Source organism: Lucilia cuprina, chromosome 4 (genome assembly GCF_022045245.1).
Source record: "Lucilia cuprina isolate Lc7/37 chromosome 4, ASM2204524v1, whole genome shotgun sequence".
NCBI classification, from domain to species: domain Eukaryota; kingdom Metazoa; phylum Arthropoda; class Insecta; order Diptera; family Calliphoridae; genus Lucilia; species Lucilia cuprina.
Genome location: NC_060952.1, coordinates 71907771 through 72051949, shown reverse-complemented (window position 1 = coordinate 72051949; position 144179 = coordinate 71907771). Strand labels below are relative to the sequence as shown.

The window sequence follows — 144179 nt, the reverse complement described above, 5'->3', positions numbered from 1 at the left end:
CCTCTCATCTACATTTTGTACTTTAGGCCAATATCTTGGTGAAGGATTAGGGATTAAATTAAAATTAATCCTCGAAAGTTGTGTTTGAGTACTCAATAAGTTGATTTAGTTTGCTAAATTAAGCGATCAATCGAGTTGGTTTAAACTTAAGCAAGAAATGCAAAAAATTAATAAAAAAAATTTGGTTTTAAATTAAAGCTTTTATTAATTTTCATATTACATTTACACATGTCTTCTTTTTTAATAAAACTAGGTAAGAACCTATAAAAAGGGACTTTTTGGTACTTTTTCGTTTTACAAAAGGTACTTTTTTGAATTTTCTATAATATTGAACCTAGAAACATAAAATTTAGAATGTAGGACCTTGACTAGATAAGAACCTATAAAAAGGGACTTTTTGGTTCTACAAAAGGTACTTTTTGAATTTTCTATAATATTGAACCTACAAAGATGAAATTTAAAATGCAGTACCTTGACTAGGTAAGAACCTATAAAAAGGGACTTTTTGGTACTTTTCTGTTCTACAAAATGTACTTTTTGAATTTTCTATAATATTGAACCTAGAAACATGAAATTTAGAATGTAGGACCTTAACTAGGTAAGAACCTATAAAAGGGACTTTTAGTACTTTTTCGTTCTACAAAAGGTACTTTTTGAATTTTCTGCAATACTGAACCTAGAAACATGATATTAAGTATGTAGAGCCCGGATTAGTCCAGAATACATAAAAGGGGACTTTTATTTTTGAATTTTCTATAATATTGAACCTAGAAACATTATGTAGAGTCTGGATTAAGTGGGAACCCATAAAAGGGAAGTTTTTGGTACTTTTTCGTTCTTCAAAATGCACTTTTTAAAATTACTATAATATTGAACTTAGAAATATGAAGTTAAGCATGTAGAGCCCGGATTAATTTAGATCGTATAAAATGGGCTACAATTGGTATTTTTTTGATTTTTTGTAATAAAATTCGTTATGACTGTTTTTTAACACATCATGGTGAAGGGTATATAAGATTCGGTACGGCCGAATATAGAACTCTTACTTGTTTTTAGATTAAATAATCTGATTATTAATTGGTATTTGATTGAAAACTCAAAAACCCGCTCTAATTGTTTAAATATTAATATTAAACAATACAAAAAATGTTAGGTTTTGTGTATTTTATTACTTCGTTTACGAAATTTTATCCAGTGCCTTTTATGACTCTCACATCTTAAGGCTCAAAAGTATGTTTTTTCGTCACAAATGTATGCAATTTCGTTATCGGTGGCAATTACGGTGTATGCAGAAACCTTCCTTATCAGTTCAGACTCATTTTTTTGTCATTTGTGAGCCGAAATCCTGGACGTTTAAGTGTAATTATACCCACCATCAAAAGAGATGGGGGTATATGGATTTTGTCATTCCGTTTGTAACATATCGAAATATTAGTCATAGACCCACTAAAGTATATATATTCTGGGTCCTCATTAAATTCTAAGACGATCTAGCCATGTCTGTCTGTCCGTCCGTCTGTCTGTTGAAAGCACGATAAAGTCCGAATGGAAAGAGCTAGAGGGTTGAAAATTCACTTAAATATTTCTTATGGCAAGGTTTGTTTGATATTGAAAATGGGCAAAATCGGTCCTCGTTTTCGGATAGCCCCCATACAAGTGCCCCTCGAAAAGAAGCCTTAATAGTCTTGTTTAAAAATATGAATATAGCGATGAAATTCGACATAAGTAAGATTCTTTTGATACAAAACTACTACTTATGCTAAATTTTATGGAAATCGGTCCATAATTAACCCTGCCCCCCATATAAGGTCCCCTTCACAAAAGGACTTTCACGCTCATTAATTGCTTAAAAACACTAGTATATAGATGAAATGTATCTAAAAAAATTTATGAGGATCGTTCAATAATTGACCCTACTCTCCATACTAGGTGCCCTTCCGAAAATGACTGCAACACTCATTATGGCTTGAAAATACGAGTGTGGCAATGAAATTCGACACAAATAAATTTAATACGAACCAAATTCCGTCTATCAAATTTTCTGAGGATCGGCCCATAATTGACCTTACCCCCCTAAATAAGGTCTTCTTCAGAAAATTACTTTAACGCTTATAACTGGCCTAAAAATACGAGTATATATATGGAATTCGACATAAGTAAGTTTCATTCGAATTAAACGAGCTTTGATGGTGGGTATATAAGATTCGGTATAGCCGAATATTACACTCTTACTTGTTTTCTAATAATAATTTAGACATTTTAGCCATTTCTATGTAATTTTTAGGATTAAAGAAAGTATTTAATTTTATATAATTTTTTAATGAGTTTGGGTCAAAAGGTGCTGTTCCTCAATATATTTGGAGAAATGATTTAACTTTACATATATAACGAAAAACACGTTTGGTTTAAATTGTATCAAAATATCTTGCAAATTGCAGGCTATACCTTGCGCACAAGGTTTACATAGACATACGGACATTTCTTAGTCGACTGAGAAAGTGATTCTGAGTAGACCAGTATACTTTAAGGTGTGTGTTGCAAACATAAGCAGAAACGTATAATACCCTTCCCATAATAGTGGCGTAGAGTATACAAATTATAAAAGCAACAATTTCAAACTCTTATTCCAAATGATTTAAATATTTAATTAATTTTTATCCAATAACCCCAAATGTTTTTAAAAGGACGAATTTTATTTTTGTATAGTTATAGAATCGATTATTCCTCTGCAATATACTTTTCAATACAATGAGTTATATGCCCGTAAAACTTCAAAATATGACAAATGTTTTTAAATTTTCATAAATTTGTTTAGCAACCATTAACAACTAAAGTTAATTAAAATTGTTACAAACAATTTCCAATAGGTGACTAGAATTCCCAACAACAACTTTTAAAATTACTCAACAACAGCATGTTATTTTTTTTTCTTATTTTGGTAACAGTCTCAATTGGAAAAATTAAAATGAATTATGAATATTTTTATTGAAAAAATTAATATTTACAAAATAAATGAAACGATCTTTAATTAGTGCCTCCAAACATTTCAAATGTACAGCTCTAACTTGCAGCCAAAACTAATAGATAGACTGACTGGCTGGCTGGCTAGCTTGTTGGCGGTTAGGCAAACGAGCGGATGGATGCTTAAATGGATATTCATAGATTCAGATAGATACATAAACGTATAGTTTAGCTACTCTTTTTCTTATTTGGTCTAAATGATTAGAAGTCTCAACACAACAACACAGGCAACCATTTGTGGCGCCAAGATGCATAAAACAAAATAAAAACGGACCAGCTCTGCAGGTGGTTTTCATATTTTTCAGATTGTTTTTTTAAATTTTATTTTTAATAAAATTATGATTATTTAAATTTACACTTGATGTACAAGAAGACATAGTGAATGCAGTCTATCTATTTATGTATGTATGTGAAAACGAAACAAATATTTGCCGATAGCTAGAGAATCAAATGAAGAATTTATTTTGATTCCAATCTGGCCAATACAAATCAGTTAAAGAGATCATCTCATACCGATATAAACGGTGACAATTTCTATTTCTAATGATAATCACCAAAAACACAATTGGGGATGGCCACCAACTGTGTTTGTTGGTTTTGCTGTGTTAATACAACATGTATGCTTACAAGCAGCATTGGTTGGTATTGGCAATTTAAGAAACTGGAATACATAAATGATTTCCTTACACCCTATAGTGGACTACTTAATTACACTGAACACGTTTTAACCTAGAAACGAAAGTATACTCTTTTAAAGGATTGAGCTGCTGTGAATTATAATCTGACTATTGAATGCTCCATCCCGTCAAGTTTTCGGGATATTGTGTTCTTAAAATCATAAAAAACCCAGTGGTCATGGGTTCGATTTCCACCTGAGGCAGGGGTAGCACAATATTCTTTATAGAGACCTAACTTCAAAAACAAATGGTTAATTTTGCCTGTCTTCAGAACTATCCAAAGTCAATGCAAATTGCACAATTAGTATTTGGTTCAGGAATAATATGATTAAAGATGGTTCACCAAAAAAGCCAAAAGACACTTAGCACTTTGTAACATCAAGTCTATGAACATTTATTTTATTAATTTAGGGTGCCTTAGTGCCGATCACTTCCATTTATTTCCTTTTATATTACTCATTACAAAAACCTACTACTGTTTTTCCTTCATATTCATAAATGCTTTAAAAAGTTATTGATAGTTCATTGTAGGAATTTTGTATGGAAAATGTGCGTAATAAACCTAAAATAAACGGTTAATATCTTTATGGATACGGGGGTTTGTCTTTATGAATAATATTGGACCCATTCATAATTAATTTTCAAGTTTTATGCTAAATATTTATTATGATTTCATATCTTAGATGAAAGACCGACAATGTTTAAAATTATCTAAAGATGCTTGCATCTTGTCGCAGTCAGCATTTTTATCTGATTTGAAAAAATGTTTGTTGCGACTTTAAAAGGCGCAATTAATGAAAATCTCACCAAAGTAAATGTCATGATTTTATCGAAATACAATTAATGAAATTGTTTTCTAATTTCTTTAATAACAAAATTATGTAAAATGTCAAAATTATATATAAAAACTAAACAATTTTTGTTATTTAGAAATTTAGTTTTACCTATAGTGAATGCACGACTCGCGGATGTTATCGATTTTTCTTTATCCACAACAAGTTTCTCATTTGATTCAACTGATTTGAATATTAAATATTTAAAAACTATTTATCTATTAAAATGATCTGATTTAAATTTATATTTTACAAGTGTTCACACAATATTTAGAGATTTTTTCGAAGATTTTGTTACGCTCCCTCTTATACGCCATCGCCAGACAATAATAATAATAATCTGTCAACTTGACTACTGTCTTTTTAAATGGCAGATTATTGGTTGGAGTGTCTGCCTGTGTGTGTCTGTCTCTCCGTCCGTCTCTTTCAATGTGGGGTTAATCGACAGTTTAAATGCTCGTTTGAATGTAGATTTTGAAATGTTTTGATAGTGGTTTATCTATCTGTACATTCTTTTGATTTCATTAAATGTTTTAATCTTTTTGTGGTCATCGATTTCGAATGTTTTCATTTTTCTTCATCTGATAAGGAGCAATTTATTTTACATACTTAATTGTTGACAATACAAGAGGGTGCATCTTATCTTATCGCATAAGTACTCAGCATTCCGAAATCGAATTAAGAAAGTTTGACAATTGCCACCTTGCTTGGATAAAACGGTCATTTGAAAAATGAAACTTGTTAAATGCACAATTTTAAATATTTATCTTTCAAGCGTTAATAATTGATATTTTTGATAAAAAATAATACATATTGTTGAGATTAAAAGTTAATATTGTTCGTTAGTACGAAGAATTTTTTTTAAATGTTTAGTCAAAAATCTATAAATACTTAAATTTTTTATTTCCCTATTAAACGTGGGAAATTTTTTAAATTTAGTTGATAATTAACTGTGTAAACAATTAATTGATTTGGAATATTAAAAAATAATTTAAGCAATTATTATCTATCTGTATAAAGAATAGGTCATTTTAAATAATTCTTATGATTTTAAAACGAATATCTTTGAATTAATATTAGTTGATAATAAAATTAGCTACTGTTACAATACACTGACATTTGGATTTTATGATGTAGTAGCAAGGACAAAAGTACACATACCATGTAAAATACATCAACCAAGGCTCAGGAGACGTTGCTAGATATTTAACCCATTCAAACGTATTCATGATATGAGGGTACCAGTAGTAGTTGGCAATGAAATAACGAATACCTTTAATGAGAAGGGAGCTCGATGAATTTAACCTAATATACCCAAAACCATTTGACGAGAACAAAACGAGAACGGGGTATTTAGAATACCGACTAATTAAAACTTTTTTGATAAATGGACTCTTTTAAATCAATGACTTTTTGTCATTTTGCTCATAGACATTGTGACAATGACTCAACTAAATATGTCATAACGACCATGGACATAATGTCACTGAATATTTAGAATAGCAAGTCTAGGGTTAGAACGATGGTATGTTTTCTGAGTAAACACACATAAGCAGTTTTGCTGATTCAGATGAATGTAGAGAGGACAGTAAAACTGTGAAACCCCTTATTTGTCAATGCCAGGCTTTCGGCGAAATTAGATACGAATATCTTTGGAGTTATATTACTCAGTATATAACATCCCTCACCAACACTGATTGGAAAATTATAAGGAACACAGAAGGACCAATAGTGGCCAAGGTATATTTCTTTGAATTTGTGTGGAAACATCCTCTTATCAACCTAACCTATTTAGTCAGTTACAGACTAAGACTTCGCGAAACTCAATGTGGCATGTTAACATACAAACCCTTGACAGAGTTTATTACTGCATATAACATATCTATAGGAGTTGTACATTTTATGAAAACCAACATCTCCTGAACTTCTAAGCATGGATGTCCGCTACACTGAAAAAAATCCATGCCTAATATATACGAAAAATGTCATACATTGTACGAATCGTTCGTTGTTTCGCACCACGAAATTCTTTCGTAATATATACGAAATTGTACGAAATATTTTAATATAATGCAAAATATTCTTGAAAAAATTAATTTACACAAATTGAAAAAAGTGAATTTTGAATAAATATGGTAAAATTTACGATATATTAATTTATTCAAACATTTTTGTTCATTTTAAAATAAATTTTCTAATTTTAGTCCAAAATTATTCTCCACACGAATTTTCAATTTTTTTATGAAAATAATTCGTGAATAATATTATACTTTTTCTTAAATTTTATAAAAATGTTGTAGTTTTATTTAATCATAATATAATTAATATCATTATGTTTAATTTCGCTAAAATTAAAAAAAAATATTACGAGGTTTTCGTACTTTCGTAAAAATAGAAAAGGGTTTTATTAAATAATATTTCGTATTATACACGAAATTTTTGTAAATATTACGAAAATAGAAGTTACTAAATTTTTTTCGTAAAGTTGAGCATGGATTATTTTCAGTGTAGTTTATACATATTTTTCAAGCATTCAAGTTTAAAAGTCTATATTGGAAGAAGTCAAGGTGATTTTATGGTATTCAACTCTATTGATTCACTGGATCTTAGTCGTGACGTGAAATGTATTTTAGTTTTCTGCTTATTCAAATGCCCACAAACACTACTTCCGCAATCCTTCTTCAAAGAACATATTTGTCTGCCCCTCAGAGCTGATCTAAGATAAAGATAAATATCTTAAGCTAGGAGATTGCTTTTCCCATTTTAAAACTTCTATAGATGTTTCAAAACGAGAGTACTAGATTTGTTCTATGTATTTTAGGTAAATTGAAGGATAACTCTCAAATAGATTGTTTACTTCAGACATTATATTCTGTTAACACTGTGAGAGCTGCCTTATGTAAACAACTTTTCTTTCCAAGCTAACAATCTCTATAACCTAACTTTATGACACACCCTCCAGTATATTTATCTAGGATAGATTACATATGATACTGTCTATAACCTGGACGATAATTAAATGATTTTTTAATGATTTTAAGTGAATCGCCATCTTTCACTCGGAGTACCAACCTTGTATAACTCATACATATTTACATATGTTCTGTATTTAGAAGTGAAATGTTTAATTTTAATAATGTTTTACAAAAATTAGTTTAAACTTTGCTCCCTTTTAACGGTTTATTTTTAATTTTTATTGCCAAAAACTGTATTATTTTTAATGGAAACTCTGCTATATGTTCAAATGTGGCCAACAAAACGTCTGCGTATTCTAAATAATGAAGAAGAAGAACGGAAAGAACAACCTAAAGAAGACAAACATAAAAAACAAAACAACCAGAAGAATTGTTGTTGTCGTTGTTACTTTTTTCGTAAATTTACAATTTTAACGCACAAAAGAAAAAGATTTTGTGGTTTTTTAGAACAAAAAAATAAAAATAATGAATAAATAAAATAAAATCTACAAAAACAGCAAAACATTTTGTTGTTGTAGTTTGTAACAGTTTTGTTTAGTTTGTTTGTTTGTTGTTGTCGTATTTTTGAGGAAGAGTAAAGGAAATCGGAAAGACAGACATCTAGTCATTTTGTATGTCAGGTTGCAAGAAGTGAGTTTATATGTTGTTGTTGTTAGCCCGAGTTAGGCTTTAAGATGTGAATAATGATGTTGTGAGAAGGAGGAATAGGAGATGGTTAAATGAAATGCACTTTAGGATACACCTTAGTTTTGTTGCTATTGTTGTTGTGCATGTATTTTTGATTATGGCTATTGTTGTTGTTGTTTGTTAATGTTTGTTGTTTAGTGTTTTGTTGTAGTTTATGAATCAGCCAAAGATATGAACATACAAAAAGTCATGTAATGTTATTTTTTTCTTGTTGTTTTTATTTTTGTTACTCTTCCACTTTGTATGATGATTATGAAGTTGATGATTCTTGATGTTTTCCTATTATTGCTAAAGTTTTACGGTTTACTAAAAAGGTTATGCCTCCATGTAACATAGTCATCTGCAAAGAGACAAAAATGAGACAGATACGTAAACAAACAAGTAGACGAATGTTCAGGCCAGGGTTGGTAAAATTGGTAGAATTGTACTATTTCGGTTGGTACAATTCGATCCCTGGTAAAGACTGTTATCAGAGGAAAAACATACATATACAGTTAAGTGTGGATTTTCAAATGGAGGGGTATTTGAGTATTATAAGATAGACTGAGAGTGAATCTTCAATAATATTTACTCAATCGTCGAAATATTACATATTTTTCTTTACAACAAGATAGTATGACTTTCGTAGCAATCGTTGTTGAAATAAAAAATTTACTTTTTGATTTTTTGCAATTTATGATATGCCGATGTAGGGTATACAAATGTTTATGTGTGAGAGTGTTTCTATATCATTTACTTTTGTACCGAATTGATAACGTTTATAAGTTTTAAATAGCTTCCATTGTCAAACTATGTATTGATAGTTGTCAAATCAACAGCAAACATTTAAAAAATACGCGATCTTTCTTAAATCACTAAAAGTGATTTAAGAGACAGTACTTGTTATTATTTTTATTTAAAAAAAATTAAATTACAAATTTTATTTGGTTTGTATTTCATTTCTCGGAAAATACAAATTGCTTTTGATTTGCATTTTTTATATTTTTCGTAAAAATTACGAAGAATTTATTCAAACAAAAATCAATAATAAAAAACACAAATAATTTTTAAACCATAGAATATTACCCTAGAAGGCCAAATAGGTCGAAATAATATTACAATGTTTTTATTGCATTAATTTTCTTAAATTAATAGATTTTAAATTGTAGATTGTATTTATTAAAGCATGATAATATTTTTCATGCATTCTATACTTGTTAAAATATATAAAGCTTTAATTTCTTGGATTATCATAAATTTGTTTGCTACTAAGAAATGCTACTCTGCACCTTCAATTTGAAATTAGAAAAACAAAAAATTAAATGTCAAACAATTGAAAAAATAATTTTTTGGTTTGTGAAAATTAAAAAGATTTCGATAAAGAAAATATATTAAAACAATTGTAAAAAAATAAATAATATGTGTTTGTGTTATAAAAATTGTGTCCGAATCGTTTTTTTGTGCGAATTTTAGACCTGAAATATTGTATATTTGTTGTTGTAGCTTTGTGTTGAATTCACACAGCACATATATGTGTGATTTTCGTTGTTGTTTTTTATGAAAAGAAATTTGAGTTGACATTCTAGTCTTTTTCCATGTTTTAAACCATAAGGCACAAATAAAAATCAGACAATGATTTTTATTTTTTGAGATTTATTATAAAACTCATTATGCGATATTGACCTTTAAAAGACAGTAAAAATTATCGGGTTTCAACAGAGATTAATAGAAAATTGGTTAAATTTCTTTACCACTAATATAATCGTACAAATTTGCAGAAATTCGATTAGAAAATTGGAAAATTAAAATTCTTTAGGTGATTTTTATTTTTTGTTTAGAAAAATAAAAATCATTGATTGATTTCTATTTTTTGTTTGAATAAATAAAAATTACTAAGTGAGTATTATTAAAAAAATCATAAATAATTTTTTTTTTTTTTTTTTTTTTTGAAATACATAAATAGAATAAAAATCAAAAATAATTTTTATTTTAAATTGTTATTATAAAAATCAAGAAAAAAAGTTTATTGAAGAAATCTATTAAAAAAGGCTCGGGAAATATTTTGGTACATTCAAAACATTTCTATGACGATTCATTTAAGCTAAAATTTCATAGATAATAATTATTTTCTGTCTCTGCTAAAAATTAATAAATAATCGGACATTTACATATTTATTTATATACATATGTACATATATATTTCTCTTTTCATACAGATCAGTATGGCGACCATAATCACTACGATTATTTGCTGAAATGACAAAAATTATAATCGAAATAATAGCAATGAGTTGTTGCAATGACAATTATGCGTTGTCAAAATTCTTTACAAGATTTCTATTGCAACATTAATAAACACAGTTGAATATGACTCTACCGTCAGACATTGTCCATTATGTTGCTTTTTAAGACATTCTGACTTGTGGAAATGACTAATTTGTTGTCGGATTTTTGACAATAAAGTTCTAAAAATTTGCGACAACATGTATTTTAGTAGGAGTAGTTTCAACACAAAGGTCGATTTTTTGGTTGCTACGCCTTATTGCAGGTGACGATATGTAGAAATAATTCTGTAAATTTTTTTCCGAATCGATCCATTATGGACTTAGCTTCCATACAAATAATTTGTACATATGAAAATTATTCAGCAATATTTTCTTTAAATTAATATGAGAAACACAATAATCTGGACTAATTAAATTGGGGTTTTCATTTCGAAAACAAATGATTTCTTCGAAAGTAAGTTTAGAAATAAAAAAGATGTCATACAATTATATATCAACAAACGATTTTTTTTGAATTATGCCAATCTTTTATTAAATTCATTGAATGAGATCACAAGCGATCATAACTAAATAGACTCCTTATGTGTTTTTCTGATTTATGTACTAATGGGATACATATTATTATCAATAACAAAAAACTCACTGACTTCATGCTAGATTGTTATAAAGATACAATTAACGATTACTCCATTCAATCATACATCAAAAAATATTCAATTGTCTCTTGTAAATCACAATGTATATCCAAACTGTAGAGTACAAAATTTAAACCAACCAAACATCTTTATATTGTTGCTATCAAATTATTTTCATACAATAGTATGCGTCTCATTACATGGACCAAACCTTATTCTATTTCCGGTCGTTTATTATAAGACAAACCTGAAAAAAATTGTTTATCGCTGCATTGTCAATGTTGTGACTTTAGTTTAAGCTCCATTACAGTTAAAGTTGGTGGTTGGTGTCTTCTTAAATTGAACACATGAGGCTTCTTCAGTTAAAAATACAGCAGACCAAAATTTTCAACAACTGATAGAAAATTCATGAAATATGATGAACGTACGAATCCTTTTAACTACTTTCGACTAAAATTTCCTTGAAAAGGTGCAGTAAGATAAAAATTTAAATATTTTATTTACAATTTTTGTATATCTGTCCAGTATGCTTTTTGTTTTGTCATTAAGTTGGGGTATCTTAAAATTGAAATCGGTGATCGGTGTAAGAGAGAGAGAGAGAGGGAGACTACATGTATGTAAGTATGTTTGCTTATTAACAATAGTACTGAAAAAAAAGCCAACATAAAAACTTCAAACCACAAGATATTTAACTATAATATCAAAAAAGATGAAAAAAAGAACTCAACTCTATCTAAAGAAATAAGAAAAAAAAAACTGACATAGTCATCTCAGCTGGTGGCTAAAAAAGGCGCGTGCTATGTCAATATACAATTGTTGTTGTTGTTGCTGTTGTTACAAAACATTAAGCAAAAAGGCAAAGAAAATTAAAAGTACCACAAAAGAGTCATTTTAGAGATACAAGTATAAAATCATAAAAAAACTCTATTCTATAGGTACGCGTTAATATTCGTACAAGTTCATTCAGTCTTATAGATAGAAACTCAATTCATGGTAAAATTTTAATAAACAGTCCCGTAAAATATTTAATTCATGTGATATTTAATTATTAAATACATTCAAAATTAGCGTATTTTTCCATTTATAGTTTTGGACATGAAAATAACATTATCTTTTATTTACGTTAATAAATTAATGATTAAATTTGTTTTAAATTCCATTTTAAACATTTATTACTCTCATATTTTAATCAAATTTCGATTAACAGTTTTAGAACTGGAATGTGAAATCATAGAAATTTAGAGATTTGCCTAAGTTAGGTGTTTATAATCGAAGAGTTCTCTTCATTTTGGGTATACGGACAATAATGAACAACCCAGCAAAAATAAAACGAAGTACTTCCAAAATATTAACATTTATCACAACTTCAAAAGTACTAAATGAATTTTTTTACCTTCTGTGGAAGTAATGTTTATTGACTTCCCAAAAAGCAAAAAAACATCCAATTTTGTTTAAAATGGCAGGCATATTTTTCTGTACAGCAATTCTTTGAATTAAATCAATTTTATTTAGGAGTTGATTGATAAATGCGTGTAATTTATTTATTTTTGTTAATATTATTTAAGTCAAATTAGTAGTATTCTATAATACTACAATTTCACTTCCTAATAACATGAAAAAGAGTATAAAAATACTTTTTGAGAATGACTTCAGATGTAGTGAATTTGGAATCAAATAAAAAGAACATTCTTCCTATGGCAAGCCTGTGTTAAAATTATCAGTTCTTCAGGTCTTTTTCAGTACTTCCAAGGAGTAAGTTCTACTTCTTGTTCTCCTCTTTGGAAGTTAATTTTTGCTGGGAATAAGTAGAGTACACGCAGAGAAAAAATATAGTTGTGGTAATCATAATCTAAAAGCAACATAATAATGTGATGTTGAAGTATCAAATTGTAGTTTCAAGCAACCACATTATGGTTTCATGTAATCATATAATGGCTTCAAGTAATCATATTATTGTTTCAAGTAACCATATTATTTTTACAAGTAGTCATATGTCTTCATGTAACTATATTAATGTTACATGTTAAACATAATATGGTTAATCTTATGTGCTCGGCGTAAATGTAATTATTTGTTAATTTTCTTTTAAACAAACACAAAACATCCAAGCACTGATATTCCCATAAAAAATATATATCCACACTTTCAAGCCAATATAAACACAATATAATTTTGTTTAATTATTAATTTTTTATGTACCCTTTTATATTTTTAGATAGTATTTATTTTTCACAATTATTTTAACACTGCATTTGATTAACAATTTATTTAATGCGATCTAGTACGGATAAATCGTACAACTGATATAAAAATATCGATACTAAAATATTTTTAATAGTAAACGTATTTTACTTATATCTTAAACATTATATGCATAAGCGTGTAAAATCCTACCATTCAATGATTATTTGAAAGTTTAAATGATTCTAAAGAATATAATATATTTACATAATTATCATTATTTATTGTAAAAATAATTATTTTTCAGAGAATCATTCTCAAATTTATAATTGTCATAAACATATAAATGTTTTCAGTAACTAAAATATTGATGAAGTTCAATAAAAATAACAATTGTTTGGTTATGACAACAAATTATTGTTACAAAAAACATAGAATAGTTTTCCTAACCATGCCGAACCATGTTTTTTTTCTGCGTGTAGAGTTAACAAACTCCCTGGGAATTTATTATTCACCATAGGCCTATCGATGAAAGCTCTGTAGAGAAGTGGGGAGTTAAAGGTCTAATTATTAAATAATTTAATAAGTAAATTCACCCATGATTCCATGCCAATATTAAGAAGTATATATGATTCTTATAAAATTACAATATCTAGGAAAGTCTGTCCTATTAAAACACGATCGAGTTTTAATAGTAGAAGTTAGAAACTAAAGAATTGTCATCCTATAAACATCTGAATGATCTTACGTATGCGAACGACATTGTATTGACTAACAATTGAACAACATAGGTATGTATGTACAAAATTTTTTGATAAATACCAATTTAAAAGGATATTGCCTGCAGGAAATAGGTTCGACACTCGTTACTGAAACCCGCAAATAAAGTTTCAAAATAAATTTAAGAAATTTTGTGAGGGGCTACAGCAAAATAAGAAAATATAAAAAGTCTAATCTTATATACAGTAGTTTTTTTGGGGGCCTCTTGTATGGGGGCTATGTGAAAACGACAGACAGGCGAACAGAAATGGCTAGATCGCTTTAGAATTTAATAAGTTTCCAGACAATACATACTTTTGTGGGTCTATGAACAATATTTCCTTCGTTTTGGATAGTAGGTATAATAATATCAATTCCTCTAATAAATCAGGAATTAATGAATATTATTTATCGTAAGTTTTACCTAGTTAAAGTACTAGATTATTAGTTAAAGTACTAGTTTAATTAGTTTAGCACTAATAAAACGATTACAGCAAATTCTTTCAAAAGTCTGTTACTCCAAAAATTGTTAACTATATTTAACCCAAAATTGGGACACTAACTTAGGAAAGATTATGGTAGTACGGTACATACAACTGTAGTTAATTATACATACAAATGTACTTCAGTAAACATATTTCATAAAAAATTTTTCATTTTATCAACGGAAGTTTAATTTTTTTATTTAAAAGAAATTTTATTTTCTAATTCAAAAAATCATTCGTGACTGTACAAGTGTCACTTCAAATACAATTGAAAGAAATCGAATAGAAATAGGTACTTATCAGACCTTTAAAAGACAAACGAAAAAATACATAATCTTATTTTATTGTAAATCAGTTAATTTTAAAAAGATTTAGGGTTTTTAATCTCCATAAACCATCGGCTTTTTACACCTTCCCATTGTGTACAATATAGCTAGCTGTCTTTTTCTCTTTATGTAGCGATTTAAAAGAGTTTATAGAAATATCTATTAAAACTACAATAGCACTCTGTATCTAAAAGAAATTAAAATAAAGAACAATATTTGTAGTCAAAGAAGTAGTTAAAGAGGTTTTTTAAACATTGATACGATTATTATCGATTTAAGGATGGGCTTTCATACATATGTATGTGTGTATTACGTTTTATAATTCAAAATTGGTTTTTTATTTATAACCGAAGAATAAGGATGCTATAAAAAGAACTTTGATTTAAAATTCAAAATAAAAGTAGTAAATTTTATAAATACTGGCTTGTTAAATCTATTATTGATGGATGTTATGAATTGGTTACAAGTGTTGCCAGATTTTTTGCAGACAAGTACAAATAAAAAAACGTTTATACGCATATATTCCATACAAAATTTTTACAATAAAACATCTATAACTTTATAATATAATATGGGTGTTAAGCTATATTTTTACAATACTTATTCAAAAAAAGAAAGAAAAATGTTAATTTTTTAATAACAAGTACTTATTTTTATACATTACTTCAAATCAATTAAGCTGTTAAATACTTACTTACAAGTAAGGAGCCAAATAGTTTAGAATTGTTTATGGCCAAACTCTAGGGAGTTGTCTAACAAACAACAAGTTTGAGCCGATGTTACCAATCCGTTTTTAACGGTACTTTTGCATAGTCATAGTCATTTTATTCAACTTGTCGTCATAGTCATTTTATTCAACTTGTTAAAGGGCACTTCACACGATTACACTTTACGTACGTAAAGTCTAATGAAAAAGGAACATGAAATTCCATACGTATAACAAAAAAAGAGAATAAAATTGATATGATTTATATATGTTGTGTTTACACGATTGGTATAAAACAATAACAAAGTAAGATGGAAACAGCTGTTTTTTTGTATGTGTTTACATAAAAATACATCCTGATCTAATGCAACCTTCTTGTTTTTTAAATCATTTCAAAAAATTAACAGAGCCATAGAACTGTCAAATTCTTCTTCCGTATTCTCTCTCCATGTATGATGGTTTCATTACATATTGCGTTTAGGCAATCCGTACTCTTCTATACAAAATTTTGACAGATCATTATACTTGTGTAATCGTATAAAGCAGGCTAGATCTCTTAAATCGTATTAAGTTTTTTCTTAAGACTCATTCACTTATTCTGGAGATTAAGGTAATAAGATAAAATATGAATGACTAACCAAAGCAAGACTAAATAACAATGTCTGAAAAAGAACGTTTGTACTGAGTTGACTAAAAATTCCGCAGGATTTAACTTAACACACAACGGTCGTGGTTGTTATAAATAATATGGAATCATAAGCTCTAGATCTTTCGGATAGAAGAGTACAGTGTGATATCCGCTGTACTCAATACATTTTTCATTTATACTACATACATCACTTATGTATATCCGACCAAAAAAAAATAATAATACAAATCTTAGATCTTCAGAGTATATTTTTGTGCTATTTAACTCTGTTGAGTGGAGTATTTTTCACTGTTATATCGATATAATAATGAAATGTGTTCCTCTGAAATTAAGGATTAAGGATATAAGCAATCCGAACACTTTCCTCCCTCCTATAACCTACTTTCCTAGTTCCAATCAATTTAACTATATAATGTTATAGTGCAGCGGTCCAGAGTCACTGGTGAGAATCAAACCCATCTAGCCTGCCGATCATCCTACGATGTTTATATTAATAAACAAAACCGGCCCTATATATAAAGGGTCGGCTTTGGAACCATTAGAAACATGACGAAGAAGACATTTCAGACATGTCGGTCTTAAATGTTCCCTAAATACTTTTTAGTGTGTATAACTCACATACATAGTATACCACTACCATATGAGTCTAGTTATGAATGAAAAAGATTTTAGATTTTTTTGTTACTGTTGCTTTTTTGATTCATTGTTCGATTTGATTGATTGGATTTAGGTATTTATGTTATTAATTTCTTCTTGTTTGTTTTTAATCATGTATGAACGATTGTGTCAGTATGTTTTTTTTTAGATGAATTTAAAATTTTTTTTGAAACAAATAATAACATACACACACAATTAAACATGTGTTGTTACCATTTAAGCCATGTTTTGGTTAGAGAGTTTTTTTGTGTTTAAGTTCATTGAGTTTTGCTACAATCATTTCCATTCTAAAATTGATAATTCATAAAGATTTCGGAGTATCTTTTACCCTACACAAGCATTATAAGACATGATATAAATTGGTTCATTTGGGAACCGTTATATAATATATAATCAATGTGCTTCAAGTGATTTTAAACAAGCAATTATTCTTTCTATATTAATGTAGCATATTTCATAATCGTATTTGCCCAACCCAATATATATTTTAATTACAATTTTCATTCGTATTCATCAAAGAGGATTGTCTTTACAGACTCAATGTTGTTTTTATTGTTGAATTATGATGTGCTCTTAGCTTGAGCCTATTTCTTTCTTTCATTCATTGACAAATTTCGTATGATTTTTAAGTCTAGTTCGTTGGGATCTTGTCAATTTCAATCAAGTTCTATTGTCATTGTTATAGCTTTTGTGACTTCTTTCGTGCCTTTTTTAAGACAGTTGTTGTTTCAAATTGGCTTAGATGTTTAAACAACAACAACAACGACAATTACTATCCCGAAAGAAGACATATAAATATTTTGTTAAAAGTAGAAAGAAAGAAGAAAAAAAAAAGATTAATGGCACACTTCCGTTTTAAATGTAGCAACAGCAACAACAAAACAACAGGAACACAAAATAGAGTGTTTCTTATTAATGAATGAATTTAAATAAAATATTTTACAATTTTCATAGTGTTTATTCTTTCAATCTTAGATGGCTGACTGTCTGATCTTTGCACTTTTCTTTAAGTGTTTTTGTCATTTTTACATGATTTGTATTTTATTTTATTTAGTTTTTAGTTGAATTTCTTTTTTGTTTTTAACCAATTGCCAGTGGGCTGTATTGTTAAAATTTAAATAAATTTCTATGTTTTATGTGGCATTTTGAACTTTTAGTTTAGTTTTGTAAAAATATAGTTTTAGTTTGACAAATATTGCCAATTTGTAATAACAACAAAACTCTATTCTATAGACAATGCTACATAAATAAATAGACATGTCATAGAAGTGCGTTATGCAGAAACACGTGTAATTTTGACTGAAAATTTTTGTATATAAACCATTGGAATAAGCTTTTATCTAATGTAAATATTATGTTAAATGAACTCACCTATGTCCTTTAAACTTATAAAAATATATTTTTAGTATATATATTTTTATTTTACAACTTATGTGTATGTATTTGCCAAAAAAAAAAGACCGCTGAAGCGTTCTGGCCATTATCCGCCAACATAGTTTCATCAGCATTTTAGCAGAGAATTCATGAAAATAGTAGAAACATTCATAGGACTATAAATTTATATGCGACGATCATCCTTTATATTATTCCAAACATTTAGTCTGAAATAATCGCAAACTATAGATTTCACTAATTCAACAGAGCTAAAACTTAATCAGGTCGCGTTTAAAAATAGAATCCTGAAAAAATTGAAAAGCATATGAACATAATTGTAAAATGATCGATATCTAATCATTTAATGTAAAAGCAAAATTCAGGTTGTTATGTATAACTAAAACGCAAGTGCCTGCGTAGATGAATTATAACCGGTCCGTGTTGTGGAGTTAGATACTAATTTTCACTTGGTTAGATTTCATACAATTTGTAGTCACAATCGTGGTCACATTTGTGGCCATAACAACCACAACCAACGCTAATGCGTCTAAGCTTATTATAAAATATTCCAATTAAACAAATGATACCCTTTTACCTGTTTAATTTTTAAATAAGCTTCTGAAATAATTAAAAACTTTCAAAAGCTATCAAATAAAATTGTATTTAACAGTAATAAAAAATCAATTTTAAAAATTTGTTTACCAAAATACATATAACTACATACTTAGCATGCGTTCGATATTTACCGGGCATAATCTGATATACACACTCTATAAATTGCATTTTTTGACCATTACGATTAAACCTTTAACATGTAATAATAGTTTATTTGTGTCATTGACATGACAGCAACATAACAATCGAGATTGTTTCGATTTTATTTTTCTTCTCTGGCCTCACGTAACTAAAAGTATCCTCTCAAATATTTTTTGCTACACTGAAGAACATATGGTCATCAAGAGTTAATACAGAAAAAACCAAAACCATTGTCTAACTTGCTAATTCTAAAAAAAACACACACACACTAAAATAAAAACCGAATTGCATTTGTACATTTACATGCGATATTTGTTTTGAACACTTTATAGACAGAGAGACAGATAGTCCAAGAGAGTTAGACTGGCTGTCAGACAAACAAATATTTCTGAATTTTTAACCAAAAGTTTGTAGATTTGTATACAAACGTATTATATTAGTACGACTTCAACTATTAAAGAAACATCACATAATAAACAAAAATATCAGTTTAGACCTTTTCAATCTTTGGTGGAGCAGAGCAGTCTCGTCATTCTTAGCCAAATGTGTTATTAAACTCTTTTACTAAGGGATGGTATTCTAAGCGTCAGTTTTCAAGTACTTCGATAGGGAACTTTTTTAATATTTGTATTATATTGGGATTCTTTTGGGATTCCATCTCTTGTTACATAAACATCCATTCTAGTTTTTCTTATTATTTTAATATTGAGGTAGTGCTGGTGGTAGTATTCTTTGGTATCTTTGCATATTTTCACAATTTTTTTTGCAGTTGTCTTCTTGGTGACATTGTTTGTCTAAAGTGGAGTCGTTGTACTGCACCTACAACGTACAGTAGAGCGAATGATACAAAAAGGATAATAGAAATATAAAACGATTTTCTCCTGCTATGCAATCTTTTTGACAAAAATTGTTAGGATAAATATGGGCCGATCCATACAAAACAATGTTTTGTGGCCATATAGTTATTTTGAAAACGGAAATTAGAGTCTATATGGGGATGGGGTCAATTATGGACCGAATGCTTAAAATTATGTAGAGCGATTTTGAATCATACATATCATGTTTATCTCGAATTTCGTTGTTGCACTCGAATTTTTAAGCCAGTAAACTTTGTAAAACGATTTTGTTTAATACAAATCATATTCATGTCGAATTTTATAGCGTCCCTCGTATTTTTAAGAAAATAATGAGTGTTACATTTATTTTTTAAAGGGGACCTTATATAGGGGGTAGGGTCAATTATGGACCGATCAACAAAAAATTTGGAACAAAGGCTTTGGATAATAAGAGACTCACTTTTGTCAAAGTTCGTTGTTATACTAGTATTTTTAAGCCAGTAATGAGCGTTAAACAAATTTTCTGAAGGAGGCTTTATATAAGGGGTAGTGTCAATAATGGACCGATACTCATAAAATTTGGTAGGGAGTTTTGGATTATATTTATGTCGAATTTCATCGCTATACTCGTACTTTTGAAAGATATGTGCCCATTAAAACTTGTACGGGGGCTATCCGAAAACGTAGACCGATATTGCCCATTTTCAATACCAAACAAACCTTACCTATAGAGAAAATTTCAATCCTCTATTTTGTTCCGTTCGGACTCTAACGTGCTTTCAACAGACAGACAGACATGGATAGATCATCTTAGAATTTAATAAGGTCCCAGAATATATAAACTTTTGTGGGTCTATTGCAAATATTTCGATGTGTTACAAACGGAATGACAAAATCAATATACCCCCATCTTTTTTGCTGGTGGGTATAAAAATATTTTACATTAATGCTTAATTATGCTTAGGTTTATAGGAGGATGTATACTACATCAAATCGTACATTTAACTTCCTCCAGCTTCCTTCCCCGTAAAGATATTTCGTTGCCGACTACTCCCGACTGGCCTGTAAACCTTACTTCTGGGGGAGTATTAAGTTAAAGCTTTTTTTACAATCCACAGATCGTCCATTTACAAAAACACGTTGTTTATATTTAAGGTTTTTGTCTGGTTTCCTATTATAAAAAAAACACACTTAATATTCATAACTTGTGTAGGGTATCATATGATCGACCACCCGACTATACTATTTTACTTGTTTTAAATACTTTTTTAATTTCTGGAAACTTTAAACTAAAGCAGGCTTGAATCGTGGACCTAACGGAATTTTTGCAAATTAATGTGTCTATCCTTCTGAAATTGGTCAATGTTATTAAAAATCATATAAGATATTTGTATGTTAAATTTTAGTGTCACCTATAAACATTGTTATTATCTAATAGGGGTCTGTATAGGGGCTAGGAAAAATTAGTTTCGATTTCTGTCATAACTAAATTGTATCGTACTAAATGATATATTATTATTTTGCAATTAATTCCACTGTGCAACGGTTTATAGTATAGTTATATGTTGTTACCTTTCTGCGTCTTCCACTTTTTTACCATTAAAACCATATTCCATTTTGGTTAAACCGAAAAAAATCTCTCTCTCTCAATTTTTACAGTCAGATGGCTGGTGATGGGTTTGTAGTACGTGAATGGATGGATGGATGCATGAATGTGACGGTCATTTCTGTGTAGTCTTAATAAATTTCGCAATAATACCATGGGCCTGACATTAAAGAGGGGTTTTTAATAACAAATGATCAGTTTTTGTTTATTTCATGTCATGACAAAATGTCAGTTGTTGTTTTTTTGTAGTTTTTTTTTTTTTAACTATTTTACATGAACTTTGATTTAATTTTGAAGCTTTTTTGGTCTTACTTTGTGGGCAAAAAACAAATTATTTATTTAAATTTTTTTGGTTTTAGTTCTTAAAGAATTTTAGGAAAATGTGCCAAATGTTTTATATTGCTGTTTTTTGTTATTAAAATTGTACATTTATTGTAAGATTAAATTCAAATAAAAAAACTCTTTAATTCCTCTATAAAACTCTAAATTTAAGTTATAAAAATCAAACAACTTAACACTTGCACTCATTTGTCTGTAATTTTTTTGTTTGCCTGTACTCCAAACAAATGGGATTATTTTAACAGATATACAGAGAGGCGAACGAAAAACTGGCCTTACATTAAGCGACGATTAAACATTAGCTTTTATGTTTTGAGCGCTCATTTAAAAGACTTAACATTAAATTAATATTAATGTTTTTCTGTATTATTTTTAAGACCCTACATTAGAAAGTATGTAAAGTGTGTTACAAGTTTTATACAGAGGCCAACAAATTTTTAATGTTGACGTGTTAATTTCCGGTGTCTTTATGACCATGGACTTTTGACACACAAAAAAGTGTTATAGTGTCCTTAAACATTGTGGAATTTAAAAAATAGAAATGTTTTGAAAAATTTGTTTAGAATTTCTTTTGCATTTTGGACACTTGACTCAATTTTGGTCATAGACACTTGACTCAATTTAGTGTGTTATAACGTCAAAGGACATCATTGGCAAGAAACGTCATAAAGGATTGAGTATAACAAAATAATAATAAATCTAGCCATTCCATCTCATCAGGTTTCTAAGATATCGTGACCTCAAAACTAAAAATTTCCATTTATCGACTTTTTAAAACAAAGGTTCTGTGTTATATCTCAGCAATATCTAATTATTTCAAGCATTAAGTTAAGATATCTCGAAGAATTATGAAGATAAATATACGAATTCTGATTCGGTCTAGAGATATATTATAAGTAGGTACATCTCCGATAATTTTATTAAGTTTACATTTAATCATACTATAAATATTTATTTACTTTATAGAGTAAATGGAAAATCGACCAGCTTTTTTGCTAGTAGAAAAACTAGTTAATGATTAGTGCTTTAATAACATACTAATATGCTTAGAGCGGTCATATAATGGATTTTAGTAAATAACATTAAAAAGGGGAGTAACGTTTTTTACTACTTTACATTTAGTAATGAAGTTATTAAAAAGTATGCAGCGAATGACCATCAACCATTAGGGTTATTTTTTTCTCTGTTTGAAATCGGATGAGTCGATGTATTGTGTCAACTTCCTGTTTCAGATAAGAAGCATAGAAATTCAAAAAACTTCTCCTGTCTATTGTTCCATGTTCTTCCATTTTACCACGCTTCGGTATAGGTATTTCTTGGTCCAAATCGTGATCTTCGATATTTTCTAACGGACAGTATCAGATCTAGCTCCACCTACGACCTACGTTAGTGTATTTTCACGGATATCATTGCGTATTTCGTGTCAAATTTTTATTTAGATTTAATGTTTTCGTTAGTAATATTACAGTGTTGACACTCTCAGGAACTAGTACAGGAGATGTACTGATATGGGTTGAATGTTATGAATCAGTCAACTATTAGATTTGGACTTGTTATAATAAAAGTTTACAGACTTTTAACAAAACTTTATTTTTTAATCACCCAATTGCTCTAGTCTTAAAAATTTTATTCGTATAAAATCTTTCGCCATTCATTGGTATTTTACAAATTTCTCATTTGATCTTGCTCGTAACAATTGTTAACACAAGCTTTAATTAAACATGAAAAACTAATTTTCATTAATTACTAAAATATAAAAACAAACTATAACAGTTCAATGACGAAATAAATATTTATGAGATCAATTAGTTAGAAAATCAGCAGCCACAATAAAACAGAGAATTTAATTAATACACTAAAATCCACTGGCCGCAAAATGAAAACAGAAAAAAGTGTCCCAAATAAGTGTGTGCGATCATAAAATCGAAAAGAAATGCTACAACATACAAATAAACATAGAAAGAACAGCTGCCAAAAAAATAACACCGAAATTGTTAGTTTCCAACCCGCTTAATGAAAAACTAGTCCATCTGTCGTTCCATCGATCTATCGATCGATCGATCGATCGGTCAGTCTTTCTTATGCAAACGTAACTAAGGAATTTTGTTTTTTATTACCAACTAAAGAATTTGAAATTAAATAAAACAAATAAAAAAGCGAACAACGTTTTTAAATTAAATAAAAACACAAAAATCAACATCAAAGCGCGTTCATAATAAACGATTTCATGTTTGTAGGCATAAGGAAAACAACTTCCAACAATTTTCAACAGTTGTCAACAACATTGTCACATGTTGGTGGTATACTCTTAGTGCCGGGCAACATACACATTTAGCCACCAACAATAATCAATGGACAATAAACAATTCAATAAAAAAGTGTTTTTGTGTGTTTACTCCGTTTATGTGTGCAGTCTGTCGATCGTTCAGTCGGTCCAATCTATAGTTCAACCGAGACACAAATGAAATGCATGTTTTATTTTCTTTAATATGTTGGAATTAATGTTTTATTACTAATTGTTTTTTCACCAAATTAATGAATAAATGAATGAATAATTGTATAAATAAATGAACATAATTTTATTGTGTTTAGACAATTGTGATCTCTCTCCCTTTAACCCTTGTGTGAGATTTGTGACATTATGGTGCAAGAAGAATATAACTATCTAGGTTTTTTAAGTTGTTTACAAGGAAGAATGGGGGACTAGTTTATTAAGGAATTCTGCTTATTTCCATAGAAGTCCCAAGCTAGAGTAATATTAAGCAGATGCATGAATGTATGAAGAGAAGCGTCTTCATATATGGGAGCTATGACAAATAATGGAACGGAGTGATTTTTAGATCTTTGTATATTTGGATAATACACCCCCGGGGGCATGTTACCTTGGCGAAGCCTCCACCTTGGTGTTATTGCAATCCCGGGGAAAAAGAGGTGTTTCCAATAACTCAGTCTGACCGGGGCTATAAATTGGTACAGTCTACTGCGGCTTAGTCCTTGCATAATCTGGTACTACACGTGGTCAGTTGCTCGCAGGATTATGTCCTGGCTGGTTAGTTTTTTGAGGTTCCTTCAGATCCACATAGTAGCTGTGGATTAAACCCAAATTCGCGGGGATTTTGGTTTAAGGACTGATATATCTTATACCAAATGGGTTGGATAATTCTTTCTTTGAATACTTGAACCCGATCGATTTTGGGATGCCGATCGCGTTATGGAACACCGGCATATGCTGGGGAATTGTCAGGTTAGTATTCAATGGTTGCCTGTCATCCCATATATTGTAGATGAGTACTGATTTAGTATGCCTTCTTCGCTTCGGGGAAGTTCCTCGGTGCTGTTGCCATCCCAACAGAATATATTGATACATGCTACGCGACTATTTGTCGTAGCAATTATTGAAATGATTGACTTTGAAATTCATACTTTCATTGTCACATTATCGGTTCATAAAAGAGGGATCATGATCCATTTGTTGGGTATTTCGGACTACCAAATACGTCTCTAGGTGGTGTTGCCGAATCATCTATCCCAGCTGCCTGGTTGTAAACGGAAGTGATTTTTTACATCTCGGAAGTTAAGCAAAGGGACAGCAATGGTCTGAGATTAGATAGCTCGAGTACTTCAGAAAAGTGCTTGTCCATGGACCGGCCCAATCCATGTACGAAAATTGCCACCTGAGTTCTTCATTGAAGGATTTAGGGGCGATGGTAGACCGTTGTTCAAATCTACCAGATACTCACGTAAAGCTCTTCGACATTCATTTGGATAATACAAGATGAATTTTAATTGCAGGGGAAAAACGGGAAATTTAAGTTTATTCAAATTCATTGCGCCAATTCTTATAAGCTATTGGTATATCTTGCTATTGACATATTATTTGGGTACTAAGGCAATTATAGGATCAAATTCGGGTAAATTGTTTAAATGTAGATTTGAGTCGTATGAGTTATGTCGGTGATGTAAAGAGTTAAACACGAAATATTTTGTAAACATAATTTTCGAGAAAGTGTATTCCTAAAATTTCCACAAACGTATATTTTTTAGACTATTTCATCATTAAAATTGAGTTCTTCAAATTATACTTTTAGAATATGGACGCTAGAGACTAAAAAATTTTGATTAGGTAGTGAAGCTGGGACTTCTTTAATGATTTATATATGATTTATATCATTTGCACTGAGGTTAGTACTATTGGATAGTAGTATAAAAGGGGATTTCTTGGTACTTTTTCGTTCTTTAAAAGGAATATTCTATTATATTGAACTTAGAGAAATAAAATTAAGTACGTTGGGCCAGGTATAAGTGTTAACCTATAAACATTTGGTACTTTTTTGTTCTTCAAACGGTACTTTATGGATTTTTTGTAGTACTAAACCTAGAGACATAAAATTGAGTATCTAGGGCCCGGAATAATGAATAACCTAAAAAGGGACTTTTATGTACTTTTTCGTTCTTTAAAAAGTACTTTTTGAATTGCTATAATATTGAACTTAGAAACGTGGAATTAAGCATGCAGGGTCCGCAGTTATTTTCTCAATTTTTTTTAATGTAACCACAAAGCTCTTAAAGAAAATGGTCTAAGCTTTCCTTTGGTGAAAAGAATACAAAAAACACTATTTTAAAAAAATTGGGAATAATTAAGTGCCAAATATTAATGAGTTAAAAAATATTTTTTGATAGATATGCCACTCGCATGCCATTATGGGACTATGGGACAAAAAAATACGTACGTTTGTTATTTTCGAAAATGGTCCTTGTATGGGTGTATTTAAATAATGTCCCTGGCTTTGTTTTAACTTGAAGTAACATTACTATTTATTAAGCCTTAGGTTTGGACTTGGCAACAGAATAAACAAACATGTCCGTTAAAGATAATTTCCTGTTCATAAAAGTTGATTCTATATTAAGGGATATTTAGGAGGTTTTCTTATTTTTTCTAGGTTTTAACGAATCTTTTGTTTGTAAAAACATTTGGATATAAGTATTTTTGAGTTTATTATAAACAAAATCTTTAAAAATTGCAGCAATCTTCCAATACAAACATTATTTTCAATTCTCAGTCCACAACATTGATTAAAGCCTCTTAAATATAACATCGATGTTGCTTTGTTCTGCTATTGAAATTTCATCAATATATATTGCAACGGAAGGCGGTTAGGTACACACATAACAATGTTGGAGCTGTGTTACTTTTGACCGGGTTGTAAATTGTGAACGCAACAACAACTAAAATTTCAGTAATATTGGCACAACAAACTTACAAGACTTGTTGTTAATGAAATGTATCTATTAGTATGCAATTTTGATGCAGTAGTTGTTGTTGCTGATGCATTTTAATGTAAATTGTTGTTAGTATCGCTCTCTCTTACTGATCACCCGTAAGAAAATGTTGTAATAAATACTGCTGCTGTTGCAACACATGCATATTTATGTTGAAGGTGATACTAGTAACTGTTTGTTGTGTTGCTTTCAGCATGTTGAACGCATTTACTAAGTAGTTAGTCGATTCAAATTTTTTGTTTGCTTGTTTATTTACAAAGTTTTTGTGTGTTTTTTTACTGATCCTTTATTGGCGATAACCCCCAATTGGTGTTTATTAATTGCTAATTATGTTCAATGTTGGAGATCTAAATTTAAATAAATACACAATACACTAGTTAACATATTTAATCATGTTTAATTCAATTTATAGTTGTTTTTATTTTTTTTTTTTCTTAATTCTTAAAAATATTTCGCAATAATAGCTTTTGATAGTTGTATGTTTTCAATTAATGACAATGTGCCGCGATATTAACCACAGAGATTTTTAAATCATTTGTGTAATAAAATTTAAATATCTTTTGTAAGCATTTGTCTATAGAGTTGAGTAGCGTTTCTCTACTTAGTAAACTTTGCTTTAAAATGGTTTGCACTTTTTAATGACTTTTAGTTATTGTCTGCATTACTCATAAGTACTCTTATAATTACTTATATGTAATCATATATATGTCCACATATTATCAAGTTATCTTTTTAATGGACACACAGATGGACAGATTCAGAAATTGATAGTGAACCGATATTTTAAGGACCACTATTTTGGACGTTACAATTAGCAGCACAAATTCAAAATACCTTCCGCCCTAAATATGTAAATACCAATACCATCTCAAGAAATATCTTTTGAAAGATATTGTTGTGAATGCAGCTTCTCCTAGACTATCGACTATCTTTCTGTTTTCCTGTACCATCTTAGTAACACTTGTCATAGTACATAACCTTGCTGTTTCAAGACGATGATCTGAGCCAATGTTTACTGCTCGAAGACGTACACACCACGTGTTGTACACGGCAACTCGTTATAGATTTTTGTCAAAAATTTTAAATAGAATTTTTTCATTCAACATGTTACACACTGTAGTTTTAACGCTTCTGCCGCGAAAAGTTCATCGAATATCAAGTCGCTTACGTCCATTTTGCAAAAAGGACTCGATATACTAATATGAAAAAAATTTTAACAACAATAAAAAAATTATATTAAAAATTTAAACAAAAACTTAAAATTTTGTTTTTTTTTTTAACGGACTCGTGGTGTGTAACTTACAGCTTATAAAGCGCGAAAAGTTTGAAAGGCGTAAAACGCGTTGCCGCCTCTAAGCGTGTTGTGTACTTCCACCTTAAGTCCCCTCGATACTGTTCGCGCGCTATGAACTACCACGATAACAAATAATCATCTAGTAGTCAGAAAATATTTTAACCTCTATTCGCGGTGTATTTAATAACATTTTTTTAAGTTAAAGCAAGGACTTTAATCTGGTTTGATTTAATATTAACTTTCTATGGTGCTTTTTTTGGTTAACGGTACAGTTATTAACCGAAGGTTGCTCATACGCAGAGAAAAAATATAGTTGTGGTAACCATAATCTAAGAGCAACATATTATGGTTAGAATTATGGTTAAATTTAAAACATATTATGATCATTATTAGTATAATAACCTATCATATTATAATTAAATATAGTCCGAATATTTCATCATAATATAGTGACAATGTGATATTGTAGTTTCAAGCAACCACATTATGGTTTCATGTAATCATATAATGGCTTCAAGTAATCATATTTTTGTTTCAAGTAACCATATTATGCTTACAAGTAGTCACATGTCTACATGTAACCATATTATGGTTACATATTAAACATAATATGGTTAATCTTATGTGCTCGGCGTAAAATGTAATTATTTGTTAATTTTCTTTTAAACAAACACAAAACTTCCAAGCACTGATATTTCCATAAAAAATATATATCCACACTTTCAAGCCAATATGATTAACAACTTATTTAATCCGATCTAGTACGAATACCAAAATATTTTTAATAGTAAACGTATTTTATTTATATCTTAAACATTATATGCGTAAGCGTGTAAAATATGTTTTCATAATTATCATTATTTATTTGTTGTAAAAATAATAATTTTTCAGCGAATCATTCTCAAATTTATAATTGTCATAAACATATAAATGTTTTCAGTAACTAAAATATTGATGAAGTTCAATAAAAATAACAATTGTTTGGTTATCACAACAAAATGTTGTTACAAAAAACATAGAATAGTTTTCCTAACCATGCCGAACCAAATCGGAAATTGTTGTGGTTATTTATTATTAATAAATAGTATTTATTAAAATGTTCAGACCCCTTACTCTGAAATCGTAAAATAATCTGATATTCTTTGTGGGTCTATCCAAAAAGTTCGTTGTAACATAGAACTTTTATAAGAGATTCAAAATGTACAAAGTCATTTTAATACTGGTAACATATTTAAAATATGATTATGATCGTTCTATGAGTACTTCAGTTATAAAATGCTTGAAACTGTTTACGCTTTATTTGTTGTCACTGCTTTTTGCATTGTGTCAGTGTGGAAAATTGATGGTTAATGGGACTGAATGAATGTTCTTTCTTTGTCATATTTCTTATTATAATGCTTAAAGAGTTTTTTCTTTCTGGATACAACAACAGAAGCATACATGTATGTATATATGTATATGACGTACGGTAATCCAAAGTCACCAAATTGCACTTGAAGTACTACAACTTTAATGTTTTTGTGTTGAAAGTTTTAAGAAAACATAAAATGTTCTAAAATTTCATTATGATCAAGGCACACTGACATTGAAAATAATTTCTTATGAGGACGAAGGAAGGATACTAAAATTACGAAAGCATATAATTTTTTAAGTCTCTTGTTAATATTTTATTTAAAAGATTGAGTTTAAATAAGTTTTCATATGCACTAAGTTTTCCTTTTAAGTGCAAGTGTAAATGCCTTCTTTAACACTATCTCAGCTGCTGCTGCTGCAACTTCGAGTGTAGCCGCAAATTTAACACAGCGCAGCGTAGAACACAAAAGTGTTCTTCATAAATTGTTGGCATGTGTCAGACGATCTTTTAACGTATGTGTCTCTGTTACTTTCCATATCTGTCTATTTTGTTTGTCTATCTTGTCTACCGTCTTAACACTTTGTCTTTTCTTTTCTTCGTCTTTTTTTACAGTTTTTTCCTTCATAAAATGACTTTAACAAAAGGAAAACATTACTTTTTTTTCTTTTATGGTTCATTGGGTTTTTCTCTGGCCATTTTAGCATTTATAAAAAAGTAAATATGTCTCATTTCTTTCATGCGCATGCGTAACTATTTTACAAAAATGTATAACTCTAAAGATTATCTTGGCCATGTTTAAACGATAGGTTTGTTTGTTATTATTGTTGCTTAGAATTCATAATTTCAATTATACGATTGTTGTCATTTTTAGCCTTAAGGTTTGAAATTATTATTGTGATTTTAATATTGGACATTTTGCAGTAGCGGTTAAATTGCAATAGATGAAAAAATGTATTAAAAATCTTAGAAAGAGACACATACACAAAAGAAATTATTGATCTTAAATTCTTATTATTCTCATTTAATTGTCTTAATGCTGAGATATTCGGGCTTTCAAATAGCTCATTATACTTCGGCGTTATCCTTGATATAAAGTGGTTTAATCTACTACGACAACGACAGCTTTATGTGTTTGTAGAAAGTGCGCACTGGTAATGTAAAATGACCCTATATGAACTATAGAAACACCAAAAACAAATAAATATATAAAACTGAAGCAGAAAACCTCATACAAAAGTTGTGAGGTCAACAGCTCTTCAAAAACTGAGACCAAAACTAGATTAGTTCAATGGCGTTTCCTTATCGACCATTGGAAATTGTATCAGCTTAGCTCAAGACAAGATGGTTGTACGAATATACTTCCTCAATTGCATGTCGGTTGATCTTATATCCAAGTTGTACTTTTTGGTATTTTCATGATTTTAACGGATATTTGAAACTCGCTAGTGTAAATGAAAATGGATCGAGAAGATGTCGAACTTGGGGGAGAGAGAGTATGCTCATTTTACAAGATTCTTCTCAAGAATCATCTAGACTGGACCATGATCTAGTTTAGTTAATTGTTAAAAGATTTCGTGAACTTTATAGGAAGCATCGGATCGCGGAGGCAGCACCAGCTTGTCTTGGTATACGATCTAGTCGTAAGTAAGAGTTGATTTTCACGATCAATGAAAAAGCCAATGCATTGTTAAAATACCAACAAATACATATATTTACAAATTTTTGACACAAAGAATGACACTCGTGCCAATGTAATTTGTACAAACAACAAAATTCATGAACACAACAATAACAATGAAGAGATGAACAACAATAGATGCAATTTTTACAACTACGGCATTAAATTGTTCAAAACAACATTGTGCAAAATATTCAAAAAGAGAACAACTAAAATACGTTAAAAATTCTTAACAAATTTGTTAATTTTTTATTCTAGGCTATTGCCTTTAAAAAAGAGATTCTTTGTTAACACACACGTACAATATATATACAAACATATGGACAAAGAAAATTTGAATGGTTGGTTAAATGGTGGTTTGCTGGAAGTACAGAAGCTAAGTGGCCTTTGACTTGTCAAAGTCAATGTTATGTTAAACACTCAAACCCATGTTGACAACAATGAGTGTCGTTGTCGTCATCATCACCACTATCCTCAGCCTCATATTCATCGTTATTTGCAATGTTGCTTGTTGTCGTTTCGTTTGGACGCTTGATATTATCATTTCGACAACTTTCTTGTGTGTCTTTCCTTTTCTGTTTACTTGATTACACTTAAAATAATTTTTATTTTGCAGCAACAAATTGATGTTACTGCTTTGGCTGTTGCTACTAGTATTATTGCTCTAGCTTACACTCTCTATTAAAGGCATGCGCAACCGCCACACGAGTACTCATGGGTACGTAAGCTTACGATTCCATAATGTACCTCAGTAAGTGCATATAAAAGATTTTTAAAATTCATTTAGAGGAAGTTTATTAAAGTGGAAACTGAAGCAAAAAAAAAATAATAATAATAAAAATAAAGAAACAAAAACGATGAGTCGTTATAATGAAAAGACATTTTTCTCAACATCACGCCAGATAGTGTAGTTATATAAATAGTAATAAAAAGGGTATTTCTTACGTGTGTTGGAAAATTTCAATTGTCTAAATTCAGTCAATAGTATTTTCTTGGATTTTATGTATATAAACTTTAGATTTTTCAAAATTTAAATAGTCCAATAGTGATGAAACAAATTAAGAAAAAAAATTATGTTGGGAAAGTACAACTAACGATATTTAAAAGTTTGCTCTTTTTCGAAAATATGACTTCAATTGTTATTGGACTAACATCTTCTTCTGGCTACACCTTTTAGCGGTAGTTGCTCTGCAAATTGTAGCACTAGTTTATGATCTTTTTCACAGATAAAATTAAGAAAAATGTCATTCGTTTGCTACTGCCACTTATTGTTGACATATTTCGTACAGCAATACGGTAGCAATATGATATAAGTAAGTACTTCACGTACTTCCAGAATGAGAAGATTGTCATTAAAGTGGAAATAATGTTTTCTATTTAGAACAGCGTATAAAAATATGAGATAACATTTCTCCTATAGTTCCGGTATTTAATATCATTTTTTTACTGAATTGAAATTTTATCCCTTTCTGCTACCTTTGTGTATTTCCATTCCTCCATTACTGCCAAAGCAGGGTAAAATTCAAGTAGTAATGCTGTAATGCATGCATTTTTGATTCCGAAAATGCCTATCTAGGGTGAGAACGTCGTTGTTACATGAATGTCTCTAAACTGGAAAGAAACGGGTCTGTTAAAATGGACTAGAGAATAGTATAACAAAATGGTGGGACTACTGAAATAATAGGCTGGTCTTAAACATTTCCAATAGCATTAGTTTCTTGGACAATACAAGATCACGTATCATATATATCATATATGTTGATAACAGTTGCTTGATTACAAGGTTATAACAAGGTATGTGTAGAGTTTAACCCACCCACTAAAATAATGTTGGGTAAAAAAACTCAGAAATAAGATGATATTGCCAACTTTGACATCCATATGAATATATTGGGAAAACGTCGTTTATGTAGAAAAATTATAATTTCAAATCCTTTGATTGCTTTAATTACTGAATATTTTCCAAACTTTTCATATTCGATTTTTCAACTATTTACACATTTTAGTTACCTTTTAACCTAATTTTTAAATCACCTTAACTTCGAGGTTTACATAAACAATCCTGATCCTGCATACTTTTAAAACATAAATATAATAAAAATTCAAACTTGTACACTTTATTCTGTCAATAAAACGAGTATTATTTACTTATAAGTCCATACTGATTGTAAAAATGCCAACAGTCATAGATGGCGTCAGTCAATTAACTGACATCGACAAACAAAACATTGGAGAAACGTTAACATTAAGACAGTTCACCACACAAGCATATAATGAAATGGAATTGCCACTGATATGTTTGCGACCGTAGGAATGACAAACATAATGCCTCTAAAAGAACATGCTTTATTTATACATATAGGTACTTACGAGGGATGTTAGAAAAGTATCAAAAAACCTTACCATTTTAAAACATATATGCCAATGCCCTCAATTCCTTTTGCCTTCATTCCTCGCTACACATAGTTCCAAAGAAAAAAAGTTAACCATGCCACTAGAACATTTCAAATTAATTCTTATTTTGTATGCAAAAATTGTTACTATACATTTCGTTCAAGTGTCAAATATGGAAAATTTACACCAATGATGCATAAAATAATGCAAAGAAACAAATGAATACTCACTCGCTTACATTCAAATGTGAGTCTGAAATCAAACGAATATAAATTGTTCTTTGCAATTTAAATCCTGTCATTTTTATGTCCCAACACCAATTGCCCAACAACAGTTGCAGTGTAAAATTGTGCTGCTTGTATTTAATAGTAGTAGTACATGGTCATAATTTGTGGTCTGAAATTGAAAATACATAGATAATTGTTTGTGATACAGGTTTACGAATTGGAACCTCAATTAGTGATAATCAAGTTTAAAGAATAAAACAAACATTTAGTGGAGCAAAGAAAAGAGAGCGAATCTAATTGAAGAATTTAATTGTTGTAAAAGGAATTTCAGTAATTTTTATATGCTTGTCACTAAAAGTATTCAGCAATAGTGTTTAAAAAGTGATAAAAATTGAAGAATTGCATTAGAAATTGTAAAGGAAGTCGTTTTTAACCTTTGCCCTTTTCCGAAAACTACCCTGTCGTCATATTAAATCGTCGAAGCTCAAACACATACTACAATTTGTATTAGTAAAGCAGCAGAGAATAGAATTCAATTCAAAATAAATACTAATAAAATGACTACAAACTATAGAGTTCAAATAGTTATTATGCATTTTGACAGCCAGCGTATGTCAAAATCTATATATCAAAACTCTTAACTGTTCTCTATCATTCTCCTACATTAATTCGGCAAATCAACATCATATGCTCATTTAGAGAAGAAGAAATAAACCTTTAGTGTTTGTGTGTTTCAATATTGAACTACTCTGCATTAAATTAATAATCAAACTCCAAATATATAGGTCCACCTTTCGAAATTTAAAACATGGTGTATACGATAACACTCTTACTCGTTCTTATATAGAAATAGCGTCTCTATATATTATAATAGTTCTTCAATCAGTCACAGTGTATTCTCGTCAAGTGCAACAAGTAAGTGTTAACGACTTAAGTTTTAATGATCACTTTTTCCCTTTACTATATCTTGGAAGCGTTGTTATATCAGTTCAGCAAAAAATTGACAATTGTTAGACTGCTATATCTACTATAGTTGTAAAATATACATCCACCAAGTATTATTGAAAATTCCAATTCAAATTGTATAACTTTTCCAATAACATTGCGAAAATCTTTATGATCTTATCAGCCCATGTATACACTTGTTCTGCAATATTAATTATATTCTTTAATTTAAACTCAACTAACAATGCATATATAAACAATAAAGTTAAATATTTGTTTTAAATGTATAATTATTTAACATATTGTAAGTAAATATATACAAGTGTTTATGTCTGAAATATCTCTACAAATGGCAAAACAATCAAATGATGTAATATTTAAATTATAACACTTAAAACCTTAAAAATCTAACAAACAAAAACTACCATATAGCTAGTGAGTATCTGAATACTGAACTGTGATTTGACTACCAAAAAAAAAAAAACTAAAACACAACATATTTTTCACACTAACAACAGCCTCAAGTGTTAACAGAACATCATAATCATAGTTATTCATTCATACTTGTAACAAATAATAAGTTTTTTTTTGTTACACCAACTGGAGTTGGCAAATGGAAAACACGAGCCAAACGTAAATGAAGGCAAAAAAAAAGAAAAAAGCGAGTTGCCAGAAAATTAAAATATTGTCGAAAATATTTCAATATATAAAAAATGATCGCCTTTTCATCCAACCAAGTTAGAAATCGTTGCCCGAAAAATGTTATTTTTTCAAAATTCAGAACCTTGATAGTTGTATTTTGTCCACGAAAATATCAGTGTTGGACGTCTCGAGAAGTTATTTTAGATTATTTTAGCAATCATTTGATGCATGTTTCATTCTTAGTGTAATACTAAAAATGATGGCCTCCGATAGGTAAGTGGTAAGTGTTCTAGTCTGGTAAACTAGAGGTGGCGGGTTCGATTCCCACCTGAGGCTAACTAACTAAACTTTGTAGACTTAGTTTTCAAGCAATGAGATAATTAAGACAAATAAAAATTTGTTTAATTAAAAATTAAAGAAAGAGAAAAACATGTTAATTGAAAATAAATTACCGAAAATTTTTTCTGCGTACTATATATGCTTCCTTTAGCCAGTTATGAGCGTTAAAGACATTTTCTGAAGGGGACCTTATATGGCGGGTAGGGTAAATTATGAGCCAATCCTAATACAATTTTACAAAGAGATTTAGGTTCTTTTAAAACATGTTTATACCGAATTTCACCGCTATATAAGCTTCCTTTAGCTAGTTATGAGCGTTAAAACCATTTCCTGAAGAGGACCTTATATGGGGGCTAGACGAAATCGTGCGCCAATATTGCCCATTTTCAATACCAAACAACTTGCAATAACTGAAAATATCGGTGCAAAATTTCAGCTCCCTAGATGTTCCCGTTTGGAATCTGTTGTGTTTTCAACAGAAAGACAGACGGACGGACGGACATGGCTAGATCTTAGAATCTTAGAAAGACCCAGAATATATATACTTTTATGGGTCTTAGACGAATATTTCAATATGATACAAACGGAATGACAAAAACAAATGTTTTAATATATTTTTGTTTAAGGTAGCTAGTAGAGTTTTCCAAATAAAGAGTTAAGGATCTAACACTACATATTATTATGAGTGCCATTTACTTTAGCTTTTAACTTCCAATCTGGTAAGTCAACTTTACAAAATACATGCAATACGAACAACAATGATAATACAAATTAAATTTAACAAAATAAATGTGCAACAAACAAAAAAACAAATAATAATAAACATAAAACTATGTTATTTGTATGATTAAAATAAATGCAATTTCATAAATAACAATTTACATACTCACCATACTGATACAAACATACATACACATTTACATTTAATATTATGAATAGCAAATAATCCAACAGTTTTGCAAATTGTTAAAGTATCAATTTTAAATAAAATTTTTTCAATATTTTGACTAAAATTTATATATTTTTGGATCATTTATCAAATATCTACTCTTTGCAAATAAAATGTAAGGTAAGAGCTTATTTTATATGTACCATATAAGCTAGTATGTAGTTAATAGTCATTTCAGAATCGCCAAATATCGAATGTAGTATCTACATAGATCTTTCGGAAAGAAAGTAATATTTAATGGAATTATGTGTATTGTTAATGAAAAGTTAAATAACTATGTACACTAAAAACTGCAGGGTATTTATGTTATTTAAAGGTAGTTGTAAATATAACAAACATAATCCCTGCTGAATTTGCATTTTACATTTTTACAATATTCAGCAGCAGCAGCAACTAAAGTTAGAGATATGAATGGATATGGGGCAAATTCCAGTGCAGACATTCGATGTAAGCTTATCTTTAAATTCAGGTGTCAATTGTAAAACCCTCCAGTCGATCAAGTTAAGCAACTTTATTTCATTTTATTTTATTTAATTTTATTCTATATATTATATTATTTTACTTTATTTCGCAAACAGCAGCCAAAATAATTATTAGCAATATTTTTTAACAACAATTTAATCGTAAATAACGATAACTTGTTGTAATTGCTTTTGGCTTTTGGCTTTTACTTCATATTTAGTTTCTCTTTATGAAATGGTGCAAAATCAATTAATTTCCATTCTATTCCAGAGATATTTTATTAATAAACAAATAGAAATATCTAGCATGGAATTTTCAAAAATTATGAAATTTCAATAAAAAAAATAGATTTATTTAAATAAAAATTTAAATAAGAGTTAGTTATACTAATGGTTATAAATTATAAATTATTGCCATTTAAGTCATTACATTGTTCAACACTCAATATTTGACACGAACCAGATGATATACATCTGAAACTATAAATTTAAGGGAAAAAGTCTGCATTTTTCGTTTTCATTTCGCGATCCTGTGTCCTTTCAAAAGGACTTCAAAGTTTTAAAAAGTACATTTTCAAAAAAAAAATATATTATTTCTACTGATCAAACAATTCCAAATTTGATGTCAAGCTAACAAAAAAGTTGTAAAATATTTTGTGTATAAAATGATGCATATTAACAAAATTATTCAACATTTTTTTGAAAACATAAGACATTTTTGACAGATTTTCATCCTAACAGTATAAAATACAAATGATACAAAATATTTCCAAAGTCTTCTTGTTGGCTTAACACCAAATTTGACATTGTTTGATTAGTAATAGTATTTTAAAATAATTTTCAAATGACACAGGATCACGAAATGAAAAACTAAAAACGCAGATTCTTTCCCTTAAATTTATAGCAGCAGAGGTTCTTGTCTAAAGATTTTTTTCTCTTTTTGTCGGACGGTGTTATAAAAAGGCATAAGAATGACATTATTATGTTTTGATTCCCTCATGGAATAAAATCTTTATACAGGAGTGTCCCTTTAAGACAAGAGACAACAAAAAAAATAAAAAAATAAACATCATCACACAAAATCCCAGTCGAAGGCAAGCCACTCTACACTCAGAGGAATCTTAAAGCAATGACTACAAACAAGTAAGCGTGTATCAAAAAAAACCGAAAAAGGAGGAAGAATTAGCTAAATAGGAGATAAAGAGTCGCTACTTTTCGCAAAAGTTGAAAAAGAAAAACCACCCAATAGACCAGAAAAGTAAAGAAAAATACTTAGTCCACAATAAGATGGTAGATGGTTTCTAAAAGCAAACAACCAACACAGAGCGCACATTGGTATAGAAAAACAAGTAAGAGTTCTATATTCGGCTGTGCCGAATCTTATATACCCTTCACCATGATGTGTTTAAAGCCTTTTGTACCTTTTGAAGAACGAAAAAGTACCTGTCGAACCATTCGAATTTAAAACTGCAATACGCAAATGTTTGACACAATTTAATTTTAAGACCATATGTAAATAATCTGTTGATATATTTTCTTGGAATGATAGGTAAGGAACTAAATTGTGTTTGTCCCTATAAGGAACTATGGGGGTATAATGTACTTCACAAATAACCAAAACGAGCGATTTTACCACATCATTGTTGTCATAAAAAAACAACAACCACATGACAACTTCGCGCGTTTTCATTTGATGCGAAGTACATCACACCCTCCTATGACTTTGAAAACGCTATACTAGTCCGTATATGGGGTAATATATATGGGGTAATATAGAATAGTTTGTTCATGATTGGGCATAGTAGTATTGATATTGAATTTATGGATAAGTTAAGTTGTGTAATATTGTGAGCGTTGTGTAATATTGTATCAAGAGCTTGTGAAGGACTAGTTCTTAAAGCATCTGTTATGTAAATGATTCATGTTCTCTGAATTTTGTCATAAAAGTCAATCATAAAAGAGCTTCGTATATATAAATGGGACATTTTAAAGCTGTATACGTCCATTTAACTGTGTTAACTGTCTTCGTTTTATACCAAACATCTTACGATCAATGCAGAAATTGAACGTTATTTTCTTATCACTGTATTGGATGTTAAATTTCCATCATAATTGGGTGTGTAGGATTATTAATAGCTACTCACCTATAGAAACGCTCATTCAGAATATTCGTCAAATATTAAATAAAATTGTACTCAAGTCTTTAAATAACTTTTGTTGCTTTTGATCAAGTCTTTGACGTGACAGGAAGAAGTAAACCCAGCTGCCTCATAGTTAAGCTTCAAAAAATTCCTAAAGAAGATAATTTCGCTTATTACAACTCTTTGCATTGATTCTTATTGCAGGGGGTTCCTCATTTCAAGGTTACTTTTGACATCATAATACTACATACCACTCTCGTTAACAGATCTATAGGAAAGCTGCGATATTTGGATGACCTCCACTATTGTATGAATGTTAAGGCAAGTATTTGTTAAAAATGCATAGAGGGCAGAACATCCTTTGTTCATTAGGATTATTCAATTTTAAAGGCTTTAGTTCAAATATGTGGACCTTTTTAAATTTCGTTTCATTCTAAGAAATGTAGTAAATTTAAGACAAATTCCTGATGGTGAGTAAAAAATCTTGAACTCATACCTTTTTCTTAATACCAAATGCACCTTTCAAATGTTCTTAGAAGAGCAATGAAAAAAAAAATAAAAAAAGACTAATTCTTAATCAAAACACGCGCCAAATGCAGAATCTCAAACTAATGAATATCAATGAATAATACCATGGAACACTTCATTGATGTGATTTCTAATTAAAAAATAGAAAGGTGAAAAAAAGGCTAAAGGTCCTGTCACCTAAAAAGCTTACAGACATAATTATGTCTGTAAATAAAATCTTTAATCACCGAATAAAAAAAAGAAAATGAATTTGTTATCACAAAGTAGTAGTTTGAGAAAATTATTCATTCAAAATAACAACAATAATCTGATGTTGACAAGCGAATTAAAAAGCAGACTTTTATTGACAAATGAAACATTTTTAGAAGGGATTTTGTTATTTGAACTTGTGGACGAAATACATATAAAACAAGTAAGAGTTCTATATTCGGCTGTGCCGAATCTTATATACCCTTCACCATGATGTGTTTAAAGCCTTTTGTACCTTTTGAAGAACGAAAAAGTACCAAAAAGTCCCCATCTATGGGTCCTCAGTTAATCCGGGCCATACAAACTTAATTACATGTTCCTAGGTTCAATATTGTAGAAATTGTAAAAAGTACCTTTTGAAGAACGAAAAAGTACCAAGAAGTCCCCTTTTACTGGTTCTCACTTAATCCGGGATATACGAACTTAATAACATGTTTCTAGGTTCAATATTATAGAAATTTCAAAAAGTACCTTTTGAAGAATGAAAAAGTACCAAAAAGTACCCTTTCATGGGTCCTCACTTAATCCTGGCCATACATACTTAATTACATGTTTCTAGGTTTAATATCGTAGAAATTGCAAAAAGTACCTTTTGAAAAACGAAAAAGTACCAATAAGTCCCCTTTTATGGGTCCTTACTTAATCCGGGCCATACATACATAATTACATGTTTCTAGGTTTAATATTGTAGAAATTGCAAAAAGTACCTTTTGAAAAACGAAAAAGTACCAAAAAGTCCCCTTTTATGGGTCCTCACTTAATCCGGGCCATACATACTTAATTACATGTTTCTAGGTTCAATATTGTAGAAATTGCAAAAAGTACCTTTTGAACAACGAAAAAGTCCCCTTTTATGGGTCCTCACTTAATCCGGGCCATACATACTTAATTACATGTTTCTAGGTTCAATATTGTAGAAATTGCAAAAAGTACCTTTTGAACAACGAAAAAGTCCCCTTTTATGGGTCCTCACTTAACCCGGGCCATACATACTTAATTACATGTTTCTAGGTTCAATATTGTAGAAATTGCAAAAAGTACCTTTGCTTTTATAAACAAATTACAATAACAATATTTACCGTATTGTTATGTATTTTGTTTTTGTTTTTTGCAGTTTCTGTCTGAGCATGAATAAAAAATCTAAATTTTATATGAAATTTTCAGAGGTTGTCTCGGTTTTTTGCTCATATCTCCGTTATTTATGGACCGATTTTGCTGATTTTAAATAGCGTTCTTGCCGGTCGTATGTCTGATAGAATTATGGAAGATTCGGATCTCGCAGATATCTGGGGTCTTCTAAAAACTGATTTCAACAAACATACAGACAGACAGACAGACAGACAGACAGACAGACAGACAGACAGACAGACGGACAGACAGACAGACGGACATGGCTTAATCATCTCCGCTACCTATAAGGATCCAGAATATATATACTTTATAGGGTCGGAAAATTATATTATAGAAATTACAAACGGAATGACAAACTTATATATACCCTTCTCACGAAGGTGAAGGGTATAACAAGTACGAATGTATAAACGGGTATGGCCGACCATATGATAACCTACACCAGTCAGTATGTTAAAAATGTAATATATAATAATTTGTTTTTTAATTTTAATTCCATAATATTTTTATCTACTATGTTAAGGGCTCATACATAGATAGGTTGGGCCTATCCTTAAAAATTTAGGTAGAGAAATTTACGTATATTTTGAATTTATTTATGTGGAATTTAATCGTGTTATTAGTGTTTATAAGTGAATTTTTACCTTCAAGTCATTTTTTAAAGAAGAGTTTGTAGGGAAGCTAGGGTCAAATGAGGCCCAAAAATCGGTAGTTTGGCATAAACTTCTATTAAACTAAGTTTTTCCAATTTTTGTTGACATAATAGAACATATAGCGTAATTATAAGTCCAAAAGCTCGATTCGACTGGCACGGTTGTATGTGGGCTAGGCGAAATAATGGACCGAATTTAACCATTTACCGTCAATCATTGGGGCAAGAAGAGTATGTTTTAAATTTAAAGAAGTGTTCCTTTAATATTATCTTTAAAATTGCGACCTGTAGCAACAAGGTTTAAATGGACACACAGACATAGTTAAATTGACTCAGAAAGGCATAATACCCTCCCCACTATAGAAGTGTAGGCTATTAAAATAGAGGTATTCTGTAACATAAATTTTACTTGTGAACGAGTTTATGATCTGTACTTGGACCTCATGGGCACACCTCAAAGTAAGACATTTCGGGTATGAAAATTTGCAGGAATGATACGTTCCACAAAGTTATTCAGTGTTTGGTGAGATGCACATTGGTGAGATGCCAAACTCATCAACAACACCCCCAAGCTTTGGTATGAAAATAAATAGAAGTTACAGTCACCAGTGTGCATTTCACCAAACCCTGAGGAACCTTGTGGGAAGTATCACTCATACCTTAGATGGCGCTAAGCTGTGACTGACTATTACTGTCCACAGTCAACTGACTAATGAGAGCACTCTTTAATCCGAAAAGCGAGGTGATAACCACTAACTCTCCAGAAGACAGTGAAGCTGTCATTTCAAAAATTGGAAAGGTGCAGATTGAAACGGCTTTTACAATAAGCCCTAATTAGTAACTTAATCAAAGCTATACAAAATTGTAAAGGTTATCAGGCCTTCTGATAATAATAGGATATATAAGAACTAATAATAGTGCCATTTTAGGATAACCGTAAGTTTTTCTTAAGAACATTATTCATATGGGTTGTCATCAGTCCATTATTTCCCTTAGGAATAGGATCCGACTAAATGTTTTTAATAAATCAGTTTTTTATTAACATAAATTCATTTAATAACTTTAATATACATATATATGTCGTTTTTACCCCTAACCACCATAAAAAGTCTTTTTCAGAAAATCAGTTTTTAGTCAATAAATATCCTAAATATAAAGAAATAGAGTCAAAATATTATCCATATCTGTATTTATTAATATCGTAATATTTAACAAAAGTGACGAAATAAATCATCATTGTTAATAAGTTATTCTGTTGTTAGGAACACATTCAAAAATAGATTTCTCGTATATTTATGTGTTACCATGTTGATATGAATACTTAAGCACAATATTACCTTTTTATTCGTAATAACTGATAAAAGATATTCAAATGCAATAAACATATGAGTACACATGACGTAAAATATTTATTAGATTACTACCGGCTATAAGTAGGTAATCCTAAAATTACACTTATATTGAATGAATGCATTCTATATATTGTAGGTAATAAACGTTTACGTTTTTTTGAAAAAGATAATATTATTATGTTGATCTACAATTTATCCAATATTTCAACATTTTATTTTTTTTATATAGCTAAAAATGGTAAATTTCTAAAAATAGCAATTATTATTTATTTAATACTTTTTATTAGCAATATTGCATAATAATAAAAATATGTTTTCAAATATACACTTGTTACAAACCAAAAACAAACTTCTTATTTCCTCAAACCGTTTTTTAAAAATAGAATTTAAATTTATACAAAAACAGTAATTGTATTTAAAAATTAATTCATTCTATCAACAAAAACTTGCCAAACTCAAACCGCCAAAGATAATAATGTATGATTCTACCAAGCAAATGCAGAACGAAAAACCGTATACATACATAAACCCATCAGTTTTTCAAGTGGTATATGTATCTTATAACTCTACAGAACGTCGTATTAGTTAAAAGCTCTTTGTTAAGTTTAGTTGATTACTTAATATATACAATAAAAAATTGAGAGATTCCAATTAATGTAGAATGCAAATATTTTTGCCCTTATGTCATTCCATGTGTAACATCAAGAAATCATTCAAATACCCCTTTAAAGTATAAACATATATTCCGGATCCTTATCAAATTCTGAATCGAAATCTTTAATTCGACCACCCACAACAGCTGGGTAGTATATGTATTTGTTTTCAATAGCCAAAGTTAAAATATATGTACATAAATATTATTCGCATGGAGATTATTTTGTGACGTCAGCAAATGTGTTTAGAGGCATATGCCTCAGTAATAATGTTGTTATCTTCATCAATAGCAACAGCAGCAGCAAGCAGCAGCTGTAATCGAAACTACTATGACAACAACAAGAAAATTGTGTTGTATAGACTTACAGCCTGAAAAGATGTACATACAACATTTGTTTTTTTTTTTAGAAAAAAAAAACAGCATACAAAGGAATTTTTATTATAACCAAAAATATTTCCAAACACAAAGACTTGTACATACATATAAACTTAAATGTTTCCTGCTCACATTCATATGTAGTATACATGTCGATTCAAAGGCAAGGAAGTAATATATACATAACTTAACAACACATACGTAAACTCATATTTATTTTAGGGTGTTGGAAAAGCGCAACAGTTTTCACTTTTTACAAAAAGTCAAAAGTATTATACACACATTTAAGCTTATATTTGTATTTTTCCCCTAATAAGAACCCAGTAAACAAAAACTTAAAATGTTGAATTAAAAGAAGAACAGAGGTAAACTTTCATATGAATGAAAATTTTATAAAAAGATGAAATCAAGCTGTTATAAGTAATGTGAAAACTGGATTGCTTAAAAATTTAGGTAAGAATATATTTAACGATATCCTACTGTGATCGAGAAATTCAAGAGAAAATTTAATATAATATATTGAAACTTTTGCGTTTGCTGGGTAATAATATATCACTCATACGTCAAGAATATAAACAAATATTTTCCTTATCGCTTTTATTGTAACTGTTATACGTAAATACCGTTGTTGTTTTAGGGATTTTTCTCTTATTAAGTCATGGTTTGATGTTTTTTTATTATTATAAAAAGCAAAAAAAATTAAATGCCAAATTTAAATCAATGTTTTTATATTCACAATTTCGTAATCAGCTGATTATTGTGTTTTTTGAAGGACCTCATAAGAAATAAATTTTCCTATTTTATAAAATATTAAATATAAATAAAAATAAAACTATATATCATTGCCTCACTAACCGTTGTCAGGATCTTTCACGGTCTTTCACCTAATCCCAGCTCTGTTAAAAAATTGATAAATATGTAAGCAGATCGCTAAACTATAATTCGCAGACTGTTTATATACTCAGTACATAAATAGTGTGCCCAAAAGTCGTCGTGATCATAGCAGTCTTCAGGTTTTAGAGAGAACAAAATGTATGCATGTATGTATGTACCAGCAGTTTATTGACTATTGGAAAGAAACTTGTTCACCTTCTAATGTGGCATTCTATCCCCATCCAGGGAATATTACCTTGTTAACCTTCGAGCATCTTGAGGTGCTGCATGTAATCTGGTACCACGGAACTGATTGCCCATAGGACTAGTATTTAAGACTTGACCCGTTTATTGAAAGATCCATTCGGGGAGCATGTAGTGAATTTATTTTACATCCAAAATCACGGGAATATTAGAATATTAGTAAAACAACGGATCCACGGAGAATGCTATTCAAAAGTCAATGGATACGCCTGAGAGGAGTGACTGTTCGTCTAAGTGTTTGAAATAGGTTGGAGTTAAATGAATTAAATACGAATGGAGGAAAGGGTATACGGGATAAATGAGAAATGTGTAGGGTTAAATTGTATTTTATACAAGTAATATGTACTCCAACTTAGAATAGAAATTTGTCTCTTGCTTAGTTTATTGATTCATATTTCAGTCTACCGATCTCAAGGCGCTGTTACCAAATCAATATTGACCATAACATCTTCGTTGTTTTAAATGGAATTGAATTTGGAATTGTTTTGCATCTCCGATGTTCATTGAGTGTTCATTGCAAGAAAAGTGCGTCGTCTCTGGCTTAGAGAGATAGATCTACCTTTCTTGATACATTATCAATGACTCTTAAATTTACTTCATATAGTTAGTAGTAAGAGTGTATTCTAGATATTCACAATAACAAGTTGGGTCATCTTAGATCTGAGTTCATTTAATAAAAAAAGGGTTGATACTGTCCACCTCTGCTGCCTTGTCGTTTTTTAGTTCTTTAAGGATTCTAGTAATTGTCTCTTTGTTTGGGCATATACCATTTCGTTATTTCTTACTTGATGTCTAGTTATTTTTTAACTTTAAGGAATGTTAACAGTTCTCATATAAAAATTGTCTAATCTGGAAAAATAACTATCAGTTAAACGATAACTAGAAGTGGTGAAAAAGAAGGTATTTTGTTCCAAAAATCGGCAAAATAGTATTAAGGTGGTTTCTTACTTGTCCATTTCTTTCTATACTGATATCTGGTTCCGGCGTATACATAATTTGTTTTAAGCAGCAGTGATGTTATTTTGTGATCTGAATAAGAAATTTGCTGTGGTTTCGTCCCGAACTTAGATTCAGTGACGTCAATTTAATGACTAAAATATTCATCAGATTTCTAATATACACACCTTTACTGTAAGTATTTTCCCATTTTTGCCATCAACAACTATGTTTGAAATGAACACGAGTTGTTCTTCTTGTTGCTCTTCGCCAACAATGTCAATGACGTTGTATTTGTCTGTATGTTTGTGTGTTTGCTCTTTTCATAAGTTAAACTTAATCTGTTTTCAACTTTTTTTTGTTATGGGGTAAATGTTCTTCTTCTTTCTTGGTCATGGTCAAGGCGCATGTGCCGGTTTGAACTCATATTCAATGTTTTCTTCGTTGATAAATCAATAAATTATGGGGTAACGTAAAAAGTCAAGAGCAAGGCTATTTTAGCGGTAAATTTAACTTGTATTTAAAAGTATAAAGAAATTAGTGAAAGCTTTTAATGTGAGCTTTTTATTAGGGGTGAAAATTTGTTAAACCATAAATGAAACGTGTGTAAGTTTATCCTTCATCCATTTATTTTCTAAAATTATTTGACTTCGTTTTTATCAATCCTATTGATTGATTCAAAAAAGACCATTTTACTCGTTTAAAGGTTAAGTAAAGGCAATGGTTCTCAATAGTTTTGTTTGTGAGTCCCATACATATGTATGTTAATATCCATTGTTTCCATATATGGTTTAGGTCTGGAAATTATGATGCTCCTATTAACCTAGTCCATTGGAAGATCTTTCGAACAATCATCATAGTACATATGTAGGTAGAGATGCCCGAATAGCGGATACGTTGTACATTTGAAGAACTTTTTCGACAATCATCAGAAATGACTTTAGATAAGACACAATTTTTTAGTTTTAATAAGCCTTCACAATGGGGAGAACATTTATTTTCTAGTATATTTCTTACCTCGTAAATTCCACATCTTAAAAAATCCATACGCCTGTTACATTAAAGAAAATCAGAATCTCTGGTAGCATCCACAAACTAAGACATTTTTTAAAGAAAAAGTGCTTAAAAGCTCTTAAAATTAATATAAACAAATACACACACAATCGTATGTAACAGAATGTATTTACCATCAAAATAAATGAAACAAATATTTTATTCATAAGTTAAAAAGTCCTTACTCAAGGCTATTTTTAACGTAAATATCCAGCTGCCGGCCGGAATCTACTTTTACCGTATATGTACATACAGGAGCATTTAAAATAAAAAGAAGAATGTTGAATAATGTTTGTTTAAGGAATCTTGTCCATTAAAGAATAAAAAAAATAAATTTGCTATATAGACATACTTACGTATGTCTAATTAGGGTGTTTTCATTTCTTTATTTTCAATCCGAGTTAAAATTTATCTTCTTTTATGGATAAATTCACTAGAAATACTAATTTTAATGTGCCCTGTAATTGATGTTGATAAATGTTGTTAGATTTAATATTGAAAATTTATAAAAGTCATCATTTATAGATTTTCAATCATAAAGGAACCTATAAGTTTAATTTTATGATTCTAGTCTCAATATTTTGCAAAATTCCAAAAATATTATTTACGAAATAGTCCCCTTTTGTGTATTCAGTTTCATGTTCCTAAAGCTTCATGGTAAAAGGTCCTTAAATGCTTAGATTTATGTTTATGTGTTCCATATAATAGAAAACTTAAAAAGTTTCATATTTACTATTTACTTTTGGGGTAAAGAACTAATTATTTTTGTTCGGCGAGGTTCAAAAAATAACTGGTTACAAATGTGCTTACCCAACTTTCCCTCGCGTAAACTTGGCTCTACAGTTAATTTTTGTATTTATTAGACTTTCCGCTGAGTTAGTGCTCTATTAACAAGTTATTTTATAGTACTTTTTGAAATATATTTTACATAAAAGTATAAATAGACGTTTTTTTTCAAAAATACTGATATCAATTATGATTCTAACTACAAATGTTGGATAGATGCTTTAGATAATTGGACTGCTTCTCCAGATTCTAGATTACTCATTTCCAAAATTTGAAGGTTTTTTGCTGGGTTCGAGTTCTGCCTGCTTAATTTCATGTTTCTAGATTTATTATTGTAGAAAATTCAAAAAGTAAAATTTAAAGAACGAAAGGGTACCAAAAAATTTACATTTTATATATTATCATTATCTCCGGTTTAAATTTATGTTTCTAGAATCAATATTATAAAAAAATTAAAAAAGTACCAGTTAAAAAACGAAAAAGTACCAAGTAATAAAATCTACCAATTTCTCCAATATTATTATAATTAAGTCCTTTGCCCTTTTTGTACTTTTTAAGTATTAAACATTTTATTCCCAAAAGTTGCAATATTGTAGTGAAAGCCCATCACTAAGTATTCCTTCACATGTAAAAAAATCAATATATAGGAAATAATGTTTTACATAAAAAGTACCAAAATTAGGAAAAATTTTATCCGAATATCCAAAAAGTAATTAATTCGTATTTTTATTTCTAGGTTATGTTATGCATTAATCAAACGAATTTTTTGTATTTTTACTGCTTTAAAATATACATGGGGTGCAAAAAAAAGTACTAAAATATTGTTTCAAAAATACGAGACAAACTTTAAAGTGTTTTTGTATCTTTTCTAGTTTAGGAGATATGAAGTTAGAAAAATTATTTTTTTTACCCCCTACACAAATAGATTTGTTGTGAGACCAATATCCAGTGCAAATTTCTGTCTTTAACCGTTTAGGCTGTGTGATGATGAATCAGTTAGTGAGTCATTGAGTCAATAACATTAGAATTTTATATGTGTACCCATATACACATTTATTTAGATAACTTCAGATAAATCTCCATAATTAAAAACTTTCAAAACTGCTGTAATCAAAGCATCAGAGTTTTAATGTTAAATTTGTAACTATTCTGAAATCTCCCTAATGTTTAAATATAAAGAAGCTAATAAATTACAAATATTTTCCTTAAATATCAAATACACACCGAAACACATTTCCTTTTCGTTGTTATTTTGCTTCTGTTCTTAATTTATTCTGCATTAACTTGAACTTTAATTTTACATAAATATTAATCTACATACAAAGTAAATTCGATTATTTTCATTACTTCCTTCCTATATATACATATACACGTGTATGTAGCTATGTATACCCAGACATGTTAGCGTGTCGGTATATTTTTATAAATTTTAATATTCCTTAGAGAACAACTTTGAATATTATTATAATATTTTTCTCTCAATATACACACGAACTGCGTTTGCTTATACTTTTTTTCATTCATTAATTTCTTCCCTCCTTCGTTCATTTCTTCACTGGTTGCTGTTCATTCTAAAAATAGATTGCAAAATTCTACGTATGTAAACAAAAGTCCATTGCATTTTATGCTAAAAATAGATTAAAGTAAAAAAAATACACACACTGATACACAAATAAATAAAAAACAACGTAGAAATAACTGAAATGAAAAATATTTACCCAAAAGGACTGAAATTAAAAGGGAAATTAAGAATATACCCGGAAATGTTGCAGAAACTAATCTACATTTTGTTTTTTATTTTTATTGAAAAAAAAAACAAACAAAAAACGGAAGTTTATTTTTATAACAGTTAAATGATTGAGTGTGTGTGATTGCACAAGATTGTGTATAATATTTTGTGTATTTTAATAAAATTATGTTAAAAATGTATTGCATATTTTAAGGTGTTTGCTAAATTAAATATACTTTATTTTCAGAGAAATTTATAAAAATTTCTGGGAATATTCTAAAAATTTTCGGTTTTGGATCACGAAAAAAATCTTGTGTCTTGTAAAAAAAATATAAATTTCGTGTTCAATTTAAGGAAATATTTATCTTTTATTGACCGAAGTATGTATATGTACATATGTATGTGTAACAATTTTTTGGAATTATTTCAATTTATAAATTTCATAATTTTTGCCGAAATTTCAATATTCTCGAACCTATAATGATTACTTTCTTGTATTCAGTTTAAATTGTATGTATATGTATATTTAATTAAAGAGTATTGGTATCTTTGTAAATATAATGTTAAGTTTTCCCTTGAAGAGTCCTCGAATGGAAAAAATCAATCCTAATTTCATCAGATTTCGAAATCATTTCTTTTGCTTTCGTTATTATTAGTCAGACCTGGTTGATTAAAGTATGAAAATATCTAAAGAATTATTTATGAATAAATTTACCGTATGTATAAAAAATTGTCGATATTTTGAATTTTATAACCAATGCTCTGAACAAACTTTTACTCGTATCTCAAGATTTGGAGATTTTTGTTCTATTTGGATCCACCTTTAAAAAAAATAGTGTCACTTTTATTTCAATTCGTTTCTTTTGTCTCAATATGATGTTGTAGAAGGCCACGCCCACTAATGTTGCTATACCCGATTTGGTCCTAAATACTTAAATGTTACTAATTTTAAGATTCTATTTCGTTTACTTATTCATTTATAAAACATAATTAGTTTTCTTTATGTGGGTCCTCAAATTTTTTTTTTAAATATTAGTTTTTCGAATGAAAATAGAAGGACTCTTGCCATTATAATTCCGAAATATACGGAATTTAAAATTTACTTGACATGGCTTGTCCCACGCCCCCTATTGTTTGTCCGCCCACTTTTTTCAATATTTATACGAATTTCAGAGCTTTCCTCACAACATTTGGCAATCCTGACTCTTAGTTTTTCATAGATATACGAATGATTGCTTTTAAGTTCTATATGCTTGCCACCTTCCGCCCACCCAAAATTTCATGGAAAAAGTGGTATATATTCCAAATATGCAGAGAAGTTATAATTTAGGTTAGGTTAGGTTAGATTGATAGGAGGATGTATACTACATCAAATCCGAAGAAATACACCTAGGCCACTATCGGGCTTGTTGTGCGCTCCAATTCATGAAAAAAAATTTGTTCACTGAATGTCTGATGAATGCCTGACAGTGGCAAAGAAAGTGCTCCAAAGTTTCACTGTCCTCTGCACATGCTCTACATTCTTCTGAATCCGCACGTCCAATTTTGTATAGATGTGCACGTTATCCAGTGTGTCCACTCATAATACGTACCATCATAGAATTTTTGTGGTTCTACCCACCGTTTCATTATTCCAAGAGGTCTTATGGGATTCTCTCATCCATATTTTTAATTCAGCTTTTGTTGCGTCGAATGGTTTTGCGTTTGTCAGGTTGACTACATCGAGCTCCCTTCCCTTTAAAGCTATTATATTCGCCCTTTCGTTGCCGACCTCTCTCGAGTGGCCTGGAACCCATATAATGTAGACATTACCTCTGGGATCCAATACGGTCTTAGATTTAATTCTATCACCTGATATCGCCCTAATTGCCTTCTGGCTGTCGGTAAATATATTAAGCCCTTTGGGCGCCATATTTATAATAACCCAATTTACACATTCCGTTATTGCTCGTACTTCTGCCTGGAAGCTTGTGTTATGATTAGGTAAACGGTGGTATATTTCTGTTTCTGGGTCTTCAATGTAGAACACCAGGCCCACTTTATCCCCTAATTTTGAGCCATCCGCAGAGAAGATATAGGGTCAAATTATAACCATAATACATATACTTAATTTTATCCTGTTTCTGATACATATAGATTAGTAAACTAAAACGAAAAAATAAAACCTTATTTTAAATCATTAAACAATGTATTATAAACTAGATATTTATTGCTTATTTGATATAACTTAACAAAACAAATTTAAAACAAATTGTAACTGATTTTTTTTCTAAATTACACTTAACTGTTTTTAGTTTTCATAAAATGTATTTACTTTTAATTAACTTTTACTATTAAATATCAATTTATAATATTTGATTGTTTAATTTATTTTAATTTAATATACCTAACAATGTCTATTAAATGATTTTTTAATATTTTAAATAAAAATGCCACAAAGAAAACTCCCAATTGTATTGAAATTACAGAACTTTGTCAAATGCGACATAACAATTACGTATTAAATGCCATAATATACAAGATGAATGAATATTCTTTGCAATTTAAAGCCACTTAAAATGAAATATAAAACATTTTTTTATTACTGCTTAAAATGATGATCATTAGAAATTCACAGAAAAAGTTTATTTACTAGGCGACGCCCTAACGTATGCATCACAATTCCAAAGAAATGAAATAAATCCGCAATAAAAAAAAAAGAAAAAAATGTATACTCACATCCGTTTACACAAATGCAAACAAAATAGATTTTTTTAACAAAACACGCATACTACTTACCCCATCATACATACATATGTACGTATAAAATGTAACAGGGACCAATGAACAATTAAAATATAAGTGTGATGGGGTCATACAAACAAAATGTTTATTTTATTTTGCATATGTATGTATATGTATATTATTACAGTACAATTTTGCAACAAACATTCCTTGCAAACATACATATGTATATGAAACAATCATGCATGCATACCTATACAACAAACCAATATGACCTTGAATATTCTGAGACCATGACGAAGCTTCATGTTTAACAAAGTTGTTTTTTTTTTCTTGTGTGTAATATGGATACCTATCACAATTTCATATTATATGCGTTTCAATTATATACGATAGCAGCAACAGCGACAACAACAAAAACAATTTCATTCATAAATATTTTTGAAATTATTTTCACACATGCGCTTAGAGAAAATTCGTGCAGTTTCGAACTTCGAATTTCCCCTATGAGAAATTTTTGTTTAATTTTCTCCATTTCAAACTCAAGGACGTAGTAAAATGAATGAATTTCATTCATAAAAATTTCACAATACTCGAAGTCGACCCCCCGTCCCCCTGCTCTTTACTTAAGCTTATTATTTGCAACAGATACGTAGACACCAGTACGTAAGTATAATTTGTTATTTGTCTTATTCATACTGTAGGTAATTGCACAATATTGTGCCTTTTATATTTCATTGAATCTATTTAATTGTTGTAAGCATATAAAAACGTAAATTGTTTATGCAAAGCCAGTTTCATTCATGTGTTCATTGTGGCTTATATTATGGTATTTCGAAGTCATTGTGAAAAATATGAATATGAAATAATTTGAGTAACAGTTTGAATGACTGAAATTTACCGGTCTTTTTACAGAGATGCAGACTATAAAATAACACTCACACGTCATTTATAAGCAATATTCGAATATAATGAAGATGTTGCAATTTTGACAACTTTGCGTTTTCAACATTGCATAGTGTTGTCGTACATAGGAATATCTATACTTTATTAACGAATGTTATTGAAAAATTATAAACACTTTTGTGTCAATTTGGTACCAGGCGTGTAAATATTTTTTAAAAATAAAATTTATTAAAAACTACTAACAATGTCAAAATCAAAGCTACTTCCAAACAAGTAAGAATCTGACGACTATATGATACCCTACACCAGTGAATAGCAAGTAAAAAATGTGGGTTATTTTTAATAATAATGCCTTTAAATTGTATTTTGATCTAATTCTTACTTGTGTTTATTGATTTTGAAATCATTTTCTGAAGGGGACTTTGTATGCGAATTAGGTCAAATGAAGTTTTTGTCAAGTTTCATCAAATGTTTTTGAAAATTGTGACCTGTAGTTTGATTACAAGGATAACATGGACGTTCGGACAGATGGACGAACATAGCTAAATAGATTCAGAAAATGATTCTGAACCGATTGGTATACTTTGCGTATAGAATTAATATTTCAAAGCGTTACATATATCAGCACAAACCAAATGAGAATTATTTTAACTTATTTTATTGTCGCTTAAAACAACACACACATACACAAAATAATATGTGTGAGGTGTCTGGCTACAGTTGTTTTGTTGTTGTAGCAACAGACAAAGAACCACAAAACATGTAATGGTTATTTATAACAACATAACATACAATGGTTATATAACATATAGCAACATAACATATAATGGTTATTTGTAGGTTTAAATATTTGTTAGTAACATAATACATTTTCATCGTTGCCATTATATAGTTATTGAAAAAAATAATTATTTTTCAGTGAATCATACTCAAATTTATAATTGTCATAAACATGAAAATGATTACGGTAACAACAATATTGTTTAAATAAAATTAAAATAACAATTATATGTTTTTGATAACAATATATTGTTACAATGAACATAGTTTAGTTATAGTAACCAAGTCGAATTATGTTTTTTCTCTGCGTGTGGAGCAAGGGTAAATAGGGGTCTATCCTTGGGGCAAGTCATCATATGGTTTACATAGATACACAGAAGGTCGGACAGACGGACATTGCTAAATCAACTTCTTCTTAGAGAAAATTGAATTTTCTGAAAGAAAAATAAGAGAAAATGTAGATCGATTCCTTTAAAATTTGGTGAATTGATCTACGTTTATATTAAATATATTTTTTTCTGAATTTCATTGCGACATTAGGCTTTTTAGGGACTTTAGAGACATTTAACACATTTTCTGAAGAGGAATTTGTATAAGAGCTCGGCTTAAGTAAGGTCCGATCATTATAACAAATTTTAAAGAATTGTCTTACATGGACTTAGTTAAAACTTTCCAAACGCATGCCTGGCAGAATTACTGATACGACAGAGATATATGGGGTCTTCATAAAATTGATTTCAACAGATACCCAGCGGACAAATAGATATGGCTTAATCCACTCCTCTATCCAGAATATATACTCTTTATAGGATCGGAATATTATACTGTGGAAATTACAAACGAAATGACAAACTTATATATACCCTTCTTACGAGGGTGAAGAATATAAAAATAATAGTTAAGAGGGATAAAGTCCGGACAATGAATAGGTGAAGCAAAACATACCAATAATTATTTTCTACATAGTTTAGCTATAAAGGTAATATTACGCTTTCCTCTCGGATAGCTCATTCCGATACTATTTCATTAAATACACTTCTGCCCAGCTTAAACAGTGTTCAAGTGTTCGTAATAGAGCCATTTTTTACAGGTTGATCATCTAGCTCAATAACGGGAGTTCATATTATTTTGTAGCCTTTGATATTTTATACTGGCATCATTTCCTAATGTTTCCTGATAATGCAAAATCATACCTTTTCAGAATTTTGTTTTATAATGATCACATTAGCATCTGCTGCCATGTATTTTCCGGAGCAGAATACACTAGATATCATACTTTAATTTTTGATTATATAAGAAAAAATTAAGAAGAGTGAGCTTAATTTCAGGTCAATTTTATTAATATGTGAACACCAATGTGGGGTATTCTATGATTAGACATGATCGATTATATACTTGTTTTAACATTAATTTACTTACTATCTTTTTTAACATTTTTTATACGATTTTTTTGTTAAATTTTCCATAAACAACAAATGCCAGATTGTTGTTTAAAATTAATACATAGAATAACTAATTGTGCCACATATGAATAAAAAATAACTCTTCATATTCAATATTCTATAAAATTAAATCAACATCTAATAAATCATCGCCTCTTCTATTTCCTCCCACCCGGCATTTAAAATGCAAAAACATTAAAATACATATTTACTATCCCCACTCTAATTTGTAGTTCAATTTTTTGCTTTTTTTACTCCAAGATATTTTGTTGACTTTACATTATCTGTGGCGCCAAATACTAGTTATTTCCTGAATGCCAACAACACCCATCCCCATAATATGGCACACTTTAAAACCCATTTTTAGTTTTGTGCTTTTGTTTTTGTTGAACGCCTTTTTCATTAAGTTTTGGCCCATTCATTCATTGGAATTACCTTTACAAATGTCAAGGGCACGACAACTAACTGTTGTTTGGTTGTGTGTGTGTGTCTATGTTATGCATCCGGCCTGCAGTCAAAGAGTGTATATATGTGTTGGCGTATTCCTATGTATGTAAATATGTGAGTGTCTATGATTTTTTGTTTACAGAAATATAAATTATACATATTATATTCTTATAATTCCCAATTAGTCTGAGACTCATACAATCAATTTATTATTCTCGGAAATTCTCATATTTCTTACTTAATATTATCGTTAAAAAAAATCCATAGTTGTTGCATTTAAACATATACATACAAACATATATGTATATACGTGTATGTACATATTTATTGGTAGGGTAAATGTTTTTATTTACCTTCTTTTTCTGTTTGTACTGTCTCCAATGTTTATTTTAGTTGTTGTTTTTACATTTTATAAAAAAATTAAACCTACGCACTTTACTCTCTTTCCCTCCATCTTTATTTATGGTCCTTAACTCTCTTTAAAAATGTATTAGTGTTAGAAATTTATATGTTTACCAAAGTATATGTACACATTTGTTCAGAAAAGTATGCATGTGATATTTCCGGAAGTCCAATAACAAAGCATCGAATACAGTAAACTACATATGATTGCGATACATAAACATTTTAATGTCCTGGCTAATGAATAGTTTTAACAAAATGGAGAGAAGACCTATCTATCAGCATCTCATATAGCCTGCTTATGGAAATAATAAACTTAAAGACCTTTCCAAGCTTCAGCTTACCTTAACTACTATTAATACACATTACCTGCTTCCCAGTCATATAGGGATCTTTAAACAATCTCAAACATAAATTGGTAATAATCTCATTGATATAATTAAAGATAGTTTTCTTTCTTGTTGGGAAACTCCTAAGTGCAGGCACTTAAGAGATGAATTAAATGCATTTGAGTCTAAAAGTAATACATATTTTGAATGCAATAACTCTTTGTAGAACTGCTGGGATGGATACACAATAGAACAAAAGTCCAAATTTTCTGTCCACACTATATGTTTACCCCCATATTCATAAATGCTCAATAAAGTTATTGATGGTTTATTGTAGGAATTTTGTATGGAAAATGTGCGTAATAAATCTAAAATAAGCAATTAATGTCTTTATGAATACGAGGATATTTCTTTAGTTAATATGTTTATCCATCTGTTCCTTAACATTTAGTTGATCCAGTTACTGAGCATCCGGTCTAACCGGTTAAGGATTTGATAAAAGTTTTTAAAGTACATTCGATTTCAATGCATACCATATAGTTTGCTATCGATGAATTCACCTATGTAGTGGATAACTTCGTTTAACGCGGTTTCCATCGATCGTCCGTTTACATAAATATGTTGCATAAAGTCGAGATCTTTGTCTGGTATACAGACAACCATACCATACTATCGACTATCCGTTCCAAAGTTTTAAGTAGGAAGGACGTAAGGCTTATTGCTCCATAGGACTTAGGTTTGGCATAAATATTTTTTCCTGGTTTGGATATAAAAAAATACATTTGCGTCCTAAGAAAACCAAATTAAGTTTTAACGAAAGCAAATATACATATGTATATACATTTAGTTTTGTTGACACTCATTGGCGGCATTTCCATTAACCAACTTTAGTCCAATTAAAAAATATATATTTTAAATTTCATGTTAACAATTATTATCATACAGACAAATCACAGACATTTTAAAATTTGTATGTATGTTATAAAAAAATATTTTTAAAGGATGTCCTGGCGCCTGTAAAAACAGGGAGTATATATTTATAAATGTGTCTACTTTTTATCAGACGTCTAGTTATTAAAAATGTATGTTTAATGTTATATTAGAAACATTTCATTTATAGGCGAGGCACAAAGACTTTTTGAGAATATTTAAACATTATAAAATTAGGCATACGATTTTTAAATAATTTATATAATTATTAATTAATTGTTAACTTAATTTATCATATAAAAAACTTTATTATTCATTACTTTGTATTTTTGTTTTAATCAGTTATTTATTGCGTTTTTAATTCTGGGTCCTTATTCGATTCTAGAGTATTCAAACCATTAATTTTTGACTGTTATTCATTCAAATAAATGAAAATTGTCAAATTTCAAATAACGAATAAAAATTTTCATTAATTAACCGATTAAGTAAAAACAATAATTAACAGGTAAAATTAATCTACATTAACAGTAAATTTCTACAAAATTCAATACCCTACACCACTATAGTGGGAAGGGTATTATAAGTTTGTGCTGAAGTTTGTAACACCCAAAAATATTGGTCCTATACCCATCCTTAAAGTATACCAATCGGCTCAGAATCACTTTCTGAGTCGATTTAGCTATGTCCGTCTGTCTGTGTGTCCATGTAAACCATGTGCGCACGCTGCAGGTCGCAATTTTAAAGATAATTTAATAAAATTTGTCATATACTCTTCTTTTGGTTCAGGGAACGAACGCTATTGAAAATGGTTGAAATCGGTTTATTATTTCTCCTAGCCCCCATACAACCGTACCCCCCGAATCGGGCCTTTACTTACAATTACGTTAAATGTTTTATAATGTCAACAAAAATCAACAAAAATTAGTTTTATAGAACAATAAATAACAATACTAATTTTTATAGAGATCGGGCCCCATTTGACCCTAGCCCCCATACAAACTCCCCTTCAGAAAATTACTTGAAGGTCAAAATTAACTTATAATTACTAATAAAACGATCAATATCTACATATCATAATATCTACATGACTTTAAAGTAGACGTAAATTCATTTACACAAAATTTATAAGGATAGGCCTATATTTACCCCTTCTCCCCTATGAGCCCTCTTGTAGAAAATCTCTTTTTTGTTAACAATAAGTAAAAAATTTCACAATAAAACAAATTAAATGCTTTATGTAAAATCCACAATGTCGGCAATGTCCGACTATAAATTCATACTTGTTTTTCAATTCAATTTTTCTATAATAAAGAACATTTATTTAATCTTTTTTATAACAATAATTCTTGAAAAGAAATCATGAAAATAATAATATCGTATTTACTTCTACAACTGGCTTTGAAAAACCTTGTAGTGTTCTTAAGTATTTCTAAGGACAAACAATTTTTAAAAACATTATTTTAAAATCATTTTAACTTTAATTTTAGTTAGAAATATTGACACCATATTTTTTCTCCATACAAACGGGACTGTCCTAATATAAATACATATATCATATGAACAGCGAATGAGTTATATTTAATAGCTTTTAATAATATTTATTACGTATACGTTTAGGAGATTAACATTTTCTTGATATCACCAAGAGTAGAGTCTCTAGATCATACACCGGCGTATAGAAAGGCAGATGAAAAAAATCACCAATTAAATTACACTGAAAAAAATATTTGGCTATTTTCAATTTTGAAGATTAAATTGCACTACTATAAATTGGAAATATTTATAAACAAAATATAATCAATGGATATAAGAATGATAATTTGTTCACATAGAAATTAAAATGTACAAAAAAGTATCAAATAAGAATTATCTTATTTACTTTCATTGTTAGGCATTGTTTTTATACCCTTCACTTTCGTGAGAAGGATATATATATAAGTTTGTCATTCCGTTTGTTATTTCTATAATATAATTTTCCGACCCTATAAAGTATATATATTCTGGATCCTTATAGATAGCGGAGTCGATTAAGCCATGTTCGTCTGTCTGTCTGTTGAAATCAGTTTTTAGAGGACCACAGATATCGGCAAGATCCGAATCTTCAATAATTCTATTAGATATGCTTTCGAGAAGATCGATATTTAAAATCAGCAAAATCGGTCGGTAAATAACGGAGATATAAACAAAAATCCGAGACAACCTCTGAAAATTTCATCAAAAAATGTCAAATATCTTTCATGCTTTGTTAAATAAGCAACAACAACACTTTATATTAGAAAAAGATGTACACGTATGCTGTTGGCGTCATTGAGTTGTGTATTTTGTTTTGTTTTTGTGAATTCTGATCGTATATTTGGATGTAGGTTGGTTTTATTGCGTTGTTTATTTTGTTTTTCTGTGTTTTTCGTTATGTATGTTTAAATGTCCGTTGGTTTAGATGCCTTGTGTATTTTGTTTTTATTTCGTTTAGCGTTGTTGTTGTTCATTTTGTTTTGCTTTTGGTGTAATATTAATGTAGTCGGGAAAAAAATTATAAAACTTATATGTTTAAAATATACTATGGTGAAGGGTATATAAAATTCGGCACAGCCGCATATAGCACTCTTACTTGTTGAAGTTGTGTTTTTGTTTTTTTCAAATTGCGTTCGCAATTTCTGAAACAAAGCGACATCAACCTACTTTGTTGAATGCTGCCAAGCAACTAAATAAAATATTTGTATTTTTGACGCTCTTCTTGAGAAGTTCGTATGCGATCGTTCTGTATACATGTAAACTCCAGAAAATCTTTGTGTTCAGAACAATGCTAGCGCCGACGTCTGCTCTAGATACTCTCAAATATGTACTTAGAAGTTCAAGAACTTAGCTAAAAAATTAAAATGTTAAATTAATTAACAATTATATAACTATAATCCTTTTTAACAAGTAAATATTTTCATTTTTTTACACTTCCCACACATATGTTAAATTATTTATACAATCAATATGTAAACCGAAAACATGCTGATGTCGTTAAACTATTACAAATCAATTAAATAATGTATAAATAATTGTATTTATGCTTGCATCAGATATTGTGTTAAAATACAAAAATTAAAAATATTGCAATTAATTTAATATTTAAACACCTCCAGAGTTTCGGATTTAACATTTTAGCGTAAAAACTGCAATTTTACACCAACACGTGCCTGCATAAAATTTGAAATCTTTTACACATGCACTAATACAGTCTCGTGCATATTGGACCATTACAAACATAGTTTAACTGCATTTAGTTTTACAAACATTTCTCGGAAATACAGTAATTTTCAGTTTAACTGTATATATTATTTCTACTGGTGGGTCAGTGCTGTTTGCCTTCCAAAAAAGAATGTGTCTACTGTTCAATGTGATTGTGTGAGTGAATGTGCAAGTAAATGTGCCATCTGCATCGGTTGCAAAATGTGTGTGGGATTTTAGGATTTTTTAGCTTTAACACTTTGGTTTGTATGTTTCTTTTTTTTCATACGAAAACTCACACAATTTGTTTCGCACGAAGGTGGTTTCATTCATGTGGCCTTTATCTTGATTTATAACAAGTTAAAAGTGTTCATTTCATTTTGGTCTTTTATATTGTGTGTATTCGTGTGTTTATCTGTCTGCTTGAATGTACATTTGTTATTGTGTTAGTGAGAGTTTCCGGTTTATATGTGGGTTTTGTATTGCAATCATTTGCATAAGACTACATACATGTAAAACTGCAAAAACTTATCTTCATAACACTGCTGCGTATCATATGTGTTGGGGTAAATGGTACAATGTATTATTGTATCTTTGAGCAATAATAGTAAACCACTATGCGGTATGACTTGAACCAACCGTATATCTATATTACACCACACACGGACTTCGACAGAGTTTTCAATGTCAGAATCCCTGAAGGATCGAATGGTGTAGAGGTTATCTACCAAGTGAATAAACAACCACAATCATTATACACTATACTCATACACTACGACATTTCCCTATTAATCAGACAATGCAAGAAAGGTCTGTCAAGGCTGGGTAAACCGTCTGACATTACCCGTGTTATCTGCGAGTAATGACTATTTAGAAATTAATAGGAGGATGAGCTTGTCACAACAGGATCTGCTTTTGACATTCCCAACTCCCAAGTCCATTTCAGTAGCAACTCTGTTAGGTTTTCTAAAAATTAAAATCCTCAGATTCTTTCTTTAAAAGGCTGAAATTAGATGTTATGGTCGTATTTCAAATAAGAAATACACAAGACACCTTATAATCCAAAAAGATCGGGACATATCCAAGTTGCAAGAAAAGACAAAGAAAAATATTTTAAATTCTTTCATTTGATGTTAAGATACAAAATAATCAACAAAACTAGGTAAAACTTAAAGCCATGATACCCGGTTGTCAGATCTTACAACGTTGCCAGTAAAATCTTCAGAAAATTTCTAACAATCGTCTGAACGTACAATTTTCCTTTGCAACGTTGACAGAAAAGGCATTACTGACAAAATTTGTAAGTTTACACTGTTATTAGACATTTTCTGCACATTTTGCTGCCAACGTTGTAAGATCTAATAACTGTGTATACAAAGCAATAGTTTTATAGAATTCTAAATGATACTACAATTTTTGTTATGATTGGGTGTCATTTGACCCCAAAATCCCCTTCAGAAAATTCACTTATAAACAATAATAACACTAATATCTACATAAATAACTTTAAAATAAACGTAAATTATTCTACCAACATTGATAAGGATAGGCCACTATTTACCCATACTCACCTTTGAGCCCTCTTGTACAAAAATCATGTGGTCGGCCATGCCCAACTATACATTCATTATTAGAAGTAAATTCGAGAGAAATGCTTATTATCGACCCAATCTATTGTAAAACTCAATATTTAACAACAAGCTGTTCATGAAATGGCTTAATAATTTCAGAAACTGAAAATTCTATTCAAATTTAGTATATACTTCGAATAATTATTGTGCTTGCAATTTTCGTTAATACTTTTAAAAAGTAATTACATCACTTGAACATTAAAATACGCTCACATAGTTTTTGTTTCAAAACTTTGTCTCCCTTGACACAAAACCAAACCGGATGATGTGCAATTAATTGCATGATATTTTGGGTCAATGAAATATGAACTTTTGTTTAAAATAAATATGTATGTAGTTTTTATTATTATTACAAAAATCCCACACACATTCGAACAATTTATACCATTTAAAGGGACTCACATGTATATTGCATGTATATACGTATGTATGTGTGTCTGTATTTATTCAAGTGTATAAACACGTTTACATGAATAAAATATCCTTACAAAATTTTAAATGCAGCGATAATTAAACACGACATTGAATTATTGTTAATCAGAGACTGTGTTAATTAACTGATGTGTTTTTTTTATATTTTATATAGAATTTATTATATGTTTATTACATATTTGTCCAATTCACAATAAATATCTTATCGTTATTGCCTTGTATATACTAGTATATTAAACATAATTATGAACTTAAAAGCCCTATTTGGCGGGTTCAGTTTTATGGGGCCTAGGTGAAACAATGGACCGATGTTAATCATTTTCAATAGGCTTCGTCTACGGTATAATAGAAGATCATGTGCCAAATTTCATTGAATTATCTCCAAAATTGCGACCTGTAGTTTAATTACAATGTTTACAAGCCCTATTCGGCGGTACAGTTGTATGGGGGCTAGGTGAAATAATGGACCGATGTTAACGATTTTCAATAGTGTTCGTTCCTGGGACAATAGAAAATCATGTACCAAATTATCTTCAAAATTGCGGGCTGTAGTTTAAATCGACTCAGTAAATGATTCTGAGCAGATTGGTATACTTTAATGTGGGTATAGGACCAATATTATTGTGTGTTACAAACATCAGCACAAACTCAATATACCCTCCCCACTAAAGTGGTAATTAATTGTTTTCTTAAAAAAGGTAAGCAAAAAACTTAGTTGATTCATTGTAGGTTTTCCAATACTTCCAAAATTATAATACCAGATTTATGTTTTACTAAGTAATACCTATCCGAAAAATATTACCACCAGTTATTGCTATTTTTGTTTATTTTTTCATGTTTAAAAAAATTACGACAAGTGTAAAAGTAATATGAAAATTAATGAAAACTTAATTTATATTTATCAATAAATTAAAAAGTTTAATGTTTATTTTTATTTTTATAAAAATTTTAATTAATATTTTTGCATCAGCTGTTTATACTTTTGCATTTCTTGCTCATGTTTAAACCACCTCCATTAGGCGCTTAAACTAGCAAACAAAATTAACTATTTGAGTGCTCAAAAACAACTTTGGAGAATTAATTTTCATTTAATCCCTAATCTATCACTTAAAGATGGACTCTTAGGGCGAGTTTTTCTGATAAAGATAATCTTCATACTTTGGTTAAACCTGGTTTAATATATGTTTTGTGTTTTTCAGTTATCAGTAAAGTTACTTATTATCTTACTTTAACTGAGTGTAATTGGCTAATTAAACTCAAGTTATAAGTGCGAAAACACAATTAACAAAAACAATAAAACGTTGATTTCGGAAGAACAAAAACTTTATATTTTAAGTAAATTACAATTTTTTTAATTATTTTGTTTTATTTACTATTGTTTTAAATGTTTATTTAACATTTTTGCAAAATCTTCCATTTTACAAAATTATTGTTTGCAAAAAATTGCTGTTCATTGTTTATGTTTTTGAGTGAAAAGTTGGCAATACTAACGAAGTTAACTGAGCTTAAATCTAGAACTGAAAAACACAATCATCAGTTTAAGTCCTCCTGAATTTGTTCCGAGTTTAATCTAACAGCAAGTTAAGCCTAGTTTAACTGAGGAGTAAGAAACCCGGCCTTAAGTGACCAAAAATCTCGTAAAGAAAAAAATTTTCTAAGAACAATAGGTAACCACTAAAATTGGTATTAATTTCATACCGATCTGAAGACATCAGTTTTACAAGTTTGATCAGTTGGAATGAAAACTTTTAAATTACATTTAACAGTTTTCACTTACAATAATATTATTTTAATAACTATAATCAATTTCACAAAATTCTATATATTTTTAATAGTTTCCGTTTTATGTTAACATGTTATGTTAATCAGAAAATCAAATTACGTTTGCATCATGTAAAATTAATCGAAATTACATTATAAAAGTACATGCATGTTTAAAATATTATTTAGAAATAATTTAGTATAAAGCTTCCTGTAGACATGAAACTAAAAGACTTTATTTTTACTGGATTTTTATTTTTTACCATAGTCTCAAATACAACGGCCGATAAAGAAAAGAAAAAAATAAAATTGGTGCTGGACAAGTTAGATAAAGTCAAGGATGCTGAACATATATTAAAAACGGATATAACTTTTGATAAAGTCGGAGATGATGAGGTCAAAATCAATGGCCAAGTTGAGCAGTCCATAGATTTGGATGATGAATATAAGGTAAGAACCTACTAACACTACTCATGTATACAATTTTTGTACTGAGTTCTCTTATTTCCTTTTCAGATAAATATGGACGTTTTTCATTGCTCCGAAAAAGATGGAGAGTTTAAGAAAGTAGTTGGAATTGCTAATGTTGGTGTCTGTCAGGTCATGGCAAATCAATATAAAAAATATTTCTATGACACATTGAAAAATCATGCAAATGCTCCTGATCCTGACAAATGTCCAGTGACGCAGGAAATTTATGTTGTTAAGGATTATCCTTTAGACTCAAGCAAATTTCAGAAATTCTTAAAGCCGGGATTTTATAAAACTGTAGTTTCTTTAATTCACCAAGAAGAGGAAGTCTTGCAATATACTTTCGAAGGTCATACAGAAGACGAGTAACATCATAGAACTTTCAAAACATTTGTATATGTATTTATGTAAAAAATCAAATAAATATTAACCACACCAAAAGGAATTTAATTTCATATTAAAATTTTAATCTACCCATATTATAATAACCGATCTATAAAGTTCAGCTATAGAAAAATGCTAGCTTTGCTATTTGTTTCACTATTTTCTGCTTTCTAATTTTTGCTTAACTAAAATATGAGAACATAAACAAGCGAAGTTAAACAGCGAAGCCAAACGAAATAAATATACTCATTAGCTATAGTAGTGCAGTGAAATGCTTAGTGCTAACGATGTCAGCTACATCATATAACAATCACTACTGTTTACAGGATACTGCGTGCATAAGCATGAGCGCTCTTTTACTTTGTAAGGATCTGCTGAATGTTTTTTTTTTTAAGAACAGAAAATAACCGTGCTTTGAATACAAGTGCTGAAAAACTTTAAGCAAATCAGTTATTTTAGTGCTTTTGCTAATTTGAAGCAAGCAATACAAACCCTGGTATAAACATCTTCATTTAAATCTAATATAACCTAAATAAATAATAAAATTTAATTAATTTTTAAATATTTCCATTTATTTTAATTTATGTGCTGTTTCTAGTTAAAGAGCGAGTAGTTTAAGCACAAATTTTAACTTAATTTGTTTACACGTTATCTAGAAACAACACATTAAATTGTTAAGTATATAAAAAAAACGAAAAACAATTATTCAGAGTAATATTCTTATAATATTGAACAATTTTACCAAATAAATACAATTTAAAAACATGCAACATGAGGATAAAATTTAATAATATAAAAACTAAATTAAGTTTTAAGGACAATTTTATTAAACAAATTTGCCACTTATTAAATGTACGTATGTATATTTGTATATAGTTTTTTTATTTTTTAAATACTTATATAAATTATACTTATATTTTTCAATATTATTAATATTGTTTGAATGCAATTAGGTATTTTTTTTTTCATATTTAAATTTTTTTAAGGCAATGCAATTTGATTTGTAAGTTTAGTAAGCTTGAATAAAAATCGAACACAGTTTTAAATTTAAAAATAACATATTCTAGCTAAGATAAAACAAACTATAAAATGTATTTAAAGGAACAATCAATAGTTAAGTATCGATGAACATAGGATTGAATGTAATTAACAATAAGTATTTAAAATTAAATTCATAATGTTGTTTATTATTAACAAAACTGATATTTTTTATATAATATTTTAGATTTTTTAAATTATAGTTATTTACTTAAATATTTTGAGCTATATTTTTAAAAAGGAAAAACAGTAAAGTTAATTTCAAATTAATTTTAAACGTTCATAATAATGGGAGTAAGTCTTATTACATTGATATATAAAAATCATTCAGAAGAGCTGATTCATAGTGAAGTCACAATGTCTTGCTTTACAGATTGTGAAAAAGTATTTATCTATTGAGTCAAGTTAATAATGACGAAATTATTCCCTTAGGATCGAATAATTAATGGTTAATTATTTCTAACTCAAGACAAAAACTAATATTTTTGTAATAAATTTGTAAGAGTTTTCTTTCGATGTGAAATAAGAAATTACGCTCTGATTTGTTTAAGTGAGAAAAAAGGTAATATAGTCAAATTGATCTCTTCTTTCGTAGATTTAACCTATAGTTTTAAACTACAAATCTCTATTGTATAATATATAAGTTATATTTCCAATAGTATACTGGCTTTTTCACCAAATTCCCTTAAGTAGAAGTTAGAGTATACCCAGTAGCTACAAACTTTCATTTAGAAGATACATTACATCTAGTTCTTATATTCCCAATTTTCTTGACTATCGCTAAAAATAACACTATCTAAAACTTCAACCATTAGCTAAACAAGTTTAAGAACATTTGTTAATGTTAATTAACAAAACTAACTAAAACAAAAAAAAATTATTTGAAAATAAAACTAAAATTTAATATAAATATTGTCTTTATGATGTAGAAACATTAAATAGAACGAAATGAAATAGTTTAGAAATAGAAAGTAAGTAAAATATTTAACAAATTTCACTACGCCTGCGATTCACTGGAATCCGAAGAACCCACTATGCTTTGCATACTTGGTTCGGACTCAGATCTTTTGTGCGTACGTCTGCCCAACATCGTTTGACCAGTGGTGGTTGTCGATTTTGGACTACTGGTGGTAGGTGTTGTGGTGACATTGGAAGTTTGCTGCAAGTCTGGTTCACTTTTTGCTAAGGCTTCTTCTACAAAACCAGCTGTAGATGAAGTAGTATTTGGTTCTAAAATATGTTCATTTAAACAAACATCATCTAAATCCACATCACTATTGGAAAATAAGGCAGTGGCACCCAATTCCAGAGAACTCTTTACATCCAAGTCCATTTCATTGTGTGTTATATTGTTGCCAGAAGTGGGGGTATTAGAGGAGGTTGAGGACATATTACGTGATGATTTATTCAAGACACCCGGGGCACTGTTGCAAGAAGTATTGGATAAAGTTTTGCTTACTTGTTTAGGGGTAGAAGTGTTAGCTGAAATATTTAACATATCCGTAGGAGTTAAGTCCACGGTAAGTGATCTTTGCAAGGAATAACTTCCAACACTACTGCCACCACCAACATTATCAGCAGAAGAGGGATGTGTAGGTGATGTAGCCATATCTGAACGATTATGTTTATTGACAGGCGGTGAGCTGGGTAAATTCTCCACACCCGGCATACCCATAGTAGCGGTATTTGTATTGCTGCCCACAGGTGGCACATTGGTCATGGAACTTGGAGTCGATGAATTACATTTCTCGTCTTGATGTTCTTTCATTAATTTACAAGCTTTTCCCAAAGCACATATGGTAAGACAAATCCTTAGGCCCAAAGCAAAACCATATGCCAACAAAAACAATATCCAGGCTCCTAAATTGTTAAACGATACCGCTGAGTAAATTGCTTTAATCAGCACTACCGCCAAGGGAAAAGGTATAAAACCCATACGTCTAGCCACCAGATCTGAATGATCCGAAAAGGCATGTTTTTGCCGAGTTTGTGTCATATCATATGCCAAACTTGTTGTATATTCACGATAAATGTATTCAGGCAATTCATTAAATCTAGTTATAAATGCATGTTTTATCCAATCTATAAGAATTTCAGTTATTAGCACCGAAAAGCAATCGGGTAGCATTACACAAAACTGTGTAAAGCTCCAGTCGAACTCTTTCATTGTCTGTATCATCACTATGAAAAGTAAAACGGATAGATGGAATCTTTCACGTACATCACTGCAAGTCAATTGAAATAAATTATTCTTATCGAACTTTTTAAATACTGATCCTTTTAGTTCCACAAAATTGTTCGATATCATAATGGTTAAAAGTCCTTTGTTGTTGGAGTTTACAGCAACATTCAAAGTGGTGGCCTGGAAAAATAAAAAAAATAATTAAGGTAAAAGTATTGAATTAATGTAACTAAATATTACAACTGTTTCAAAACTGTTCAAATAAAGTTAATTTTTGTAAAGCATTTAACAAAATGCATTACAAATCATTTAAACATAATTAAAGACATGTAGCTCCCTTACAAACATTACTTTATACCGTTGTGGGTTATCAATTTGTTGTGGTTAACCAACTTTACTTTATTACTTATGTTTTTATTCCAGCTTCTTTGTTATATATTTTACTTAAATAATTTTTACTTTAAACTGTTTAAAAAAAATTTTATACTAATTAAATTAACAACTTTTTTCCCTCAACTCACCTGAAACATTATCAGAAAACTATGCAAGACCACATAGATCAATGTAAAAATAATGTGTGTTATTAAACCAAAATGTTCACGTTTCGAGTTTTTCGGTTCTGTAGCTGTCCAAAATAATGCATCTATAGTATCCTGACCAAAAGCGGATAACAACCTATCACCCACTTCCAGCATATTATAGAATAGATATAATTTAATTATAGATTGCGATTTAATTATGTGATACACTCGATTCGTATCGACCGATAGCATTAGAAGTGTCACGGCAATCCATATAGTTCCCTTGAGTAAGTCACAGATTTCTGCCGGTGTCAATAGACGTTGTGTACGCCTTCTTAAACCTAAACAGCTGGCAATAGGACGTGTCAACATGCCCCACACTGCCAATGCGAAACGTACCGGCAAAAATGTGTGTATGTACAGAAATGAGTCGGCACATTGCATGATGCCATAAACCATAAAACGTTCCAGGTCTCGAGGTATACGCATAAACGAATAAATCTTCTTACGCCTGGCTGTATAGCGTTCCTCATCATGTTCCAGTAGATAGCCTCTTGTCATTTCCAATTTGAAAAAATCCATAAACGAAGGAGCTTCTGCAACAGAAATTTACTGCATTATTTTTTATGTTTTACTGTTTCTATAACACATTCCTTTCACTTTAACGAGTCTATTAAAAAGCTACTCAAAACCACAACAGGTTTTCTGCATTTTTCCTCAACCATAACGCACCGCACACAACTTACCCTTTTCGCCTTCTTCTGATTCTTTGGCTACTTTTGTTGCTGTATCGTTACTGTCTTTATTATGTGTATTTACACTCCCACTAGAACGTCTGTGACTGAAGCCAGCTATTGCTGCACCTCCATCCACCTCATCGTACAAGTCATCAATGCGATTTTGAAAATTTAAATCACCCCGAAATCTTAATTTTTTCGAAGTCATTTTCGTTTTTCTTTAGAAAAAATCAGCTATTTAATTATTTAATTACATTAGAACTTTTTAATGTAGTAAAAGTTAAGCAATAACAATAAATTTATTTTATTATTTTTCAATTTTAATCGCGAATTTGTTTGTTTTTATTGAACGAGTCACTGTTTTTTTGGGGAGCAAGAAATGTTTACGAAGAAAGTATTCACAATAGAGATCAAAACAAACGTCATTGTTATTTTTTCATTCACAAACACTGTTTCCAAATAGAAATGAGTAAGTGATGGACAGGTGACAAATATACATTATATAATATAAATTTATTTAATTCAGCACAGACTTTTTGTTAAATTTTTTAGAATTTTAAAAACGTTGTTATGTTTACATTTGATACAAGATAAAAGAGCCAACACACCTTTATTTATAGAGTTCCTTATGCTATGTTAGAAAAGCTTGGAAATAATTATTTTTAGAATTAACTATATTATATTTTTTATTTGGATTGAAAGTTGAATATTTTATAATCATTATTTAAATCTTTTTGGAATTGACTCTTTTATATATTTTTTTGGATTGAAATTTTTTAATATTTTAAAATCATTCTTTAAATTTCAATTCTAAAGGTACAAAGCCAATGTAGGCTTTCCACTTGAAAATTTTGGTGAAAGACCAATGGTGAAAGATAAATGAATCAATTTTGAATTTAAAAATAACAAAAATTGTATTAAAATTGTTAATATATCCTTTTTGGGGGTTTTGATAATATTGAAATAAAAAAATCATGTTGTTATAATATTCTCAAATATGGCGAAAAAAATTTATGATTTGGAGAAATACTGAGCTGCTGCCAAAGATCCGAAAGAATTCATTCCCTAATTCTTTATTTGAAATTGAGATATATTTTAAAGAATTAACAATACTTCAAACTCATTCCCTTTGATTTAATTCCTAGAATTAATTCTTAAAGCTTTCGATGTAGTTGAATTAATTCTCTAATGAATTAATTCCTATAGAATGTTAAATTCCTTCTGAATGAATTAATTTTGTTTGCATTCAATCTGTTACAAATTGAATTAAAATTAATTTCAACAATTCCTATTGATTTTTAACTCCGTTATGAATGATATAAATTTTGTTTGAATTCAATCTATTACAAATTGAATTTAAAAATTTTTTAACTATTCAATATGAAATAGATTGAATGAAAGTTTTGTTTTAAAATTCAAAAGCATTCTGTATATTAAAAATTGAATTAAAATTTTTTCTTTCATTTAATTTGTATTAGAAGGAATTAAACAAATATGAATGATCATTCCATTGAATTCATTCCTATAAAGAATGAATTCTCTTAGGAATTAATTCAATAGAATATAAAGCCTAGGAATTCAGTTTTAGAATTTAAATACAAAGAATGATTTTAAAGAATGATACATTCAAAATATTAAAGCCGAATTAAAAATATAAGGGAATTAATTTCAAATAGAATTTATTCTTTCCAAACTTTGGCTGCTACTCAATGCTCTCAGGGTTATAGTTATTATACAGCACCGAAATTTAGCATATTTTTTCAAATATTGTCAATTATATATAATTTTTTATTTTTTAATATTTCTCCAAATTTCTTTTGAATTTTAAATGAAAATTATGATTTAAGTTAAATTTTAACGGATACTTTCACAATTAAACGAAATGTCATTTACACTATTGTGAATGATTAGTGTTTACTTATAAACGAAAGATGAAAACAAAATAGCAAAATAATATTTGACAGATTGATTTTGGTTTATTCTTTGCTGACTAATTGAAAATGAAATTCTCGTGTAAATTTTGCTTCAAAATATTTAAATTCTTATAAATATATAAATTTGCATAACAAAGTTAATAAAATTTACAGACTGTGTAATTTTGAATATACAAATACATTCAATGTAAATATGCAAATCGCCGGTTAATGTTACGTGATAACATAATAAGAAGAAGCATAAATAAAAACACAAGTAAGGGTGGGGGAGCTGAAAATGAACAACAATAAATGAATCAAAACAAACATTAAGAAAAATTTACAAACAAAAGAGAATACCACAAACACGATTGCGCAGTCTGCTCCACCACAAAAAAAAGACCTAAAACAGAAATCAAGAAACACGCCAGAGACACCAGTCGCTACAAATATTTTGACATTCAGTGTCTATCAAAACGGAGTACATACGACGAGAGAAGAAGAAAAACGAACCGAAAAAGAAAAATCCATACGGGAAACAACCACAAAGTGAAATTATTAAAGAAAAAATAATATTGAGTGTGTGTGTGTAGTGAGTGCGTGAAAATTTTCTTGCACACCAAAAGAAAAAGAAACACTCATTTCTATTTTCGATTAAAATAAAATAAATCAAAGGAATTAAATGTATTAAGTAAATTAGTGGTAAAACGTGATTAAATTTGTGTAAAAATCTAACCACAATGGGTGAAACTACCCCACATACTCCAGCTCCATCACCTACTGATGAACATGCTGCTGCTATGGCTGCTGCAGCCAGTGGCACCACCACACAGCCAACACATTTTAAGGTGATAATCATTGGAGCTGGTATGTCTGGTCTTTCGGCTGCCAATCATTTGCTGCAAAATGGCTGTGACAGCTTTTGTATATTGGAGGGACGTGGTCGCATTGGTGGTAGAATCGTCTCAATACCATTGGGACAACAGAAAGTAAGTTAAAAAGGCCAACCTCAGCAAATCTTATGTAAGACAATTTGTTTCACTTTTGCAATAATCATCATTACTTTGAAAAAGAAGAGTTACACATTTGTCTAAAAAGGGATGGTAATGATGGCACAATAATAAAAATAAATATGTAATGTATGTTGTATATCGAAAGTTAATTTTGTGTTATGGAATCTTTTTCCTTACGAAACCCACTTGACATATTTTCATTGCTTATTTTTCTCAGTTTTCTTTATTATTAAGTCAGTCCACTTCTATATATATATATTTCTGTTTTCACATTTCCCTTTTAAAAATCTTTGTGTTTTTTCGCTTTCCCAAATTTAAAATTGCAAATCTTTGGCCAGCTCTTTCTGTGGCTATTTTTATAAGCATTAAAAGGGTCATACACAACATTTCCTTTTTATTTTTTTATTTAGAACAATTGTCAAGAGTTTAAATATGAAATCGCCTTCTCCGTCTGTATGATTTGTGCCTTCCGTATACGTTGTTGAATTTAATTTTAAATTAAAAGTTTTCATCAACTGTTGCTCGACTTCTGTCTCCTTAAATGTGTTCCCCTCCCATAGCATTGTGGTCTTTAAATTCTGTTGCATTTCTCACTGCGTGTATTAGCGTTCAACACACATTTATTCACATTTTTATTGACGTCCTTGTTGTGGGTTTATTTTTCGGCAAATATGTAATCGTTTCTGTTTTCACTTTGTTGCCAATTTAATCATTACACCATTCTCTTTGGGAACACAATTTCCATTAAATTTGTTTATCAATAATTATATTGATATAGATGCATTAATATATTTAATATTTCAAAAGTTTAGTTAGTTTATTTTTACAATAGATCGTTATGATCAGTCGTCTAGGTAAAGCAAATCAATGTAAAATTTTTATTTTTACGTCATTTATTTGAGCAAATTTTAACATTCGTCATTTAAAATCCGTTTTAATAAATAATTTTTGGAAATGGTGTAGAAACCTTAAACTTGATTGATTTGTTGTTGTAGTTTTGGGAAGGTTTATGACATGTGTGTCTGCTTAATAAGACCTTCAGCAAAAATATTTGTGAACTATTGTTAAATAATATAAAAATTTACCTTTTACACCTTAATATACTCAGGTGTATCTCTCTACAATTAAAAAAATTTAGTATTCGTTAAAGATAACTTTCTCAAATGGGATCTAGTAACAGTCAAGGTGATTCGGCAATGTACAATATCTGTACGAGAAAAAGTGTCCTATGGAATATGGAATACAAATCTGTTCTTGATATACTGTCGGATGTTGAGGTTGTATTGACGTTACATTTTCAGTGGTTATTAGTCTAATAGTGCGATGTAAAATGACATTGTAAAATGTTAAAACAGAGAAGGGCCACAATTTCCAATAGCTATGATATTTAACATCTATATTTTAAACAGTAGAGCTCTGTCACAGTATAACATTGAATTTATTTTTCGGAGTTAAAAAAAGGCGTCCTTGGCTATTCGATTTTTGCATAATTTTTTCTATCATGAATTGATGTTCATAAAACAGTAGGTTCCTTTATCTATTGGATATGAACACATATTATGTTTGTACATATGTATACTGCCAATTACCAATGATTAGATTTTGTCTTATTGTTTTGATTCCATTTTCCCCATCATCAGCCACACCTGCCTATGTATATCTTTATACTCACCAGATGGTATTTTTTGTATTTAGTCGGATCATACCAAATCTTCCTGCTTATATATCGTTGTTTGTTAAACATTAGACATTTATTATACTGAAATTTTTATTTAATAAAAGAGTAAATTAATTACAATTTAATTCAAATAATTGCATTCATGATTCTTCATGGATTCTATTCTTTAGCCGTGAACTAAGTTTCCAGAATTAAATTCCTGATTACTCTAATTTATTTCAATAATAATAAAATACAGTGCAAAACAATGTGACACATTTTTTATATGTATTTTAAACACCAAACATTCTACAAATTTCAAAATGTTATTTTAAAAATACTTAAGACGTTGTCTATAAAGGCTATAATTTTATCAAAAATACAGCTGTTAGTACTTTTCAATAATCTATCGATTAATCAAAAACTGTCGTTAAATTTTAAATATATATCTTAATATCTCTTCAACGAGTGTATTAACCCTTTCACGCACAAAATAACACTAAATATTTTATGTATATGAGTTTACTACACACTTTATAAAATTCTTATAATTTTTTAATAAATTTAAAAATTAAAATTCTTAAAAAGGATTTTTTTCTGCTTGCAAGTAACCAGTAACTCTAAAAAATAAATATCTTCAGCTTTTCTCTAGAGTCCAATAAAATGGTCTCTGGAGTTCACAGTTTGCTCGTGTTCACGACTGTTGTAAAATTTTAGTCATATGTTAGTCTTGATGTAACAGCATTGAGCATTTTTTCAATGAGTTGACAACAATTGTTTTCACTTAATTTTGTTTAAATGGCTGTTTGTTTACTATTTTATATTTTCTTACTTTGGTATTTTCTACGCCATAAAAAAAATATTTAAAATGCGTTAATAATTTCCGTAAACATAATTGCATATAAGATGTTTTGAATTTAAAACAACTATGTCGCACTGTTTAATGGCATGTGTCTTTATTATTCCCAGTATTTTTTTTGTTTACATTTATAGAGAACTACTAGTTTTTACATTCAATAGAATTTAAAATAAAATTTGATTAAAATTGTATAGCAATTTTCTATGAAAAGTAAAATTTTAGAAAAATATTTTAAAAAAAAACTACACTTTTGTTCATATAGAAATTTTCTATTAAACCTTGCAAATTTTTGATAAAGTTAAATTTTGTTCGCCTTTTTTAGAAATGTCGTTAGACTTTTAATAAAGAAATCATTGCTTAATTTTTGAGAATAAAATGCACCAAATCGGAAAAGGGGAAATACCTCAAATAATTGTCAAACGTAAAGATGTTGAAAATATTAAATTACAACAAAAAAATTATAAAATACTTATTTCTATACACATACATATAAACAAGAAGCCTAAATAAAATAATCCTCTTTTTAAACTAAAATGATCAACAAAATTCAAGAGTATATATGTACATATATATTATATACATATATATTATATACATATATAAAAGTTTGTTATTTTATATCAATAACAACAAACACATAGAAAACTTATTGTCTGCAAATAATATGGGGTGTATAAAAAAATTAAAGCAACAAAAAAACTTGTTATAAAATTTTTATATAAATAATTAGCAGTTGGCTAGGTTATATTTTCAACATGCAATTAGAAAACAAAAACAAAAAAATGCAAACGATTTTTTTTATAATTTGTATTATTTTTAATAAAAATTTGTTTTATTCAATTATTAACAACAAAATTGTGATAATTTTTTTAGTAATTAAAAGCTTGTATTGTAGGAATGCTAAAAATTATAATCAAATAATGCAAATTAATGCTTTTTTGCGAGGAAAAAGAAACCGAACATGAAAGTGTTGACTCTCCTTAACATTTTGATATTTGAAAGGGTATTTCGAAAAAATATGTTATTTAGAAATGTCTGTTTAACTTCTCACAGAGATTATTATTAAAATATAGATATGAAAATTTCAAAATATAATATCAAAGAAATTAAATTACGTCTGTTCATTAACAAAAAATTGTTACAAATTATCACAATTTGTTTTTGTATTTCAAAACAAATTTCAAATACTTTTGTGAATATTATAAACAATTTTTAGTTATTAAACAGGCATAATACTAAAAACTAGTTAAGGAATGACATTTAAAGTCCTAGAGTGAACTTATCACAATATATCCAATTTCCAATATTGATTAGCTTTATTGTTGTAACAGATAGGCTGTGACTGGATGTTATTACTTGGGGAAAAAACTTCCGGTTGATACAACTGTTGTTGAGTTGACAATCTTCGACTGAGAATCTGATCGTTCCGGAGAGGAGATCCAATTTTTGTGGGAACGATCAGCTTCGTTCTTTGGGCTTGACAAAGAATTAATGTATGGATTAAAAAACGAGCAACAAATACGTTGATATATAATGTTATTAGTTTATGTTCGACATAGAACAGGTATTCCCAAAGTATTTTGCTTAATGGACGCTTTTATGGCATTTGTTAATGTGGCTCTATTAGTTCTGTTATATAACCAAGGCTAAGATATTGTGATACATCTAACTTAGAACTTAATTTTTGAAGTTAGAATGACTGCAATTTAACATGTAGAACTTTTATTCCTAAGTGCATTTATAGTCTTCATGTTAGCGAACAAGTTTTCTTGTACAAGCCCTTATTTCACTTCAAAATATCGTCCAATTACTTTGACATAAGCTAAATAAGTAACGCTGTGAAGACCAAAGTTCCCGGCCCTGTGCCAACTTTCATTTAGCTACTAAAAGCCTTATGCATAATAAAAAACTTACTGCTGACTTAAAAGCTGCTAACTTTTCCTTATGGGAATTTACATACTTGTTAGCAGCTCATTTTCATTATGCATAAGGCCGTAAATTTCCAGGGCAAACACGGGTCTTTTGTTTAACAACAATAAATCTGTGGTAAAAAGGCAAAAGTACATAAGTAGTCTAATAGTTTTAGGAGAACGTTTTAAAAAAATCAATACAAAACTATAGTAAAATACATAAAAAAATAAATTCTATGGTTGTATCATGGTAAAATACATTTAAAAATATAGATATTTTCAAAAGTTTTGATCCGATTGAGTTTTTAAAAAAGCGAAAACATAATTTTTACATATCTTTAGATATGAATGTACTTTTTTATTACTGCTACAGATATTTAAAATATATTTGCTGTTTTCAACATATCATGAGACTCAAAGAGGCCCTTGGTTTAAAAATATATTTTTTTTTATTTAATAAATAGGTTTTTGTTATTATTTTGAAAAAATAAATTACATTTTCTTAAAGAACAAACAAAATTATTTTAAACAATTCTATGTAATATATGACTATCCATTTTTAAATATGTATTTTTTCATTGAAGTTTTTATGTACTTTTGCCTTGTTTTTATTTACGTATTTGGGTATTTAACACGTATGATCTTAATATAAAATAATTTTAATTTGCCGACAACCTGATCAGCTGTTTTACGAGTATTCTTTAGTTGCTTGACTATGTGTTGATAAGCAACTCGCGTGTCAAAGCTGGTATCTTTTATGGTGGCTTTACATTATTCTACAAGTAATTGGAATTGTCATACATTTCTGTGAAGAACATAATAGACAAAACATAAGTTGTAAAGCAACGGGATTAATTATGAAATATTTTATGAGATTTTTAAAGTTCTAACACATTTTATTACATGTGATAGAATAAATTTTACTATTATCGGACTTACACCCATTTTTTAAAAGTCAAATTAGTAATTACCATTTATCGTAACGATAATCGGCAGAATGTCCATCGCTTAAACAACAAGATTATTGAAGTAAAATTTTAAAAACATTGTTATTTATAAAATTTTATAAAAATAACACAACATATATTATTTCTCTTTATGTATTAACTTACTGGTATATTATCTAAAAACTAAAATAATGTAATGTAAACATTGCAAAAATCATACAATAAAAAAAGAAAAAAATATGATCATCTATCAGAAATATAAAAAAATACAATATAAACACAGAACCATAATAAAAACACCAACCTACATTTTGCATTAAATGTGGAAATAATGAATATGCGCCGCATACGCCAGTAAAATTGTTGAAGCGAAGCAAAAATATAACAGAAAACTTAACAAAAAAACGTAGCTAATGACAGTTCGTTGTTTATAACAGAAGTCTGAAAGTATTTAAATTTTTATAAATAATATATATTTTTATAAATCAAAAACTTTACATGCATTTATTACCGAAAGTGGTATTGTTCATCATGTTATAAAAACATTCTACTAATGCCCTGCATTTTTTATTTTCATATAATATTTTACCTCTATTTAGTGGGATGATCATTTTTTATTTTTTTTTCTACAATTGTTAACTTACCTTATTTTTATACACTGACACTGAATTGAAGTCATCACATACTGAATAATATATGTTCATTAAGAATAATTAAGTCGATAACAACGTAATAAATAAACAAACAAAAAAGAAAAAAACAAAACAACAACGTATTAAACCAATATTATTTGTTCTAATTTTTATATCCAATTGAGTCCAGATTACTCTATCTTTGTTTGAATACATTCCTGTACTCAAGACAACCTACTTCAACCAGTTTATCGAATCATTTCCACGATAGCTCGGGTATTATTATTATAAGTGGAAGAAAGTCCAGATACAGCAAATATTTTACAACAACAAGCAATATAATCTTTTATGAGTAGATATCAAGATATTAATATATAATTATATCTAAGAAATAACAGGCACAATAATATTACACTACCATTATCGCAATAGCAGCCACACTTTCCAGACGTCAAGACTAGCAGATGAGCGTGATCCGATGAACCAACACCGACGATCCACGTATTGACATTTGACGTTCCCACGACAACCGGATCTTCGCATTGGAGCTACTCGCAGTTCAACGACAACGACCAAAGATTGTCAACATAGCCACACTGACATTACACGTGTCGAAGCAACAACAACCCAGCGTATAAACGTAGTGTGTTCCCAAGACAATAGATCTTCGCTTCAGTAACCGCGTGTGTCTTTTTATTGATCTCCCGGTGATATAAGTCAAAACGAAGTGTTGTTCGCAATTTCCCAGATTTTTGCATTTTATAATACTATAATCCTTTTTAAGTTTCCGAGGAATAAATTAAGCCAATCCTTTCAATATGATTGTACCTGACGAGCGCGTATTTTTAATTTCTCAAAGGAAAAACTGTCGAGTCATCGATATTTAAACGAGGAAATAACGTGGCAGAGGGAAAATAACACAGAACGATATCTCTACTTTAGACAATCGTGAAGACTATCAAGACTCTCTTCCTCACCTACATGTTCTGCCACTCAACAGCAGCTTACTACCGGCATGGACTACGTAAAATGTACAGTAAACACCACAGTTTCCCCCGGAATGAGCCCATCTTGATGCTATTTCAATCCAGAGAAAATAGGTGCTGCCATTACCTCTAGTCTGTCGAGTCTATGAACTGTGATGTCATTCCCTACTCGGAAATTCCTTGGATTTATTAGACATGAGGTTGAACCAAAAAAAACATAATCTGGTACCAAAGGGGGCCAGTAGCCCGCAGGACAATGTCATCGCTGATCAGTAATTTAAAGTTCCTTCTAGAATCACTTAGGCTGTAGTTGAAACCCAAATTCGAGGAAACAGAAAGTTGCGGTTAAAAAACTTGTGCACGGGAAAGTCTATAATTCGGGCGAAGTTCGGTGCTTTTGCGATTACAACTGAAACCACACTGAGGAGTGCCCGTGGGCTAAGCTAAGGTTTTGCCAACTCATATACCTAGAATAAGTATGTGGGATGTTGTTCTCAATGAGTGTGTCGGTCGAATGAGAAGTGTGCTGGGTTTAAAGATGATGGATATAAGGTATCATATACAAGTGATACCATTAAATTTTCCTTTCATATTCAGGTATGTTCAGAGAAAACTTTGTTCATACCTGTTCTCTGTAAGTATGACAAATTCTTAGGCTTATTTGATGAATTCGTACTTCTGTCTACCGGTTGCGTCTCACGGTGCTGTTGGCGACTAAACAGAGGTCATCCCATCTGCGTTGTTGTAAACGTAAGTGATGTTTTTGCATCTCGTATAATAACCAACAATGGTCAAAGATTAGACAGTACCGGAAATTCCATATACGTAAATTGCTATCGACGTTTAAAAAGCTCAATGGATGGTGGTGAGTCGTCACAGAATCTCACCAAGTGTTGAAAAAGACCCATACGGCAGGTGTTCAAGTTGTTGTTGTAACAGCTCGACTGTGGCCGATAGTTCTTTCCTGGGGAAAAAACTTTCGGTTGATACAGCTGTCGCTGGGTTGACAATCTTTGGCCGAATTACCAAATTCAACAGTTTGAAGATATGGATATTGAAATAACTAAGTCCGTCAGTCGTATAATGTTGTAACAAAACCTCGTAGAGTTAAGCAAGTTGTCAGCTCAATAATATTTATTTGGAATTGGATAAAAAAAAATCCCTTTTTTTAATTAATGAATAACATTTCTGCTATACATACATTTGTTCTATTTATGAGCCGGTCTAATAAAAATCTTATTTCAAAACCATATACCAACGCGAATACACTTTGACATAGAATTTACTGTAGATTCATAATACCTTTGTTTAATTGCTTGTTGTTATTATTGTGTTTATTTTTTATATAGTATTTTTTTGGGTGAAATCAGAATTCCAACATGAAATCATTGTTGCAAGTTTTCTACACTCGTATCTTAAGAAAAATTATTATTGTTTTATATAAAATATATTTTTATTTTAAACTTTTGATATAAGGAAAAGTTGAATGAACCCCAATGTAAAAAAATAAAAAATGTTAAAATGTAACTTATATTATAATGCAATAAATGTTTTAATAATTCCCCGCTTCTCTAATTAATCTCTTACAATATTTTTGTAACATTTAATGTTTTTGTAGTTGTTATTTTATAAGATTTTTTTGTTTGTAATTTCAAATCTTATAACATGAATGTAATTGCAGTGCATTACGAAGTCAGCGTTTAATTTATTGTTTGTTAAATAATTATATTTAATGACAATTTTTCCGCTGATTTGTGTGTTTATTTTGAGGTAATGACAATTCGTTTTTATGCTTCAACAAATACTTTATTTATAATGTTTTATTTTGTAGATTCATGAGAAATATTGAATATTTTATTCATTAATTTGTTTGTTTAAAAAGAGGCAGAGGCTTGGCCTGTTTCTCGCAATCGCAACAAAAATAAATTGTTATAGGCTTTGCCATTTTTAATTGATACATTCCATAGAGAATTTAAACTTTAAGAAAATATTTATTAAAAATAATTAGCATTCGTTTATAACAAGTGCTTTTATCTGAGATCATTTAATTTGAAATTTAAACGCAAACAAGTGCATACAATTGAAACACATGACCACAGACACTAAATCTTTATAATTGTTTATAAACACACCAGCAAATAAAGAGTACTTTGGCCAGTATTATAAATTTATTATAATTTTAATTTAAAATTTTTCTCAAACAATTTAGAACAATATGAAAAAATCTTAAATAAAAATAAACTATTTTGCAGGTTGAATTGGGTGCTAATTGGATTCATGGCGTTTTGGGTAATCCCATTTTTGAAATCGCTGTGCAACATGGTCTAGTCAGTGTGGTTAATGTTCCGAAACCGCACAAAGTTGTGGCCACTACAGAAGATGGCCTACAAGTTCCTTTCAGTATACTGCAGGAAATCTATGAGGCGTATGTGTGTTTTTTACGTCGATGTGATGAATATTTCCTGTGCCAGTACAGCCCACCGCCCGACATAAACAGTGTGGGTGAACACATCAATTACGAAATACAAATCTATTTGAGTTCAGTCGAAGATCCCAAAGAGAAACGCTTAAAACAATTGATTTTCAATTGTTTGCTAAAGCGTGAGACTTGTATAACGGGCTGTACCGATATGAATGAAGTAGATCTCTTAGAATTAGGTGAGTAATAAACCATAAATATAAAATGTTTTCTTATTTTATCATGTCTTAAATTACAGGTAGTTATACGGAATTACAAGGTGGCAATATAGTGTTGCCTGCCGGTTATAGTTCTATTTTAAGACCACTCACTGCGCAAATACCCAAAGAGGCTATAATAACAAAATGTCCCGTAAAGAAAATTCATTGGAAACGAAAAAAGACATTAACCGGTCTAGATACTGTAGATGAATCTTCTGAATATGAAAACGATTCGGATGATTCGGAAAAGACAGTTACTGAATTTCCCACAGCAGCTGGCAAAGAGAGTACACCATCAACTTCCAAAACTTCGCGCGGCGCCTCTGTAGAATCAGATGGCAATGGCGACTATCCTGTACGGGTTACATGCGAAGATGGTCGTGTATTTTATGCAGAACATGTGATATGTACCATACCCTTGGGTGTTTTAAAACAGTGTCATAAATCACTCTTCGATCCCGAATTACCACATTACAAACAGGAATCTATTGAGCACTTAATGTTTGGCACCGTAGACAAAATATATCTCGAGTATGAGCGTCCGTTTTTAAGCGCTGATATTTCAGAAGTTATGCTGCTGTGGGATGATGATAAATATGAAATGCATGCCACCGATGAAGAACGCAGTACAACAGAATATTTAAGTAAAAATTGGTATAAGAAAATCTATTCGTTTGCCAAAATATCGGATGTTTTACTATTGGGTTGGGTGTCGGGTCGTGAAGCTGAATATATGGAAACTCTACCGTCGGAAGTAGTTGCTGAAAAGTGTACAGAGATATTAAGAACTTTCCTGCAAGATCCATATGTGCCGAAACCAAAGAGATGTGTGTGGTGAGTAGATTTGTAAATTAATAAGTATATCAGACTGCATAGGTTACATCCATGTATTCAAAAATGTAAAAAGTTTACTTATCAGAACGCAAATGTCATCAATACTATACCCTGTCCATTTTATTATCATCGAGGTAAGATGATGTTTGGACGGTGTGTTGAGAGTTTAGACATGTATATGTTAAACAAGATCGACGATAGAACTTCCTATTTAATTCTAGGATATTTAGAATCTATCTGTTCTTTACACAGAAGTGACACAGAGTTTAACGAATAAGGACCAAGCTACACTGACTTTACACGCCCAGATGGTGATGAGTGTTACTGATGACTTTGCTGGAAATAGCTTCAGGTTTCGCACAGTGAAGTCCAGATTTTGTTGACAGCATCTACTACCAGAATGATATATTTTCAATCGCCTTCCAGATCGTTAAATATTTGCTTGAAAGACACAAAAATATTCTTCGTGTCTAACGAACATCGTTATATGTATCTATCTCAGCAATGTTTCGGAGAACCGCAAGCCCTCCGAAAAGTTTGTTAAATTTAAGTCATACGTCTCTATTTAAAAATTCTTTTGTAGGTCTTTCTATTAGCAAGTTAAGCTTCATTAAACTGTCTACTAGTAATTACAGAATACATACTTGATTTCTAATTTTCAAATTTATTTGTCTCTTATTCGAAGTCTATATATTTTATAACTTTCTTAAAAAAAATATTCTTTACTCTTTCAGCACAAGTTGGAAATCTCAGCCTTATACAATGGGTTCATATACCTCAATACCTTTAGGTGCTTTACAAGAAGACATTGAAAATTTGGCCCAACCTTTATACGCTAGTCCTCACGCCTTAAAGGTAAAATATTCTCTATCACTTAAATAAAACCAATATTTATGATTTTATTTTTGTTTTCACCCATTAGCCCGCTATTTTATTTGCCGGCGAGCATACCCATTCCAATTTTTATTCTACCGTACACGGTGCCTATTTAAGTGGCCGCACTGCAGCCCAATATTTATTGGCCAACGATGAACCAGATGAGATTATATTAGAATCAGATGGTAGTGATTTAAGTGCTTGGATACAAGGCATAGCTTTGGATTAAGTACTTCAAAAACAAACACAGACACTCAAACAAAACAATTAGCACAAACAATTTTTAAATTATTTTAAATTTTTCTTAAAAATTACGCATGTGGCTAATTTTTGTAGTGGAGCTAATGTTTTATATTTTAACACAAAAACAAAAAAAGAAACAATATACCACTAATACCACTCTTCTTAATTCTATTTACTTAACAACCAATGTCATATTAATTTAAAAGCTAAGAAATGAAAAATTATAGAAATTAAATGTTTTCCTCTTGTAAAGTAAATTTTTTTAAGAAATTTGTTAAGAGAAAAAGAAAAATATATATTTTCAAAATCGATCGATAAAAGTCACTAATATTTTAGGTAAAATTTTTGTATGAGTAAAGTATAATAATTAATATAAAACAGATAATTATGTATGTATTTATTTTTTGCTATTTATATTAATATATTTTATAAAAATTTAAAATTATTAGTCGAATTTTATAAAAAGAAAAAATTCATTGTATTTCTTTATTTTTATTTTATAATTTAGTCGAATTATGCAAAATTGTATTCTATCTTATTAATTATTTTATGTTTTCTTTTGTTTGTTTAATATTTTTTTTGTATTTGTGTTTTATTTTATGATTATATTATTTTTCTCTCTAGTGGTGCTTTTATAAAGTGCATTTTTTATATATGCCGTGATATTATTTCCTTTTTTATTTTACTTTTTTTCAAACTAAATGAAACCAATTTAACAACTTAACGTAACAATTACTTAAAAAGTCTTTAAAATACCGCAGAGTCTTATGTTCTATTAGGTTTGTTTTAGTTTAATGGCAATTTTCATTAATTTATTATGTCCCTTAAAGAATTTTATTTTAGTTTTTCAATGTCTGCTTGTATTAAATAATATTATTTATAATTTTCTTTATTTGTAAATTTATATTAAACAAAATTGTGTTATTTTGCTTAATTTTTGCTTAATAAAATGCACACACATCTCTTTTGTTGTAAAAAAACTCTTGCTAAACAAATTGTTGTTTATAGTTTTTTTTTTAATTTTGAGGAATATTGTAATAATAATAGCTGTGTTTTTTACAAAATTTATATTATTCAGTACAAATTAGTTAAATATTAATAATTTTTTAATTTTGTTAAATAGTCAATTTCTTATGAATTTAGAAAGTAATTTACAAATGTCAGATATTAAATTTTTAAATTATTCCTGTTTTTTCTAAAGAAATTTTATGTTTCTAAACTATTGTTAAGTAGATATGAATTTTAGAAAAACACAGCTTATATAAATTAATAAACAAAATTCCTTAAAAGGATATAATATATGGAATATGTATTTTAATTGCTACCAGCCAAATTAAACTGATAAATGATGTTTTTTTGCTGCGGTTTTATCTTTATTATTCAAACTCTTTTAAGATGGTGCAATTTAATTATCTGAGAGCAGCTTGACTAAAAATTGACCCCGGAGAACCAAGCCACTTTTCAGATCGCTAGAATCTCTGATTTGAATGCACTGCATTCATCAGCGAGCCTGAAGGCCCGTTTTATGTTGATATCATAACCCATGCCTATATCCATTTTAAAGCCGTCAGTGAAAACTGCACATTCACTAGATAAAAGCTAGTTATCACTAGTTGAAAATTCTATCAAAGGTGTTTTCCCGAAGTCTAGAATCATGATACCATAATCTGTAACCTGTAACTTACTTCTTGCAGAATTAAAAGCACGGACGATAGAACAGATATCTATACAATTCAAAAAGGATTTTAGACATAAAGTTGTAACAAATTGTTTATACATTTTTGGTAAAATAAAGACATAGTTTTGCGAAAATTGAAATTACTTTATGTTCGGTTTCTAATTAATAATCCCTATCAGTTCTGTTTGCATGGGGTTCTATTAATGAATATTTTTTGATTTAATTCTTATGTTTTGTTTCTAGATAAAGTGTGAGTAGTTTGAGTTGAAAATTTACTCTACAAAACGATACACTAACTCCATAAAAAATATAGTAATTGGATTTTAATAAAAAAGCGAATTCATTCAATGACATGCTTATGTCAATTTCATTGGTTTTTCACTAAAGTTTGATGAACTTCGAATATGTTATTTGTAGTGACTTTTCTACATCTCTTTCCTCACTTTTAACTGGGTTTTCATTTGTAAGAAAATATTTGGTTTATAAAAGCAAAAAATATATAATCGCATTTTTAGATGTGATTAAGATGTCGTTTGTAAAGTATGACATGAATTATTTTTTGCTGGGCTGTTATAAGCGTTAAATTAATTTTCTGAAGGGGAGGTAGGGTCAATTATGGGTCGATCCTCATAAAATTTTGGTAGACAGAATTGGTTCGTATTAAATTTATTTGTGCTACACTTGTATTTTTAAGCCATTAATGAGCGTTGCAGTCAGTTCTAAAGAGGACCTTATATGGGGATAGGGTCAATCATTGACCGATCTTCATAAAATTTTTTAGATAGATTTTTGACCTACATATTACATGGGGGGTAGGGTCAATTATCGATCCTCATAAAATTTTGCATAATGATTTTCGATCATTACTAATGTCGAATTTCATCGCTATATTCGTATTTTTAAACAAGTTATGACTGTTAAAGCTCTTATTCGAGGGGCCACTTGTATGGGGGCTATCCGAAAACGTGGACCGATATTACCCATTTTCAATACCAAACAAACCTTATCAATAGGAAATATTTATGTGAAATTTAAACCCTCTAGCTCTTTCCATTCGGACGCTATCGTGCTTTCAACAGACAGACGGACGGACAGACATGGCTAGATCGTCTTAGAATTTAATGAGGACCCAGAATATATATATACTTTTGTGGGTCTATGACCAAATATACTATGTGTTACAAATGGAATGACACAATCAATACACCCCCCAACTTTTTTGACGGTGGGTATAAAAATAAATGTGAAGTAATACCACAACACAAATTCCAAATGATGAAGTATATGTACAAAATTTCTTAAAAATATATAATTTTTCATGTACAAAGGATTTGAACAATATACGAACCGGAATTGGTAAAAAATCAGTGGTAGTAATTTGTTGAGATTTTTTTTTGGATGTATTTGGACCAACATTTTTCCAAAAATTATTTTTGCAAAGAAAAATTTTAGAATTTTGAAACCGCACTAATTCAAATTCTCATAAAATAAGGTTTGAGTGTATTTTGTTTTTGTTACATTAACAAAATACAAGTAAAATTTGTGCTCAAACTACTCGTACGTTTTCTGAAAACAACACTGTTAAGTTTTTTGGCGAGTATCAAAAAATTCAAATTGCCAGGTTATCCCAGGATGGTTCAGTGAGAGCCCTTTAATCGACCTACATATATGTATATTCATATAGGAAGTTGGGGTCCCGAATAAATTATAAATATTATATGTAGATCCGAATATCTGTACAGTATTTTTACTGGTTTAAAAGATAGATGGAATGAAAAAACAAATTTACCAAAATACAGTTTTTAACAGTTTACTTTCTAAAGGGGGTAAAGTTAACAAAGTCCCTGACACCTTATTTTTTAAAGAACCGACTATAAGCTTCAAACGTTTTTTGTATCTTTACTAGTTTAGGAGATATGAGATTAACGAATTTACCCTTAACATCCGTTATAAACGATTGTTATAAACGGTGTTTACTGTAATGTGTTTTTATATAAATTGAATAGAATATTCTTTTCAAATCTATTTCAATTGTTTTACAAAAACTAGCCAGATTTTGATATTTGTATTATTTTAAAATTAATATTTAATTATTTTACAAGTAGAATACATATATTTTCAAATAAAAATAGTAAGCTTTTAGGTTTCATTTAATTTTTTTTCAAAAATATAAATAATAAATACATATTTTTCAATGAAAGAAATACCAAAAAAATCTTTGTATAAAGTATATTTTTATCTATTGTTATTTCTAAGAAGAACACGAATACATATAAATTCTTCAAATAAAATTAATAATTTTATTTAGATTTTAAACAAATAAAATATATTATTTGTATTGGAACATAACAAACAATTAAAATTTTGGTTACTTTTGCGTTATAAAAAGTTTATATACATATTTAGCAGAAATTTTAAATACTAATTAAATGTAAAATATGTTAAAATTATGCTAAATAAACGAACTAAAAAAACACGCTGATAATTATTAAATAAAAATTATTTAAAAAAATACCATTTAGTATTTGTGTGTGTTTTATTTTATTTTTAAATATTCTTAATTTTTCCCCTTGTAACATATGTGTTTATTAAGTCTTAAGAATCAAAAAGTAATGACAATTTTTGACGTTCGCTGTTTGTTAGCGGTCCCAATTGTAATTAATTTGCAGCGAAAAACATTGATAATTTATTACATCCCAAAAGTATACTTCATTGTTTGCCTATTTACATTACACTCATCAATCTTTAAATAAGGAAATTTATTCATAACTATTAAGAAAATTTCAAAATTCTATAGAACTAATACTAAATACTTTCAGAGGGTAATTCTCCAGTCGTGATCGAAATAAAATTCTCATGATGTTACTCGATACGAAACGAATCGAGTTATTGCTTCAGTGTTGTAAAAAACTTTCATAATATATTTTACAATACTGAACGAAATGTAAACAAAACAAATAGAAATCTATAGTCGAGCATGGCCGCCCATATAATGAGTGTATTTTTAACATTTTTATTTTTAATACAGAAATATTTATGTTGAATTTTACCTTAATTTCAAAGTATTTAAGAAATTTATTAAAAAAAACAAAATTTTCAAATATAGGCTTCGTACCTGTGCCAAAAAAACATGCTTGGTCCAAATTTCATCAAATTATCTTGAAAATTGTGGCCTGTACCTTGCGCACAAGGTTTACATAGCACAAGGTTTACACAGCCAGCCGGACAGACGGACGGACATGTCTTAATCAATTAAAAAAATTATTCGATCGGTATACTTTAAGGTGGGTATTAGACCAATATTTTTGTGTGTTACAAACATCAGCACAAACGTATAATACCCTCCTCACTATAGTGGTGTAGGGTATAATAAATTAAATTAAAATATAAATATGGAGTATAATTGCAGAGAGGAATTTTTAATGCAAAATATAATATTCCAAGCGATATGTAAGTACAACATGGATGTTTGTTTAGTTATTTTTTACTTTTTTTATTTGACAGATATTGCCTGCATTGAACGGTAGTTTCAAATCAAAATTTAGGAGGACAAAATTAAAAATCTGTATTTTCTGAATTTGGATAAATACAGGGGTTTTCAAATGGACGTTTAATGAGAGAATCGCGAGAAATTCAGATATTGGATCATATTTATACCTTGCACCACTATAGTGTAACCCTCCCAAATACGATTTTAGAGCTCATTATGTTAAATGTTATTGTGTCTATACAAAAATACTTAGTTTTATACAAGTTTAAATGATACTGCAGATTTCCGTGATGATCGGGAATCATTTGACCCTAGCCCCCATACAAAGTCTCCTTCAGAAAATTACTTAAAGGTCAAAATTCACTTTTAAACACTAATATCACGATGAAATTATGCATAAATAACTTTAATGTAGACCTCAATCCCTCTATAAAAATTTGTAAGGATAGACCTATAGTTATCCTTGCCCCTTCTATTCGCCATTAAATTGCCAAGGATTTATTTTTTCATAAATAATTTTTGACTTAAAATTATTCCATTTATAATTTTTTCCCAGATTTAATAAAATGCCTATTCTTTCTCATTCGAACGATTGCTAGTTATAGAATGCCATCATAAGTAATTTCGAAACGTTTTATTCGTTATCGAATAAGAGAATCCAAAAAGTAAAAAAACTCGTACGATCGAATATAAATTCGTACGTATACGAATGTGAGTATTAGCCCCCAGAATTATAGAAAATTTTATATAGAAAAATAAAAAATAGTTACTGATCCGTCTTTGTCAATGATAACAAGTTTTTAGAGAAAACTGAATTTTATACGAATTCACACGAAAAGTTGATATACTTAATTCGGCTTCTGAATTACAAAAAAAAAAAAAAATTAATCTGTTTCCATGATACATTCATAATTCGTATTGAAAATTTACTGCCATGTTGTTTTGTAATTCATTACTAAAATACGATTTTTTACATTATTTTAACAAATTAACCCCTATATTCACAGTTCTCATACAAAAATTGTCCTAATTGGAAGAATGACTCCAATGAAAGAAAACAAACTGCCGAAAATTAAAGATGACACTTATTCAATAGGGGTTGAACAAAGAATGAGAGTGTGAATGACGAATAATTTCATTGTGTGAACTATTTATTAAATCTGTAAAAACAGAGAGAATGAAAAATAAAAACGAAATCATTTTCAATTACACATTTATTTAAAACATATAAAAAATATTAATTATTTACATTATTATTTTACAAATTATTACAATAATTTACACATAAATGATTTAATAAAGCTATAATCACATTTTTCAATTAAAACATAAATTTTGAAATTTTAAACCAAAAAGTAACTTTCCCACTGTAGCCAGAAAATAAACGTTAGCTTTTACAAGTCCACTTAAAAATTATCGCTTATTTCACCAAATACAGTTGCAATTCATACACTTTTGAGCATATAAACTGATTTTTAAAATCAACTTAAACTGGGAACAATTCATCATGGGTAAAGTTTTCTAAAATTTTACGAGCAATAGCAATAAATTTCTTTTCCAAGGCACGTTCTATGGGGCCAATTAATTCATTTGTGAAAACTTCGAAATTTTGATTGATCGTATCGTTGACTACATCACCCAAAGTTTTATCACCATTAAAGAGATTTTCCAAACGTATGCGTCCTTTACCGGTGCGAATTTTTACATCCAATGCGGAAATGGTTAAAAATTCATCATCATTGACCTTTTTGGCATCGAAAATGATTTTAACAAAAGCATAAAAATTAGCTGGAAAGGGAGGAATAAAATTAGTATTGAAAGCTTAATTACTTTTTAAGTAATTTGAACTTACTGAAATTTCCAGTAAAAGGACCATTGCCTCTTAAAGGTAACGCTAAAATTTGGCCATTTATGTCATATTGACCTTCTCCCTGAAGACGAGGTAAGTTGAGTTCAAAGTCAAAACGCATGCCATTGTTGGAAGCTCTGTGGAAAGACATTAAATTAATTACTAAACCTCTCAAGGACTTTTAATTTAAAAGTTTTACAAAAGTAAAAAACCCGAGATCAACTTATAGGCTAAATCTGGATCTGACCTTAAATTTCCTCAATCACATGTGGTATTTGAGATATCGTGTTCTGAAGTTTTAAAAACTATTTAAAAAAGAGAGCTTAATAAAGTTAAACTGACAAATACAGAACCGTTGGAGGCAATTTAAATAATGAAATAATAAAGCGGTGGGTAGGAGTACAGGAATATTAAGGAATAACCCAAAGAAAGGAAAACGAGACGTTTACACAGTGGGATCAAGTTCAAGGTAAGTTTGATGGTACGTATCCTTTATGCCTTTATGGGAACTAGATTCAATATTTTGGGATCGAAACTCGTTCTATCGAACTTAATTGCTTTAAAAATTTTAGGAATTACGTTTAGAAGACGTACTAATTAAATAGTTTCTAATAATTTTGAGGTCCAATTTAGACCTGATGGGCATGCCAAGGACGCGGCTAAGGGTTCGTTGTTTTGTAAGTTCAGTAATTAATTTTGGCACTAACTTTAAACAGATTGAATTTGGACATGAATTTAGTATAACTAGAGCCTTATCCCTAGAAAGCTTTCCACAACAGAGATTCAAAAAATAGGCTTATAACACAATAAAAATGATAAATAGAATCTAAACAAAGTCTAATATTTTCTATGGGTTCTATTACAAATTTGTTCATACGTACTTAAGTTTCTTTATTTCGAAGTTCGATGCTCCATAGATATTTAAATCTATAGCCTTGACATTAATACCCGCACTGCCACCTTCCAAAATGTTGAGATCACCTATGTAGAGAGGTTCCATGGCTGGTACATTTAATTCTTTAATACCGTCCTTGAGGTAGGGTCGCATATTGTGTACCGTATTCTTAACACATTCATTTAACTTGGGATCATTGCGCGAGCAAACTTTTATGTAATCAGCTGTTGGCAAATATTAAAAAAGTAATAAATATATAAGTGAAATTAATATATTACAAAAATATAAAGACATAAATAATTGTTATTACGAGAAAAGCTTAGTTAATAAATAATAAAATAAAGAAATTTAATTACGAAGAATTTGCATAAAGTGTGAACTCAGTTGAGGTTAGAATTTAGAGGGAAGGAAACCTTAAATTTAATAGTTAATTGAATCAACATTTTTACAAATAATATTATATTTAAAGTATACTAAGTGTGTTAAGTTAATCAATATCCGATTAAAACAGATCTTAGAAAGTGTGGAAGCAGTACAGCATTTAAAAATAAGATTCTCTACTTACGCAATGGAACTGCCTGGGTTCCAGCAATTAGTAAAATCGACAAAGCTGTTACGAGGACCTTCATTTTGATTAAGCGGTTTTTTGTAAGCTGCAAAAAAAGAAATTATTTATAAAAAAATGATAATTAAAATCACAGAAATTTAGTAGTTATAATTAAATTATTTATATTATTCATTTATCGCATTCAGTCGTATAAATTACTACTTACAATTATAAAAAGTAATCAATCGCATTTGTTTAAACATATAAAGTGTTGAATTTGTTTAATTGCAAAATTAATTTTACTACAATTATAATTAATGGTAAGACGAATAATTACTACTGTTGCAAACGTGATAATCGTGTGAAATTCTATTCACGTTTTAATTATTTTCAATGAATTCAATAAATATCTCGTTTATTTTATTTTTTTCGTTAAAAGTATATTAGGAATTCAAGAAAATGTTTTTATTGTTTTATTTTTATTGGGATTACACTGATCTTTAATTTTCAGTTGGAATTAATCGTCTTTATAAAGAATATTTATTTACTTTGTTATTTTGTAAAAGTAATAGACAAATTTTGAATGAAAAATATATTGACTTTTATTTCCTCTATAAATGTATAGCATAATAATTAAATTGTAAAATGTAAATATTTAAGATCCTAAAGAAGATATATTAATAATAATAAAATTTTGCTAGTTAAGCCGCCAATGAAAGTGTAAACAGCTGATGCAAAAAAATTTTAATAAAAATAAACATTAAAATGTTTGAATTTTTATACCCTACACCACTTTAGTGGGGAGGGTACATTGAGTTTGTGCTGATGTTTGGAACATACAAAAGTATTCATCCTATACCTTAATGTTTACCATCGGCATAGAATCGTTTTCTGAATCGTTAAAGATATGTCCATCCGGCTGGCTGGCTATACATGTAAACCTTGTGCGCAAGGTACAGGTCGCAATTTTCAAGATAATTGTATGAAATTTGAAAAGCACTATTTTTTTAGCCCAAGGACAAAGTCTATTGAAAATGAATAAAATATGCTCATTATTTCGCCTAGCCCCCATATAACCGTACCCCTCGAATAGAGCCTTTGGGCTTATAATTAAGTTAAATGTTCTATTATGTCAAAAAAGTCGGCAAAACTTAGTTTTTTTAGAACTTTTAATGACATTACCGATTTTTGTAAAGATCGGGCCTCATTTGATCCTAGCCCCCATACAAACTACATTCTACATAAATAACTTTGAAATAGACGTGAATTCCTCTACCAAAATTTAGAAGGATAGTCTCATATATACCCTACTGTCTTTTTTTGCCAAAAATAAGTAAAAATATTCCGGAATAATGTTAAAAAACAAATCAAATGCTTTATTTTTTTTTAAATAATCCCCATTTTTAACATACTGACTGGTGTAGGGTATCATATAGATTACATTTATTTTTAGATTAACTAATCTGATTATTAATTGACAGTTGATTGCCAATTCAAAAACCTGCTCTTATGATTACAACCTAAATTACAATAGTGGCAAGTTCGTTGTTCGTTGTACTTATGTTTTTAACGCATAATATAATCAGAATCACTTTCTGAGTCGATTTAGACAGTTAAGTCCGTCCGTCCGACTGGCTCCCAAGTAAACCTTGTGCACTATCTTCTTTTTCATCTTTGCGACAGGTAGCAATTTTTATATTTGATTCCACAGGTCCATGTACAAGTACTTTGCTTAAGTACTCGAACTATATAATCTCTTGTCATTGTAGCCCCGTTGAGAATTTAAGGTTATCATGAGACATGCTCAATCAAAACCCGACAAGGAAAAGACATTCACAAGTTAAGGGCTAATGGAAGAACATTAAACCCTATTGATGTTATAAGGAATGCTTATTTTTTTAGAACATGCTCATCATTTAAATACACAACCCAGTACATTAACTAACCTCCTAAAGTCCCCCCAAGCACACTACTGAGATGGCTCTCAGTATCACAGTAGATCCAGTGGACCCATGGATTTACTGTGATAAGTTGAGCATGTTTAAGATTAAACTCCAACACACTGAACCATGGAGGAAAATCGACAAATAAATTAAATATTTAGCTATTACAGTATCACTCTGTTCAGCCAAACACAACTCACTCTATCTGCCACACATAAAAAACCCCTGTAGTTTTAGCGCCATGTCCGACTATAATTTTCTACTTGTTTACGATATAGAATTGTTCCAATAAAAACAACCGTCTAACATTTTTAATCAAGTCGATTACTTTGTGATAAAATACATAGTAATGTCTAGATCGTCATAGAATTCAATAAGGATCGAAATATTTATACTTTTCTGGGTCTGAGACCAGAATAGGATTGACAAAAACAATATGGGGGATATTTTTTTAATGGTGGATATAAGTTCACATGAGAAACATATTAACACCTACTGCTTTTTTTTAAACTGCGATTTTTTTGAAAGGTATTTATAAAAATGTAAAATATCATAATGCGTTATGTATTTTGAATGTTATCAATTCTTATATCATTGTATATTATAAACATACGACGATACGACGCCGATTGTGAACTGGAAAATGATAAAACTTAAATTGTGAGTTTCATGGTCAACATAGTTATTCAAAATTAAACATAGTTATTCAAAATTAAAAAGTTGTTTATTTCAGTATTTGTTGATTTTTTAAGAATATTTAAGATATCAATGTATTAACCCAGCAAAAAAGGACTTCCAAAGAAGCAAAGAATAATATAAACTATGGCAGCACTCTAAAAGTCCTGCAAAAGTGATTATAACACAGGATCGTGATAGTTGGGGATAGTCCTTTAAATATTACTTCCACATAAGGTAAAAAAAATCATATAGTGTTACTTTTGAGGTGATGATAACTGTTATTCTTTTGAAAGTACATAGATCATACAAGTTTAGTTAAATCGCATTTTTTTTTATTAAATAATAAAATTTTGTTCAACATTTTTATATAAGTTTGTTTCAAAAGTTCGTTTTAAGTAAATTACACTTTTAAAAAGTTTCATAATTTTACGACACGATTTAAATCTTAATAATTATAGTTATGATCAAATAATTATTAGGTTCAACAAGTTAAAGATAATAATTTTCATTATTTTTGTTTTCTATTGCACTAATGGGGAATTATTTTGAAGATTTTTTGCACTTTTTTTATTTAATTAACATAATAAAAGTTTTATTCTATTTTTTATTTATTAAAAGTTTTTTTTAAATATAGTTTAATATATTATTTCATACTAAAAACACTCACTTTTCTCTAAAATTTTCTGTTTAATTTTTTTATTAATTAAGGATTTATAATTAAATATGAAATGTCAAACAAAGGATTTAGAAATAATGCCGAAAATAGTTTAACAATTTTTTTTTAATTTTTTAAATTTAGCTTAGCCAAAAACGCTCGCATTGAAATCCAAAATAAATCTAAAGAATACCGCAAACGAACTGCAACGAAAACTAACAATTCAATGCCAATTTATAGAATTTTCAAATACGCTTTACAAACAAACGCAGTCATTCAGTCACTCTGTTAAGTAGTATGTACATATGTATGTATATACATGTATATATTTGAACATTGCACACAATGTTTCACATGTCGTCTTAGAATATTAGCAGCGGCTGCACTAACAGCATCAGCAACAAACTGTAGCTGTAGCAGAGCAGTTACTTTATCGCTAGCAACATCAATATCAGCAACAATTCACATGAAGTAAGTTTTTATTTTTTAACAGAACCAACAATTCTATAGAATAATATCATCGTCTTAACAGAATTTCCAACAATTTATATATTAAAAGTATTTCTTGTCTTTGTATTTGTGTATTAAAGAAATAAATGTGATTTTTGTAAATAATTTTTTTTTATTTGTTAGAAGTTGTTTAGAACAAAAATCTGGTTGTTTGACTTACATTCTTTGTGCGAATTTTGAATTGTCCAAAAAGTAAATAACCTAAACTTCATACCACCTCGTTTGGTTTGAAAGAATTATTTGTGTTCTGTAAAAATATGTTTGCTATTTGTTACTCCTTTATTTTTTTGGTTAAAAAAAATCTGGTTAATAACTTTTTTGTTAATGCATTTTGTTTTTGAGATTTTGTTGACAACACGCAACTTTAGTTGCAAGTTTAAATCATTGAATTATGTGTGTATAAAGCTATTGTATCTTGTTAATGTCTACCCTTAAAATTTAGTACAGGCCGATTAAATTGCACGCGATTGCTTTTCCTTTCCTTTCAACTTGTTGACTGTTTTACTTTGTAATCAAAACCGCCTTAATACGATTAGATGCAGTAAGTACGTATTTACACCATTTCAGCAAATGTATTTCGAAAATCTAAAAACGACAGGATTTTGAAGCTTTCTAGTTTATCTTTAAGTAATACCATAAAAACTGCAAATTCTTTGAATCAGAATATATAATTTACACAATATAAAATTAAAGAATTTTATATAACTTGGTATTAATACCTAAATTCTTAGACATGGGAATTGTGAAGGTGTCATCTCTGTGTCGTGTTTGCTACATGTGTCAAACGCCCCAAATTCAATTCAATTTAGTAAACATTCGACGCAGTCATTCATGGTATATGAATCTTATTCATTTGACACCAGCCTATTTCCAATGCTTAGCTCTTCAGTCACTTCCCTGAGTGGTATTCCCTTCTATTCCCGCAATCATCGAGACCGAATAAAGTCCAAAACTCTCTTCTGCTAAAAGTTCCCGGTAAACTATATAAGATAGGTTTTTGGGTTCTATATAAGATAAATAATTTCAAGGAAAGTCCATTAACCTTAATATGATCTAAAGAAACAGTCGATCAAAGCCTGCTTAATAAATAAATAATATACAGCTATCGGTTTTATGACCAGAAATATGTATCTTGATGGAGGTGTAAATGTAAACATCCAGATGTTGTTGGATATTTTGAAATTGGGAAATAAGCTGTTATTAAATTAGCAAAATTCATATATCAGTAAGAGCTCTTCCGAATTAAGAAATATATATTCAAAATATAAATATAAAATTTTCAAAACAAAATTTTTTGGTAAATATTTATGTCAATTATGAACCGATCCCTAAAAAATTTGGAAGACAGCTTTCTGTTGGTTTAAAACATACATATGTCCTTATATAATTTGTGGCAGGACTATGATAGTAATGAGCATTAAAGTTATTTTCAGAAGAAGACCTATAATGGGGGGTAGAGTTAATTTTGCAACGATCCTCATAAAATTTTGAGTTATATGAGGGTAGGGTCAATTGTGAACCGATCCTTATAAAATTTAGGATCGGATTTCATAAAGATTTTTACATAGATTCTGGTCGAATTTTATAGTTACACTTAAACTTCAAATGATAAGCGGTTAAATTATATTCTGAATGGGTTCTTATATAAGATATAGGAGCATTTGCGCACCGATCCTCAAAACATTTATACGATTCGTATGAAATACTGTGTTAGTAATAGGGATGCCAAGCGGGAATTCTCGAAAATCCCGGGATTTGAAAGTACCGAAAACCGGGATTTTTAAAATTGAAATCCCGTGATTTTCGAGATATTAAACTCCCGAAGTTTAATTGTTTTTTTCGCTAAATTTATACATTATAAAATGTTATATAAGAGAATTTTAATAGTTTTTGATTAAAAAATAACCTGGATAATAAAATTTAAAAATTTCGGCCAATTTTTAAATCGAATTACATTATTTATTGAGTAAGTTTTTGAACTTAAGATGACTCTACTAACTTACAAGCTGAAATATAAAGCAAAAATAAAATGGCAATAAATAGGCATAGAAACTATCGTATATCTAAAAATAACAAGTAAGAAATTATGATTTAGTTCTCATAATAAAGCATTTGACTTGGCGAGGTACAAGCCTCCGAAAAATTTAGTGTTAAAAAACTAATTTTCTGAAATATATGGGGGCTTCCCCAAGCTACCTATTTGAGGCTATCCACATAAAATTTGGAGGATGAATTTACGGTTACATAAAATGTATTTATTGCACTAGTCTTTTTAAGCAAATTGTGGACATTAAAGTAATTTTTTGAAGGGGGGCTAGTAAGGGGGCTTGGGTCAAAAGAGGCCCAAAATCCCACACCCACTAAAGTGATGTAGGATATAAAAAGGACAATAAATAGGCATTGATACTATCGGATATGGGTATATCAGCATCTATACTGACAGTCTACCTGTTATTAAGATGGCGAGATGATAATTCTCTTATTTGGGTAAGAGGACACGATACATTACTGGAAATAATATTGCTGGTACCTTGGCAAAAGCTGGAACTACGATAGCTCTACTTGATATAGATAAATTTTGTAGTGTTTCACTAGCGACCATTAAAAAACATATATCCGATATTCAGCTCAAAACGGTTGGTCACATGAGTGGTGTATCTAGAAAGCACTGTATTAAAATAACTCCCGATTACCGGGATTTTTAAAAATCAGTCCCGATTGGCATCCCTTGTTAGTAATGTGTATCAAAACCATTTTCTAAAGACCTTCGATCCACACAGAATTTTACTATATATATTAACTTTCATGTTAATAAACTCAGTTTCCTGGGCATAATTTCTAAGAAATACCAAAAAGAGTGAGGAATGTTATATTTAGGTGGTCGCAAAAATGTTTGCAGCGATCAGGTTGTATACATTTAGTTCTGATCTCCTTAATTTTTTTTAAATCGATGTTTGCAACGCTATCTTCGGAAACAGTTTTGCTTTTATTCTTATAATTATAACTTTAATTTTAATAAATTTCATATTTCATAGAATATTTCATTCTCTATTGTACACGTTTTGATAATAAACATTCATGCATACATATTTTTGAAAAAAAAAAACTTAATGAAGGGTTTCAAAGTGCTACAACCGATGACAGTTCCTGTCTTGAAGCTTTATAATTTGACTATTTTTGTTAATCAATGAATATGAAATTTTTTTATGCGTTTTTAATGTTTGTCATAACAATGAAATTGAAAAAATAAATGTTAAAATGTTTGTAATAAAAAAGTAAATAACAATTTAAGAAAATTTTAATTTTAATTCCGCTACATTATTTGCATAAAATTGATAATGAAATTTTAAAATTAAATGACGCATTTATTTTTTTAATGAAATCTTAGAAATAATTTTGTAAAATTATATTAGAACATGCATACAATTAAACTCATACAATAAGGCTTCTTTTAACATTATTGGATAATAAAACCATTTTTTATAAAAATAAACTTACCAAAATTTTTAATTTCTTAATATGTATGTGTATTATACAATTATTATTAGTATTATAAAATAAATAAAATACTACAAATTATAAATCTTGTAAGAATCATTAATATATAATAGTTTGTGTTTATAATCAAAATGTAATATTTAAACTCCAAAATTTTAAAATAAAAACTATTTTAATAATTTTTTTCATCTCATCTTTTTTCATTGCGTCACAAAAACTTCATAACTCTTTTGTTTCGTTGCAAAATGACGTGCACTTAATAATTGTTTATCCAGATAAGAAAAAAAAAGAAAATGTTTTACGTATATTTAATAAGTCTTAAATACCTATATGCAGTTTTCAACTTGCATGTGTATTCAAATTTTTTCTTTTTAATTTGTAATTAGGTACTAAATCCATAATTTACTTAAAACTTCGATGACACACATATTTAATATATATAAATATATGTATTTATTTTGGTGGCTATAAATAACTCCAAGGGGTTCGATAGTGTGAGACACTTTTATCAAAACTAATTACTTTTGGTGTCGGTAAAAACTTCACTTAATTTATATTGAGCTTTCTCAGACATCGCTTTTCACAAGTTGTTAAGATGCGATCTCATTAAACGAGTTCAAGATAAATTCAGTGGTACCACAAGACCTTCTATATCAAACATCAAATTCTATATAATCTTTAGCAGATGACAGCAACATTTGACATTCTTATTAGTTCAATTGTGGACTTAGCCTATTAGAGATTAGGGTAATAAGGCAAAACATAAATTTATCGCCTAATCTAGATATAGTAACAATCTTTGAATGGGGTCGTGCTAATAGAATTGATTTCAACGGTCGTAAAACTCAATGTTGGTTCTTAACACACAAACGCAAGACAGTTCATATTGATTCATCAATATTTATGGGTGGTGTAAATATTTAGAAATAAGAAACTCTTAAACGGGAGGTCGACTCTATGCGTCTTCGCGTCAAAGCATTACGTGTTTTTCATACCTACTTCGTATTCTACGCTTCAAGTAGACTATTTTTTCCCCTACTCCCCTTTGAGCCATCTTTAAGAAAATCTTTTTTTGCTCAAAAAACGAAAAAATATTCCGAAATAAAGTTAAAAAACAAATCAAATATTTTATTTTTTAAATAATCTCCATTTTTAACATACTGGCTGATGTAGGGTATCATATGGTCGGTTACGCCCGACTATACATTTATACTTATTAAGCGTTATTTTTTGTTTTATTTTGAAAAAAACTTCGCGTTTTTTCTTATTTATTTTTATCATTAAACCCATTAATTTATGAAAATTGAAAAATATGCTTTAAAAAAGACTATAAAACGACAAATTAGCTGACATGTTTGTGCGCCGCTTGTGACGCTTATAAAAGTAGAAAGTAGATCTACTTTAAGTATTCTACGCGTCAAGGCATTCTACGCTTTTGTACTTGTAACTTTCAATATACAAATACATTGATTTTACTTTTTTACGAGAAAGCGTAGATCGCGTGGTGTGGACCTCCAGCTTTAATATTCTGAGCATGGGAATTTAGTGTGATGTGCGCTGGAAAGAAGCAATTATCTCAGATTTCTTCTTACTATCCTACCTAAAATTTAATAAAACTTTCATAACTTTGTGTAACACGCGTCTTTCATCAAGAACACATCTATATGTAGCTGACTTTTCAATGAATCGCATTACAGGAAGATTTCGTTCCTTAGTCTACTGTCTGTATGTGGAACAAACTTCTTCTAGAAGTCTTTCCTCTCAGCTTCAATGTAAGTAAGTTTATGTCGAATATTCTCAAACACTACTTCCTTTACCCTCCTTCAAATAACCTATTTTCCTAGTTCCAACAAAATGCACAGCATAAATAAAGGTCATCACCCAAATGCTAGTCCTAATAAAAAAAATTTCGACTTGTTTTGGTTCAATCTATATATATATAAAATTCTAACGTTACTGACTGACTGACTGACTGACTGATTGACTGATTCATCATCGCACAGCCTAAACGGTTAAAGCTAAAGAGCTGAAATTTGGACAGGGGGTTGGTCTCCCACCAAATAGATCCACTAAGACGGGATTTTTGGAAATTCGAATGTTTAGGGGGTAAAAAAGGGTAAAAACGGGTAAAATCGGTAACCTCATATCTCCTAAACTAGAAAAGATACAAAAATAGTTTAAAGCTTATCGTCGTTCATTTAAAAAATAAGCGGACAGGTGTCTGGTACTTTTTTCAATTTCGGCCCCTTTAGGGAATAACTGTATTTTGGTACTTTTTTGCACCCCATGTATCTTTTGAACCAGTGAACATTCAAACAATATTTTTGACTCCTTCATAACTTGACGAAAAAATAAAAATATAAATTTAGTACTTTTTGGTTATTCGGAAGTTTAAGGGGTAAAAATTTTACCTATTTTTGGTACTTTTTTCATAAAACATTGATTTTGGTTTATTATCTTATACATATAAATACGTAATAACGGACTCCCACTACGATGTTGCAACATTTTGGAATAGAATTTTTATTTCGTTAATGGGTAGAAAAAAGTACCAAAAGGGGTAAAAACTGGAAATTTGATTTTATTCAAACACAATGATCCAATTTAGATAAAATTTTTAGATTTAGAAACACTAAATATGCTAATGAGGTGTTATTTGGAAACCCGGTACCAAGTGATATTTTTGGTACTTTTTCATTCTCCATCTGGTAGTTTTTGAGTTTTCTTTGATATTGAAATCGAAACATGAAATTAATAATAAAGAGACTTTTCAGTACTTTTTCGTTCTACACAGGTATTTTTTGAGTTTTCTTTAAAATTAAACCTAGAAGCATGAAATTAAGCATGTAGAGCCCGGAGTAAGTAAGAATCTAAAAAAAAGGGGACTTTTTGGTACTTTTTCGTACTTCGACTGGTACTTTTTGAATTTTCTATAATATTGAACCTAGAAACATGAAATTAAGCATGTAGAGCACGTAGTAAATGAGAATCTATAAAAGCGGACTTTTTGGTACTTTTTCGTTCTACAAAAGGTACTTTTTGAGTTTTCTATAAAATTTAATCAGAAAAATGAAATTAAGCATGTAGAGCCCGGAGTAAATGGGAATCTATAAAAGGGGACTTTTTGGCACTTTTTCGTTCTTCAAAAGGTACTTTTTGAATTTCCTATAATATTGAACCTAGAAACATGAAATTAAGTATGTAGAGCCCGGAGTAAATGAGAATCTATAAAAGGGGACTTTTTGGTACTTTTTCGTTCTTCAAAAGGTACTTTTTGAATTTCCTATAATATTGAACCTAGAAAAATGAAATTAAGTATGTAGAGGATGGATTAAGTGAGAACCTATAAAAGGGGACTTTTGGTACTTTTTCGTTCTTCAAAAGGTACTTTTTGGATTTTTGTATAATATTGAACCTAGAAACATGAAATTAAGCATGTAGAGCCCGGAGTAAATGAGAATCTATAAAAGAAGACTTTTTGGTACTGTTTCGTTTTACAAAAGGTACTTTTTGAGTTTTCTATAAAATTTAACCTAGAAACATGAAATTAAGTATGTAGAGCCCGGAGTAAATGAGAATCTATAAAATAATAAATAAAAGGGGACTTTTCGTTCTTCAAAAGGTACTTTTTGGATTTTTGTATAATATTGAACCTAGAAACGTGAAATTAAGCACGTAGAGCCCGGATTAAGTGAGGACCTATAAAATGGGACTTTTTGGTACTTTTCCGTTCTTTAAAAGGTGCATTTTGAATTTTCAATAATATTGAACCTAGAAACATGAAATTAAGCGTTTAGAGCCTATTTTTAAGTAAGAACCTATAAAAGGGCACTTTTTGGTACTTTTTCGTTCTTTAAAAGGTAATTTTTGTGTTTTTTTATAATATTGATCCTAGAAACATGAAATTAAGCATGTGGAGTCCGGAGTTAATTAGAATCTATAAAAGCAATCAGGGACTTGAGTGAATGAAAATTTAAACTGGAATATTTTTGAATTTTCTATAATATTGAACTTAGGAACATGAAATTGAATAAAATAGGTCCTTTGGTACTTTTTCGTACTTCAGTGGTACTGGTACTTTTAGAGCTTTCTAAAATATTGAATATACAAACATAAAATTAAACACGCAGTATCCCAATTGAACGAAAATTGAAAAAGCATACTCTGGTACTTTTTTGTTCTTTTACTAATACTTTTCGAATTTTCTATAATATTGAACCTAAAAACATTAAATTGGACATGTAGCTTCCTGATTGTATAAAAATCTTTATGCGATTTTTTGGATTCTGGTTGAAAATTAAACATGCGTCATCCTGATTTAATGAAAATATATAAAAAGGCACTGTCTGGTACTTTTTCGTTCTTCAACTGTTTTTTCTAATTTTCTGTAATATTGAAACTAGAATCATAAAATCAAACTTAAAGAGTTCTCTAAAAGGGGAATTTTTGATATTGCAGATATATATACATTTACAATAATGATATTTATTTTATTCCATTACGATGAGGGTAGCGAAGCACACTGGTATAGCTAGAAAGTTTTAATAAATAATTAATAAAATTTAATTAATACTAAAGTTGTTCTATACAATTGGAAAAATTGTTTTTTTTTTTGCACGTGTATGCTATTGCAAGTGTACGATATTTTAGTTAAATAACTTTTATCTAATTTACTATTTCTACACACTTAAAAATATTTGACATCCTTCGGCAAAAAGAAAAATAAATCAAATTTATTTTACAACAAATTATTATGGTTTTGTTTTATGAATTAGGGATATTGCCCTACAAACATACATATATTAGATAAATCCACCTTTTTTTATTCAAAAAATCCAGTTAGATTTATCAACTGTATAACTACCATTTTTGCACTATTATTTTTTTCTTAAACTTAATATTAGCTTACACAATGTTTTTTTTTTGGAAATAATGATGACCAAATCGAAATTTTGAACTTCAAAAACAAAAAGTCATTAAAAACCCTCTAATCAACATTAGTAATAATTTATGACTATTTTAATTTTTACCCTCATAACTAACAAGAGCTATATAATATCTGTAAGAATCGAAGAAAACCCGAGCAACGCCGGGTACATTTAGCTAGTATAAAAATAATTGAATTAATTTGATGATCGAATAACGAATCTCTCTGGATAATCGATCATAATTATACAAAATAATTTTGAAAAAATTTATTGCCAAAGTTAAAGTTTCAATTTCTGACAAACAAGGCTAAATTACGGTAAAAAATCAAGATATATGTTTCGGGGGTAGAGTTATTTATGGGACGTTTCACATAGAATTTAGAAGTGTGATTTCGGTTAATATAAAACTTATTAATGTCAGATTCCATTTGTTTACTGACATTTTTAAGTCAATTACAAATGTTCAAATAATTTTTTAAAGGGGACCTTATATGGGGTGTGTTTTAACGACCGATCAGTATTAATAAATACTTGTAATTACACCACTGGTATTTTAAGTTATGACTGTTCCTGGATGGTAATTTTTATGGGGTCAGGTGAAATAGTAAACAGGTCTTGTCAATTTTCAATAAAATATCAAATCGGTTTTGTGTCACAGACGGAATGATGTGTTACAAACGGAATGACAAAAACAATATACCATTCATCTATTTGATGGTGGGTATAAAAATAGTTAAAAATTCTATTCATATTGATTTCAAATCGTTAGAAGAGTCACTGTGTAAACTTGTGTAATTAATTTTGTTATTAAAAGTCGTAATTTTACACCTGTTTATTATTATCTTTTCCGATATTTTATAGTTTGTGTAAATCTCGTGCTAAACAGTTCAATTGAACTTATTTAAATAATAAAATGTTTATATATTTTTTTCATTAATCTTTATTAAGTATGGTAATCGATTTAATATGAAATTGTGAAATGGGAGAAACTTCAATTGAAAAGTGTTTGTGGGAACTTCTATATACATACTTTTGTTTTTAATTATTAGGTAATAATTAAACAAAAACGTAATCACGTTGTTTAAACAATTACAAACTTAATTACTAAAATGTTGCTTTTTATGAAAAGTTAAAAGGAATAACATGCGAAATGCTTTAAAACATTAATAGACAACATATAAAACATGAATTTAATTAAAATATTGAGAATAGATATACGCCTTCTCGTCAGTCAAAAATATATTACAAAATTTTTTAAAACTTTAATTATTGATTCATTAAGATTTGAATGAATAAAAAAGTAAATTACATATATGAACAAACGGCAGAAAATTATTTTCTGTTTATGTTTTTCCGTATACTCCGATATCACATAATAAATTACTTGAAAGTCCCATATATAAAGGTAGCTATTAAGACCGTCTTCCCCATTTTTTTCTAAAACGAACACTTCAGTATATACTAATAATGTTTATTCAGAAGAGTTCGGTCTATATATTACTCGATTTTTAAAAGGATCTCTTCTTCCAATAACATTTGTAAAATTTATTCTTTCTAAAGTGAATTTCAATTTTAAGTATGTGTTTTTTTATATATCTTAACCATTTATTGAACTTAATCGTTTATAAGAACTAATTGCGAAGTAGAGTTAGATTCATAACAATGTGTATATTAAAATCTGTTTATATACCCAACTCAGCAAAAAAATAACTTCCAAAAAAGTGAAAAGAAAGTAAAATGTACTCAATGAAAGTACTGAAAAATGACCTGAAGAAGTGATGATTTAAACACAGGCTTGTCATAGGAGGGATGTCTTTTTTATTTGATTCCAAATTCACTACATCTGAAGTCATTCTCAAGTAGTAAATTTTATGTTCTTTTTTGGAGTTACAGAATTATTTCATTTTTATATAAATGTATTAATTAAAACAATATCTATTAAAAATCTAGCCAAATTTGGCACTCAATTAACCAGGAAAATCAAATATAGAGAATGGTTCCGGTCCCGAACTTCACGAAAATCGAGGTCCCACTGTATTAGAAAATTGTTGTGTTATAGAATACAACAAACCTAACAAATCACTTCCACAGAAGGTAAAAAATTCACTAAGTGATACTTTTGAAGTAATTATAAATGGCATTCTTTTGGAACTACTTCGTTTTATTTTTGCTGAGATTATTTAAAGAATCAACATGCCCGCCCATTTATGAAAGGGTTAAATAATAATCTGTCATAATTCTTTAATATGGTACTAAATCAAATTTTATTTTCTTCAATATTTATAAAACTAATAATATCTATTAGCTATTTAATACAAAAAAAATTAACATAAATACTTAATTAATATTAAATTTATTGCTAAAGAAATTTAAAATTGAATAAAAACTTTACTTAAATCGAAAAAATTAAAATTACTGCGAATTTTTTAATTTTATATATTTTACTACTAATTAATTTAAGCTTAAACTATAATTTATTTAAATAGTTTTCGCACGATTAACGATTAATTATAACTAATTCAGATTAACCCACTGTTCCAAGGGAATTTTCGCAAACAGACGATCCATGAAATTACGTATGACCAATGTGAGTTTTGTGCGCAAAGCTGGTTTCATTTCTTTCAGCAACTCTTGTGAATTGGAATTGATGAAAAGATTTAAAGCAGCTTCTGTTAATGGTAAAAAAATTAAACAAAAATAAATTTATTTAAACTCTTAAAACAATAGTATGTATAAGTATTAATTAAAACTTACGTATAACAGAATTGCCATTGGCAATATTATCGACACCCATTTGAATGTCCTTGACATTGAAATCCATTTTTACTTGATCGGCTGTAAGGTAAGTGCGGCCATCTGGTCCCTCATGTGGCAAAGCCTTGAAATAAATTTTAGCTTTAACGCCCTCTATAATCAAAAGAAAATAACAATATTATGTAATATATAAACAAAAATGTTTAAATATTCTTTATAAGCAAATAAAGTTATAACTTGTTTTTAGTTTTGTTGTTGTTTTTTTTTTAGTTATATAGTTGTTCTTACCATATTCGCCCCAATATTCACCGGCACCAGAAGCTTTAACCAAAATTAAAACGCCAGTTGAACGATACTGTGCTCTAACCTTGATGCGTGGTATTTCGCAGGTCAATTGAAATTGTAAAGATTCCAAATCGGAGCTGTAATGAAAATATTTGATAATAGTTAATAAAAATGACGTAAAAATTGGGTTTGAACAACTTTTTATTATATATTTTTCAGTGTTTTACTTTTAAGTTAAACAAATAATGTATGTATAATTAGACGTAACCAACCACTTGAAACCATACACGTTGTATGAAACAATTATTATTTATTTTTAATTATCCTTAACAATTCAAACCAATAATATTACTGATACCCTAATTTTTTATTAAGTACCCATAATGGGGCCATTTTCTATATCAATTTTCTTATATCTCGCATCATAAAAAGTTTTAAAAATGCAAAAAATTTGTTTACAGAAGTTTTCATACATCCTAGCTGTACAATAAATATCCGATATACATAGGTACAGAACGCCTTTTTAACTGTTCGGTTTTTCGGCTAATTTGAAAAACTGTTAACCAAAAAAGGTATTAAAAAACTAAAAGAAGTGAAATATTTAATTTGAATTATCTAGTTTCGACTATAAATCTTTGATCTCATTTGTAACATAGGTCCTTATTCTTAAATGATCTAGACACGTCTGACAGTCAGTCAGACTGTCAGTCTCTTAAAAGAACGATTGTTGCAGTTTGATTGGTATTCAAAATGGACAAAATCGGTTTACATTTGGACATGGCCTCCATATAAGGTTCGCTTTAGAAAATGACTAACGTTCATAACAGGCTTAAAAATATTAGTATTTTTATGAAATTGACGGTATTTAATTATAATATGATATTTTAAAATTGTTACAATAACGATAATATTTTAGACTACAATCATACCACAACCATGTTTTTTCTCTGCATGATCTTACAGAGAGTTTTATCATTGTCAATAAATCGTTTAAAACCCAAAAATAAAAGTATTAAGATATATTCATTTCACAAAAATGGTTTGTTATTAGAAATATATCACTCTCTGGAATTCGGAATTAGTTTATAATTGACCAAATTGCTAATTAAAGACCCTCTTCAAAAAATCTTCCGGATGTTATATTTTGTTTTTAAATGTTATAAATTTAAATGCATTTTTAATCATAAATGCGTTTTTCATTTAAGAAAGAAGTTCGCGTTCGGGCGAACTTTCAAATTTACCGATGTTCGGGTTCGGTGTTTGGTTCCGAACGAAATTTTGAGTTCGGTCGGACTCTAATAAAAGGTATTAATGATCGATTAGCAGGGATGAGCAAATCGAAAAAAGGAAATAAGTCGGTAATTTCAAACCAATAACAAATAAAGAATTTTGATCGTTTTTAACTTTTTGAGACCATGGTCTTTGAAGGTCAAATGTTATAACTAAGAGACTCTATATATATCTTCCTGTATGTCTAAAAGGACCTGCCACGGCATCATTCAAAATATTAATACTTGAATATTCGAGATATTATATTACACATGGATAACTTTGACATCCATATGAACATTTGCGGAAAATTCGGGCAATATTGATCATTTAAAATAAATAATAAAATTAGTATAACCGGAAAACTATATCATCTAGTATCTATATTTGCTAGCACTAATGGAGTTGTTAATGGAGTGCAAAAATGTAAGTTGTATTAAAGACTTGGTTAACGATTGTAAATAGTATACCAAGTTTTATCAATAAATATATTTTGGACTCATACATATGTACATTTAAGTATAATTGATTGTACAACTATTAAAGTCCTACATTACAGCAATTCTTGTAATTGCTACTGTAATTTCTGTTCTGATTTAAATTTTATTTATTCAAGAAAGAGACAAACGGCCAAGATGTTTGTTGATCAAACTAGTTAATGCGTTTTTCTATGTCATGCAATAGTCAAATTGTTCTATGTCGGATTTTAGTTATGTCTCCAAAAACGTTTAAACACAAATTTTGCGGTAAGAAAAGTACATACATATCGCTCATTTACTACCAGACTGGTATAACTCGAAAACAAAAAATGGTTTTAAGAAATATGACTTTGAATGTTTAATGAAATTTTACTTTTTATTCCCTCCACCACCATCAAGGTATAGTTCCGTTTATAACTTCCTCAACTCGCTATCACTCTAAAATAGATATGTATCGGTTTACAATTAATGGTAGCTCCCATATAAGCACCACTTCCAAAAATTACTTATACACACATATGTCACTGACAAAACAGGATTCCTGTATGAGATTCGACATAAATATATGTTGTGTATTTGTAAGACATTCTGTGAACTTTTTCTGATTCTGTCAATAATTAATTATAGCTCTCATATGAAACCTCTTCCGAAAATAAACATACATATTTCGGGATCAAATTTGACATAAATATAATAAATATAAGGTCCATAATTTCCCATATCTTCCATAAAAGGTACACTTCATTAAAATGTAAGGATCATAGGATAAAGGCAGATGTTTGTATGTTTTACATATAGATAAATCATTCTGAGAAATATTCGGGTTAGGCCCATGATATGTCATATCTTTTATCAATATGTGGCTATGTTTTGTAGCCCTCAATTCAAAACTCCGAATATATGCCAGTCTTGTAGTAAATTAGCGATATGTACATACATATGCACATATATTGAATAACTTTATAGACGTATAAAAAAATACATCGATTTTATTTTTTCAAGTAACAAGTTTGGTAGGTTTATAATATATTTGTGGTCCATTGAAGTTGTTGCCGAAAACTATTTGCCACAAAATAATGTACGTACGTGTCATTTTAAACGTTTTTGAAATTTTGCACATATAAATAAAGTTATAATATTGGATGAAATATGTTGCAAATTAAAAAAAATATATATTCAGAAGCAAAATTTGTATAAAATTTATCAATTGTTAAGAAAATTAACCCAGAAATTTAAAAAACCGCAGTTTATACTTCTTGCATAAGTGATTTTTATTTTATTGGCCATTTTCTAGCAAGGTTAATAGAAAATTTCTGAAAACTATTAAATTTGTAATTGAAACTATTAATAACTATGATCTTGTTGCATGATTTTTAAAATTTTCCATTGTCATACTCCACATGCTGCGATACTTATTTGTAATTCTATGCAATTTTTGTTTAAGAAGATTAAATGATATCAAGGTTAAGAACAAAAACAAGTTAATTCAATAAATATTTTGTTTTCAGATAGACAACTATTAAAATTACCAAGTCATTTTTAAAGAAAATAATAGAAACTTCAATGACAACAACTACAATTACGGAGAAGAGATGGGATAACCGATAGATTGACTGACAGACAGACAGACAAACAGTCAGAATGGAATGACTTGGCAAGATTTGTATTACTTAGAATTAATATTCATATTATTTAATACAATTTATTTTATTTATTGTTAATTTATTTGTTTATTTATAATTAAATTATTGTTAATTTAGCAAAAATAAATTCTAAATATCATGATAATAAATTGTCAAAGGATTTTAAATTGTAAACAAAGAAAAGCACAAAGTTTATTTTGAGAGATTAAGAAAATGATTTTTTTAATAGTTAATAAATTGGAGAAAAAAATTAATTGTAAATTTAAAATTTGTCTAGAACTTGGTTTGATTGAAAATTCAACTTTTGAAATGCAAAAAAGTACCATAAAATTCTTCCCATTACTCACCGCACATTTGTCACCGTTATATTACTAACACCAAATGCCTGAATATTACGGAATACAGCACGATAGCCATCGGGTCCGCTGCCCAATACAATGCCAATTTCATCTATATCAACAGGTTCAATCTAAATAAAAAATGTTCAACCATTAAATTACTTTAACTAAATTGTAGTAATAAAAAAACAATACAATACTTAATATTTTTTATAAGCTATGAATAAACATGTTTCACACGTTTTATGTTGTTTTTGCAAAACGCACCTCATAAATTTCTAATTCAGGTATGCCTTGTCTCAGATAATGCACCAATTTATTACCACTGTCACGTAAACATTCGTTTATAAATTGTTCATCGCCCGGGCACTGTTGAATGTAATAGGCTGAAATTTGAAATAAATATTGAAATAATTAATGGCAAAACATTCATTTTAGTACTAAAAATTAAACTCATAAAACTAATTTTATTTTGCACTTAAATAGTTAAAAAAATTTTTAATTACAAATAATGCCTATTACAATTTTATAAATAAATTTTGTTAATAATTTTGTAAAATAAAAATTTTATTTACGCATATGTGCATATGTATGCCCCAAAACCAATGATGAAAGGCAAACATCAAATATATATAAAAACAAGTTAGAGTGCTATATTCGGCTGTGCCGAATCTTAAATACCCTCCACCAGCTACTTTTATGTTATTACTTTTCTAATTGATCAAATATTTGTAGAAATACTTAAGTTTTCTCATGTCTTTAATATAAAAAAAAAAAAGTTAAATCTATTACAATTCCAAGATTTATTGAACATTATAAATTTAGTAATTTGCATGTATGTGTGTGAAAGATTTAGAGATTTTCAAAATACAAATACATATATAATTATGTTCTACACAAAATTTTGTTCAGCACATATTGATAATGCTCTTTGGGGCATACATATGCTTTTAGGGGCAGGACCTAATATAGGAAAAATAAAAGTATACAAATCTAATATTTTTGTCAAATTATGTATCAATAGCTTAATTTGGTAATAAGTAATGTGCGTTTAAGAGATTTTCGTAAAAGGACTTTGTATGGGAGTTATGTATATAAAGACAAAATTTCAGAATTCTGTATCTATATCATTACTTGGTATTAAATATTGTGAATCTAAGTGATTTTCTGGACCTAGTATGAGAGCTATGACCAAATATGGACCGATGGTATAACAATTTTATAGTGAATATAGGAGCAATATTTTTGATAAATGTATGAATATTAATATTTGGTTATGAGTTATGTGCGTTTTTTCTGATTTTCGGAAGGGAACCTTGTATGTGTGTTTTACTAAGAGGGACCTTGTGTGGGAGCTATGACCAAATATGGACCGATTTATGTATAAGAGCAATACTTGTACCAAATTTTATAACGATATCTCAATTTAGTAATGAGTTATGCGGGTTAACTGATTTTCGGGAGGGGACCTTGTATGGGAGCTATGACCAATTATGGACCGATCCAAAAAAGCTTTCATTGTAATATTTCTGTATATAAGAGCAATACTTGTACCAAATTTTATATCGATATCTTAATTTAGTAATGAATTATGCGCGTTTAAGTGATTTTCGTTAGGGGACCTTGTATGGGAGCTATGACCATTTTTCCTCTGAATAAATTCTATTGTCATAAAATTTTAATTTATAAAATTTTGTAAAGATATCGACATTACGACGGAAGTTATTAAAAAAAAAACAAAATTTTCGGGAATTTGTACTTTTGTATGGGAAATTGTGGACCGATTCTGGCGATTTTACGCAAAGATTAAGCTCTTGTGTGGAAACGAATATGTGCTGATTTTTATGGAATTATCTTGCATAGTTTTCGAGAAAATTACATCAGAATGTGTAAAAAATGCCTATTTTTTCGAGGTTGTTTCAAATTTTGATTCATAACTTTTCCCGATGTGAACCGATTTTGCCCATTGACATTGTCCAAATGACATTTTGCCTAGTCTGCCTAATCCTTATTATGTTCTAAGACGATCTAGCCATATTTGCTGTATGTTGAAAGCACGATGAAATCCAAACGGAAAAAGGCTAAAGAGTTGGTAGATTTTATCACAAATATTTCTTATAGATTATGTTTGTTTAAAATTGAAAATAGGCAATATCGTCCCACGTTTTCGCATAGCCCACATACAAGTGGACCTCCTAGAAATATCTTTAACAGTCATAAATAAAAGTACCACTATATCGATGAGATTCTACATAAATAAGTTTCATATATTAAATTAAAAGCGGATCGGCCTAAAAAGAGGATTGACCTGAACACCCCTGCCCACATATAAGGTACTCTTTAGAAAAAGATTTTAATTACTTGCTTAAGGGCCCTTCAGACGATCACACTTTACGTACGACAAATCTAATGAAAAAGTAAAATGAAATTCCATCCGTATAACAAAAAAGAGAATAAAAGTCGTATGATTTATATTGTTTGTGTTTACACGATTGGTATAAAACAAATAGAAAGTCAGATGGAAACAGCTGTTTCACTTTTTTATATGTGTTTACATAAAAATACATCCCTGATCTAATGAGACCGGCTTTTTTTTTTTTGAATCATTTCAAAAAATGAAGAGAGAAATTTTCCATCTGTATTCTCTCTCAATGTGTGATGGTTTCATTACATATTGCGTTTAGACGATCCCATCCGTACTCTTGTACACAAAATTTTGACAGATCATATTACTTGTGTGATCGTGTAAAGCCGGCTTTAAGAATATTAATACAGCGATGAAATTCATCATAAACCATATACCCTACCCCCCATATAAGGTTCCTTTTAGAAAACTACATCAAACCTCTTTTCTGTCTTAAAAATACTAAAGTACCATTACAGAGTTGGAATTCGTCATAAACCAAAATTGGTCTACCAAATTTTAAGAGGATCGGTTAATGATTAACTTTACCCCCATAAAAGGTCCCCTTAGGAAAATAAATATAACGACATAAGCAACTTTAATAGGAACGTAAATCTTTCTACAAGTCTATAAACAAGTTTTATATGATCCAAAATCGTACCCACTGATGAATTTTGACAAGTTTTATGTATATAAACAAAAATATCTCTACAAAAAATTTATTACGATGGGTCCATTACCGAACCTACCACTCGTATTCACAAACAAATTCAGAATACTGCGATACAAATCGTTAAGATTACTTTCAGGTTCCCTTATTAAATATTTAAGTATGTCTTATTCAAAACGATACGATACGAAAATATCGATGAAATTTTAGATACACAAATACAGCGATGACATTCGAATCAAATAAGTGTTCTAAGAACCGAATTTTTTTACTAAATTTTACTACTTTCGGTCCTTTTTTGGCCCTTCCGCCCATATACATATGTAAGAACTTAGGGTCGGAATAGTAGTCAAAATCGGTTGTTATTGGATTGAATAGTAGTCATTGTCTGAATATAAACTGTCCAGGGTTGTTATTGCTAAAATAGGCTGATGTATTCGAATAGTTTATGGCTAAAGTATTTGTATTTGGATAGTTTAGCAAGAAATTTCTGGCCGGCATCATTTCGATATTTAGCTAGGATTTTTCAGATAAAGATAATCTGCATTCTTTGCTTAAAAATAGTTTAGTCGATGTTTGTGTTTTTTAGGGCGGGTTTCTTACTCCTCAGTTAAACTAGGCTTAACTTGCTGTTAGATTAAAATTTAGGCGGACTTTAACCGATAATTGTGTTTTTCAGTTTTAAATTTAAGCTCAGTTAACTTTGTTAGTATTGCCAAGTTTTCACTCAAAAACATAAACAATGAACGGTTGCAAACAATACTTTTGTAAAATGAAAATTTTGGAAAAATGTTAAATAAACATTCAAATAAATAAGTAATAAAACAAAACAAATCAGAAAATTGCAATTTACTTAAAATATTAAGATTTTGTGCTTCGAAATTATTGTTTTTGTTAATTGTGTTTTCTCACTTATAACTTGAGTTTTATTGGCCAATTACACTCAGTTAAACTAAGATAATAAGTAACTTTACTGATAAGTGAAAAACACGAAACGTATATTAAACTAGGTTTAAACAAAGAATGTAGATTATCTTTATCTGTAAAACCCGCCCTTAGTAGTCAGTAAAGTTACTTCTTATTTTAGTTTAACCGAGTGTTATTGGCCAATTAAAACTAAGTTATAAATGAGAAAACACAATCAACAAAAACGATAAAATAATGAATCGGGAAGAAGAACTTTATATTTTATATAAATAGTAATTTTTTGATTTGTTTTATCAATATTATTATTATTATTGTTAATGTTTATTAAAATTTCTTCTAAAATCCCTTTTTTTACAAAGTAATATTTAAAAAACAGCTTATCATTGTTTATGTTTTTGACTGAGATGTTGATAATACTAACAAAGTTAAGTGAACATAAATCCATAACTGAAAAACACAATCATTTGTAAAAGCCCTCCTGAATTTGTTTCAACTTTAAACAGCATGTTAAGCTTAGTTTACCTGAGTAGAAAGAAACCGGCTCTTAATCATGTCTACCCAATTTCATCAGAATATTTTCAAAAGATGGCAAGGCTTTGGGTTAAAAGTCGTATATTGTGGTAGCAATAAACTTTAAAGTGATAACATCAACATTCTGCTTTGATTGGAGATAATTCTAACGTTATTCAAAAACTACATACATAGATACTTTTAAACAAAATTAGAGGTCCAGAAATAAAAGAGATCTGAAAATCATGATATATTCGTCTCTGCCAAGTGATTAAATTACATTAATTTTTAATTAATAAGACAAACAATTTAACCGCACCCACATGCACAAAAAAGGCCTTTTTAAGTTATAAAACGGAAACTCTTGTAAGATTTGAAAACATTTTATTAAACGGAAAACAATTCACTCGTATGTGTGTAAAACTTAACGTATTACATTCAAATTATTCATTGAAGCAAATATAAGCGTTTTAATTCGTTAACAAAAAAACAAAGTATTATTAACTTTAAATACCAAAAAAACAAAAAGAAAACACTAAAAATAATTATTTGAATTGGCAGTTGCTTTCTTGCACTTCAGGTTAATGAACTCATACAAAAATTTCACCAGTGTCTTTGTACAAATTTTTTTTCGTTAAAAATGGAACCATAAATCGTACCAGACAATTATGGTTACAAATTTAACGCAGCAAATAAATTGGTATCATTATTGTTATTATGGTATTGTTATTACTACAAATATTATTATTTTATTCACATGACCAAATTGCATTTAAATGAAGTTCATTAACATGATGAGAAATTTATATATGTTTCTTTTAGATCAGCATGTAGAAGTTGGTTTGCGTTTGATGTTTTAAAGATAAAACTTTTGCACGTGCTTGAATATGTTACACAAATAGGTTAACATTTATAGAAACAAGTTTTAGAATAGGATTAATTTGTTGCTTTTTATTTTAACCATAATATGTATCACGTTTGAACTGATTTTTATATATTTTAAAAATATGTACTTTAGTTGTTTAATTGTTTAGATATCTCTTGATATCTAGAATATCAAAATATCTTGAAATCTTAATAGATGAACAATTTTGTAATGAATAAAAGACTGTTTTAATGAAATGTATCACAATCAAATACCTCAAGTCACTAGCTAAACCTGAACACATAGTAAAAACAAGTAGGAAAGTATAGTCGGGCATGGCCGACCATATAATACCCTACACCATGAGTATATTTTTAAAATTTTTACTTATTATAAAATTTTTATTTTTTGTAAAGAAACTTTTATGTTGAATATTACCATAATTCCAAAATATTTAAGAAATTTATTGATAAAAAACTAAAATTTCTAAAAAGTCTTTATATAGGTCAAATATGGGCCGATCCTCGGTAAATTTGGGAAAAGGATATATTTCTAAATAACAGTTAGTTTTCTTCATTTTAGACGTTTAAGTCATTTTTTGAAGGGGGGTTTGTATGGGGGCTAGGGTCAAATATAGGCCGATCCTTACGTAAATCTTCAGTGTCATTTATACTTATATAAAACTTATTTGTGCCAATTTTTAGAGAGATAGCAGAATATTTGACGTAATTATAGCATAAAAAGTTCAAATCGGGAAGTACGGTTGTATGGGGGCTAGGTGAAATAATGGACCGATTTCAACCATTTTCAATAGGCTTCGTCCTTGTGCCAAAAAACATGCTTGGTCCAAATTTCATCAAATTATCTTGAAAATTGCGGCCTGTACCTTGCGCACAAGGTTTACATGGACAGCCAGCCAGCCGGACAGACGGACGGACGGACATGTCTTAATCGACTCAAAAAATGATTCTGAATCGATCGGTATACTTTAAGGTGGGGATTGGACCAATATTTTTGTATGTTACATATATCAGCACAAACGTATAATACCCTCCCCACTATAGTGGTGTAGGGTATAACTACTAGAGTATTCAATTATTCGGGTTTTTGTCTTATTCGGTTTATTCGACAAATAATTATTTGAGGTTTTACGTTAGCCGGTTAATAATCGGATAATTAAAAATTAATCGGTTATAAAATTTCTAACGTTACTGACTACTGACTGATTCATCATCACACAGCCTAAACGGTTAAAGCTAAGGAGAAATTCGGATGTTTAGGGGTAAAAAGGGTAAGAACGGGTAAATTCGGTAACCTCATATCTCATACACTAGAAAAGATACAAAAATAGTTTAAAGCTTATCGTCGTTCATTTAAAAAATAAGCGGACAGTTGTCTGGTACTTTTTTCAATTTCGGCCCCTTTAGGGAATAAACTGGTAAAAACTGTATTTTGGTACTTTTTTGCACCCCATGTATCTTTTAAACCAGTGAATATTCAAACAATATTTTTGACTCCTTCATAACTTGACGAAAAAAATATAAATTTAGTACTTTTTGGTTATTCGGTGTTTAAGGGGTGAAAATTGTACCTATTTTTAGTACTTTTTTTAAAACATTGATTTTGCTTTATTAACTTATACATATAAATACGGGCTTATAAATAAACGGCTCCTACTACGATGTTGCAACATTTTGGAATAGAATTTTTATTTCGTTAATGGGTAGAAAAAAGTACCAAAAGGGGTAAAAACGGGAAATTTGATTTATTCAAACGCAAGGATCCCAATTTAGATAAAATTTTTAGTTTTAGAAACACTAAAAATGATAATTAGGTGTTATTTGGTACCACGGTACCAAGTGATATATTTTGGTACTTTTCCATTCCTCATCTGGTACTTTTTGAGATTTCTTTGATATTGAAATTAAAAACAAGTAAGAGTGCTATATTCGGCTGTGAAGAATCTTATATAACCTTCACCATAGTGTATTTTAAACATAATTGATCTTACAGTCTAGTTAATAAAAACATTAAAAAAATTTGAGTCGATTTAAGCTGAATGTTTCGGCGGCGGCTCAAGCAACTAAATATAGTTCGGCGGCGGCTAAGCTCCGACTCGAAGCCAGTCGACTTCGACCTCTGATTCATTGCTGGTAAACATTGACGAGACGTAGATTTTGTTTTTGTTTATCGTAAAAAAAATTGTTTTAAAAAGCACTTGGAAAAAATTTGTGTTAGTTTTTAATTTCAAACTTACATTATTCGCATAAAAATTATTGTACAATAACTCACAATCTACTCTCATATAATTGAAAACGTTTTAAATACTTTTTTCTATTCATTAAAAAATATATTTGCAAAACAAGTGGAAAATTATTTTATTTTAACAAAAAATGCAAATCATATTTTTTTGCTGTGTATTTTTTGTATGTTTGGATTCCAAACATACAAAAAAATACACAGCTGAATAAAACCAAATACATCTCTACACACACACGTGTACATCTTTTTCTATATACAGTGTTGTTGTTGCTTTTTTAACAATTTTTGATGAAATTTTCAGAGGTTGTCTCAGATTTTTTGCTCATATCTCCGTTATTTATAGACCGATTTTACTGATTTTAAATAGCGATCTTCTCGAAAGCATGTCTAATAGAATTATTGAAGATTCGGATCTCGCCAATATCTGGGGACCTCTAAAAACTGATTTCAACAGACAGACAGACGGACATGGCTTAATCGACTCCGCTATCTATAAGGATCAAGAATTATATATACTTTATATGGTCGGAAAATTATATTATAGAAATTACAAACGGAATGACAAACTTATATATACCCTTCTCACGAAGGTGAGGGTATAATAAAGGGACTTTTCTGTAATTTTTCGTTCTACACAGGCAGTTTTTTTTTGAGTTTTCTTTAAAATTAAACCTAGAAGCATGAAATTAAGTATGTAGATCCGGAGTAAATGGGAATCTATAACAAGGGACTTTTTCGTACTTCGACTGGTACTTTTTAAGTTTTCTATTAAATTTAACCTTGAAACATGAAATTAAGCATTTAGAGCCCGAGAGTAAATGAGAATCTATAAAAGGGCATTTTTTGGTACTTTTTCGTTCTACAAAAGGTACTTTTTGTTTTTTTGTATAATATGGAACCTAGAAACGTGAAATTAAGCATGAAGAGCCCGGAGTAAATGAGAATCTCTAAAAGAGGACTTTTTGGTACTTTTTCGTCCTTAGACTGGAACTTTTTGAGTTTTCTAAAAAATTTAAAATAGAAACATGAAATTAAGCATATAGAGTCCGGAGTAAATGATAATCTATAAAAGGGGACTTTTTGGTACCTTTCGTTCATCAAAAGAAATTTTCTATAATATTGAACCTAGAAACATGAAATTAAGCATTTAGAGCCTGGATTAAGTGAGATTCTATAAAAGGGCACTTTTTGGTACTTTTTCGTTCTTCAAAAGGTACTTTTTGTGTTTTTTATAATATTGATCCTAGAAACATGAAACTAAGCATGTGGAGTTAATTAGAATCTATAAAAGTGGGCCCTTTGGTAGACATAAAACTAAGCAATCAGGGACTTGAGTGAATGAAAATTTAAACTGGAATATTTTCTGGAAAATGAAATTAAATAAAATAGGTCTTTTTGGTACTTTTTCGCACTTCACTGGTACTGTTACTTTTAGAAAATTGAAAAAGGATACTTTGGTACTTTTTTGTTCTTATACTAATTCTTTCTTATAATATTGAACCTAAAATTGGACATGCAGCTTCCTGATTGTATAAAAATCTGTATGTGATTTTTTTAGTTTCTGGTTGAAATTAAACATGCGTCATCCTGATTTAATGATAATATATAAAAAGGCACTGACTGCATGGTACTTTTTATACAAGGGTATAAAAAGTATATATATATATATATATATATATATATATATATATACTATATATATATATATATATATATATATATATATATAATATATAATATATATATATATATATATATATATATATATATATATATATTTATATATATATATATATATAATATATATATATATTATATATGTGGACTAATAAATTTACAAAAGGTTCCATATAAATACACAATAATATAATAAAAAGGCTAATTTTGCAAAATATTACATAAAAATGTGTTTTTCTCGAAATCCGCTGAATTCAAATTGCAGGTACAGGCAAACTATAAGAAGTATTGACCTAATTTTTTTAATATTTTATTCCCTAATCTGTTGTCCATAAATCCCTATGAGTTCTCCCAAATATATTGAAAATTGTTTAACAAAGTATCAAAAACCGTTAAAAATATCAAAATTTTTCGACCACAGCTGAGAACAGGTTTACGTAAGTAACTACAGATGTATTTTAAGTAATACAATTGTTTTATTAGAATATTTTAAAAAATATGTTTATTTTCTTATCACATTTCGAATTCAAGTGCTGTAAGACACGATAATGGCCTGGGGAATTTTTAATAACTTTACGATTCTTTGACAATAAAATGCAAAACAAATTGTTTAATGACAAATCTTTTGTGAAAACTGAAAAAATGGCATATTATCCCATGTAAATGCATCTTCAAACTTCAGAGCCGTTGCGGCACCAGTTAACGTAATCCTATTGACCTAATTTTTTACACGACTCATTTTTATTACCCATAGAACAATTCAAGGGGGGCGGCCCGTAGGATAAAATTTTTTTCAGAACAACAAATAATGGTTATTTATATAGAATAGTTATAAAACATATAGCAACATAACATATAATGGTTATTTGTAGGTTTAAATGGCTGTTAGTAACATAATATGTTTTCATCATTCATTACCATAATAATATAAATAATTATTTTTCAGTGAATCATACTCAAAGTTATAATTGCCATAAAAATGAAAATATTTATAGTTACAAACAATATTGTTTAAATAGAATAAAAAATAATAATTGTATTGTTTTTTATAACAATATATTGTTACAGTGAACCTAGTTTAGTTATTGTTACCATGTCGAACTATTTTTTTCTCTGTGTGTATGTACCTACATACATATACACGATGTCCTTTCATATGTATCCATATTACACTGTCCGACAAAAAGAAAAAAAATCGCTAGACAAAAACCGGATGATATACGTTCGATGCTAAAAATTTAAGGAAAAAAATCTGCGTTTTTAGTTTTTCATTTCGTAATTTTGTGTCCCATCAAACGTACTTCAACATTTTAAAAAGAACATTTTTCAAAAAATATTTTAAAATACCTTACTAATCAAACAAAGTCATATTAGGTGTCAAGACAACAAGAAGGGTTGGGAAATATTTTGTGTTATTATACCCTTCACCTTCGTGAGAAGGGTATATATAAATTTATCATTCCGTTTGTAATTTCTATAATATAATTTTCCGACCCTATAAAGTATATATATTCTGGATCCTTATAGATAGCGGAGTCGATTAAGCCATGTCTGTATGTCTGTCTGTTGAAATCAGTTTTCAGAGGTCCCTAGATATCGGCGACATCCGAATCTTCAATAGTTCAGTTAGACATGCTTTCGAGAAGATCGCTATTTAAAATCAGCAAAAATCGGTATAAAATAACGGAGATATGAGCAAAAATCCGAGACAACCTCTGAAAATTTCATCAAAAAAGCCACATTTTTTCATGCTTTGTTAAAAAAGCAACAACAACACTGTGAATTGGATAAAGATGTACATGTGCGTGAGTAGATGTATTTGGTTTTATTCAGCTGTGTATTTTTTTATGTTTGATGCTGTTGGCGTCATTGAGTTGGGTATTTTCTTTTTGTTTTGTTTTTGTAAATTCCGTTCGTATATTTTGATGTAGGTTGGTTTTATTGCGTTGTTGTTTATTTCGTTTTTCTGTGTTTTTCGATATGTGAGTATAGATGTCTGTTGTTTTATATGCCTTGTGAATTTTGTTTTTTATTTCGTTTAGCGCTGTTGTTGTACATTTTGTTTTTCTTTTAGTTTAGTAATAATGTAGACGGGAAAAATTTAAAATTTATAAAACTAATATGTTTAAATTACACTATGGTGAAAGGTATATAAGATTCGGCACAGCCGAATATAGCACTCTTACTTGTTTTTATTTTATACTGTTAGGATGGAAATCTGTGAAAAATGCCCTTTAAAATTCTTATCTTTAAAAATCTATGAAAATTTTCAATATTATTTAAAAAAAATGTTGAAATATTGTTTTTATACATCTTTTGATGCTGACAGAATAAAATAAAAAGAAGTAAGAGTGTTGTATTCTGCCACGTCGAATCTTCTGTACCCACCATATATATATCACCATATATATATATATATATATATATATATATATATATATATATATATATATTATATATATATATATATATATATATATATATTATATATCTTATATATATATATATATATCTATATATAATATATATATTATATATATATATATATATATATATCGCATTAAAGTAAATTTTACATAAATTTTATATTCTGGGTTGATTCTTTGATTATTTTTAATGAAGACAACTGACTATTTTAACATGGCGATGTCCTACGCAGTAGTCAACTGTCCGACTCTCCATGACTTTTCAACTAGCTTACAGTTAGTTACTAAAAAGTCAAGTAATAGTATTCCTACTACTATTAATTAAATATATTTAAAATTTAGCTACTAATTGCCTACATTATATTTCGCTTTACTATAAGTTATGATATTAGTTCGTTAAAATTAATACACATCAGTTTTCTGCAGAGGAACTAACAATAACACCTGTATCCATAAAATTATGAATGATTTGTTCATTATAACACCTGTATCCATAAAATTATGAATGATTTGTTCATTATTTCCATGTCCCATTGATCCAAATCTAAAATAAGTTTTAAAATGTTATGAGTAATGCTAACTATTGATGTATTGTATTTTACAGTATTAATCAGCAAAATTAGAATTTAGGGACCGAGTTTTGAAATATTTAAACTTTCATCATTAATTTTTCAAATTTACTGACTCTAATTTCACAACGTATACAAGAAAATGACAAAAATGTAAAAAAAAATTCCAAATAATAAAGAAACATGAGAAAAAATGTCGAAACAAAATGCTCTCCAAATAATTTTTGGGAACTCCCGCATTATATATTAGTTAGCTTGTTGCTAGTCTTTAAAAGTCGGCTGTTTATGTTAATAGATACCAAATTCTGGAACATTTCTGCATTACATTGTTGTTCGTTTATAGTCAGTCTACTAAAATTGCTTGTAGTTAGTATTTTAAAGACGGACGTTGCCAAATACAAAATTTCGGGACAGCTCTGCATTACATTGTAGTTAGTTTTAGTCAGTCTGTAAAAGTAAACTAGAAATGATTTTTTCTCGTAGTCGACTACAAAATTGCTTGGCAGGGTATCTACCATACAATTATCATATGTGTGTGAACATTCCAAAATGTCAACTATTATAAAGCTAAATCATATTTTTGGGCGTTACTAAAATATTAAAGAAAATGGTGTTTGTAACGTTCATTAAATTTTGCATTTGCAGCTGAATTAAGCTATTGTAATATTGGAATATTTTATTCAAAAACGTGATAAAACTTATTTTAAATAAATATTTGATCAATTACAAAACTAATAATATAAAAAACAGCTGGTTGAGGGTATTTAAGATTCGGCACATTTGATTTGTTTTTTAACTTTATTCCGGAATACTTTTAATTATTTTCTCAAAAAGAAGAAATTTGTTACCACAGGGTTCAGATACTCCAAGGGGTCTATCACAATATCAAATGTTCGTTTTATCTCTGAATAAAATGAGAAAATGCTACAAATTTTGCCAAAATCGCCATTTTAATGATATTACATAAAAAAGGGTACAAAAAAGGGTGGAATAAATCTGCCAAAAATATATCGTTTCGGTTGATAGTAACCCCTTAAAACAATATAAAGCACAAAAACTAGGGTATTCAATTATTCGGGTTTTTGTCTTATTCGGTTTATTTGACAAATAATTATTTGAGGTTTTGCGTTAGCCGGTTCGGATAATTAAAAAATATTCGGTTATTCGAATAAAAACAAACTAGATGTTATTGCTTTTAACAATAATTTTCTTCATATATACCCTGTAACAATTTTGAAAAAAGCATTAACACATGGAAAAGTTGATAAGCATGTGAAAATAGATTCCACCTATGGAATTGTGTACTCCGATTTTTATGTCCTTAAAAAAGGATTTCAAAGTTTAAAAGACTACAAACGAATATTTAAAATATTTATATTTATTATGTAATGCTAATATTGGTATCAAATGAAAGCTGGGAATCTGTACATTCTATCTATATTATTTACCTGTCGAAAAAGAAACAAAATTTAAAAGGCTTTCATTTTCGACTCAAAAACTTTTAACTCCTTTTTTGTGACAAATTTTCTTTAAGATTTCCAATTCTTTTTTGATGATCTTGATGATTTGAAATAAATTATATTATTTCAAAAAAGAGCAACTCAGCTTCATTTGAAATTAATATTATTACCAACTTTTTAACATAAATTTGGAATTCCATCTTTTGAAATTGGATGTCTTTTAAACTTTAAAGTCCTATTACAGGAGCATAAGAGCAGATTATGAAAAACTGAGTCCACAGTTTAATGTACGCATAGATTTTTTCATGTTTAAAAATAACTTTTGCAAGGTTTATAAACAAAAATATTATTTTCACATCTTTCACATAAATTCTTTGTTTAGTTTTTTAACAAATACTGGAAATTATTCCTGTTTATGTGAAATGATTTTCTATATAAAGACATTTCTGTTTTTAAGATTTTGAACACTAGATCAACTATAACTGTTGCTGAAAACTTATTAGAAATACTTAAGAACACAACAATGTTTGACAGTTTTCATTTATTCGAACGATTAACAGTCAAAAATTAATCGATTAACCGAACGACGATTAATCGCTTGAATACTCTAATAAAAACCATTCGATTCTATAATTTGTGTTTTGTATAATATGATCAAATATGAAATACAGGAAAATATCGTATACTTTTGTGAGGCAATTTTATGGACTTTTTTGAAAAAAAGCTAATTTAATTTAAGTAAATGTAAATTTTTCATGTTTTAAATTGCGTGATAATATCAAGCAGTGCAAGAGTATATTTTTCTTTTTAAGTTATCTAAAAAGTTTCTAAGAAGATGTATATAGAAATTATACTTTTTGGAAAGCTGACTTTACATAAAATACGATAAATGAAACAAAACCTAAAAATTTTTGATACCGAGGGGACCAGGTCCATCCAAAAAACCCTATTTTTATGGAAAATTCAATTTTGAGCAAAAATTCTCAAATCGCATAGTCGATATCAAGTTACAGTGATATATTATTTAATTTTGGATTTTGAGTAAAAAAACTGTAAAATTTCATTAAAAAATATTCATAAATAAAATTTTAATTGCAATTTAAAAAAATTTGTATCTTCGCAAAAACTGAATAAAAACATTTTTTAATTTTTTTTAAAGTATTCCGAGAATTCCATTGATATATAACATGCTTACCTAATGTTTTTTAAGTAACAAATTAATTAGGGAAAACTCAAAATCTTTTAGAGAATTTAGCTCGTACTATTATTTTCATCCATACATTTGTTAGGCATGTTTTACTACCTAAATTTTTATGAATTTTTACAGCCACTTTTTACGATTAATCTTTTATTTATAATTTTATTTATTTTATATAAAAATAGTCTTTATTTATTTTTTTTTTATAAAATAATATAATTTCGTAAAATAATAGGTATCACAGTAGTCCATATCTAAAAGATAAAGTAAATCTTTAAATTCATGAATATATATATAGTAGATAAAACAGGATCAGAAGATAGAATCAGATTATTAAAAATATATTTATTCTACTCTACTCGAAAATACTGCTTTAAGGATTGCTTCTGACTTTTCTTCAGACCAACTAAAAAAAATTCTTGTGATCTTCAACTCATTTGTAAGTGGGGATGTGATGGATTATCAGCACTCTCGGAATATAAACAAATCAACATAGGTGAATCATCTTCCGAGTATAAAAGTGTATTTATGGCATCGCTAGTTCCATTAAGAATTCGAAAGCATGCTGACAGCGATTCTCCATCAACCAGTTTCGATGATATTTGGAAGAACTCGACTCCAGGATCCAAAGCTTTTTGTAGGCCAATAAGCTTTGAGTATATAAAGGAATCCAAAACAACAACGCAAGATTTAATAAATCGTATTGAAGCAGAAATTAAAAACTTGAAACCTATAACAACCGAAATAGAAAATTATTCGTTTAACATGTCCTATGATTTAAACTTACAATGATTGAAAAAAATGTTGGAAATGCCATTACAGGAACATCATCTACTTGGTACTGCTACATATGTGGTAATAAAATATCAGAATTTTCGAATATTTCCAAGGAAAGGTCAATAAATGAGGAAACATTACAATTTGGAATATCCCCCCTACATGCTCGCATACGATTTCTGGAACATTTTCTACATTTAGCATATGATTTAAAGTACAGAAGCATACCGGAAAATGCAAACAAAAGTGCAAATAACAATAAGGAGTTAATGGAAATGAGAGCCAGTGAGAAACGAAGAATTCAAGAGGAATTTAAAAAGCGGATGGGATTAAATATTGATAAACCACTCACAGGATATGGAAGCACAAACGATGGTAATACCGCTAGACGTTTTTTCAAACATTTTGAAACTACTTCCGAAATAACCGGAATTAATATGGATTTACTGCAAAAGGTCAATATTATTCTAAAGTTTCTAAATTACTTTTGGAATTATATCCCTGGAAAGAAATGACACCTACAGTTCACAAGATATTATGTCATGGAAAGGTCATCATAGAACATAATATTCTGCCTTTAGGAGAGCTTACAGAAGAACCCCAAGAATCGAGGAATAGAGACTTTAAGCATATTCATCAGTTTAGCTCAAGGAAGTGTTCTAGGCAGTCTCAAAATGAAGATATTTTTAATAATCTGATTCTATCTTCTGATCCTGTTTTATCTACTATAAGGAAACGTTGGATTTGCTACAAAACGTTAGCATTTGAAAATATTCATGAATTTAAAGATTTACTTTATCTTTTAGATATGGACTATTTTTATATAAAATAAATACTTGTTAATTTTTTTAGGGATAAAGAATAAAAGATTAATCGTAAAAAGTGGCTGTAAAAATTCATAAAAATTTAGGTAGTAAAACATGCCTAACAAATGTATGGATGAAAATAATAGTACTAGGTAAATTCTCTAAAAGATGTTGAGTTTTCCCTAATTAATTTGTCACTTAAAAAACATTAGGTAGGCATGTTATAGTAAGTAGTAAAACATGCCTAACAAATGTATGTATGAAAATAATAGTACTAGGTAAATTTTCTAAAAGATGTTGAGTTTTCCCTAATTAATTTGTCACTTAAAAAAGTCTATTTTTAAAAACTGTATATAATTTTTGAAAATTAAATAATTTGCGGAATACTTTAAAAAAATTAAATTTTTTATTCAGTTTTTGCAAAGATACAAATTTTTCAAATTGCAATAAAAATTTTATTTATGAATATTTCTTGATGAAATTTTACAGTTAGGTAGATTTTTTACTCAAAATATAAAATTAAATAAAAATTTAGAATTTTCTTATTAGAAATCCCGAAATTCCTAAAAAAGTTTTTTTAAAAAAGATACAAATTTTTCAAATTGCAATAAAAATTTTGTTTATGAATATTTCTTGATGAAATTTTACAGTTAGGTAGATTTTTTTACTCAAAATATAAAATTAAATAAAAATTTCGAATTTTCTTATTAGAAATCCCGGAATTCCTAAAAAAGATTTTAAAAATCCCAAAAATGGGATTTTTTGGTTTTTTTGCATATTATATTCATACCAGGGGCGGGGTTATCGAAACCCGTTACAAAATGATTAAGAACATATTGGGTCATATAAAACAGGTCACTATAATTTGATATCGACTATGCGATTTGAGAATTTTTGCTCAAAATTGAATTTTCCATAAAAAATAGGGTTTTTTTTGAAATCGGTTGTCTTTTAAACTTTAAAGTCCTTTAAAGAGCCTATTATGAAAAACTGAGTACACAGAGTTAATACTAATGGTCCACAGTTTACTGTACGCATGTTTGAAAATAACTTTTGCATGGTTTGTAAACAAAATTATCATTTTCACTTCTTTCACTTTAATTCTATGTTTAGTTCTTCTCAAATATTATAAACCATTCCTGTTTATGTGAAATGCTTTTCTATATAAAGAAATTACTGTTTTTAAGATTTTCAACGAGTTCTAGAATTCATACGTTTCCTTAAACACTAGTTCAACTATAACTGTTGCTGAAGAACTTATTGGAAATACTTAAGAACACAACAATGTTCCCAAAAAACTGGTTGTAGAAATAAAGGCTATATAACTATTTCCATGATTTCTTTTCAAAAATCATCAAATAAATTTTCTTTATTATAGAAAAATTATTAAGAAATTAAGAAAAAAAAAAGAAAATTTATAATAAAAATATTCAATTATGTAGAAAATATATAGTAATTTTACTGCTAAATAGTGAGTTTTTCTTAATCGGTTAATTGATATAAATTATTCGGTTTATTCGTTATTTGAAATTTGACAATTTTCATTTATTCGAACGATTAATCCTCAAAAACTAATCGATTAACCGATCGACGATTAATCGTTTGAATACTCTAATAACTACTAAACAAAATATTAAAAAAATATCTTAAGAAAGCTACCACAAAGCTAATACACAGCTACAAAGCTAATAAACAGCCGGTGAGTTTGCTATAACGGGATCTGCTTTGAATATTTATTAAAAGAGCTTTTCGTTTAAAAGGGATGGAAACGGATGAAACGTTTAGACTCATGTGTGAGGGAGAAACCCTACCCTAAATGTTAGAAAATTTAATTCCATGACAACAAAGTTATATCACAACTTGGCAAGATTTTCTACTGATACAGGCTCTATCATTATAATGCATTTGTATTTCAACAATGTAGATAGTGATGTGGTCCCGACAAAGTGTTGATCATAATCCATTCTACAACTTGGGGAGATTTTGCAGTGGCTCTATCATTATAATAAATTAGTATTTAGTACCATACATATGGCGAGTGGTGTAGTCCTGACAAAGGGTTGGTTAATGATGTAACGGATTCTTTTGAATATCAACCTAAAACAGTGACAGATGTGTGGTTTTACCTTCCTGTTCCTGTCAACTATATGATACTTAGCAGTTCCGCCCCAGATCGCTAGGATCTCTGCAAGGAAGATACTTTTTACCCATTTTTACCTTCCTTTCCCTGCCACCAACATTTATCAAAGTTCAAACCTAATCTAGCTAGTTCGTCCCCAACCTCATTACCATGCCCAGTACCCCGGCACTCAACACAGTCTAATGCAAATTGTCTCATAATGTTCCTAAAAGCATTTCTACAATCAGGCGTTAATATGCTATGAAAGCAGCTCGACTTTCGACATAAATTATCACAACCGTCCTTGAATCGATATAATGAGTAGCAGTTCCATCGCTTTCCAGGTCGCCATTTCCACCAATAAAACTGTCAATCGGATACAAATCAATCGTAACTAGTTAAAAATTCCATCAGAGGTTTCAGTTTATAAAAGAAATTTCCAATAGTATTTAGTAGGTAGTTATTACATTAATTTAATCCGTGGAATAAAAAAACTTTATCAAAATCGGGTAAGGAAAATCCATTGCTGTGTCAAATATTTTAAATGACATACAAACTTATGTATAAGTAGGTATGTTCTTAAGAATATATCATAAGTAAAACATTTTCAAAAGTTCGAGGCATTTAACATTTTTAAACCGATATAACCTGCATTTGATAATCTTAAATATGTCAATGAAAATTATTAGTCTACACCGATCCCAATTATCAAATCAGAAATGTTTATTTACATAACCGGTTATTGTTAAAAACTTCATTAATAATCACATGAAACAATATTTTTTCTATTAATTTTAAAACTTACGCTGTTGTGCCCATGATGATCCATATAGTAATGACGTAAGAACAACCAGAACTATTTTAAACATTTTAATTTGAAATTATGATTTATTTTTAACTAAAGATGAAAGTAAAAGTTTGTTTTCTGATCAATATTTTTTTCAATAAAACTCTCTAATTAGCACCAAACTCAAAACACAATTATTTGTTAACACCTGCTTGGAAAGCCCTCAAGCTGTTGGATAGATGATGATGGCACAGCGAAAGTAATGTATTGAATAAATATGTAAATCTTTCAATAAGTCTTTTTGTTTTTATTAATTTTTTTACTCGTTTTTTTCTAAAGAAATTCCAACAATTTCACTTTAAAATACGAAATTAGGTCACGGCACGATTTGAAGTGGTTTGCGTTGGTTTTTAATGTTTTAAAGCAGAACCTTTTTGGAATTTTTAATTTGAATTTTTTTCAAGCACAGTTTTTTTAAGTTAAAGTAGTTATTTTTTTATTAATTTTATTTATTTCTTTTATTCTCAACAGAAGTTTTTATTCTTGTAAGAGACAGTCCGAGGTACAACTTTCACGCGATTCACTTTGGAAATGAATTGAAATCTTCATGGGTAGAGCATTTTAACCAGGTTTAAAATACACTAAAGAAATAGTTTATACATTTTTTTGTTGTTTATTTTTCTGTAAACTACTTATACATTCTTCATTATCATCAAAATCATTACCAAGACCATCTTCATCATAACCATCATTAGCAACGTCATTATCGTCTTGTGAAAAGGTAAACAAAAAGACAAAGAAACAACAAAATGCACACAAATGAATGACTAAATGAATGAATGAATGAAACAAAAAGTAACTAAAAACAAAAATTAAAAGAAAAAGTTTAAGAATGAAAGAAAAATAAAATCCGATGCGTGTCTTCATTAACGCTATGAGGAGCGTAATAAAGAAATCAACAAGCTTTTTTTTATTTATGAAACATTTATAAGATTTGGCAAGCTTTAATGTCTAATTCTGCTATTATGATCAAACTAGCATACCCTGGGTGCTTGTTCAATATCGTAAAAATATAAATAAAGGGTACCATTTGAAGAATACAAAAGTTCCAAACAGTTCCCACTTACAGAACATTATTCAGTCAAGACCATGTATGTTAAAATTAATGTTCCTAGGTTGAATATTTTAGAAAATTAAAAAAGTACAATTTATGAGATAAAAAGTACTAAAAGTTGTCCCTAAAAGAATCTTATTTAATAAGGACTGTGTATGTTTAATAATCATGTGTTTTTAGTTCATATTAAGGAACATACATAGATTTTCATTTGAAGGAAGAAAAAGTACCAAAAGTGGAATAAAGTGGGACCATACGCCACTTTTTTTTGAGGCGGCCTCAAATTAAAACCACAATACATATTCTTAATTTTTTTCTTGGTTCGGATACTTAGATATGTTGGCTTTAGTTTTATTCCTTTCAATTTTTCTTAAGTCATCCTCATGTACATATTTTATATATAATAAATCAGATATTTATTGTTTATTTCACAAAACTTAACAAAAAAGATTAATTAATATTGAATTATTCCTATTAAATTACGGACTAATATTTATTGTAATAAAATTTTTGCTATTTCACTGCGGGAAAAAGTACCAAAAAGGGAAAAACGGGAAAATTAATTTTATTCAAACACATTTAGCCAATTTTTATAAAATTTTTAGAAGTAGTTTATTTACTCACACAAAATAAGCTGTTGGTATATTATTTAGGAATTCGAGTAGGATAGAAGGGGGATCATGCGCCATAGGGGCACATCTGTCAATGCGAATAACTTGAAAACCGAGTAAGCGATTTTATCGCATTATTCAAATTTATATATATATATATATATATATATATATTATGTATATATATATATATATGTATATATATATATTATATATATATATATTATATATATATATATATATATATATATATATAATTATATATATATATATATATATATATATATATATATATACATATATATATATATATATATATATATATATATATATATATTAATGTATATATATATATATATTATAATATATATATATATATATATATATATATATATATATATATATATATATATATATATATATTATATATATATATATATATATATATATATATATTATATATATATATATATATATATATATATATATATATATATATATATATATATATATATATATATATATACATATATTGAAAAAATAGTATAACGATTAAATTTTGAAAAAGAAAGACCGCATAGCTGATGTTATACTACATTTATATACATTTTTTTTTTATATTTTCGATATTATTTAAGATTCTCCCCCCTCAAATGATTCATGTACATTATGGGCCCAATATACCTTATTTCTTTTTATCGCAATAAAACTACATATTACATATTGCCAAATAAAGTCTTTTTAGTCATAAAAACGATTTAGAAACTAAGTTTCATGAAGGGATTGAAATACTAAATATTCCTGTATATAATTTAAAATGCGTTAAATATCGTATTAACTATATAAAGAAATACGTTTCATGATCCTTTATCTACATGAGTATTAGCACACAATTAACGAATAAGCTTGGATTTTTTTACAAAAAAAATAAAAACCAAACTATATAGTATAGACGGAAGCAAAGGTAATTTTAATAATTGCATTCCACTCTTTTGAAATTAGTTACTAATAGAAGCATAAATCTACCGTACTTGACATAATTTGGTAGTAAAGGTACATGGTGATGTACCAATACTTAGAGTGGCTATGATGGTACTTAGTGTTAGATTTATTGAATAAGAATCAATATTATACAATTCCAAATAAAATTTACACAATACTCCCCAAATAGATGAAGTTTCCGTAATGTAGTTTTTGTTTATCAATACAAAATGACCAAAAACACAGATCATTTTTGTTATAATATATAGATTTATACCTCACAAAACATTTGTTCTAGCTCCAAATCCATTGCTTATCTAATATATCATGTATCCAATTCAAAATTACTAATTATTTTCAAAATTTAATGAAAGAAACGATAGATTTCATGTTAAGTCAAATATTGATAAATTCTGATAGGTATATAGGATAATAAATCGGTTAAGAAATGTCCAAATTTAGTCGTTCCACTACTAAAATATTTAAAAATTGTTATTCTAATATATAGGAGGAATAAAAATATTAAATTTTATAACATAATGCAGCAATGTTAAAAAAATTACAAAAAATTACAAAAAAAAATAAAAAAGCAAAATACTTTATTGACCCAAAAAATTAACAATACGTTCACATTTTATCAAAGATCTCGTTAATTAATATAACGATTTTACTTTTTATGGTTTAAAATTAAAATATAAGATATTCTTTCAAAAATACAACAAACAAATTGCTTTATTTTGCTAAAAATAATTGTTCACATAAAGTTTTTTCTTAAAATTTATAAAATTTTACATAGGCAAATTACTTAATTGATTCGCTGTATGTAAAGATGTATAATTTTTGCAAATTACTTGCTTACATTCAAACAAAGAACACGCATGTTTAAATATGTTCTTCGACATACAGACACTTTAAACATACATTTCTAGGATATCATACGACTGTAATCATTAAAAAAGACTTTGGTTAAATGTGTATAGGAATTTATTCATATGCAAGTGCAAATATTATGTAGGTACAGTGTAGGATACATTTTAATGTTCATTAAGAAACTTAGTCTCATTTCCACTAAACCAATTCTTCATCCTTGTAATTGCAAAAAAATCTGTCATATTTGTTATGCATAATGATGCATAAAAAATGGCCTTCCATTTTTAACGAGATCCATCATTGAAAACTGATGTCTAAGTTCCATAAGTGTCCATGTTCTTTTATCCTTCTGAATAATCCCTGTATAGGTAATTATTCATATTAAAGTTTTAAGTTCAAACGATTTTGATCTTCATTGTACCGGTTTGTAATGGATAAATATTCTATTTATATGTATATTAGTAATTTCGTATCAAGTGACTCAACTCAAAAAATCTATTTGTATTAAATTTTGCACCAATAATAGAAGTTCAAATGGAAGTACAAATTTTCAGCTCAAGAACTTATTGGCACAAGCAAAAACTGTACAATGGTGTTTATATAGCTATTTATTTACTCTTTACTAAAAATACTGCAAATTTCATTTAAATCGAATTTTTAAGTTAAGTCAGTTGACACTAAATCGCCAATAAGTATGCATGTATGTACATTTATAGTTTCATGTTTGCTTGATGTCATGTTTACAATTTTCTTTATATTTTCTTGCTGTTTGGTTGATTTTATGTTTGCACGTGAATTTCAATGTCATTTTAACAATCAGGGCACCAACCTTCTACCCTAAAGGTGTTTTAATCTTCATCATCGCCATCATTATCAACTATATCATTAGCATCGTCATCATTTTTATACTATTTTTGTTACTTGCAATTAAAAGTGTTAATTATTTTGCTGATGTAAAAAGAAATTTTCCATACTACAAATTGTTTTTGATAAATACAATAAAAAGATTTTATTCTTATTTTAATATAATGACAGTTTAACCAATTAATAAATACTATTACACTGATGATTAAACGTTTTTTTTTCACAAACAACATTGTATGTAGGATTAGGATAATATTAAGTGGATCTTCTGGAGTAAGTATTAAATGAAGCATTAACGATAATTTTAGATTCTGGAAAAGAACAGGCAGATCTGAGAGGGAAATTATTCACATTTATTAATTGATTGCAATTAATTAATTGCAATAGATAGATAGATAGATAGATAGATAGATAGATAGATAGATAGATAGATAGATAGATAGATAGATAGATAGATAGATAGATAGATAGATAGATAGATAGATAGATAGATAGATAGATAGATAGATAGATAGATAGATAGATAGATAGATAGATAGATAGATAGATAGATAGATAGATAGATAGATAGATAGATAGATAGATAGATAGATAGATAAATAGATGAGTACAAGTACTTCTTTCACTCATTATTTGTAAGCGAGAGTGGATGTACTTGCCTCCATGTTAGAAGATAAAATTTTAATTTGTATTACGAAATAGTGAAAAGAGGTTTTATTATAATTTTAACCCGTTACTTTTCAATGTAAATTTTTTCCTAGGTGGTTTCAAAACAACCATTTTTTCATGAAAAATTTAATATTTTCAAATACCTGCTTTCTCTAAGAAATCATTCCAAAATAAACGTTTAATTATCTTGTTTTTGTGTAAAATATGTACTTGTGATACGATTTTATAACTCAATACTATTTAATTTTGTTTATTTGTGTATTATTTACGAAAACATTCCATGAATATTAATTTGTGAACAGATTTTAGTCAAATTCTAAAGAAAATAATCCTTTGTCACTTGAAGAACCACATTTTAGAAAACAAAACAAAGTTGGAAAACAAAAAATTTAAGGTAACAATATTGACAGACAAACTGATCGTCAGTCGTTATGATTGATACATGTTAAGAAGTCATTAATCTTTAAATGTGCGAAACTGCCGAAAAAAGTCATTTGAAATGGATTGTAAAAAGTTGTGATATGAATATTGATATTATTTCTTTGAACTGTTAACACAAAGCGCAATTAATAAAACTTAATATTTCCTATAGTCTTTTGTTTGTTAATTCGATATTTTTAAATGTGTAGCCTATTTTAGGGATTACAGTTTAAATTTGTTTACAGTTATGACCACTTAAAAAGGAACGGTACAATTTTTACATTTAATTGTTTTTTTCTTTACTGTTGTTATTATTTCCTTTAGCACAAAAATCATCCGTTCATGGTCAATGTTTCAATTATTTAGATCAAAAGAGTGAATGGTCCATATATTATTTCATTCACAACGTATTGGACTCTGTAATTCTTAACTTTTCTTGTTATATTCATTGCAATTTTACTAGTTATTTTTGAAGGTTACTTATATTTTGTGAACTAAAAAAAATAACCGGTAAATTGTTATATAATGCAAAATCAAAGAGTTCAATAAGTCAACAAACGTTTCTAGGACGTTTAAAAAATGTATAATTCTTTAATATAAAATTTCGTTTGGTGCAATTGATATGATGGAAAAAAAAACTAGTAATAAATTCTGTTTAATTTTCTTGGCTAAAGTCGAATAGTTAATACATGATCTTAGGACCTAAAGATTTTTATTGTTAGATAGATATATAGTATATTTGTAGATTAGGATGTCCGTGGACCACTTTTTTGTAGGAATACTTCTCAATCGATGCGTATTAGTGTACCAGACACTAGAAAAATAAGCAATGTTGTTTTGAAAAGGTCCTTGGTTCCCTACCAGCGATTGAAAATCTTGATCTGAGTACACTATGTTCAAAAACATTTTTTAGGCAATCTTTTTGAAATGCATCACAAAAATTCCGCAATATTTTATTTTTCGCAAATTATTCTGAGGTCAAGATTTTCAATCGCTAGTAGGGATCTGAAGTTTTTGCAAAATTACCGGAGAAAAAAGGTTTTCGTTAATAGAATACATGGTCACCTTAATGTGAACATATGTACAATATATCACTCTTTATTCCCTCTTGGTGTGTTTGCAATACCGGGAAAACTGCAAACACAGTTTATTGTCGGGACAATTAACTGGTTAAAAAACATATGTATGGTGAAATCTATATATCGGGATATGTTCGGTGCCGTTGCCAAACTGTAACAGTAGGACTAAGCGGTGGAAATAACTTGGTGTTAAATGTATATGAAACACGATGAATGTAGGGGTATACGGATCTCATCTGGTCGTATACATGGATTTAGTCTATCGCATATTTTAAACTTATTGCAGGAAATATTATATTTTTTGAGGCTTTAATAACAAATTATGGAAAAAAAAGATATAAGATTTGTTTTTAAGCGATTAAGCGTAGATTTTTGAAAATTATTAAAATGAACCACAAAAATCCTTGATGAGAGAAATACGAGAAATCCCCTCAAAAACAGCAAGCCTGATTCCGGTTCAAACGAATGTAGAGAATGTGGAATGGACAGTAGAGTGCTGTAAACTAAGTTTCGAATAATACCCAATTGTTTTTTTTATCAATTTGCTGAAATAATGGGATTGCAAACGGGTTTTATTGAAATATGTCCAAATTGGCATGTATCCAAAACATCGGGGTCATTTTGACCCCAAGGCCGTTTAAGGGTTACTATTTTTTCACTTTTATTGTAAATATCGGTTGTTAATAAATAAATTTCTTAAGTTTTATGATAATCTACCTAAAAATAGAAACAATTTCGATTAGTTTCCATAAAAAATTGCAAATATTACGAAATTTGACCTTTGGCCTTTAAAGTTTATGGGTTAATGGCGTCCAAATTGCATGAAACTCTTGATTTTTATTTAGAAATATGTGGACTAATAAATTTATAAATGGTTCCATTTAAAATACACAACAATATAATTAAAAGGCTAATTTTGCAAAATATTACGTAAAAATGGGTTTTTCTCGAAATCCGCTGAATTCAAATTACTGGTACAGGCAAACTTTAAGTTTTATTGACCTATTTCTTTTACTGTTTTATTCCCTAATCTGTTGTCCATAAATCCCTGTGAGTTCTCCCAAAAATATTGATCTAACTATTACAATCCTTATTAACATTAAAACTGTATAGCAATACTTTCAATATTACCTTTATCAATAAAATGTTTTAGTGTTTCTACATATGTATGTACATTTGATTCTGAAGGTAGGGTATCAAATAGTGGTCATGCTTTAATGACCCCTATGTTTCTTCCATTGTTGTTTTGATAGTTGTAGATTTTTTATTACATTGTTATTTTCTTGTATCCATTGGTTTTTTTTTTTTTTTTTGTTTAAATACGTTTTTTTAAGAATTCGCAGAAGCAAATGTAAGTTCATTAACAAAATCACAATCATCATTTCGTTCTTAGTGTTGTAATTAAATGTAAACAATAAAAAAAATAATTTACAAGCAAAAAATTGAATTATTTAAAGTATTAAAGTATTATGGCAAAGAACAAAAAAAAACTAAATAAAACTTCATTGCTAGTTTAATTTAATTATACCGGTTGATAAAGCATTTCGTTGGCAAGTCTAAAGTTTTTTTGTTTATCTTTTAAGTTTCATTTTGAAATATTCCTGTTTCATTAATTTCTTTAACGCTTCTTTATTTTTCATTTACTGACTGCCAGTTATTATTCAAAAAATTTAAATACATGCTAAAAAATTATTTTAATTTATACTAAAAACGTGTAAAATGCATTAAAATCTAGTTTTTTTGGATTAAGAACTATATTTTAGTTTTGATTTTTTCTGCTTGTTTGCATATTTCCTTGTTTGAATTTTTGCTTGCGATGTCAAATTATAATTTTTTCAAAAACTTGTTTTTTTTTCCAAAATATAGCAAAAATTTTAAAAAATATAAAAAATTATAATAATTGGAAATCTGTACACACTTTGCATGCATGAAACATATTTTTTTATTTATAAAGTTAAATTTTGCAATAAAATTTCATTTAATCAAAAATTATTTAAGTCATTTTACAAATTTGTTTATATTCTGGTGAAAGACAAATGGATAAAAAAATTTATTAAAAAACTAATTACCCTTTATAAAGTGATGTAACATTGATAATTGGCAAATAACATAACTTTTATATTTCAAAGGTTTTAACCCTTAAGTAAATAATTTATCTCAATGTTCAAGTTATATTACGTCAATTTAAAAGTGTATGATGCAGTGTAATGAATTCAAGGAAATACCACAATATTGTCGATAAAACAATTGTTTAAATAAAATTTATAAAAAAATTATATATTTTTTTGAAAAATAGCATTAGATTTAATTAAACTTTATTCAATATTTATGAAGAACAGTTTGTAATTTCTATAATTTTATTCGACCATACATATAAAGTATATATAAAATTCTGAATCATTATAGATAGTAGGATCCATTTAACAGCGCCCATATGGAGAAGAAAACTCTGGAAAACTTTATTTGCCTCTGTCAGACATTCGTCGAAGTTATATTCAAGTATCTTGGGAGTAATGCCATTTCGAAAATAACTTTCCTTACAAAGACTGATTGGAAAATTCTTAGAAATTAAGTCCAGGAAACAGAGTTTCTGAACATTAAAAGATTAATTTTTTCTTTCATGAAAAGAAGCACACAACAGACCCTATAGTGGCCTAGGTGTATTTCTGCGGATTTGATGTAGTATACGTCCACCTATCAACCTAACCTGACTATAGTCCATACGATCTACTACAAAAAACATGCATTGCATATTTTGGATTCCTTGTTTATGTGAATTTTAATGTTTTAACTATGATGTGAACCCTATGACCAATTAAGGACCGATACAGGTCTATATTAGCAATATGCTTTATATTGGAATTATATTTATATCTACAACATATATTGTGGTGATACCGATAGTTCGGAGGGAGTTAATACAACAACGATCTATTTCCAAGAATATGGAAATTATGGATCGACTATGGATTTGAACATAATTGATCTCTAGATAAATTTTATAAGAACCCAGAATATCTACACTTTTTTAAGTCTCAAACAGCCGCGGATCCAGCTCGAGTGTTTGGCGGACCTTTTGTTTTTCCACTTATTTTATTTTTTTCTTTTTTCCTGATTTGTATATTTATTATGAAAAATTTTCAGTTTTTGGGGGGTAGGGAATGGCAAACTTTTATTTATATAACCTACATATATGGTGGTAGGGGGTATAAAAATTTCATCAATTGGCTTATAATTATTAAGCCATTTCTAGCTGGCTGTTCGCTATTTGTTATAATTGTGATCATATGCCTTTTTGGCCCAAAGACTATTTATTGAAAACGGTTAAAACCCATATCAAGTACATTTCAGAAAACTACTCAAATGATACATTGGTCATGCCGTAGACAACGGTAGTGAAATATTTATTTCTTACCGACCAATGTAAAAAAATAGATAAGGGTTAGATGTCGAAAATTTAAAAATTTGCATGAATTAAAGGGGGTTTTTGCGTTTATGTAATTTTTTAATTTACTTAATTACCATATTGTGAAATAAAAAATTATTTTTATTTAAACCAAAACAAGATCTTTAAATTCTAAAAATAAACATATGTATTTAATTATAAAATTTCGTGCGGCAATATAAATTTTATTTTAAACAACAAAATTTAATAAATTGCCAAAATTAAATCTCCAGACAATTTTATTAATTTTTTACATTTTAATTATTCTTTATGATTTTAATAAACAACTATTAAATATTTGAACTCTGCACATCTAATTACAATTAGAAGCTGCTAATAGTTAAACTTCTTTAACAATTTGTAATTGTATTTTTTTTTGCGATTTTGTTAATTTCTGTAGATCATTGGTATGGACTTTGTTTCACTGAAATCATTTAAATCTATTCGCTTTGTCATCGTCATCAATCTGTACTGATGCGCACAACAAGGTGAATACAATAGATTTAATTGTTTGGGGGCGGAAATGTTGTTTACAAATTTTACAATACAAAATAAAAACATTTATTAAACAATGTAAAGTTTAAATACTCTTGTGACTGAATATTGCAATTTAATTGTATTCTTGAAAACAGTCAATATTTGTCTAACAATTTTATAAAGAAAATAACTAACCAACAATAAAAACAATTGGCCATTGTTTAGTGAGGCGGTAGTCACTACTAAAGACACTCTGTCAATTTAAATATGTAATTGATGACAGATTTCATTGATTGTTTCATAGTTGGGTTTTCAGACAAAATGTAAACATCGATGGGTTTTGTTTAGTTATAATGTGCGAAATACATAGACACTACCTTCGACCTTGAATTATTGGTTGCAAACTTTCTGGAAATCTTACATTTGCAGATCATATATAGGTTGTGGGGATTTACTTTTCTCTTAATAAAAATTGGAACTTTTTCTGACAATTTAACTGCCTTAAAGTATTTGCAAAATTATTGAAATTTTAAAATTTTCTCTGAATATTTTAGTTTTTTCTACTTTTGTATATAAAAAACAAGTAGGAAAGTATAGTCGGGCATGACAGACCATATAATACCCTACACCATGAGTATATTTTTAAAATTTTTACTTTTTATAAAATTTTTATTTTTTATAAAGAAACTTTTATGTTGAATATTACCATAATTCCAAAATATCTAAGAAATTTATTAATAAAAAACTAAAATTTCTAAATGAGGCTTTATATAGGTCAAATATGGGCCGATCCTCGGTAAATTTGGAAAAAAGATATATTTCTAAATAAAAGTTAGTTTTGTTGAGTTTCATTGCGATACAAATGGTTACAAGTCAATTTTAGACGTTTAAGACATTTTTTGAAGGGGGGTTTGTATGGGGGCTAGGGTCAAATAAGGGACGATCCATACGGGTCATTTATACTAGTATAAAACTTATTTGTGCCAATTTTTAGAGAGATAGCAGAATATTTGACGTAATTATGGCATAAAAAGTTCAAATCGGGAGGTACGGTTGTATGGGGGCTAGGTGAAATAATTGCGCACAAGGTTTACATGGACAGCCAGCCGGACAGACAGACGGACATGTCTTAATCGACTCAAAAAATGATTCTGAATCGATCGGTATACTTTAAGGTGGGTATTGGACCAATATTTTTGTATGTTAGAAACATCATCACAAACGTTGTAGGGTATAAATACCATTATAAAAAATCCCCCTTTTTTGTGTGTAACAAAAATCCCCTCTGATATTGTAATTCGGAGCGCCATTGACTTCTAAGATAGTGAACTCTCGGTAACGGGGCTAATTAATATCGAGGTATTTAAATCTAACGTCGCATATTAGGCAAAGACCAGATGGCTCATTTTACCTATCAACCAATCATCAAGCGTGCAGCATTGATCGTTTTGGAAAGGAATGCGGTTGTCGGGAGTTATAAAACACTTTTTTAAAACCTTCAAAAATTCAAGAAGCACTTACAAATCTGGATCTCCAGGAGTATATTAGCAAACAAGTAGAATAAAGCTTAACACAGGTTGGAGTTGTTTTTTAACTACTTTGGCTCAATGTTGCTAACTAGACAACAAATGTATTGTTTAAACAGATTTTTTTTGTGATACTGGTACCCAGAAATGTTCATTAAAAAGAAAAGTGATATAAGTCCAACGCTTTGGTGCTACTCCATACCTGAGTCACAAACAGTAGTCTAATATTAAATTTAATCAAGACTGCTACTATTCACAAAAAAGGCGAAGATTCCAAGTTTTAAACTGCATT

At 28.8% G+C, this 144179-nt stretch overlaps 5 protein-coding genes across 5 annotated transcripts; 2 read left to right on the top strand and 3 right to left on the bottom strand.

Moving 5' to 3' along the window:
• The first annotated feature begins 65247 nt into the window (after positions 1-65247).
• Positions 65248-65981, top strand: LOC111690822. The gene is made up of 2 exons (XM_023453393.2): positions 65248-65503; positions 65570-65981. The coding sequence occupies exons 1-2, from the start codon at positions 65273-65275 to the stop codon at positions 65891-65893; spliced, it is 555 nt and encodes a 184-aa protein (XP_023309161.2). The 5' UTR covers positions 65248-65272; the 3' UTR covers positions 65894-65981.
• A 1864-nt stretch (positions 65982-67845) lies between these two features.
• LOC111690814 (protein TAPT1 homolog) lies at positions 67846-70752 on the bottom strand. Its single transcript, XM_023453384.2, has 3 exons — positions 70396-70752; positions 69650-70245; positions 67846-69308 (listed from the first exon to the last, which is right to left on the bottom strand). Exons 1-3 carry the CDS (start codon positions 70592-70594, stop codon positions 67944-67946), a joined length of 2160 nt encoding a protein of 719 aa, XP_023309152.2. The 5' UTR covers positions 70595-70752; the 3' UTR covers positions 67846-67943.
• Positions 70753-72414: 1662 nt separating this feature from the next.
• Positions 72415-85373, top strand: LOC111690813 (peroxisomal N(1)-acetyl-spermine/spermidine oxidase). The gene is made up of 5 exons (XM_023453383.2): positions 72415-73288; positions 82556-82961; positions 83021-83816; positions 84551-84671; positions 84739-85373. The coding sequence occupies exons 1-5, from the start codon at positions 73040-73042 to the stop codon at positions 84919-84921; spliced, it is 1755 nt and encodes a 584-aa protein (XP_023309151.2). The 5' UTR covers positions 72415-73039; the 3' UTR covers positions 84922-85373.
• Positions 85374-91374: 6001 nt separating this feature from the next.
• Positions 91375-96868, bottom strand: LOC111690815 (protein takeout). Its single transcript, XM_023453385.2, has 5 exons — positions 96683-96868; positions 93413-93500; positions 92834-93071; positions 91956-92089; positions 91375-91891 (listed from the first exon to the last, which is right to left on the bottom strand). Exons 2-5 carry the CDS (start codon positions 93474-93476, stop codon positions 91590-91592), a joined length of 738 nt encoding a protein of 245 aa, XP_023309153.1. The 5' UTR covers positions 93477-93500; positions 96683-96868; the 3' UTR covers positions 91375-91589.
• Positions 96869-107969: 11101 nt separating this feature from the next.
• Positions 107970-132431, bottom strand: LOC111690817 (circadian clock-controlled protein daywake). The gene is made up of 6 exons (XM_023453388.2): positions 131850-132431; positions 112642-112760; positions 112384-112505; positions 108649-108782; positions 108361-108513; positions 107970-108275 (listed from the first exon to the last, which is right to left on the bottom strand). The coding sequence occupies exons 1-6, from the start codon at positions 131911-131913 to the stop codon at positions 108121-108123; spliced, it is 747 nt and encodes a 248-aa protein (XP_023309156.2). The 5' UTR covers positions 131914-132431; the 3' UTR covers positions 107970-108120.
• Positions 132432-144179: the final 11748 nt, after the last annotated feature.

Coding starts and splice junctions, on each gene's coding strand:
- LOC111690822 (XM_023453393.2), top strand. CDS start 65,273: ATGAAACTAAAAGACTTTATTTTTACTGGATTTTTATTTTTTACCATA. Junction 65,504..65,569: donor ATTTGGATGATGAATATAAG/GTAAGAACCTAC, acceptor TTTCCTTTTCAG/ATAAATATGGACGTTTTTCA.
- LOC111690814 (XM_023453384.2), bottom strand. CDS start 70,594: ATGACTTCGAAAAAATTAAGATTTCGGGGTGATTTAAATTTTCAAAAT. Junction 70,246..70,395: donor ATCAGAAGAAGGCGAAAAGG/GTAAGTTGTGTG, acceptor TTTCTGTTGCAG/AAGCTCCTTCGTTTATGGAT. Junction 69,309..69,649: donor GTTTTCTGATAATGTTTCAG/GTGAGTTGAGGG, acceptor TTATTTTTCCAG/GCCACCACTTTGAATGTTGC.
- LOC111690813 (XM_023453383.2), top strand. CDS start 73,040: ATGGGTGAAACTACCCCACATACTCCAGCTCCATCACCTACTGATGAA. Junction 82,962..83,020: donor AGTAGATCTCTTAGAATTAG/GTGAGTAATAAA, acceptor CTTAAATTACAG/GTAGTTATACGGAATTACAA. Junction 84,672..84,738: donor CTAGTCCTCACGCCTTAAAG/GTAAAATATTCT, acceptor TTCACCCATTAG/CCCGCTATTTTATTTGCCGG.
- LOC111690815 (XM_023453385.2), bottom strand. CDS start 93,476: ATGAAGGTCCTCGTAACAGCTTTGTCGATTTTACTAATTGCTGGAACC. Junction 93,072..93,412: donor AACCCAGGCAGTTCCATTGC/GTAAGTAGAGAA, acceptor ATTTGCCAACAG/CTGATTACATAAAAGTTTGC. Junction 91,892..91,955: donor TCCTTTTACTGGAAATTTCA/GTAAGTTCAAAT, acceptor CTCCCTTTCCAG/CTAATTTTTATGCTTTTGTT.
- LOC111690817 (XM_023453388.2), bottom strand. CDS start 131,913: ATGTTTAAAATAGTTCTGGTTGTTCTTACGTCATTACTATATGGATCA. Junction 112,761..131,849: donor ATCATCATGGGCACAACAGC/GTAAGTTTTAAA, acceptor TTCAAATTTCAG/CCTATTACATTCAACAGTGC. Junction 108,514..108,648: donor TGAATATTGGGGCGAATATG/GTAAGAACAACT, acceptor TTTTGATTATAG/AGGGCGTTAAAGCTAAAATT.